At 41.2% G+C, this 125,313-nt stretch overlaps 2 protein-coding genes and 1 long non-coding RNA gene across 3 annotated transcripts; 1 reads left to right on the plus strand and 2 right to left on the minus strand.

The window, feature by feature from the left end:
- Positions 1-2,342: 2,342 nt before the first annotated feature.
- On the plus strand, positions 2,343-6,389 carry LOC139764459 (uncharacterized). The gene is made up of 3 exons (XR_011716378.1): positions 2,343-2,648; positions 3,973-4,109; positions 4,970-6,389. It is a non-coding gene; the product is annotated as an uncharacterized lncRNA (long non-coding RNA).
- Positions 6,390-29,178: 22,789 nt separating this feature from the next.
- On the minus strand, positions 29,179-97,124 carry LOC139764682 (HAUS augmin-like complex subunit 1). The gene is made up of 9 exons (XM_071691564.1): positions 96,960-97,124; positions 88,341-88,404; positions 69,289-69,463; positions 67,169-67,269; positions 63,286-63,360; positions 54,730-54,821; positions 54,264-54,387; positions 44,956-45,045; positions 29,179-29,407 (listed from the first exon to the last, which is right to left on the minus strand). Exons 2-9 carry the CDS (start codon positions 88,359-88,361, stop codon positions 29,276-29,278), a joined length of 810 nt encoding a protein of 269 aa, XP_071547665.1. The 5' UTR covers positions 88,362-88,404; positions 96,960-97,124; the 3' UTR covers positions 29,179-29,275.
- LOC139764683 (uncharacterized) lies at positions 93,164-106,805 on the minus strand. Its single transcript, XM_071691565.1, has 2 exons — positions 106,512-106,805; positions 93,164-94,730 (listed from the first exon to the last, which is right to left on the minus strand). Exon 2 carries the CDS (start codon positions 94,657-94,659, stop codon positions 94,024-94,026), a length of 636 nt encoding a protein of 211 aa, XP_071547666.1. The 5' UTR covers positions 94,660-94,730; positions 106,512-106,805; the 3' UTR covers positions 93,164-94,023.
- Positions 106,806-125,313: the final 18,508 nt, after the last annotated feature.

Genomic DNA, 125,313 nt, shown 5'->3' on the forward strand with positions numbered 1-125,313 from the left:
CGGTAATTATGATCTTTTGAAATCTTAACTTATCATTCAGCCTCCTTACCTCCTACCCTTGGTATAATGATCAGAAAGTCCTCCCGGAGGATCTTACGATAACCTGACCTTCATCCTGAAGAGGTCACGCCATTACCATCAAGGCTGTATGTGTACGTGTTCACAACAAATGGGTCAACAGACGGATATGATCAAGGCAATGTTACGCCCGGGGTGTCAACAACGAGGCGCGTCCCGCGCGCCGCACACACCGGGTGGTGGGGGACGCGCCCACCGCTCTGGAACTCACCCTCCATCAAGGCCACACTGACTGCTGACATACCAGCGTATACATACATATATATTTTTTCTTTCTTTCGTACTATTCGCCATTTCCCACGTCAGCGAGGTAGCGTTAAGAACAGAGGAATGGGCCTTTGAGGGAACATCCTCACCTGGCCCCCTTCTCTGTTCCTTCTTTTGGAAAATTGAAAAAAACGAGAGGGGAGGATTTCCAGCCACCCGCTCCCTCCCCTTTTAGTCGCCTTCTACGACACGCAGGGAATACGTGGGAAGTATTCTTTCTCCCCTATCCCCAGGGATATATATATATATATATATATATATATATATATATATATATATATATATATATATATATATATATATATATATATATATATATATTATCCCTGGGGATAGGGGAGAAAGAATACTTCCCACGTATTCCCTGCGTGTCGTAGAAGGCGACTAAAAGGGGAGGGAGCGGGGGGCTGGAAATCTTCCCCTCTCGTTTTTTTTTTTTTTAATTTTCCAAAACAAGGAACAGAGAAGGGGGCCAGGTGAGGATATTCCCTCCAAGGCCCAGTCCTCTGTTCTTAACGCTACCTCGCTAACGCGGGAAATGGCGAATAGTTTGAAAGAAAGAAAAGAATATATATATATATATATATATATATATATATATATATATATATATATATTTATTTATTTCCTTATTTATCTATTCATTATTTATTTTGCGTTGTCGCTGTCTCCCGCGTTAGCGAGGTAGCGCAAGGAAACAGACGAAAGAATGGCCAAACCCACCCACATACAAATGTACATACATACATGTCCACACACGCACATATACATACCTATACATCTCAATGTACACATATATATACACACACAGACATATACATATATACACATGTACATAATCATAGTCTGCCCTTATTCATTCTCGTCGACACCCCGCCACACATGAAATAACAACCCCCTCCCCCCGCATGTGCGCGAGGTAGCGCTAGGAAAAAAACAAAGGCCACATTCGTTCACAGTCTCTAGTTGTCATGTATAATGCTACCGAAACCACAGCTCCCTTTCCATACGTATTGGCCGTTTCCCGCGTTAGTAAGGTAGCGTTGAGAAAATAGGACTGAGCCTTGCAGGGAAAATCCTCACTTGGCCCCCTTCTCTGTTCCTTCAATTGGAAAGGTAAAAACGAGGGGCAAGGATTTCCAGCCCTTCTCCTTTTAGTCGCCCTCTACGACACACGGAATACGTGGGAGCAACATGGAAAAACGAAGGACGGATCCAAACAAATCAATCGTGTTAAGATAACATACATTATTGTATATGGTCCCTGTCATTCATGAACACTGAAAACATATTTGGTTCATATGTACGGCACTGAAGCTCTTCCTTACGTTATATTCAAATTGGGGGCAAAAAAGGTGTTCTCTGGCTCTCCCTAAAAAAAAAGAAAATACTTGAAGTACTGATTTTGCTATAATGCCAATTCATTAAGTAACTTTCTAGTAAAACATCAAAGATGAACAATCAATTCGTGATTGTACTTATCTTACTCCATGCGCGTTTGAACTGTGGTATGAATGCAAAGACAAAGACGTTGAAGGGCGAACTACAAAATAATTGCCAAATAGTTCCATAAACTATTTTCTCTATAAGTTCGACAAAGATAGTCCATGACAATACAGATAGTTCATGAGATCCATGAGAGTTTCCTAATGTCCGCGTTATCAGTGCCCAGATCTGGGGAATATCAGAGAGCATTATACCATACCTATGACAAAGCCCTGGACTACCCCCCTTACATGACGAGTCGACCCTGGAAAATGCACACTCCTCCAGGCCGCTTCTATTGCCTGTTTGACCGTAATCTTCTTCTGCTCCATCATCATCAATGACTCTCATTTGTTCCTTAAAGATGGATAAATTGATACGGAGGGACAGACATAAAAACCCAGCGAGTGACAGTGTATGTCTGATGGGGGGAAATTTTGACCCCACGGAGCGTGAAGCAAGGACGATCACGGCCGTTGCGTGTGATCCACCCTTCTAGTGTGCCGCGCAGGCGCACTGCACACTGACAGTCAGTCATCTCCCAACCCTTGTGTGTTCACTCACTACACTAATAACTCAAACCGTATCCTGTTAAAATCGACAATTTCCATACGTTGTGTAGTTCCAATGTTCTTGTTCTCGACTTCTTCGGCGTGACTATACACCAAGAATTGTTGTCCATGATGAACACTTGTACTTTCATCCAGTTGTACAAGATATATGAACATCAGTAGCGTCTACTGCACTGAACTGGGAACTACGTCTGAAAAATATTGAAAATGCTGTGGACTGCGGTTCTGTGGATGTTGCTAACACAGGTAAGGTTTTCGTGTTTTTAAAAAAAGGCTTTTGTGTTTTTAAATTGTACTGGTGTCGTTGAACAGTTCAATATATGTGCTCAAGTAATGAAAGGGATCTAAACATCTATCACCTTGTTTCCTACAAGGAAAATTCTAGTTTCAGTTGGCGTCAGGGGTACGAAATGCTTTGGGAAGCTGAAGAATATCAGGACAGGCAACTGGGTTGTTGTTTACAGCAAGGGAGGTCAGCGGACTGGGGGGTCTCCCTCAATCTTGTGAGTGGATCTTCATTTTCCAACAAACCGTTCAATTTGAGGTCAAGTTAGGTGCAAAAAAGACTCTTTGTATCAGGGAGATGACACACACAATAGAGGCAAGTGGAGAGAGATAACGTCTCTTGGGGAACTTAGCAACGGCATTTTTTTCCCTTTTCTCTTTCCTTTACCATAGATTGACCCGGAGGGATCTGACATCAACCATTTCCACCAGAAGGGAGGCGTTCCATCATCTCGTGGTTCTTCCCACAAGGAAAGCTGAGCATCCCAGACTTGGGTCTGGAGTTGCGTGAGAACAATACGTGATCGACCGTAAATTATTTCGTTCCTCTGAACCAGTTTTCCGAAACTCTTCAGTGCGTTCAGTTAACCTTTATGGCTTTGTCTGTCTCGCTCTGTGTGGACCATTATTCTGTCCTTCTGTGTCCTCTGTCGCCTAGTCCTCTCCTTCGGCGTTCATTCTGCAGGATGCTATGTTCTCTATATCCCATTTCTTGCATATACGATCGTTGAAGTGGTGCAAGTCTGGATGGAAGTGCGCCGACCGAGTGTCGGAATCAATAAAGCCTTTTTGGATTGTCATCCATAACTGGGGTTGTGGGGTACTTCCACAAGGGGGTGAATATATACAATCGTCTCCAGACTGAGTTATTCCAACTCGTCATGTGCCCTCTTAAGGCACTCCAGGTCCAGTGTTTTCTGTCTGGCTAATAAATCGAATTATTACTCCCGCACCATGGTGATAAGGGTTTTGGGATGCCCCACAATCATTAGCTTCTCTCTTCATTATGCCAGACCCATACCGTCGAGATTAAACCAGAATCCGTCACTACACTCTGAACAAGTCACAAAAAAATGGACAATATGTCCACGTCCGTGTCAGCCACAGACGCTCAAAATACCCTTTTTGTCCTAAAAGAAATGATCTAATCTACAATAGGAAACGTACTTTCCTCAATGAAAGAGATAGTACATTGTCTGAGCAGATAACTGTAATATACTTAGGGGAAATAAAGAGAACATGTACTTCACACTACTGTTTTGCCTCTTTCCTCTTCGGGCAACAGACGACTCCAGGAGTGTCAGGCGCGGCTCTGGGACTGCTGGACAGTGAGGGCGGTGGAGACAGCCTTATCCCACCTTACCTAGCCTCCAACTTGACAACCCTACACCACAATTACCTCTACCTCAGCCACTCGCACAGGTAAGATCTTATCTTCCCACATACCACTGAACATTACCAACTCATAGCACGGTATCGCCAAATGTGGCAACTGAAATGGATATGTATTTAAAGTTAAGTTTACCGTGTTTGTGATTATTCTGTATTGGAAATGAGACGTCTGAGGACAATATGTGGTGTGAGGTGGTTTGATGGAGTTAGTAATGAAAAGGTAAGAGAGATGTGTGGCAATAAAAAGAGTGTGGTTGGGAGAGCAGAAGGTATATTGATATGGTTTGGTCACATGGAGAGAATGAGTGAGGAAAGATTGACCAAGAAGATATATGTGTCAGAGGTGGAGGGAACGGGGAGAAGTGGGAGACCAAATTGGAGGTGGAAGGGGTCGACGTGCTATCAATGGATTGAAGTAGGGCATGTGAAGCGTCTGGGGTAAACCATGAAAAGTTCTGTGGGGCCTGGATGTGGAAAGGGAGATGTGGTTTCGGTGCATTATACATGACAGCTAGAGTCTGAGTGTGAACGAATGTGGCCTTTGTTGTATTTTCCTAGCGCTACCTCGCGCTCGTACGGGGGGGGGGGGGGGGGGTGCCATTTCATGTGTGGTGGGGTGGCGACGGGAATGGCTGAGGGCAGCAAGTATGAATATGTACATGTGTATATATGTATTTGTCTGTATATGTATTTATACAGTTTATGTATTTATGTACAGGTATGTATATGTGTGTGTGTGTGTGTGTGTGTGTGTGTGTGGGCGTGTATGTATATACGTGTATGTGGGCGGGTTGGGCCATTTTTTTATGTGTTTCCTTGCGGTACCCAAACCTAAATGTCTGTCCTTGTTTAACTTTTTAATTTCCTTCCCTTTCCTGCGCCTGACACAGGGGGGAGGAGGAGGAGGAGGAACCCGTTGGCCGGCCGTGGGGTGTGCGACCCGTGCTCCTGACGCGCCTTCTCCCACCACCAGACCCTCGCCCGCCACCCCGCGCCCACCCCTACGCCCTCCTCTACCTCCACTTTGTTCCCCTACGGCAGATCATCTAACAGAATTGTTGGTGTACATGACCACCGCAACGCTGCCCTGCAGACGACGCAGCTGTGGCGTGCAGGGGGCTCCCAACGTAACGCCCCAGCCACTGTGGACAATAAAAAAGGCCTCTCGGCGGACTTCAGAATGACGTAAATCCACCGACAACAACTGTAATTGCTCAGTCTTGTCCCTCATTATCTCAGTTCGCAGACCCTGACGACTGGTGGACCAGGATGACACGAAACCACTAGCTAGGCTACGTTCGCGGGTGCGCTAGATATGGCTGGATATGAATGTTTTGAAATTCACATGATAATAGTTTCCTCTTTTCATGAAACAAATCAAAGATAACATGTACAATATTTATACTTGCTCGCCTTCATCCATTCCCGACGCCACCCCGCCCCAGAGGAAACAGAACAAGTGCATGAAGGATAAAAAAGATAACATATGCATCCTCTTCTCTTCCCCAAGACACGATCGTCGCCCCCTGCGTCAGCAAGGTAGCACTAAGAAAAAAACTAACAAAGAAAGGCCATATCCGCTCAGACTCCATTCTCTCTTGTGGGTAATGCACCCGAAACCACAGCTTCCTAAACAGCCAGGCCCCAACGGCTTTTCCATGGTTCACCCTGGACGCTTCACAAGCCTTTGAGTCCACTGACACAATGTTCCAATACCCTCTATTCCGTTCCTGCCTTTCTTTCCTCGAACATATATCCTACCTCTCCTCTCTTCTCAAGTACATCCACGTTCAGACACCCTCTATCCGAGTCTTATTATACTTTGTCGCTGTCTCACGCATTAGCCCAACCTACCCACATACACTTGTATATACATAAACGTCCACACACGCACATATACATACCCATACATTGAAACGTATACATATATATACATACAAAGACATACACACATATACACATGTACATAATTCATACTTGCTGCCTTTATTCACTCCCGTCGCCATCCCGCCACACGTGAAATGACAACCCCCTCCACCCGCATGCGCACGAGGTAGCGCTAGGAAAGAACAAAGGCCACATTCGTTCACACTCAGTCTCTAGGTGTCATGTATAATGCACCGAAACCACAGCCTTTGCGGGAATATCCTCACCTGGCCCCCTTCTCTGTCCCTTCTTTTGAAAAATTAAAAAAAGAAGGGAGGGGAGGATTTCCAGCCATCCGCTCCCTCCCCTTTTAGTCGCCTTCTACGACACGCAGGGAATACGTGACAAGTATTCTTTCTCCCCTATTCCCAGGGATAATATATATATATATATATATATATATATATATATATATATATATATATATATATATATATATATTTTTTTTTTTTTTTTTCATACGATTCGCCATTTCCCAAGAAAGTGGCAGGACGTGAAGAAGGTGCAAGGGTTGAAAAAAGGAAAATGACAGTTGGCGTAAGCGGCTATCAGTGAACTTAATGTAGAATGTGAAGTTTTTTGAAGGAGGTTAACAATGTGCAAAAAACAGAATAAACAAACATCTTTGACGCAGGCAAGGGGAAATGGTGACCGGTAATAATGAACCAAGGAGGAGATGGATTAAGTATTTTGAAGGATTGATGAATGTTTTTGATGATAAGGTGATAGGGTGTTTAGGATGGGGCGATATGCAGTGAGAGAGTTAGGGAGAGTGGTTTGGTGAAGAGAGAAAAAGTGGTGAAAGCCTTACTAATATGAAATGTGGCAAACCAGCTGGAGTAAATGGTACTGCAGTTGAATTTATTCAAAAGGGAGTGATTAGTGAGAATTTTCATTGGATGTATGGATCAAGATGAGGTGCCTGAGGAATGGCAGAATGCATGAATAGTGTCACTGCAAGGGGGATAAATGTGAGTGTTCAAACTACAGGAGCCTTTAGAAAGGTCCTGGGTAACACTACAACTATTTCATACAAACTGGTCTCAAATTATATATATATATATATATATATATATATATATATTTTTTTTTTCTTTTCTTTCTTTTATACTTTGTCGCTGTCTCCCGCGTTTGCGAGGTAGCGCAAGGAAACAGACGAAAGAAATGGCCCAACCCCCCCCCCATACACATGTATATACATACGTCCACACACGCAAATATACATACCTACACAGCTTTCCATGGTTTACCCCAGACGCTTCACATGTCTTGATTCAATCCACTGACAGCACGTCAACCCCTGTATACCACATCGCTCCAATTCACTCTATTCCTTGCCCTCCTTTCACCCTCCTGCAAGTTCAGGCCCCGATCACACAAAATCTTTTTCACTCCATCTTTCCACCTCCAATTTGGTCTCCCTCTTCTCCTCGTTCCCTCCACCTCCGACACATATATCCTCTTGGTCAATCTTTCCTCACTCATTCTCTCCATGTGCCCAAACCATTTCAAAACACCCTCTTCTGCTCTCTCAACCACGCTCTTTTTATTTCCACACATCTCTCTTACCCTTACGTTACTTACTCGATCAAACCACCTCACACCACACATTGTCCTCAAACATCTCATTTCCAGCACATCCATCCTCCTGCGCACAACTCTATCCATAGCCCACGCCTCGCAACCATACAACATTGTTGGAACCACTATTCCTTCAAACATACCCATTTTTGCTTTCCGAGATAATGTTCTCGACTTCCACACATTTTTCAAGGCTCCCAAAATTTTCGCCCCCTCCCCCACCCTATGATCCACTTCCGCTTCTATGGTTCCATCCGCTGACAGATCCACTCCCAGATATCTAAAACACTTCACTTCCTCCAGTTTTTCTCCATTCAAACTCACCTCCCAATTGACTTGACCCTCAACCCTACTGTACCTAATAACCTTGCTCTTATTCACATTTACTCTTAACTTTCTTCTTCCACACACTTTACCAAACTCAGTCACCAGCTTCTGCAGTTTCTCACATGAATCAGCCACCAGCGCTGTATCATCAGCGAACAACAACTGACTCACTTCCCAAGCTCTCTCATCCCCAACAGACTTCATACTTGCCCCTCTTTCCAGGACTCTTGCATTTACCTCCCTAACAACCCCATCCATAAACAAATTAAACAACCATGGAGACATCACACACCCCTGCCGCAAACCTACATTCACTGAGAACCAATCACTTTCCTCTCTTCCTACACGTACACATGCCTTACATCCTCGATAAAAACTTTTCACTGCTTCTAACAACTTGCCTCCCACACCATATATTCTTAATACCTTCCACAGAGCATCTCTATCAACTCTATCATATGCCTTCTCCAGATCCATAAATGCTACATACAAATCCATTTGCTTTTCTAAGTATTTCTCACATACATTCTTCAAAGCAAACACCTGATCCACACATCCTCTACCACTTCTGAAACCGCACTGCTCTTCCCCAATCTGATGCTCTGTACATGCCTTCACCCTCTCAATCAATACCCTCCCATATAGTTTACCAGGAATACTCAACAAACTTATACCTCTGTAATTTGAGCACTCACTCTTATCCCCTTTGCCTTTGTACAATGGCACTATGCACGCATTCCGCCAATCCTCAGGCACCTCACCATGAGTCATACATACATTAAATAACCTTACCAACCAGTCAACAATACAGTCACCCCCTTTTTTAATAAATTCCACTGCAATACCATCCAAACCTGCTGCCTTGCCGGCTTTCATCTTCCGCAAAGCTTTTACTACCTCTTCTCTGTTTACCAAATCATTTTCCCTAACCCTCTCACTTTGCACACCACCTCGACCAAAACACCCTATATCTGCCACTCTGTCATCAGACACATTCAACAAACCTTCAAAATACTCATTCCATCTCCTTCTCACATCACCACTACTTGTTATCACCTCCCCATTTACGCCCTTCACTGAAGTTCCCATTTGCTCCCTTGTCTTACGCACCCTATTTACCTCCTTCCAGAACATCTTTTTATTCTCCCTAAAATTTACTGATAGTCTCTCACCCCAACTCTCATTTGCCCTTTTTTTCACCTCTTGCACCTTTCTCTTGACCTCCTGTCTCTTTCTTTTATACTTCTCCCACTCAATTGCATTTTTTCCCTGCAAAAATCGTCCAAATGCCTCTCTCTTCTCTTTCACTAATACTCTTACTTCTTCATCCCACCACTCACTACCCTTTCTAAACAGCCCACCTCCCACTCTTCTCATGCCACAAGCATCTTTTGCGCAATCCATCACTGATTCCCTAAATACATCCCATTCCTCCCCTACTCCCCTTACTTCCATTGTTCTCACCTTTTTCCATTCTGTACACAGTCTCTCCTGGTACTTCCCCACACAGGTCTCCTTCCCAAGCTCACTTACTCTCACCACCTTCTTCACCCCAACATTCACTCCTCTTTTCTGAAAACCCATACTAATCTTCACCTTAGCCTCCACAAGATAATGATCAGACATCCCTCCAGTTGCACCTCTCAGCACATTAACATCCAAAAGTCTCTCTTTCGCACGCCTGTCAATTAACACGTAATCCAATAACGCTCTCTGGCCATCTCTCCTGCTTACATAAGTATACTTATGTATATCTCGCTTTTTAAACCAGGTATTCCCAATCATCAGTCCTTTTTCAGCACATAAATCTACAAGCTCTTCACCATTTCCATTTACAACACTGAACACCCCATGCATACCAATTATTCCCTCAACTGCCACATTACTCACCTTTGCATTCAAATCACCCATCACTATAACCCGGTCTCGTTATATATATATATATATATATATATATATATATATATTAGAGAGAGAGAGAGAGAGAGAGAGAGAGAGAGAGAGAGAGAGAGAGAGAGAGAGAGAGAGAAGGGGGGGATGTATATGAGAAAGTGGCAAGACATCAAGAAGAAAGTTTGGTGAGTGTACCTGGTAAGTTGTATTAGAGACTGGAGACTGAAAGGAAGATGGGATGTATATAGCATCAGATTGGGGAGGAACACTGTGGTTTCAGAAGTGGTAGAGGATGTATGAATCAGGTGTATGCTTTAAAGAATATGAAAAGTACTCAGAGAAACAGATGGATTTAAATGTGCCATTCAAGGACCTGGAGAAAGCATATAATAGGGTTGATAGAGATGCCTTGAGGAAGGTCTTAGTAACGTATAGTGTGGGAGGAAAGCTGCTAGAAGCAGTGGAAAGTTTTAATCAAAACAGAGTGAATGGCTCCAAGAGAAGGTTGGGCTGCAGTAGGGGTGTGTAATATCACCATGGCTGTTTACTTTGCTTATTGTTGGGATGGTAAGGGAGTTAAATGTGAGTCTTCGAGAAGGGGAAAGTATGCTGTCCGTCAGGGATGAAAGGGCCTTGAAAGTGAGTTAGTTGTTGTTTGCTCATAATACAACACTGGTAGAGCATTTGAGTGAGAAAATCCAAAAATTGGTAAATGAGTTTGGTAGAGAGTGTGAAAGGAAGAGGTTAAGAGTAAATATGAATAAAAGTAAGGTTATTGGGTTCAGCAGGGTTGAGGGACAGGTCAGTTGGGCTGTGTTTGAGTGGAAAAAAAGTGGAGGAAAAGAATTTTCTCCAGTGTTTTAGATATCTAGGAGAGGAACTGACAGCAAACCGAACCATGGAAGCAGAAGTGACTTATAAAATGGGCGAGGGAGCAAAGGTTTTAGGAACACTGAAGAATGTGGGGTAAGAGAAATTGTTGTCTAGGAAGGCAAGTATAAATATGTTTGAAGGTATAGTATTCCCATCAATATAATATGGATGCATCATTTTTCTCTCCCCTATCCTCCATAAATACACTAGTTTATGATCTATTTAAAAAGCATATGTGTTTGTACTAATATCTACTGATGTTTTTGAAGCAGAGGGTAACTCTGATCTAAGTAAACAACTGTATTTATAAGGCATGAGTACAGAGAATGTTTAGCATGCAACAGTTTTATTCACCTTCACCCTCAAGTTCTTGAGTAGTGAGTATGGAATTGTTAGGGTTTGTTAGTAAATTTCGACTATCAATACACATCCGTCCATTGGCATCAGTACCTGTGCATTCCACATAAGGGATAGCAAGTTCTTCATTATGTATGTCAATTACCACAATAAATTCTGACACCCTTAATTATGTTGTTTATATATATATGCACCTGCTGAAGGTAATATATTGTGTTCTTGGATATAAAAATCCTTAAAACAAGACCAAATAAATGAATGATTGTTATATCTCCTTACATCCCTTCTTATCTCATTATGAAATGAGAAAATGTGTTATTCTGTTATCAGGAGTCCTTATGAACATTTTATTGGTTCTCAATAAATTCTTTGTATGCAAGAAATGACTACATATTTGTTCTGAATTCAAAATGTGATCAATAGTTAAATATGTTAAAAATAATGTAACCCAAAACAAATATTCCTATCATAAGTGTATTTATTTTGAAAGTGTCACTTCACCCAAAATGCCCAAAGTAAAGATAAGGCTTTCACTAAAACAATGATGGCAAAAACTCTTGAAATGAGATTTGGTGAAGACTCTGAACCTGAGCCCTATTTCTAAGTCAAAGATGGAGCTGTGGACACTAACCCCTTATTGATAAGGAAAGTGATCCTAGACAGTGATCATTCACCCAACTCCTTTAATATGTTCCTAGAGCCCTCATTCTACAAGGACAAATCAGAGGTTCAATTGTCTGCCTAAGATCAGCAAGCTGGTGGACATATCTTTATCCCTTTGAACAAAATGGTATGACCCTTAAGGACAACAATGCAACCCTTAAGGACAACAAAATAACTCTTGAGATCGATAGTGTGATATCTGGGTATGATGGCGAGGCTTCTGACTTCTCCCTTAAGGGTAGGATCAAAGCCCCTACTACCATACCAAAAGGTCGTACCGTTGTGCTCAAAGAGCCGGGGACGGTATAAAGGCTATCCACCAACACACAAAGGAACTTTCTCACCATGAATGGGGAAGGTAAGACTTTTCAAAAGAATTTCAAATTACAAAATCTATCATTCCATATAATTCGTGCTACCCTGAGATGAGGAAATATGACAATGTCAGTTTGCAAAACTGGAGCACCAAAAATGTAACAGAAATCATGATTAGAAATACAAACTGCCATTTTGAAAGACTGATGAGTTAGAGGCTCACACAGCAACTATCTGTGCAAAAAAAGTTTCACTTTGTCACACTGGTATGTTTCCCTACACCTTGGAACTACTATTCCTTCAAACCTAAAAATTTTTGCTCTGATAAAATTCTTTCCACACATTCTGCTTCACTCCCAGAACCTTTGCCCCTTCCCTCCTTTATGACTCCCTGGGCTAAGGAAGAAAGAATTCTACCTCTGTACAGTATCCTCTGCGTATCATAGAAGGTGACTAAACAGAGTGGGAGGAGGGGGCTGGAAACATCCCCATCATTTATTTCAATTTCTAAAAAAAGAGAGAACAGAAGGAGCCAGTCAGGGAGTGCTCATCTTCTTTGAAGGCTCAGGCTGGGATGACTGAATGTTAGTGGATGTAACCAAGATGAGAAGAAATGAGAGATAGGCACTGTAGTATGTTTAAGGAAAGAAAACTGGATGATCTGGCTCTGAGTGAAACAAAGCTCAAGGGTAAAGGAGAAGAATGGTTTAGAAATGTCTTGGGTATAACGTCAGGGGTGATGAGAGCACAGGAGCTAAGGAAGGAGTAGGTCTACTCCCAAAGCATGAGTTGTGAGTATGTCATAGAGTTTAAGGAAGTAAAATCTATATTGATCTGGATAAAACTGAAAGTGAATGGGAAGAGATCAGTGATTATTAGTGCTTATGCACCTGGCCCTGAGAAGAAAGATCATAAGAGGTAAGTGTTTTGGGAGCAGCTGAGTGAGTGTGTCAACAGCTGTGATATAAGAAACTGGGTATTAGTGTAGGGAGATCCAAATGCAAAGGTAAGTAATGTAAGTAAGAGACCGGGTATTAGTGAAAGGAGATTTAACTGCAATGGTAAGTAATTTGGCAGCTGAGGATGTAATTGAGGCACACAGGGTATTCAATAATATGAATGGAAATTTGGTGAACAGCTCATGAAGTTGTGCTGGAAAAGGACTAGTGATTAGGAATACCTGGTTTAAAAAGAGGGATATGTGAGCAGGAGAGATGGTCATCAGTGGATTACATATTAATTGATATGTGAGTAAAGGGGAGACTTTTGAATGTAAATGTGTAGAGAACAAATGCATGATAAGGGATGGTGGCCTGAAGGCACCATCCAAACCTCCTCACCAAGGACAACATATGCCTGAACAGATTACCATCATACTGAGACTCTATGGATGAGCATTAGTCACACTCATACATATCATGATGGTCAAAGGGGGTAAAATCTTGGTGGGTACATCATACTTAGGAAGTAGAATGGTCTTAAGAGGTAAAAATTTGGGTTTAAAAAGTGCCAAGCTTCTTTTAGGTCATGTCTGTCCCACTGGTAACCTCTATTCAAACACAGGTTTAAAGCAGTAGTTAGCATGAGACACATAATAACAAACAGATGGTGCAGATCTACAAGAAAGGCAAGAATGTAGTCATCATGATAGTAAAATCACTAATAAAAAGGAAGGAAAAGAGGACATGAGACAGGACAGAATTCTAAGGATCACAGCTGCTGATAGAAAAAGGAGAGGTTGATCCATTGTCAGACACAGTAAAGAGCTGCCCACAGAGAAACATAAATATGAGAAGGGAGTGAGAGTGGACAACCAAATATTGGGAGTTTGGACACAAGAATCCCATACCAAATTTATTGTAAACTTTTGAAGTGTCAAGGGCTATGCTGTAAGATTCTCTAATATTTCCTAAAGTGGATTACCAGAGTTTAGTACGAGAGAAGGGATACTGCCAGTAACTCTTACCTTGAGAATCCATACTGGCTTCCAGAAAGAAAACAACATGAATCAACATGCTATTCAGCTTTCATGACATACCCATATATCTTATCTTTGTGTTTCATGTCATGCTGGTACAAAATTATATATTGTGCACAGAATTTACTCAACTATAAGCCATACATTTTTTTCCTATTAAAAAATGCAAAATTGGGGTTGTAGCTTACAGTGGAGTACAGTGTCATGTAACTTCTTATAAGACAGGCCACTACCACCACCACCACCTCACATCGTCATCTCTACCACCACCACCAACTCACTACCTCCTCCAGTCCACCACTCACCACCACCATTACCATCTTGCTTTAGTCACCACCACCAAAACCATTACAAAATGGTCATATGAAAAATTGAGTTAGGGACTTGAGCATTTCATATTACAGAGATTTGCTTTAGAAGGAAGAACTGAAGACCAAAACACACACAGAAAGTTGCAGTATCCATAGTAAATCACCAACATACTCTCTGTAATATGATAATTAATGAAAACTTAGTAGAAGATGCAGTAATGTGGGCCTGATATGGATGTGATGGGGTCTGGGATGGAGTGAGGGGAAAGAGGCACTAAGGTGTTCAATGTCATCCAATGAATTACAGTATTTGATTCAGCAACCATTTCATTTGGGTGTAAATAAGTTTGTCTAGGTCTTTTGAAAAAGATAACCAGTTCTTGATCTGAGGCACATCATTTTCTCTATGTATAACAAGAAATTAAGATGTCAGGAAAGTCTCAGAGTAGTGGATGGAACAAGCCAAGAAATGAAACTGCATGCATGGAAGGCAAACCAGTTTTCTAAGCTGTATGACAGCAAAGTTCAAGAGAAAGGACCACACAAATGTAAAGATCCCACCCCATACTGCAAAAATGGGTGAAAATTGGCAACTTGCACAACAAAAAAATCACGAAAATAAAAAGATGAACAGAGACAAACTCCTTACCGAGGACAGATTGAGTAAATGTCTAATATCTATCAAAAGGATTGTTAAAAGACAATTCTTACTAACCTTAATACGAATGTAAAATTTTGAATAATAAACAACTAAACATCCATTGAAAATTAGTCCCCGAGTGTTTAAGCATTAAAACTGCTGGAAGAGGCAGTAGTATAAACAGCATCAATGAATATAACAACCACACAGGATTCTGGCAATATATTCATACATTACATAATTATTGTTAACAGATATCACAGTAATTAATGAAATAAAGTTAAAAATATCTAATGCAGCATATAGTATTCTATTCATACATTATTATTATTTCTTATTATTTTGCTTTGTCGCTGTCTCCCGCGTTTGCGAGGTAGCGCAAGGAAACAGACGAAAGAAATGGTCCAACCCACCCCCATACACAATGTATATACATACATGTCCACACACGCAAATATACACACCTATACATCCCAATGTGCACACATATATACACACACAGACACACATATATACCCATGCACACAATTCACACTGTCTGCCTTTATTCATTCCCATCGCCACCTCGCCACACATGGAATACCATCCCCCTCCCCCCTCATGTGTGCGAGGTAGCACTAGGAAAAGACAACAAAGGCCCCATTCGTTCACACCCAGTCTCCAGCTGTCACGCAATAATGCCCGAAACCACAGCTCCCTTTCCACATCCAGGCCCCACACAATTTTCCATGGCTTACCCCAGATGCTTCACATGCCCTGATTCAATCCGTTGACAGCACGTCAACCCCGGTATACCACATCGATCCAATTCACTCTATTCCTTGCCCTTCTTTCACCCTCCTGCATGTTCAGGCCCCGATCACACAAAATCTTTTTCACTCCATCTTTCCATCTCCAATTTGGTCTCCCACTTCTCCTCGTTTCCTCCACCTCCGACACATATATCCTCTTGGTCAATCTTTCCTCACTCATTCTCTCCATGTGCCCAAACCAATTCAAAACACCCTCTTCTGCTCTCTCAGCCACGCTCTTTTTATTTCCACACATCTCTCTTACCCTTACATTACTTACTCGATCAAACCACCTCACACCACACATTGTCCTCAAACATCTCATTTCCAGCACATCTACTCTCCTGCGCACAACTCTATCCATAGCCCACGCCTCGCAACCATATAACATTGTTGGAACCACTATTCCTTCAAACATACCCATTTTTGCTTTCCGAGATAATGCTCTCGACTTCCACACATTCTTCAAGGCTCCCAGGATTTTCACCCCCTCCCCCACCCTATGATTCACTTCCGCTTCCATGGTTCCATCCGCTGCCAGATCCACTCCCAGATATCTAAAACACTTTACTTCCTCCAGTTTTTCTCAATTCAAACTTACCTCCCAACTGACTTGACCCTCAACCCTACTGTACCTAATAACCTTGCTCTTATTCACATTTACTCTTAACTTTCTTCTTTCACACACTTCACCAAACTCAGTCACCAGCTTCTGCAGTTTCTCACATGAATCAGCCACCAGCGCTGTATCATCAGCGAACAACAACTGACTCACTTCCCAAGCTCTCTCATCCACAACAGACTTCATACTATTCATACATATTTTCTTTAAATGCTGTAAAATATGTTAGCAGAGACAACATATTCCCTGCATGTCATAGAAGGCGACTAAAGGGGAAGGGAGTGGGGGGCTGGAAATCCTCCCCTCCCATTTTTTTTCCAAAAGAAGGAACAGAGAAGGGGGCCAAGTGAGGATATTCCCCCTAAGGCTCAGTTCTCTGTTCTTAATGCTACCTCACTAAGCAGGAAATGTGAATATGTATGAAAAAAAATTACTGTACCTAAGATTCACCTCATGTTTTTGTTTGTTACATATCAACACCTGTCAACTACAGTTCTATTCTAACTATCTATATCTCTGATGCCTGTTCCCTCTGGGAACTCCCTCATGGGGTTGGTCACAACAAAAGAGTCTCCAGAGATAATGAACTTAATTGCTGCCACTTTGCCTTTAGTACCTCACCCTTAACAGGATACTGGCAAAGAAAAACTTATGTAGTGTTTCCAAAAGACTCCAAATAATTTTCCTGCCCGCCACTTCTACTTAATGTTCCGGCCTATGACTTCTACCTCATGCTGACCCCTATTGTTTTTTTGTTTTTTTATCAACTGAGAATTAAAAGAAATACAAAAACATGTCATTTTTGTTTGTGAGACTTTCTTCCATCAAAATACTCTTATATCACAATATTATTCACTATTCTACATAATACAAGGGGAGTGGGGGAGTGGGGGAGGAATGGGATGTATTTAGGGAATCAGTGATGGATTGCGCAAAAGATGCTTGTGGCATGAGAAGAGTGGGAGGTGGGTTGATTAGAAAGGGTAGTGATTGGTGGGATGAAGAAGTAAGAGTATTAGTGAAAGAGAAGAGAGAGGCATTTGGACGATTTTTGCAGGGAAAAAATGCAATTGAGTGGGAGATGTATAAAAGAAAGAGACAGGAGGTCAAGAGAAAGGTGCAAGAGGTGAAAAAAAGGGCAAATGAGAGTTGGGGTGAGAGAGTATCATTAAATTTTAGGGAGAATAAAAAGATGTTCTGGAAGGAGGTAAATAAAGTGCGTAAGACAAGGGAACAAATGGGAACTTCATTGTAGGGCGCAAATGGGGAGGTGATAACAAGTAGTGGTGATGTGAGAAGGAGATGGAGTAAGTATTTTGAAGGTTTGTTGAATGTGTTTGATGATAGAGTGGCAGATATAGGGTGTTTTGGTCGAGGTGGTGTGCAAAGTGAGAGGGTTAGGGAAAATGATTTGGTAAACAGAGAAGAGGTAGTGAAAGCTTTGCGGAAGATGAAAGCCGGCAAGGCAGCAGGTTTGGATGGTATTGCAGTGGAATTTATTAAAAAAGGGGGTGACTGTATTGTTGACTGGTTGGTAAGGTTATTTAATGTATGTATGACTCATGGTGAGGTGCCTGAGGATTGGCGGAATGCGTGCATAGTGCCATTGTACAAAGGCAAAGGGGATAAGAGTGAGTGCTCAAGTTACAGAGGTATAAGATGGTTGAGTATTCCTGGTAAATTATATGGGAGGGTATTGATTGAGAGGGTGAAGGCATGTACAGAGCATCATATTGGGGAAGAGCAGTGTGGTTTCAGAAGTGGTAGAGGATGTGTGGATCAGGTGTTTGCTTTGAAGAATGTATGTGAGAAATACTTAGAAAAGCAAATGGATTTGTATGTAGCATTTATGGATCTGGAGAAGGCATATGATAGAGTTGATAGAGATGCTCTGTGGAAGGTATTAAGAATATATGGTGTGGGAGGAAAGTTGTTAGAAGCAGTGAAAAGTTTTTATCGAGGATGTAAGGCATGTGTACATGTAGGAAGAGAGGAAAGTGATTGGTTCTCAGTGAATGTAGGTTTGCGGCAGGGGTGTGTGATGTCTCCATGGTTGTTTAATTTGTTTATGGATGGGGTTGTTAGGGAGGTAAATGCAAGAGTTTTGGAAAGAGGGGCAAGTATGAAGTCTGTTGGGGATGAGAGAGCTTGGGAAGTGAGTCAGTTGTTGTTCGCTGATGATACAGCACTGGTGGCTGATTCATGTGAGAAACTGCAGAAGCTGGTGACTGAGTTTGGTAAAGTGTGTGGAAGAAGAAAGTTAAGAGTAAATGTGAATAAGAGCAAGGTTATTAGGTACAGTAGGGTTGAGGATCAAGTCAATTGGGAGGTGAGTTTGAATGGAGAAAAACTGGAGGAAGTGAAGTGTTTTAGATATCTGGGAGTGGATCTGGCAGCGGATGGAACCATGGAAGCGGAAGTGGATCATAGGGTGGGGGAGGGGGCGAAAATTCTGGGGGCCTTGAAGAATGTGTGGAAGTCGAGAACATTATCTCGGAAAGCAAAAATGGGTATGTTTGAAGGAACAGTGGTTCCAACAATGTTGTATGGTTGCGAGGCGTGGGCTATGCATAGAGTTGTACGCAGGAGGATGGATGTGCTGGAAATGAGATGTTTGAGGACAATGTGTGGTGTGAGGTGGTTTGATCGAGTGAGTAACGTAAGGGTAAGAGAGATGTGTGGAAATAAAAAGAGCGTGGTTGAGAGAGCAGAAGAGGGTGTTTTGAAGTGGTTTGGGCACATGGAGAGGATGAGTGAGGAAAGGTTGACCAAGAGGATATATGTGTCGGTGGTGGAGGGAACAAGGAGAAGAGGGAGACCAAATTGGAGGTGGAAAGATGGAGTGAAAAAGATTTTGTGTGATCGGGGCCTGAACATGCAGGAGGGTGAAAGGAGGGCAAGGAATAGAGTGAATTGGAGCGATGTGGTATACCGGGGTTGACGTGCTGTCAGTGGATTGAATCAAGGCATGTGAAGCGTCTGGGGTAAGCCATGGAAAGCTGTGTAGGTATGTATATTTGCGTGTGTGGACCTATGTATATACATGTGTATGGGGGGGGTTGGGCCATTTCTTTCGTCTGTTTCCTTGCGCTACCTCGCAAACGCGGGAGACAGCGACAAAGTATAAAAAAAAAAAAAAAAAAAAAAATAATACAAGTTCAAAATAAGTTTTAGTGAAAAAACTAATTTCCAAAACAGTTTTAAAACAAACTATTTTTTCTTCAACAGAAATATTTTAAATATCAAACAAATTATTGGTTAAACACAGTCAACAGAATTTCTTCCAATGTCTAAACAGATGTGAGTTTTGAAAAATATATACTTCTATGTAACTTGCAAACTGCAATTTCGTGCAATCCATAATAAGCATCATTTCATCATTTCTGACCTCTAACACACTAACTGTTTTCTTCTTTTTATCTAGTTTTCTCTAGCATAACACTTGTATATAATCAATTTATGATGACTGTCTATATATTCATTCATTAATGCATTTCAGGGGCATATTCATTACCAAACTCAGTGCATTGCCTTTTTCTCGTAAAAACCCAAGGTGGCTGTGTAATATTTCATAGCCAATCACAGTTCTACATTCCTTGGGTAGATGAGACCTCCGTAAATCATGGTAATGAAAAGCAATGACAAAGAGCCTATGCAATTCAGGATACAACCTTTGTGGAATGATAGTTCTCTAATGCAGTAGACTCATGCAGAAAGAAGGGATTTTACGGGATATTATAAAAAGGCTGCACAAATAAGTATAAATGTGATGAGGAATACATGAAAGTGATGATAATTACATCATTTTCATTTATTTAATTACAAAAGTGATTTGGCAAGCAATTAACATACAACAATATAGAAAGTATTTTTATATTTATTTTATTATACTTTGTCGCTGTCTCCCGCGTTTGCGAGGTAGCGCAAGGAAACAGACGAAAGAAATGGCCCAACCCCCCCCATACACATGTATATACATACATCCACACACGCAAATATACATACCTACACAGCTTTCCATGGTTTACCCCAGACGCTTCACATGCCTTGATTCAATCCACTGACAGCACATCAACCCCGGTATACCACATCGCTCCAATTCACTCTATTCCTTGCCCTCCTTTCACCCTCCTGCATGTTCAGGCCCCGATCACACAAAATCTTTTTCACTCCATCTTTCCACCTCCAATTTGGTCTCCCTCTTCTCCTCGTTCCCTCCACCTCCGACACATATATCCTCTTGGTCAATCTTTCCTCACTCATTCTCTCCATGTGCCCAAACCACTTCAAAACACCCTCTTCTGCTCTCTCAACCACGCTCTTTTTATTTCCACACATCTCTCTTACCCTTACGTTACTCACTCGATCAAACCACCTCACACCACACATTGTCCTCAAACATCTCATTTCCAGCACATCCATCCTCCTGCGCACAACTCTATCCATAGCCCACGCCTCGCAACCATACAACATTGTTGGAACCACTATTCCTTCAAACATACCCATTTTTGCTTTCCGAGATAATGTTCTCGACTTCCACACATTCTTCAAGGCCCCCAGAATTTTCGCCCCCTCCCCCACCCTATGATCCACTTCCGCTTCCATGGTTCCATCCGCTGCCAGATCCACTCCCAGATATCTAAAACACTTCACTTCCTCCAGTTTTTCTCCATTCAAACTCACCTCCCAATTGACTGGACCCTCAACCCTACTGTACCTAATAACCTTGCTCTTATTCACATTTACTCTTAACTTTCTTCTTTCACACACTTCACCAAACTCAGTCACCAGCTTCTGCAGTTTCTCACCAGAATCGGCCACCAGCGCTGTATCATCAGCGAACAACAACTGACTCACTTCCCAAGCTCTCTCATCCACAACAGACTTCATACTATTCATACATATTTTCTTTAAATGCTGTAAAATATGTTAGCAGAGACAACATATTCCCTGCATGTCATAGAAGGCGACTAAAGGGGAAGGGAGTGGGGAGCTGGAAATCCTCCCCTCCCATTTTTTTTTCCAAAAGAAGGAACAGAGAAGGGGGCCAAGTGAGGATATTCCCCCTAAGGCTCAGTTCTCTGTTCTTAATGCTACCTCACTAAGCAGGAAATGTGAATATGTATGAAAAAAAATTACTGTACCTAAGATTCACCTCATGTTTTTGTTTGTTACATATCAACACCTGTCAACTACAGTTCTATTCTAACTATCTATATCTCTGATGCCTGTTCCCTCTGGGAACTCCCTCATGGGGTTGGTCACAACAAAAGAGTCTCCAGAGATAATGAACTTAATTGCTGCCACTTTGCCTTTAGTACCTCACCCTTAACAGGATACTGGCAAAGAAAAACTTGTGTAGTGTTTCCAAAAGACTCCAAATAATTTTCCTGCCCGCCACTTCTACTTAATGTTCCGGCCTATGACTTCTACCTCATGCTGACCCCTATTGTTTTTTTGTTTTTTTTATCAACTGAGAATTAAAAGAAATACAAAAACATGTCATTTTTGTTTGTGAGACTTTCTTCCATCAAAATACTCTTATATCACAATATTATTCACTATTCTACATAATACAAGGGGAGTGGGGGAGTGGGGGAGGAATGGGATGTATTTAGGGAATCAGTGATGGATTGCGCAAAAGATGCTTGTGGCATGAGAAGAGTGGGAGGTGGGTTGATTAGAAAGGGTAGTGAGTGGTGGGATGAAGAAGTAAGAGTATTAGTGAAAGAGAAGAGAGAGGCATTTGGACGATTTTTGCAGGGAAAAAATGCAATTGAGTGGGAGATGTATAAAAGAAAGAGACAGGAGGTCAAGAGAAAGGTGCAAGAGGTGAAAAAAAGGGCAAATGAGAGTTGGGGCGAGAGAGTATCATTAAATTTTAGGGAGAATAAAAAGATGTTCTGGAAGGAGGTAAATAAAGTGCGTAAGACAAGGGAGCAAATGGGAACTTCATTGAAGGGAGCAAATGGGGAGGTGATAACAAGTAGTGGTGATGTGAGAAGGAGATGGAGTAAGTATTTTGAAGGTTTGTTGAATGTGTTTGATGATAGAGTGGCAGATATAGGGTGTTTTGGTCGAGGTGGTGTGCAAAGTGAGAGGGTTAGGGAAAATGATTTGGTAAACAGAGAAGAGGTAGTGAAAGCTTTGCGGAAGATGAAAGCCGGCAAGGCAGCAGGTTTGGATGGTATTGCAGTGGAATTTATTAAAAAAGGGGGTGACTGTATTGTTGACTGGTTGGTAAGGTTATTTAATGTATGTATGACTCATGGTGAGGTGCCTGAGGATTGGCGGAATGCGTGCATAGTGCCATTGTACAAAGGCAAAGGGGATAAGAGTGAGTGCTCAAGTTACAGAGGTATAAGATGGTTGAGTATTCCTGGTAAATTATATGGGAGGGTATTGATTGAGAGGGTGAAGGCATGTACAGAGCATCAGATTGGGGAAGAGCAGTGTGGTTTCAGAAGTGGTAGAGGATGTGTGGATCAGGTGTTTGCTTTGAAGAATGTATGTGAGAAATACTTAGAAAAGCAAATGGATTTGTATGTAGCATTTATGGATCTGGAGAAGGCATATGATAGAGTTGATAGAGATGCTCTGTGGAAGGTATTAAGAATATATGGTGTGGGAGGAAAGTTGTTAGAAGCAGTGAAAAGTTTTTATCGAGGATGTAAGGCATGTGTACGTGTAGGAAGAGAGGAAAGTGATTGGTTCTCAGTGAATGTAGGTTTGCGGCAGGGGTGTGTGATGTCTCCATGGTTGTTTAATTTGTTTATGGATGGGGTTGTTAGGGAGGTAAATGCAAGAGTTTTGGAAAGAGGGGCAAGTATGAAGTCTGTTGGGGATGAGAGAGCTTGGGAAGTGAGTCAGTTGTTGTTCGCTGATGATACAGCGCTGGTGGCTGATTCATGTGAGAAACTGCAGAAGCTGGTGACTGAGTTTGGTAAAGTGTGTGGAAGAAGAAAGTTAAAAGTAAATGTGAATAAGAGCAAGGTTATTAGGTACAGTAGGGTTGAGGATCAAGTCAATTGGGAGGTGAGTTTGAATGGAGAAAAACTGGAGGAAGTGAAGTGTTTTAGATATCTGGGAGTGGATCTGGCAGCGGATGGAATCATGGAAGCGGAAGTGGATCATAGGGTGGGGGAGGGGGCGAAAATTCTGGGGGCCTTGAAGAATGTGTGGAAGTCGAGAACATTATCTCGGAAAGCAAAAATGGGTATGTTTGAAGGAATAGTGGTTCCAACAATGTTGTATGGTTGCGAGGCGTGGGCTATGGATAGAGTTGTGCGCAGGAGGATGGATGTGCTGGAAATGAGATGTTTGAGGACAATGTGTGGTGTGAGGTGGTTTGATCGAGTGAGTAACGTAAGGGTAAGAGAGATGTGTGGAAATAAAAAGAGCGTGGTTGAGAGAGCAGAAGAGGGTGTTTTGAAGTGGTTTGGGCACATGGAGAGGATGAGTGAGGAAAGATTGACCAAGAGGATATATGTGTCGGTGGTGGAGGGAACAAGGAGAAGAGGGAGACCAAATTGGAGGTGGAAAGATGGAGTGAAAAAGATTTTGTGTGATCGGGGCCTGAACATGCAGGAGGGTGAAAGGAGGGCAAGGAATAGAGTGAATTGGAGCGATGTGGTATACCGGGGTTGACGTGCTGTCAGTGGATTGAATCAAGGCATGTGAAGCGTCTGGGGTAAGCCATGGAAAGCTGTGTAGGTATGTATATTTGCGTGTGTGGACGTATGTATATACATGTGTATGGGTGGGGGGGGGGGGGGGGGTTGGGCCATTTCTTTCGTCTGTTTCCTTGCGCTACCTCGTAAACGCGGGAGACAGCGACAAAGTATTAAAAAAAAAAAAAAAAAAAACAATACAAGTTCAAAATAAGTTTTAGTGAAAAAACTAATTTCCAAAACAGTTTTAAAACAAACTATTTTTTCTTCAACAGAAATATTTTAAAAATCAAACAAATTATTGGTTAAACACAGTCAACAGAATTTCTTCCAATGTCTAAACAGATGTGAGTTTTGAAAAATATATACTTCTATGTAACTTGCAAACTGCAATTTCGTGCAATCCATAATAAGCATCATTTCATCATTTCTGACCTCTAACACACTAACTGTTTTCTTTTTATCTAGTTTTCTCTAGCATAACACTTGTATATAATCAATTTATGATGACTGTCTATATATTCATTCATTAATGTATTTCAGGGGCATATTCATTACCAAACTCAGTGCATTGCCTTTTTCTCGTAAAAACCCAAGGTGGCTGTGTAATATTTCATAGCCAATCACAGTTCTACATTCCTTGGGTAGATGAGACCTCCATAAATCATGGTAATGAAAAGCAATGACAAAGAGCCTATGCAATTCAGGATACAACCTTTGTGGAATGATAGTTCTCTAATGCAGTAGACTCATGCAGAAAGAAGGGATTTTACGGGATATTATAAAAAGGCTGCACAAATAAGTATAAATGTGATGAGCAATACATGAAAGTGATGATAATTACATCATTTTCATTTATTTAATTACAAAAGTGATTTGGCAAGCAATTAACATACAACAATATAGAAAGTATTTTTATATTTATTTTATTATACTTTGTCGCTGTCTCCCGCGTTTGCGAGGTAGCGCAAGGAAACAGACGAAAGAAATGGCCCAACCCCCCCATACACATGTATATACATACATCCACACACGCAAATATACATACCTACACAGCTTTCCATGGTTTACCCCAGACGCTTCACATGCCTTGATTCAATCCACTGACAGCACATCAACCCCGGTATACCACATCGCTCCAATTCACTCTATTCCTTGCCCTCCTTTCACCCTCCTGCATGTTCAGGCCCCGATCACACAAAATCTTTTTCACTCCATCTTTCCACCTCCAATTTGGTCTCCCTCTTCTCCTCGTTCCCTCCACCTCCGACACATATATCCTCTTGGTCAATCTTTCCTCACTCATTCTCTCCATGTGCCCAAACCACTTCAAAACACCCTCTTCTGCTCTCTCAACCACGCTCTTTTTATTTCCACACATCTCTCTTACCCTTACGTTACTCACTCAATCAAACCACCTCACACCACACATTGTCCTCAAACATCTCATTTCCAGCACATCCATCCTCCTGCGCACAACTCTATCCATAGCCCACGCCTCGCAACCATACAACATTGTTGGAACCACTATTCCTTCAAACATACCCATTTTTGCTTTCCGAGATAATGTTCTCGACTTCCACACATTCTTCAAGGCCCCCAGAATTTTCGCCCCCTCCCCCACCCTATGATCCACTTCCGCTTCCATGGTTCCATCCGCTGCCAGATCCACTCCCAGATATCTAAAACACTTCACTTCCTCCAGTTTTTCTCCATTCAAACTCACCTCCCAATTGACTTGACCCTCAACCCTACTGTACCTAATAACCTTGCTCTTATTCACATTTACTCTTAACTTTCTTCTTCCACACACTTTACCAAACTCAGTCACCAGCTTCTGCAGTTTCTCACATGAATCAGCTGATTCATGTGAGAAACTGATTCATGTGAATATAGAAAGTGTTTTATGCAATAACCATATGTCTGCAATCCCAGCTCTAAAAGAAGGGAATTGTGACACTCAGATCTGGGGATGTAGAGTTCACTTTCGAATGATTGGCCCTAAAATTTTGGGTTTAAAGTTCAGAGTTTAAAAGTTCACACTAGAGGGATTAAGTGCTACAGCTGATAAGTGCAATAGCAGTAGCATTTAAACTGAAAGACCCTATCAGTCACCATCATCATCAGTTTTTGAGAAAACAGTCTCAATAGAGGCACAAAACATCATCTACCCCTAACATTCACTCTGGAGTTACTTACCAAGAGAACTGTCAAACATAATGACAAAGTGAAAGGAGGCCTCAGTATGATTATACTACGAGTTGATATTGTCCCTTACCTGTTGCCAGAGTCCCACATTAGAAAAGTCAAGGAGACAAACCATCAGCTGGCAAGTGTTAGGATACTTTCCATGAATATCATTCTAGGGATAAGGAAATACTTAGCTAGAGGTTCACATCTGACACCAGGCCACAACTGGAATATGTTTGTCAAGTTTGATTTCATCAACTATAAGAAGCAAAAATAGCAAAAAGAGAAGGTCGAGATGGTACCAGAATCAACAGGTGACTTTTCTCTCATGATGTACCCTCTTGCAGGTGGAGTCTGGAAACATCTTTAGACGAAATTAAAACTGTAAAACATTAGCTTCTTCCTCATACTATTCACCATCTCCAGCGTTAGCGAAGAAGTGTTAAGAACAGAAGACTGAGCCTTTGAGGGAATATCCTCACTTGGTTCCCTCCTCTGTTCCTTCTTTTGGAAAACTAAAAACGAGAGGGGAGGATTTCCAGCCCCCCACTCCCTAAACACATTAGCTATCCCTGCTTAACTACAATGCAAAACTGTCAAGTTTTACCAAAGAAAGGATTGTCAACCGACAATATTGAATTAATGATAAAATTTTGTGAATAGAATATCGCGCCATAAGCAAGATTAATTCGTTAAGAATATAAGTGAATCAACTTGTGAACAATGGCTGTTCACATGTGAATTAATAATGACATGACTAAGAGTAAGGAAGCTTGGACCTTGATGTTTAACTCTGGAATATATTTCACTTCCAAGGCCAAGTCCTTAAAAATGTCATCTCGCTAAAAAATTAATTGTTCATATTACATTATTCATGAGTTTCTCTATGTGAAATGATATCAAAACTTCCATATCTGGCACTAAAATTAGTTGAAACCAATGTTTTGTGATGACAAATTACAGTTTTTAGAGCAAAATCATGCACAATACTTCCTTTTCTTTCATACATGTTTACCAGTTACTAGGTTAGTGAGGTAGCACCAGAAACATAAAAAGAAAGGCTTCATTTCCTTACATCCATTCCTATATGTGTCATGAACTGAAAACACAGCTTCCATATCCAGAACCAGGCCCTACAGACCTTATGCTACTTCATAAGCCCTGGTACGCTCTACTGACAGCATGTTGCCCTCAGTTTGCAAAATACTAGTATGCATTTATATATTCTGCAATAATCATACAACAACTGGCCCACTTAAATCTAATATGACAAAAATATTTCCAATATCAAAAGTCCTATAGGTCATAGGATGGGGTAAGGGAACAAAAGTTCTGGGAGTGCTGAGGAGTGTTTGGAAAGAAAGAACATTATCTGAGAGGGCAAAACTGGATATGTTTGAAGGAATAGTATTCCCAACAATAACACATGGATATGAGGCATGGGCTATAGATAAGGCTGTGCAAAGTATGGTGGATGTTAGAAATGAAAAGTTTGAGGACAATATGTGGTGTGAGTTGGTTTGAGGGAGTAGGTAATGAAAGGTTAGGTAGATGTGTGGTAATTAAAAGAGTGTGGTTGAGAGAACAGAAAAAGGTGTGCTGAAATAGTTTGGACATATAGAAAGAATGAGTAGAGAAAGGTTGAAAAGAAGATATATGTGTCAGAAATGGTCTCCCCACTCTCCTTGTTACCTCCACTTCTGACACACATATATGTCCAAACCATTTCAACACACCCTCTTCTAGTCTCTCAACCACACTCTTTTTATTACTACACACCTCTGTAACCCTCTCATCACTTACCTCACACCAGATATCATCCTCAAACATTTTATTTCCAACACATTCACCCTCCTCCACACAGCCTTATCTACAGCCAAAGCCTCACATCTAATCATATCCAATTTTTCTCTCCCACAACCTTCATCCTCTTCCCCACCCTATGACTCACTTCCGCTTCCATGGTTCCATTTGCTACCATGTACACTCCCAAATATCTAAAACACTTTTCTTCCTCCAATTTTTCACCATTTAAAATCACACCCTAAATATCCTGTATCTCAAACCTACTGAACCTAATAACATTGCTTTTATCCACATTAACTTTCAACTTTCTCCTTTCACATATTCTTCTAAACTCAGTCACCAACTTCTGCAGTTTCACACTCATATCTACCACCAGTGCTATATTATCAGTAAACAACAACTGACTCGCTTCCCAAGCCCTCTCATCTCCCACAGGGTGTACAGTCAACCCTCTCTCCAAGACTCATGCATTTACCTTCCTCATCATCCCATCCATAAAAAATTGAACAACCTTGGTGACATTACACATCACTGCCACACACCAACCTTCACTTTAAACCATTCATTCTCTTTTCTTCCTACTCATACACAAGCTTTACACTCTTGGTAAAAACTTCTCACTGCTTCTAGCAGCTTTCCTTTTCTTTCCTTTTCCTTTTCTTTGCCACCATGGAGAAAAGTGGACCACCATGTTCAATATTATTGGAAATTCATTTGACTGTAGTCACACAGGACACTGAAAGGTTAACTCAGTGTCAGACCTTAAAAAACTACAATCAACATACCACAAAACTCAACTTTGAAATAAGAACACTGATAAGAGCCAAACTAGGAACCGAAGATAACTGAATGGGTGAGCAACCGTCATTAAGGTGAACCATTCAGTTACTCAACAGTTATATCTGGGTTATCAACAGTGAATTTTCTCTAAGCACCTAGGTATCACTGAATTATCAAAAAGCCCACTGAGGTAGCATCTGTTCATAATGATTCTCAACTTCTTCCAGACTAGCTTCTCCCTGGATCAGAGGGGTTAGCCTGGTATCTTCATTTAGTTGTCATTTGCTATGTGCAAATTATACCTAAAATTCTACTCCACCTTATTTTGAAAAACTGATCAAATCCATATTCCTTAGGCTAAGAATTATAGTCAAAATACACAAGTGTATATAAATATATTTCAAAAATACTTGCAATGTGAACATCTGCAGAGCAAAGTTAAAAGAAGGAAATTATCTCTAAATTACACTGGTTTATTCATAAGCATTGGTAAAACTGTCCATTATGGCAGCTAACTCTTGACGTGCCTCCTGAACCTTGACCTCAGCAAGGGTAATGTCTGGAGGGAGAGTGTAGTTCTTCAGCTGAAGCTCCAAGTTTTTCATCTGAGATTAAAAAAAGGATAAAGAATGATGAAATACATAATATTACATATCTCGAAAAACTAAAAAAATTTAAAGGAAAGCAGGATAACAAAAGACTAAATACATGTATTGCAAATAATCTCCACAGAGCAAATATATTCATAAAAATTTTCATGAGATTGTGCCTTTTGTTGGTGACCTGCATGAGATACTATGTGTGCAAAACTCTGAAGCACAAGTCATTTTCAAAATGAGAGGGTCAGGTGGTAACAAATGTATGTATACATACCTTTTCTTTAATACTGTATCAGTTCACCTTTCCTATCTCAACAGGGTAGCAAAGAAATAGAGTACCGAGTTCACATGGAAAAATCCTCACTTGAATCCATCTGTTTCTAATCTCAGAGTGATATTATACAAGAGGATGATTTCCAGGACCCTGTCCTCACCAATCTCAGTCACCTCCTGTGACACACAAGATCCATGGGTAGTTTTCCTTCTCCTCCTATTCTCTAAGATTTACACATAAATATATGTAAACACATATATGCCAATCAGAAAAGATGTATCAAATTTACTGTTCAACCCTATGGGCCCCTTTTATGGAATTACTGCAGCTGCAAGGCTGCAGTACAATCAGCCGCATCGAAAGGATGGTCTCTTTCAGAGAAAAAACTTCCTTGACAAGAATATACTCCTCTTCATCCACCAACAATGATACAACTTAGCTGAAAGTGACTTTTCCATTGTGATGTAAACCCATGTACGCAAAGTCCAATAAAACACACACACACACACCTCAGTATATTTGCAGGTGATGCAAAAGACATGAGGGAAGCAAAAAGTGTTGAAAATTGAATCAGCTTACATTGGGACCATCTAAAAATAAAAACACTCTTAAGTAGGTCTGATATATGGTTGATGAAATTCAACCCAAGCAAATGTAAAGTAATAACATATGATGAAGTGAAAGAGGGCCTCAGTATCATCATCTAGCACGAAATAAGCTTCAGGATTCTGTGTGTGAAGAGAAGAGTAAGGGGTAACCTGATCACAACTTTTAAGTTTTTAAAACAGATCAGTGATCTGGACAATGAACAATTCTTCTAGAGATAAAGGGATAGGGCAACCAAAGGACATAGCATAAAATTCAGTATGAAACTTGTTTAAAAATGTTTAAAGAAGTACTTTTACAGTATAAGTGTAATGGATGATTGGAGCACAATGACTGGAAGCATGATTAAAGCATAAAACATAAATAAAATCAAGATTGTGTATGACAGAAGGTTCAAGAGATGGGGCCTCAAAAGTGTAAAACTCCCTTCCATACAGTACAAACAGGAAATTACACACACACACGCACCTGGTATATAGGTGTGTGTGTGTGTTCATCCATACACAGGAGTACAGAAATGATACATACATACAAAGTTAAGAAACAGGGCCACACAAGTGCTCAAGTGCTACACTCTCAACCCATAACACATACAATGCAACATACCTCCCAGGTCGTTGCCTGCCTACCAACTACTCTGAGCAAATGTAATATACTGAGGATCGGTCAAAGCAAAAGAAGGCTTCAATATGACTGCTATCTAGACGGAAATAAGCTTTAGGATTCAGTGTGCGATAAAGACTTTTGAGCTGACATCGTCCTTAACCTGTTGCCAGAGTCCCACATCAGGAGAATAGTTAAGGAGATAACCTGTCTGCTGGCATATATCAAAATAGCTTTCAAGTGTACAAATAAAGAAATACTTAGCAAGCTCTTCATAAACTACATAAGGCAAAAACTAAAATATGCTTCTCAAGTTTGGTCATCACATCTAAAGTAACACAAAGAGCTAACACAGAAGGTCAGAGGAGGGTAACAAGGATGATACAAGAATTAAGAAAGATGAGTTACAGGAATAGGCAAAAGGCTTTAAAGTTACCTATCTTAGAAACGAGAAGACTGTGGGGGTGAAGACAACACAACCTTGAGGTTTTTAATGAATCATTAGGCAGAGAGTAAACAGTTCTTCAACAGCCATAGGACACAACAAGATATTAAGCAAAAAATCTAAAAAAAAAAGAAAAAATAAAGCTTTTTTTATAGTATAAGAGTGGTGGGTGAATGAAATAAAATGACTCAGGAATAGTTAATGCAGACAGCACACACACACTTAAAAAGTTGTATGACAGCAAAGAATATTCAAGATATGGGACCTCATTTATATAGAACTTCTTCCTGCAAAGTACAATCAGTTTGTTACATATAAAACGTAAATGAGATCTAGGGGTTAAAGATTATGCGTACCTTGTTGCCAAAGCCTCATATCAGGTAAATTTTAAAAACTGCATTAAAGTATATGGATGAATTAATACATGGTGAGCTGTTCACAATATGTATTAGACCGAGACTTGATTATGTCTCTCAGTTCTGATCACCCAACTAAAAAAAAACAGACATCATTGAAAATGTCCTGAAAAAAGAAACCAGGATGGTATCATAATTATCCTCCTTAACATCCCATTACAGAGGTAACCCTCTAATCATCCCAGTAAGTTAACTTGTCCAACCTCCATATTCACATTTTTCATGTTTAAAAATCTATTTAACTTTACAATTTCAAAGATATTCATTCGGAAATAAAGAAATCACTTCATTACTACTTCTTATCCACTACTTTCACTGTAATAACATGTAGAGGTTTTGAAAGAGGATGATTAAGAAAGATGTAAACAAATACTGGTTTAGTGTAATGGCAGGGGATGAATGGAAATGGCCTAAGCATGGAGACTGTAAATGCCAGTAAATCACAAAGATTTAAAATCTTTTACGCACAGAGACTGTGAATGCCACAACTTGAAAGGATTTAAGAGTTTTCTTGATAAAACAGTACAAGCATGAGAGATGGGGAACCCATGAGTGCAAAGCTCTCCATGTTATGTGAAAAAAGTAATTACATACATACACACAAACACAAGATATAACATGAAAGTAAGCATGAAATTCAACTCAAGAATGATTTGAAGAAGTACTTTTATAGTTTAAAAGTGGTGGATGAATAAAATAAAATGACTAAAGATATGGTTAATGCAGACAGCACATAGAAGTTGTATGATAGTAGAGCATGCCCAAGAGATGAGGGCCCCATGACTGCAAAGCTCCCTTCCTGTGGTATTATAAAAAGGGCTTTCACACACACACACACACACACACACACACACACACACACACACAAACACTAAACTAAATGAACAAAAACAAAATTGCTTTAGGTGAGGAGGTTTAGGGAGTGCATAACCAAATGATAGAAGGCAGAATGATTAAAGTGCCAGAAAGGTCGGAAGAGGCTATTCCAAAAGGCACAGATAAAAGTGAAAAAGAGAAGATTCTCACAATATAGGGTACAGAAACTACCAAAAACAGAGGGCAGGGAAAGGAACACCAGTAAAGCAACTGATAACCTGATGAAGCATAAGGTGTTAGAAAAAAATATCCCAACCAAGTTGTCTGTCATTTTACTGGTTTTCTTATGTCAACCAGACCCAGCTATTTGAGAGATGACATCAATCTATCTATCTATCTATATCTCTGATGCCCATTCCCTTTGGGAACTCCCTCAGGGGATTGGTCATTGCAAAAAGAGTATCCACTGCTGGAAAAAAAACAGTATCTTCATAGTGAACTCAGCCCAGCCAGCACATCTTGAAAACTTGCTTGGGGACAAATTTTCTTGCTTCCAAACATGAATATGGGCCTTTTCTTCCTGAGAAAAGTTCTGGGACTTGGTGGAGGAAAAATTCCACCAGAAACAGAAAAAGCAAAAATACTGCTAAACTCGAGGACAGCAAGCAAAATTTGCATCCCTCCACTTTTAGTACCAAAGGGTAATGGAGTAAGCAGATCACATCATCTGACTGCTAAGAGTGTACCATCCTCCCAGACATACGACATCCCCACCATAAAGCAAGTACACAGAATTTGTACTTCAAACAAAACCTGACACATGAAAGCCTTATTTCAAACAGTAATTGTCAGATTTTTTTTTTAAATATTGTAAACAGCCCTTTTGAAACTTTTTCATAAGATTTGCATTTTTCCCTAATAAATTCTCAGTTTTCTGGAAATCTAAGTTTTTCAAAAGAATAATCTATTTGTCTGTCAAAGGATCTTTGAAACAACTTTAAATGTTATCTTCAAGTATAGTAATATAGAAAACTTCAAAACCAACATTTTCATGTCCTCAATAACTAAGTAGTCTTGATCACTATGTGACCATTTTTAACAAGTGGGGCATCATTTCTGATGTTTTCAATTTCTAAGTTACTAAACATGAAGATAAGGCCATCCATTACTGATGATGTATCAACCCTTCTGTATCTACTGTCCTCAGTGACCTACTGATACAGAAATTTTCCTATACAAGTTATAAGCATTGATAAATACATTAGTCCCTTGCCAACCACGGGAGTTATGTTTCTGGAAGACCCCATGGTAGGCAAAAGCCTTGTTGGCAAGGAACAAGGCCTACAGGAAATGGGGGTTATTGGGAGAGTTCCTTGAGAGACATAAGCCAGCTACACCAAACAAAGGCCTATCTCAAAACTCATTTGGTTATAAGATTCATCCAGCACTGATGGTCTGCCAGGCTGGGCTACAAGCAGCCCGTGGTCACATGACACTTGCCAAGTGTGAGGAAACATTTTGTTTGTGCCATGGAAGCTGTGGATACTCAAAGCTTGATACCTCGGATGACAGGACAGTCATCTCTCTAAACATGTACACTTAAAACTGTGGTAGGCATGGACCTCTGTAAATGATCATTTCCATGTATTTCCAAGTATTCCCAACCAATCTCTCTTACGCTAAAATCCTTTTTATCAGAACTTTCTCATCTTTGAGAAGGAAATGTCAGGCTACCTCCTTTTCATCCTAATTGTGCCTTCATTATTTCCATCATCAAACTGTTCTGTTTCATTAAAATTCTATGAAGGATTTTAACCTGCTGACTGCAGCAGCCACATATGTTATGTATTCCCCACTGCAGGGGTATCCTATTTTATGCACGCCATATGAAACATTTTTTCTAAAACGCATAATATATAAGGTAATGTGGTAGATCTGTACTCACCTGTGTGATGAAGGTCATTGATGAATATTTTGTCATGCAAGTCAATACTGTCGCATAGTTGATTCTACCAGCCATACAGTATGACAGTACTCCTCATTAAATGGCACAAAACATTTGCACCATTTTTACTATGCTAATGTAATAGTTTTCTTACACCCATTCATATATGCAATTTCTCTACACAAAAATGTTATTTCCCCTACAGCAAATGGTAGATGTTTTAGTATTTACCATAAGTGTACATTTTTTTTTTTTTTTTTTTTGCCGCTGTCTCCCTGCGTTTGCGAGGTAGCGCAAGGAAACAGACGAAAGAAATGGCCCAACCCACCCCCATACACACGTATATACATACGTCCACACACGCAAATACACATACCTACACATCTTTCCATGGTTTACCCTAGACGCTTCACATGCCTTGATTCAATCCACTGACAGCACGTCAACCCCGGTATACCACATCGCTCCAATTCACTCTATTCCTTGCCCTCCTTTCACCCTCCTGCATGTTCAGGCCCCGATCACACAAAATCTTTTTCACTCCATCTTTCCACCTCCAATTTGGTCTCCCTCTTCTCCTCGTTCCCTCCACCTCCGACACATATATTCTCTTGGTCAATCTTTCCTCACTCATTCTCTCCATGTGCCCGAACCATTTCAAAACACCCTCTTCTGCTCTCTCAACCACGCTCTTTTTATTTCCACACATCTCTCTTACCCTTACGTTACTTACTCGATCAAACCACCTCACACCACACATTGTCCTCAAACATCTCATTTCCAGCACATCTATCCTGCTGCACACAACTCTATCCATAGCCCACGCCTCGCAACCATACAACATTGTTGGAACCACTATTCCTTCAAACATTCCCATTTTTGCTTTCCGAGATAATGTTCTCGACTTCCACACATTCTTCAAGGCTCCCAGAATTTTCGCCCCCTCCCCCACCCTATGATCCACTTCCACTTCCATGGTTCCATCCGCTGCCAGATCCACTCCCAGATATCTAAAACACTTCACTTCCTCCAGTTTTTCTCCATTCAAACTCACCTCCCAATTGACTTGACCCTCAACCCTACTGTACCTAATAACCTTGCTCTTATTCACATTTACTCTTAACTTTCTTCTTTCACACACTTTACCAAACTCAGTCACCAGCTTCTGCAGCTTCTCACATGAATCAGCCACCAGCGCTGTATCATCAGCGAACAACAACTGACTCACTTCCCAAGCTCTCTCATCCCCAACAGACTTCATACTTGCCCCTCTTTCCAAAACTCTTGCATTCACCTCCCTAACCACCCCATCGATAAACAAATTAAACAACCATGGAGACATCACACACCCCTGCCGCAAACCTACATTCACTGAGAACCAATCACTTTCCTCTCTTCCTACACGTACACATGCCTTACATCCCGATAAAAACTTTTCACTGCTTCTAACAACTTGCCTCCCACACCATATATTCTTAATACCTTCCAAAGAGCATCTCTATCAACTCTATCATATGCCTTCTCCAGATCCATAAATGCTACATACAAATCCATTTGCTTCTCTAAGTATTTCTCACATACATTCTTTAAAGCAAACACCTGATCCACACATCCTCTACCACTTCTGAAACCACACTGCTCTTCCCCAATCTGATGCTCTGTACATGCCTTCACCCTCTCAATCAATACCCTCCCATATAATTTGCCAGGAATACTCAACAAACTTATACCTCTGTAATTTGAGCACTCACTCTTATCCCCTTTGCCTTTGTACAATGGCACTATGCATGCCTTCCGCCAATCCTCAGGCACCCCACCATGAGTCATTTTTTTTTTTTTTTTTTTTTTTTGTCGCTGTCTCCTGCGTTTGCGAGGTAGCGCAAGGAAACAGACGAAAGAAATGGCCCAACCCACCCCCATACACACGTATATACATACGTCCACACACGCAAATACACATACCTACACAGCTTTCCATGGTTTACCCCAGACGCTTCACATGCCTTGATTCAATCCACTGACAGCACGTCAACCCCGGTATACCACATCGCTCCAATTCACTCTATTCCTTGCCCTCCTTTCACCCTCCTGCATGTTCAGGCCCCGATCACACAAAATCTTTTTCACTCCATCTTTCCACCTCCAATTTGGTCTCCCTCTTCTCCTCGTTCCCTCCACCTCCGACACATATATTCTCTTGGTCAATCTTTCCTCACTCATTCGCTCCATGTGCCCGAACCATTTCAAAACACCCTCTTCTGCTCTCTCAACCACACTCTTTTTATTTCCACACATCTCTCTTACCCTTACGTTACTTACTCGATCAAACCACCTCACACCACACATTGTCCTCAAACATCTCATTTCCAGCACATCTATCCTCTTGCGCACAACTCTATCCATAGCCCACACCTTGCAACCATACAACATTGTTGGAACCACTATTCCTTCAAACATACCCATTTTTGCTTTCCGAGATAATGTTCTCGACTTGCACACATTCTTCAAGGCTCCCAGAATTTTCGCCCCCTCCCCCACCCTATGATCCACTTCCGCCTCCATGGTTCCATCCGCTGCCAGATCCACTCCCAGATATCTAAAACACTTCACTTCCTCCAGTTTTTCTCCATTCAAACTCACCTCCCAATTGACTTGACCCTCAACCCTACTGTACCTAATAACCTTGCTCTTATTCACATTTACTCTTAACTTTCTTCTTTCACACACTTTACCAAACTCAGTCACCAGCTTCTGCAGTTTCTCACATGAATCAGCCACCAGCGCTGTATCATCAGCGAACAACAACTGACTCACTTCCCAAGCTCTCTCATCCCCAACAGACTTCATACTTGCCCCTCTTTCCAAAACTCTTGCATTCACCTCCCTAACCACCCCATCCATAAACAAATTAAACAACCATGGAGACATCACACACCCCTGCTGCAAACCTACATTCACTGAGAACCAATCACTTTCCTCTCTTCCTACACGTACACATGCCTTACATCCTCGATAAAAACTTTTCACTGCTTCTAACAACTTGCCTCCCGCACCATATATTCTTAATACCTTCCACCATGAGTCATACATACATTAAATAACCTTACCAACCAGTCAACAATACAGTCACCCCCTTTTTTAATAGATTCCACTGCAATACCATCCAAACCTGCTGCCTTGCCGGCTTTCATCTTCCGCAAAGCTTTTACTACCTCTTCTCTGTTTACCAAATCATTTTCTCTAACCCTCGCACTTTGCACACCACCTCGACCAAAACACCCTATATCTGCCACTCTATCATCAAACACATTCAACAAACCTTCAAAATACTCACTCCATCTCCTTCTCACATCACCACTACTTGTTATCACCTCCCCATTTGCGCCCTTCACTGAAGTTCCCATTTGCTCCCTTGTCTTACGCACTTTATTTACCTCCTTCCAGAACATCTTTTTATTCTCCCTAAAATCTAATGATACTCTCTCACCCCAACTCTCATTTGCCCTTTTTTTCACCTCTTGCACCTTTCTCTTGACCTCCTGTCTCTTTCTTTTATACGTCTCCCACTCAATTGCATTTTTTCCCTGCAAAAATCGTCCAAATGCCTCTCTCTTCTCTTTCACTAATACCCTTACTTCTTCATCCCACCACTCACTACCCTTTCTAATCAACCCACCTCCCACTCTTCTCATGCCACAAGCATTTTTTGCACAATCCATCACTGATTCCCTAAATACATCCCATTCCTCCCCCACTCCCCTTACTTACTTCACCTTTTTCCATTCTGTACTCAGGTCTCTCCTGGTACTTCCTCACACAGGTCTCCTTCCCAAGCTCACTTACTCTCACCACCCTCTTCACTCCAACATTCACTCTTCTTTTCTGAAAACCCATACAAATCTTCACCTTTGCCTCCACAAGATAATGATCAGACATCCCTCCAGTTGCACCTCTCAGCACATTAACATCCAAAAGTCTCTCTCGCGCGCCTGTCAATTAACACGTAATCCAATAATGCTCTCTGGCCATCTCTCCTACTTACATAAGTATACTTATGTATATCTCGCTTTTTAAACCAGGTATTCCCAATCATCAGTCCTTTTTCAGCACATAAATCTACAAGCTCTTCACCATTTCCATTTACAACACTGAACACATATACTATCATATGTTATCATTTTCACAGACTAGAAGCTTTTCTATTTTCTATTTCCTTTGGTGTAGCGGTTAGCGTCCCTGACTGTGACGCATTCCCAGTCTGCCCAGGGCTGAGTGCAATGGTTTGAATCCTGGTTGTGGCAGTCAGTCCACAGTCAACCGAACTGTTCATCCACCCATACGTGTTGGTCGATAAAATGGGTACCTGGCTTAGGCTAGGGTATCCATATATACATATATATATTTTTTATTTTCAATTATTTATCATATTTAATTGCTGTTTCCTGCATCAGCGACGGAGAAAGAATACTTCCCACATATTCCCCACAAGTCAAAGAAGGCAATCAAATATGGCAGGAGTGGGGGGGGACCTCCCTATCTTGTCTTTTCAAATTCAAAAAGTGGAAAATTTTGAGCAATTGGTTCTAAACATACAAGAAGGTGAGAGGCATGCAAGGAATAGAGTGAATAGGAAGGATGTGGTATACCAGGGATGGGCCATTCTTTGTCTGTTTGCTGACACTATCTTGCTGATGTGGGAAATGGCAATTTTATAATAAATATAGAAGTGGTAGAGGATGTGTGGATCAGGTGTTTGCTTTGAAGAATGTATGTGAGAAATACTTAGAAAAGCAAATAGATTTGTATGTAGCATTTATGGATCTGGAGAAGGCATATGATAGAGTTGATAGAGATGCTCTGTGGAAGGTATTAAGAATATATGGTGTGGGAGGAAAGTTGTTAGAAGCAGTGAAAAGTTTTTATCGAGGATGTAAGGCATGTGTACGTGTAGGAAGAGAGGAAAGTGATTGGTTCTCAGTGAATGTAGGTTTGCAGCAGGGGTGTGTGATGTCTCCTTGGTTGTTTAATTTGTTTATGGATGGGGTTGTTAGGGAGGTAAATGCAAGAGTTTTGGAAAGAGGGGCAAGTATGAAGTCTGTTGGGGATGAGAGAGCTTGGGAAGTGAGTCAGTTGTTGTTCGCTGATGATACAGCGCTGGTGGCTGATTCATGTGAGAAACTGCAGAAGCTGGTGACTGAGTTTGGTAAAGTGTGTGGAAGAAGAAAGTTAAGAGTAAATGTGAATAAGAGCAAGGTTATTAGGTACAGTAGGGTTGAGGGTCAAGTCAATTGGGAGGTGAGTTTGAATGGAGAAAAACTGGAGGAAGTGAAGTGTTTTAGATATCTGGGAGTGGATCTGGCAGCGGATGGAACCATGGAAGCGGAAAGTGGATCATAGGGTGGGGGGAGGGGGCGAAAATTCTGGGGGCCTTGAAGAATGTGTGGAAGTCGAGAACATTATCTCGGAAAGCAAAAATGGGTATGTTTGAAGGAATAGAGGTTCCAACAATGTTGTATGGTTGCGAGGCGTGGGCTATGGATAGAGTTGTGCGCAGGAGGATGGATGTGCTGGAAATGAGATGTTTGAGGACAATGTGTGGTGTGAGGTGGTTTGATCGAGTGAGTAATGTAAGGGTAAGAGAGATGTGTGGAAATAAAAAGAGCGTGGTTGAGAGAGCAGAAGAGGGTGTTTTGAAGTGGTTTGGGCACATGGAGCGAATGAGTGAGGAAAGATTGACCAAGAGGATATATGTGTCGGAGGTGGAGGGAACGAGGAGAAGAGGGAGACCAAATTGGAGGTGGAAAGATGGAGTGAAAAAGATTTTGTGTGATCGGGGCCTGAACATGCAGGAGGGTGAAAGGAGGGCAAGGAATAGAGTGAATTGGAGCGATGTGGTATACCGGGGTTGACGTGCTGTCAGTGGATTGAATCAAGGCATGTGAAGCGTCTGGGGTAAACCATGGAAAGCTGTGTAGGTATGTATATTTGCGTGTGTGGACATAAGTATATACATGTGTATGGGGGGGGGTTGGGCCATTTCTTTTCGTCTGTTTCCTTGCGCTACCTCGCAAACGCGGGAGACAGCGACAAAGTATAATAAAAAAAATATAATATATTTTTTCATAAATATTCACCATTTCCCATGTTAGTGAGGTAGTGTTAAGAACAGAGGCCTGAGCCTTAGAGGGAATATCCTCACTTGGGCTCCTTCTTTGTTCCTTCTTTCAGAAAATTATATAGGGTTAATAGGATGGCCTTAATTAGGGCCTCAGCTGCCTGTGCCATCTCGACTTCCACACATTCTTCAACGCTCCCAGAACTTTTGCCCCCTCCCCCACCCTATGGTTCACTTCCACTTCCATGGTTCCACTCCCAGATATCTAAAACACTTCACTTCCTCCAGTTTTTCTCCATTCAAATTTACCTCCCAATTGACTTGACCCTCAACCCTACTGTACCTAATAACCTTGCTCTTATTCATATTCACTCTCAGCTTTCTTCTTTCACACACTTTACCAAACTCAGTCACCAGCTTCTGCAGTTTCTCACCTGAATCAGCCACCAGCGCTGTATCATCAGCGAGCAACAACTGACTCACTTCCCAAGCTCTCTCATCCACAACAGACTTCATACTTGCCCCTCTTTCCAGAACTCTTGCATTCACCTCCCTAAAAACCCCATCCATAAACAATTTAAACAGCATGGAAACATTACACACCCCTGCTGCAAACCTACATTCACTGAGAACCAATCACTTTCCTCTCTTCCTACACGTACACATGCCTTACATCCTCGATAAAAACTTTTCACTGCTTCTAACAACTTTCCTCCCACACCATATATTCTTAATACCTTCCACAGAGCATCTCTATCAACTCTATCATATGCCTTCTCCAGATCCATAAATGCTACATACGAATCCATTTGCTTTTCTAAGTATTTCTCACAAACGTTCTTCTGAGCAAACACCTGATCCACACATCCTCTACCACTTCTGAATCCACACTGCTCGTCCCCAATCTGATGCTCTGTGCATAATACACTCCCATTATAATTTACAAGGAATACTCAACAAACTTATACCTCAGTAATTTTAGCACTCACTTTTATCCCCTTTGCCTTTGTACAATAGCACTATGCAAGCATTCCGCCAATCCTGAGGCACCTCACCATGAGTCATACATACATCAAATAACCTTACCAACCAGTCAACAATACAGTCACCCCCTTTTTTAATAGATTCCACTGCAATACCATCCAAACCTTCTGCCTTGCCAGCTTTCATCTTCCGCAAAGCTTTTACTACCTCTTCTCCGTTTACCAAATCATTCTCCCTAACCCTCTCACTTTGCACACCGCCTCGATCAAAACACCCTATATCTGCCACTCTATCATCAAACACATTCAACAAACCTTCAAAATACTCACTCAATCTCCTTCTCACATCACCACTACTTGTTATCACCTCCCCATTAGCCCCCTTCACTGAAGTTCCCATTGATTCCCTTGTCTTACGCACTTTATTTACCTCCTTCCAAAACATCTTTTTATTCTCCCTAGAATTTAATGATACTCTCTCACCCCAACTCTCATTTGCCCTCTTTTTCACCCCTTACACCTTTCTCTTGACCTCCTGCCTCTTTCTTTTATTATTCCCCTGCAAAAATCGTCCAAATGCCTCTCTCTTCTCTTTCACTAACAATCTTACTTCATCTCACCACTCACTACCCTTCCTAATCTGCTCACCTCCCACGCTTCTCATGCCACAAGCATCTTTTGCGCAATCCATCACTGCTTCCCTAAATACATCCCATTCCTCCCCCACTCCCCTTATGTCCTTTGTTCTCACCTTTTTCCATTCTGTACTCAGTCTCTCCTGGTACTTCCTCACACAAGTCTCCTTCCCAAGCTCACTTACTCTCACCACTCTCATCACAGAGGCATATTACATTCAATGCACATGAAGTTTGTTTTCTGTACTCTTCTCTGCCCAAGAGTTCTGTTGACACAAACATGACTCCTGCATCAGGGATGCTTGGAAATGTTAGCTGTGTTTCCTTCACAAAATCATAGTAGCAATGTGTATCAGTTGCTGTTATGTCCACCACATCACTATTAAAATACTCGAAGAAACAGTTCGGCTCTTAAAATTCTTGATGACAGAACAACCACCCATTATACCTTGAGTAAAGCTGACAACATCTGTTCATACCCACAAGGCAGATGGCCAATGCAATGCAATACCTTCCCCTCTCATATATGGACCAGGATCATCTTTACCCTCACTACAGACAAAATCATTCTTTTCTTCCTTTCGCCTTCATTCTTCCACATCCTTGAGAAAAATGTATCCACTTGAATCACTATCACTCTCTTCTAAACTGTCCAAATCAAGCATATCTAACCAGTCCTTGAAATAATTTGAGTTTTCTTGTGCAGTATGCAGTACATCTTGGCACTGTCATGGTTACTGGTCACTCAAGTGGAAAAACATGGGCTGATGTATGGAAATACCCTCTGAGATGCCAGTTAGTGAATTCTGACTAATTTACAACTCTAGTCCCATGCAGACACTTTCTAAAAATGAGATCCCACACATGGAATACTTGCAGTCAACTCCCAAAGATCGAGCGTCTCATATGTGGGATATCAAAAGTCACTGGGTTTGTCATTCACTCTGTTATGCAAGTTCTATTTCACTGTTAACCCTTTGAGACCTAAGCTTGATCTAGATTTACATTCTCCCTCACCTCAATCTTTTTAAGGCAACTGACTGAGTAAATTGATTCAATATCATATCAAAAGACTTAAAATTTAGAAAGTGAAAAAACAACATCATTTGCAGCTGTCCATTTATCTAACTATATCTCTGTTGCCTGATCCCTTCAGGAACTCCATCACGGGGGTGGCCACAGCAAGAGGGTCTCCATGATGATGAACTTCAATATCACTTTCGAGCCTTTCATGCCTCACCCTTCACAGGCCACTGGTAAAGGGCAACTCTAGTGTTATGTTTTCAGAGGCTCCTATCTAATGTTCCTACCGACTACCACCTATGTCAAGCTTAAGTTCCAACCTATCATTTTTACCTTAAGCTCCTCTCCTCACCTAATGTTTTTACCTACTACTTCTACCTAATGTTGCTATCTAATGCTGAAGTTGAATATCCCCACCTACTACTTTTATCTGTTGTTCCCAATATTTTGCCAAAAGGCCACGGCTAGTGCACAATACTCGCCACAGGAAAAATCTAGAGTCACAAGGAATGCACTGTGTGAGTTAAATGCTGTCATGTGTTATGTGTGACAAGGAGAGATTGTATGTTTGTGGACAGAATGCCAGCAGTCCACACGTGGAAGAGGGAGAAAGAGAAAACAGCTACCTGGGACGGAGCAGTGCAACTTAACAACCAGTGAGGTGATGGCACACTACACAGCCATCACTGGCCATGCACCTGTAATCCCTTTAAGTTTTCTTAGTATGATTGTTTGTGAGCCTGGTTGTAAGGTTGCTTCTACCACTTAACTATCATCATGAGGCTCAAACAAAATATAGGTATCACATCATATTCCTTCATATCACTATTTTCAATCAAAACTGCATCTTATTTCTTCCCAAAGCATCAAAATTGCATCTTATTTCTTCCCAAGGCATCAAAATTGCATCTTATATCTTCCTAAGGCATCAAAATTGCATCTTATTTCTTCCCAAGGCATTAAAATTGCATCTTATTTCTTCCCAAATCTCCCTATGTTTATGCTTGTGGCTGCCAGATGTATGGGTATCACTCCAGTGGCAGCCACTTGTACATTCTAAAAAGAGTCCTTCCACCATCGTGTTTGCATGGTTAGTGACAGCAGTGAAATTTCTGAAGGTGAATTATTGCTACTGGGGACATACAGTACCTATGTATGGCTCATGGCTGCTCCAAGATATTTGAAATGGGCATCTCACTGGATATATGTTCTCATACAAGTGCAAGACTCTGGTCATAAGTACATCAGGCATGCGAGAAGCCTGATAATTTTCCCATCATATATTATTTATATGGACTATAGCACCAACATATTCTGACAAATTAGGATGTCTTTACTAAAACTGCTCATCCTGTTCCTGTCTCCACTTTCCTTCCTTGCTATAAAGTTGCCCTCATGTGGAATTTAACTGAATTTCATCTCTTGTAACATTCATCTGAACTCTGGCAATAAATAATATTTTTTCATGTTGGAGGCTCCAGTCATATGCAAAAGTCCACATCAAGGCTAGATGATTTTCCTAATTCGGAATCAAAAGTCCACCTTTTTACCATTTACCACTGTCAGTATTCACAACATTTGTGAGAGCATGCTTTGCTTGTCAGTATTCACATTTGTGAGAGCAGGCTTGTGTGTGTGTGTGCAACATATTGCTAGTTTAAAATTCAGTAAAGAGAAAAATCTTTTGACTTACCTGTTTTTCAAGTTCTTGAAGTTCTGACCATTGCTTTACAAGAGTGCCATGTTTTATATTCTCAGTCACCCCAACTTGACTCAGTTTTGCCTGTAGAAAGGAGACATATTGAAAAGAACTTTGTAACAAAAACAAATAATTGTGAAGGCATTATTCAATGCATTCATAAGTTAGCAATTTGCGAATGCTTAGCAAATCTACCTCTGGCTTACTGGGCACAAACCAGAAGAAAATAACGGCTTAATACATATCCCAATCTTCAATCATATTCTTCCATACTTTTTCCTGACTTTCATGTATCTAGATGTCTAAAAGAAAAAAAAAAAAAAGAAGAAGAAATTTGAAACAATCATTCTCCTTACATTATTCATGTACCTAAAATTCCATACAACCCATGCCTCGCAACCATATCACATTGTTGGAAACACTATTCCTTCAAACATACCCATTTTTGCTTTCCGAGATAATGTTCTCGACTTCCACACATTCTTCAAGGCTCCCAGAACTTTTGCCCCCTCCCCCACCCTATGATTCACTTCCGCTTCCATGGTTCCATCCGCTGCCAGATCCACTCCCAGATATCTAAAACACTTTACTTCCTCCAGTTTTTCTCCATTCAAACTTACCTCCCAATTGATTTGTCCCTCAACCCTACTGTACCTAATAACCTTGCTCTTATTCACATTTACTCTCAGCTTTCTTCTCTCACACACTTTACCAAACTCAGTCACCAGCTTCTGCAGCTTCTCACATGAATCAGCCACCAGTGCTGTATCATCAGCGAACAACAACTGACTCACTTCCCAAGCTCTCTTATTCACAACAGACTGCATACTTGCCCCTCTTTCCAAAACTCTTGCATTCACCTCCCTAACAACCCCATCCATAAACAAATTAAACAACCATGGAGACATCACACACCCCTGCCGCAAACCTACATTCACTGAGAACCAGTCACTTTCCTCTTTTCCTACACATACACATGCCTTACATCCTCGATATAAACTTTTCACTCCTTCTAACAACTTGCCTCCCACACCATATATTCTTAATACCTTCCACAGAGCATCTCTATCAACTCTATCATATGCCTTCTCAAGATCCATAAATGCTACATACAAATCTATTTGCTTTTCTAAGTATTTCTCACATACATTCTTCAAAGCAAACACCTGATCCACACAACCTCTACCACTTCTGAAACCACACTGCTCTTCCCCAATCTGATGCTCTGTACATGCCTTCACCCTCTCAATCAATACCCTCCCATATAATTTACCAGGAATACTCAACAAACTTATATCTCTGTAATTTGAGCACTCACTTTTATCCCCTTTGCCTTTGTACAATGGCACTATGCAAGCATTCTGCCAATCCTCAGGCACCTCACCATGAGTTATACATACATTAAATAACCTTACCAACCAGTCAACAATTCTTCTCTGTTTACCAAATCATTTTCCCTAACCTTCTCACTTTGCACACCACCACGACCAAAACACCCTATATCTGCCACTTTATCATCAAACACATTCAACAAACCTTCAAAATACTCACTCCATTTCCTTCTCACATCACCACTACTTGTTATCACCTCCCCATTAGCCCCCTTCACTGAAGTTCCCATTTGCTCCCGTCTTACACACTTTATTTACGTCCTTTAAAAACATATTTATATTCTCCCCAAATTTAATGATACTCTCTCACCCCAACTCTTATTTGCCCTCTTTTTCAACTCTTGCACCTTTCTCTTGACCTCCTGCCTCTTTCTTTTATACAACTCACACTCATTTGCACTTTTTCCCTGCAAAAATCGTCCAAATGCCTCTCTCTTCTCTTTCACTAATAATCTTACTTCTTCATCCCACCACTCACTACCTTTTCTAATCAACCCACCTCCCACGCTTCTCATGCCACAAGCATCTTTTGCGCAAGCCATCACTGCTTCCCTAAATACATCCCATTCCTCCCCCACCCCCCTTACCTCCTTTGTTCTCACCTTTTTCCATTCTGTATTCGGTCTCTCCAGGTACTTCCTCACACTTCTCCTTCCCAAGCTCACTTACTCTCACCACTCTCTTCACCCCAACATACTCTCTTCTTTTCTGAAAACCTTTACAAACCTTCACCTTCGCCTCAACAAGATAATGATCAGACATCCCTCCAGTTGCACCTCTCAGCACATTAACATCCAAAAGTCTCTCTTTTGCCCGCCTATCAATTAACATGTAATCTAATAACGCTCTGTGGCCATCTCTCCTACTTACATACGTATAATTATGTGTATCTCTCTTTTTAAACCAGGTATTCCCAATCACCAGTCCTTTTTCAGCATATAAATCTACAAGCTCTTCACCATTAACATCCAAAAGTCTCTCTTTTGCCCGCCTATCAATTAACATGTAATCTAATAACGCTCTGTGGCCATCTCTCCTACTTACATACGTATAATTATGTGTATCTCTCTTTTTAAACCAGGTATTCCCAATCACCAGTCCTTTTTCAGCATATAAATCTACAAGCTCTTCACCATTTCCATTTACAACACTGAACACCTCATGTACACCAATTATTCCCTCAACTTCCACGTTACTCACCTCTGCATTCAAATCACCCATCACTATAACCCAGTTTCACGCATCAAAACCACTAACACACTCACTCAGCTGCTCTCAAAACACTTGCCTCTCATGATCTTTCTTCTCATGCCCAGGTGCATATGCACCAATAATCACCCATCTCTCTCCATCCACTTTCAGTTTTACCCATATCAGTCTAGAGTTTACTTTCTTACACTCTATCACATACCCCCACAACTCCTGTTTCAGGAGTAGTGCTACTCCTTCCCTTGCTCTTGTCCTCTCATTAACCCCTGACTTTACTCCTAAGACATTCCCAAACACCTTTCCCTTTACCCTTGAGCTTCGTTTCACTCAAAGCCAAATCATCCAGGTTCCTTTCCTCAAACATACCACCTATCTCTCCTTTTTTCTCATCTTGTTTACATCCACACACATTTATACACCCCAATCTGAGTCTTCGAGGAGGATGAGCACTCCCTGCATGACTCCTTCTTCTGTTTCCCCTTTTAGAAAGTTAAAATACAAATACATATCTGTACATATTAATACTTGCTTGCCCTCATCCATTTCCAGCACCAAACCAATCCAAAGGAAACAGCATTGCAACACCCTGCATCACATCCGCTCTCACTCAGTCTCTAGCTGTCATATGTAATGCACTGACACCACAGCTCTCTATATACATCCAGGCCCTGCAGACCTTTCCATGGTTTACCCCAGATCGATTCAGTCCATTGACAGCATATCGACTCCAGTACGCCAAATCATTCCAATTCACTCTATTTCGTGCACGCCTTTCACCCTCCTGCATATTGAGGACCCAACTGCTCAAAATCTTTTTCACTCCATCCTTCCACCTTCAAGCTGGTCTCCCACTTCTCTGTTCCTTCCACTTCTGATACATATACCCTCTATGTCTACCTTTCCTCACTCATTCTCTCCATATGCCCAAACCATTTCAACAAACCCTCTTCTGCTCTCTCAACCACACTCTTTTTATTACCACGCATCTCTCTTACCCTTTCATTACTTAATCAAAACACCTCACACCACAAAGTGTCCTCAAATATCTCATTTCCAACACATTCACTCTCCTCCATACAACCCTATCTATAGCCCATGCCTCACAACCATATGATATTGCTGGAACTACTATTCCTTCAAACATATCCATTTTTGCTCGCCAAGATGATGTTTTCTCTTTCCACATACTCTTCATTGCCACCACAAACTTTGCTCCCTCACCCATCCTATGACTCACTTCTGTTTCCATGGTTCTATTTGCTGCGAAGTCCACTCCCAGAAATCTAAAACACTTCGCTTCCTCCAATCTTTCTCCATTCAAACTTACATCCTAACTAACTTGTCCTTCAATCCTGCTGAACCTAATAACCTTGTTCTTATTCACATCTACTCTCAACTTTCTCCTTTCACACACTCTTCCAAAGTCAGTCACCAACTTCTGCAGTTCCTCATTCAAATCTGCCGCCAGTGCTATATCAGTGGCAAACAACAACTGACTCACTTGCCAGGTCCTTTCATCCCAACAGATTGCATACTTGCCCCTCTCTCCAAAACTCTTGCATTTACTTTCCTAACCACCACATCCATAAACAAACAACCATGGGGACATCACGCACCCTCACTGCAGACCAACCTTCACTGGGAACCAATCATTCTCCTCCCTTCCTACTTGTACACATGCCTTACACCCTTGATAAAAACTTCTCTGCTTCTAGCAGCTTACCTCCCACACCATATAATATCAAGACCTTCCACAAAGCATCTCTATCAACCTTATTGTATGCCTTCTCCAGATCCATAAATGCCCATACAAATCCATCTGTTTTTCTAAGTATTTCTCACATACATTCTTCAAAATAAACTCCTGATCCACAAGTCCACTACCACTTCTGAAACCATACTGCTCCTCCCCAATCTGATGCTCTGTACATGTCTTCACCCTCTCTATCAATACCCTCCGTTAGAATTTTCCAGGTATACTCGACAAACTTATGCCTCTGTAGTTTTAACACTCAACTTTATGCCCTTTGCCTTTGTACAAAGGTACTATACATACATTCCACCAATCCTCAGGCACTTCACCATGGTCCATATAGACACACTGAGTATCCTTACCAACAAATCAACAATACAGTCACTCCCTTTCTTAATAAATTCCACTGCAATACCGTCCACTCCCACTGCCTTGCCAGATTTCATCCTAAGCTAGGCTTTCATAATCTTTTCTCTCTTCACCAAACCACTCTCCCTGACTCTCTCAATTCACACACTATCTCGACCAAAACACCCTACATCTGCCACTCTAACATCAAATACATTTCAACAATCCTTCAAAATACTAACTCGCCTCCTCACTCCATTACTACCTGTTATCACTTCACCCCGTCCCCTTCATCGATGTTCCCATATGGTCTCACATATGTTCGCATATCATTTACCTTCTTCCAAAACATCTTTTATTCCTCCTAAAGTTTAATGATGCTCTCTCACCCCAACTCTCATTTGTCCTCTTTTTCAACCCTTGCATCTTCCTCTTGACCTTCTGCCACTTTCTCTTATACATCTCCCAGTCATTTCCACTCCTTCCTTGTAAGTACCATCCAAATGCCTCTATTACCTCTTTCACGAACAACTTTATTTCTTCATCCAACCACGCACTACCCTTTCTAATCAGCCCAATTCCCATCTTTCTCATGCCACACACATCTCATGCACATGCAGTCACTGCTTCCCTAAATACATCCCATTCCTCACCCACTATACTCACTTCATTTACTCTCACCTTTTGCCATTCTACACTCAAACTTGCCCGGTATTTTTTTACACGTCTCCTTTTCAAGCTCACTTTCTCCCATAACTGTCTTCCCCTACATTCTCTCCTCTTTTTTGAAAACCTCAACAAATTTTCACCTTTGCCTCCACCAGATAGTGATCAGACATCCCACTAGATACCCCTCCCAGCACCTTAACATCCATAAGTTTCTCCTTTACAAACCTATCAATTAACATGTAATCTTATAATGACCTTTGGCCATCTCTCCTACTCACCTCCATATACTTGTGTATATCTCTCTTTCTAAACCAGGGATTCCATATCACTAGTCTTTTTCAACTAACAAATCCACAAGCTCTTCACCATTTCCATTCACAACAATGAATACCCCATGTGCACCAATTATACTCTCAACTGCCACGTTACTCACCTTTGCATTCAAATCACCCATCACTAATACCCGGTTTCCAACATCAAAACAGCTGAAACACGCACTCAGCTGCTCCCAAAACACTTGCCTATCATGAGCATTCTTCTCATGACAAGGTGCTTAAGCAGCATCTTTCACCATCCACTTTTAGTTTTACCGACATCACTCTATAACCACAGGCTTTACTCCTAAGACATTTCAAAACCATTCTCCCCCTTTACCCTTGGGATTCATTTCACTCTGAACCAAAATATCCCCTCTTTCCTCAAACATACCACCTATCTCTCCTCTCTTCTCATCTTGGTTACATCCACACACTTTCAGATACCCTGATCTGAACCTTCAGGGGGGGATGAGCACTCCCCACTTGATTCCTTATGTTTCCTTCTTTAGAAATTGAAATAAAAAATTTTACATTCACATATTATCATATTATCATGGTTTCAGAAGTGGTAGAGGATGTGTGGATCAGGTGTTTGCTTTGAAGAATGTATGTGAGAAATACTTAGAAAAGCAAATGGATTTGTATGTAGTATTTATGGATCTGGAGAAGGCATATGATAGAGTTGATAGAGATGCTCTGTGGAAGGTATTAAGAATATATGGTGTGGGAGGCAAGTTGTTAGAAGCAGTGAAAAGTTTTTATCGAGGATGTAAGGCATGTGTACGTGTAGGAAGAGAGGAAAGTGATTGGTTCTCAGTGAATGTAGGTTTGCGGCAGGGATGTGTGATGTCTCCATGGTTGTTTAATTTGTTTATGGATGGGGTTGTTAGGGAGGTGAATGCAAGAGTTTTGGAAAGAGGGGCAAGTATGAAGTCTGTTGGGGATGAGAGAGCTTGGGAAGTGAGTCAGTTGTTGTTCGCTGATGATACAGTGCTGGTGGCTGATTCATGTGAGAAACTGCAGAAGCTGGTGACTGAGTTTGGTAAAGTGTGTGAAAGAAGAAAGTTAAGAGTAAATGTGAATAAGAGCAAGGTTATTAGGTACAGTAGGGTTGAGGGTCAAGTCAATTGGGAGGTGAGTTTGAATGGAGAAAAACTGGAGGAAGTGAAGTGTTTTAGATATCTGGGAGTGGATCTGGCAGCGGATGGAAACATGGAAGCGGAAGTGGATCATAGGGTGGGGGAGGGGGCGAAAATTCTGGGAGCCTTGAAGAATGTGTGGAAGTCGAGAACATTATCTCGGAAAGCAAAAATGGGTATGTTTGAAGGAATAGTGGCTCCAACAATGTTGTATGGTTGCGAGGCGTGGACTATGGATAGAGTTGTGCGCAGGAGGATGGATGTGCTGGAAATGAGATGTTTGAGGACAATGTGTGGTGTGAGGTGGTTTGATCGAGTAAGTAACGTAAGGGTAAGAGAGATGTGTGGAAATAAAAAGAGCGTGGTTGAGAGAGCAGAAGAGGGTGTTTTGAAATGGTTTGGTCACATGGAGAGAATGAGTGAGGAAAGATTGACCAAGAGGATATATGTGTCAGAGGTGGAGGGAACGAGGAGAAGAGGGAGACCAAATTGGAGGTGGAAAGATGGAGTGAAAAAGATTTTGTGCGATCGGGGCCTGAACATGCAGGAGGGTGAAAGGAGGGCAAGGAATAGAGTGAATTGGAGCGATGTGGTATACCGGGGTTGACGTGCTGTCAGTGGATTGAATCAAGGCATGTGAAGCGTCTGGGGTAAACCATGGAAAGCTGTGTAGGTATGTATATTTGCGTGTGTGGATGTATGTATATACATGTGTATGGGGGTGGGTTGGGCCATTTCTTTCGTCTGTTTCCTTGCGCTACCTCGCAAACGCGGGAGACAGCGACAAAGCAAAAAAAAAACACTTAATTGTTTCCATTCACCTGTGCTTTCAGTGTAACTCACTGCAAAACTCAACTTCAGCTTTCCTACTACCATCCTCTACAATTTTCACTCCCCTATCATTCACCACAGAGATGACATCCCATCCTAATGCTGCTTGAAACCTCTGACAACTGGCTGTAAGTGCCTTCATTCTTCATTCTATCAAACTAATTAATAACTCCATTCCTATTCACATGGTGTGGATTAAATGTATACAGCCTCTTAGTTCAGTCACAAACCCATATTCAGTGCAATACAATAGAGAAGAATCTTTCATACTGATAAAAGTGCTTCCTACATGCTCACTTTGCACACTAAGATATTTCATCAACTGAGAAAATAAATCACTATATCGACATACAAATGACTTTATTACAAGCAATCACGTCACATACAAATGGCCTCATCACAGCCAATCACGTATCATTCCTCTGGGATCAGCCTAATCAATTCTCTCTCTGCACCCATCCATTTCTTCTAAGGTCTACTTCTTTCCCTTGTACCTTCAACTACACCAATACTCATAAATATTTCCATTAGGTACAGTAGGGTTGAGAGTCAAGTCAATTGGGAGGTAAGTTTGAATGGAGAAAAACTGGAGGAAGTAAAGTGTTGTAGATATCTGGGAGTGGATCTGGCAGTGGATGGTACCATGGAAGCGGAAGTGAATCATAGGTTGGGGAGGGGGAGAAAATCCTGGGAGCCTTGAAGAATGTGTGGAAGTCGAGAACATTAAAATGGCTATGTTTGAAGGAACAGTGGTTCCAACAATGTTGTATGGTTGCGAGGCGTGGGCTATGGATAGAGTTGTGCGCAGGAGGGTGGATGTGCTGGAAATGAGATGTTTGAGGACAATGTGTGGTGTGAGGTGGTTTGATCGAGTAAGTAATGTGAGGGTAAGAGAGATGTGTGGAAATAAAAAGAGTGTGGTTGAGAGAGCAGAAGAGGGTGTTTTGAAATGGTTTGGGCACACGGAGAGAATGAGTGAAGAAAGATTGACCAAGAGGATATATGTGTCGGAGGTGGAGGGAACGAGGAGAAGTGGGAGACCAAATTGGAGGTGGAAAGATGGAGTGAAAAAGATTTTGAGTGATCAGGGCCTGAACATGCAGGAGGGTGAAAGGTGGGCAAGGAATAGAGTGAATTGGATCGATGTGGTATACCGGGGTTGACGTGCTGTCAGTGGATTGAATCAGGGCATGTGAAGCGTCTGGGGTAAACCATGGAAAGTAGTGTGGGGCCTGGATGTGGAAAGGGAGCTGTGGTTTCGGGCATTATTGCATGACAGCTAGAGACTGAGTGTGAACAAATGGGGCCTTTGTTGTCTTTTCCTAGCACTACCTCGCACACATGAGGGGGGAGGGGGATGGTATTCCATGTGTGGCAAGGTGGCGATGGAAATGAATAAAGGCAGACAGTGGGAATTGTGTGCATGGGTATATATGTATGTGTCTGTGTGTGTATATATATGTGTAAATTGAGATGTATAGGTATGTATTTTTGCGTGTGTGGACATGTATGTATATACATGTGCATGGGGGTGGGTTGGGCCATTTCTTTTGTCTGTTTCCTTGCACTACCTCACAAACGTGGGAGACAGCGACAAAGTAAAATAAATAAATAAATATTTCCATTATGATACTCAGTACAGTACCTCATATTGGATGATGTCATTACTGTAATTCTTTTTCTTTTCTCTGATGAATTCCTCTTGCTTGATATCTCGAGCATATTCTTCCTGTTGCTGTGACCACGTTGCCTCTGCCTGCTGTAATATCCTGAAATATGAAATTTAGCTCTAATGTGGGATACCCAGGCTATATGATGGTGAACAATAAAACCTGGGTATTCACAATTGCAGAATCAACCCTGACCATATGTATCATCTGGAATCTATTTGATTTGGTCTAACACCTGCAACCACAATGTAACCCAAAGAGTAATAATGAGCTTTCTTTTTCTTTTTTAGCACATGACACAATGAGAATGTAAGAAAAACAAACAAAATTTCCAACTAAGGAATAAATTAAGGTCATTAAGTGACTTTGCTATTAACTATGATACTGGACAATGTATAAAAAGACATTCTTGGAGCAAAATGTATCAAAATCACTACAAACCCTCTAATTTCATCTAGCTTCCGAGACAGCTCCTTTCGCATCTCTAGCAGACGAAAAGTTCTCCCTCTCTCTTGTTCACGTTCATTCACCACCTAAAATCAGTAGAAATTATCAAATGAAAAGGAAAGTCAAAAGAAGAAATCATTAATGAAATCAAGCAATTAAGAGAGTCTCTAAAAGAAGCATTTCCAGTTAGGAGGCAGGGAAGTGTAAATAATAACATCAAAGACAGGATGATTTAATACAGTACCTGCAAAATGACAAAGTAAATCATGAAGTTCCACTGGGGTATCAAAGTGGTGAGTGAATCATCAAGAGAGGACATAAATGAAAATCAAAGGTAAGGTAGCATCAAAGCTGAGGTAGTACACAGGTGAAGACAGTGTCCTGAAGAAAAAATCTAGAGATACAAGACAATCATGATGCACAGAGATTTTTATATGAACCATCCTAGTCTACAGTGGCAGACAGGTTACCACACTCCATCTGCATGTGGTTATGCTGTCAGTGACAAGTCACCTTTGGTGAAGTTGCACAGCTGGAGTACAATCTCATCAATGAGCTTCTCACTCCAGTAGTCCATCCACTGCTAACTGCTTGTAGCACTGCCTTGAAGTGGCAAAAACCCTGGAAAAGGGGTCCTTGGGGCTATTTACACTAATGTCATGGTATTTCATGCAACAGGAATAAAGAAATAGTGCAAGTCTCAGATGTGGCAGACAGGTTACTGAACTCCATCTGCTTGTGGTTATGCTGTGAGTGACAAGTCACCTTTAGTGAGGTTCCATCATTGGAGCACCATTTCATTAATGAGTTTCTCACTTTGAAAGAGTCCACCTACTTCTTGTTAACTGCTTGTAACAGCCTTGAAGCTGCAAAAACCCCTGGAGAAGGGGTCCTTGGGGTTATATACACTAATGTCATCGTCTTTCATGCATAAGTAACTGAGAAATCGTGCAAGTCTCAGTTGTTCAAAGTTCAAGTCAAAGGTTTTCATCATAACTACAGAACTATGGACTGGAGGCCCATATTGATACACCAAATATTGTGCTTAAAGTCTCAATAAACTTTTAATCATCTAGACGGACTTTTCTTTGGAATCATCTTGAAATGCAGTGGGGTTAAGTTTAAGTAGGTGAGCTTACCAACCGAACATGGGATGTCCGTAATGGAATGAGGATTCTGAGTACTACATATCCAGAAAAAGAAAAAAAAATTGGTGGTACAGTTGGAGTTACCATGCATCACAATTACTTGTATCAACTTGGGTTCAATACATTAAATGCAAGAATTAATAATCACATATAGTCAGAAAAACATACGAAAAAATAATCCTTAGCAATCATATTCATTTCAAAACATTCATCACATATCAATAAAGGTTACAGTAAATTGCAATCATTTATATCATTTTTGTATATAATTCACTTTACAAGGTTCATACTAATATTCAATAAAATTATAATCAGCCTAATTCAAAAATTTTGCAAAAGTAGCATGAGGGGATCAAATTCTTACATAGAAACAAGGTACCACTTGCTGGCTTTCGTTTCAATACATTCAACATATGATCAATAAAACTGATCAACACAATGTATTTGTCATATATTCTATGTATGAAACTACTACCTAATGTTCCAGCCTACTACTTATACCAAATGCTCCAAACTAATGTTCGTAACTACTTATACCTAATGTTTCTACCTAATGCTTCTGTCTAATGTTCCTGCCTCCTACTTCTACCTATTGCTCCAAACATTTTGCCAAAAGGCAGAGCTAGCACACAGCACTCACCACAAGAAAATCTCAAGAAATGAAGAATGAGTTGTGAGTCAAGTGTTATGTGCGACAAAGAGAGATTGTATGTTTGAGAGCAGTCCATGTCTGGATGAAGGAGAGAGAAAAGATAACTACAAAGGTCAAAGGAATGCAACTCGACAACCACTGAAGCACTGGTTTACTATGCAGCAGTCACTAAAATTCCCAATACCCTGCCATGTCTGCCATTATCTGAATAATGATAAGTTATTTGAAGATCTACTTAAAAGAACTGTGATGAAAAATTGTATCAGTGCTGTACTATACCTTCAAACATACCCATACTGGCTCTACAAGATAAAGACCTCTCTTTCTGCACATTCATCAGTGCTCTCAGGATCTTTGCCTAATCCCCCACCCTAAGACTCACTTTTAGTTTTCTAAAAAACTGACCATATCATAAATTATGATTTCATTATTCATTTATCTTATTTTGTTTTGTCGCTGTCTCCCGCGTTAGCGAGGTAGCGCAAGGAAACAGACGAAAGAATGGCCCAACCCACCCACATACACATGTATATACATACACGTCCAAACACGCAAATATACATACCTATACATCTCAACGTATACATATATATACACACACAGACATATACATAATTCATTTTTTTTTTTTTTTTTTTTTTTTTTTTATACTTTGTCGCTGTCTCCCGCGTTCCAGATGAGTCTAAACTTGAAAGAGCACACTACTTTGTTAATGCTGTAACCAGCCTTCGAAGCCACATAAACACACGCACACCAAAAACTGGAAAGGGTTTCCATGGTTTATACACTCATCGCTCATGCTTTCATCTAATACTGAGAAACGTCAAGTCTCAGTTGTTCAAATTCAGTCAAATTTCTCATACTTCGCACCTATTGACCGGCTCATTTAGCCCAAATTCAATCAATAAACTTTTAATCATCTTTGACTCTCCTTTGGATCATCTTTGCTGGGGTTACCACGTTAAGAGTGACTTACCCTGGAACTATGGTCTCCCTATTGTCATGGATTCAAACCCTTAATAATCCAACTATTTGTGCTAACCCGTTGTTTATTTCCACACACATTTACTTATCACTTCGTTAATACTTAAATGCAAGACACTCACATATCCAAAAAACATATCCGAAAAAATAATTCCTAGCATCATCCTTCTCAAACATCATCCATACAAGGTTCGAAATTCAATCATTTTAATTTATTTCTTAATAATTCCCTATTGTTGCTTCAAATTCAATAAATTTCAATCCACCTATTTCAAAGTTTGCAAAATTTTGCCCCAGCCCACTAATAGAATACAAGGTTACCATTCTGCTTGCTGTTTCAATACATCAACATTGATCAATAAAACACTTCAACTGTATTTGTCCTATTTCATTATACAACTACTCCATCTATTCAGCCTCAACTTCATCTCAATGTCCAACTAATATTGTCTCTTAACTAATTTTACTTACCTTCTTCTTCTAATTTCCTGCCTCCTTCCACTTCTGCAAATTTTGTCCAAAAGCCGCCAGCCACGACACTCACTACAAAAAACTCAGAATCGAAGCTTGTGATCAAGTTATTGCACAAAGAGATTGTATTGTTTGAAAGCTTGCATTCTCCTGAAACCACAATGAAAAGAAACAACAAATCAAAGGATGAACTCACAACCACTGAGCACTGTTACTATCAGAGACCAAAATTCCTCCCTGCCTGACTGCCATATCTGATATGATAATCTTTGAATTATTAAAATAACTTGATGAAAAATTGTATCAGTGCCTGTACCAAACCTTCAAATTCCTTACTGCTCTCAACAGAGACTCTCTTCTCAACTTCATAAGTGCTCTCCAGATCTATAATCTACCATACCAATCCATGCTTTTCTAATATTTCTCCATTTTCTAAACAAACTGATCCATCACTATTCCTCTATCCACTTATACTATTGTTTGTCCGTCTCCACGATTGCTGTACTAGCGCAGACATCACGCAAAGAACCCACCCACACATTACCATGGATACATACACTCAACACCAAATACTACTATACCTATGACATCACACGTATCCATTATCTTAAACACAGCATATACATAATGCAAGCTCCTATATTTCCATTACCACCCCGAGTCAACAACATTAAAAACATAGTCTACCTTTATTTATACCCATTACCACCCCGCCACAAATTAAATAACAACCCCCTCCCCCCCCATGTGTGCGAGGTAGTGCTAGGAAAAGACAACAAAGGCCACATTCATTCAAACTCAGTCTCTAGCTGTCATGTATAATGCACCAAAACCGCAGCTCCCTTTCCACATCCAGGCCCCACAGAACTTTCCATGGTTTACCCCAGACGCTTCACACGCCCTGATTCAATCCATTGACAGCACGTCGACCCCGGTATACCACATCGTTCCAATTCACTCTATTCCTTGCATGCCTTTCACCCTCCTGCATGATCAGGCCCCGATCACTCAAAATCTTTTTCACTTCATCTTTCCACTTCCACTATCCCTGGGGATAGGGGTGAAAGAATACTTCCCACGTATTCCTCGCGTGTCGTAGAAAGCAACTAGAGGGGACGGGAGCGGGGGGCCAGAAATCCTCCCCTCCTTGTATTAACTTTCTAAAATGGGAAACAGAAGGAGTCACGCGGGGAGTGCTCATCCTCCTCGAAGGCTCAGAGTGGGGTGCCTAAATGTGTGTGGATGCAACCAAGATGTGAAAAAAGGAGAGATAGGTAGTATGTTTGAGGAAAGGAACCTGGATGTTTTGGCTCTGAGTGAAACAAAGCTCAAGGGTAAAGGGGAAGAGTAGTTTGGGAATGTCTGGGGAGTAAAGTCAGGGGTCAGTGAGAGGACAAGAGCAAGGGAAGGAGTAGCAATACTCCTGAAACAGGAGTTGTGGGAGTATGTGATAGAGTGTAAGAAAGTAAATTCTCGATTAATATGGGTAAAACTGAAAGTTGATGGAGAGAGGTGGGTGATTATTGGTGCATATGCACCTGGGCATGAGAAGAAAGATCAAGAGAGGCAAGTGTTTTAGGAGCAGCTGAATGAGTGTATTAGTGGTTTTGATGCACGAGACCGGGTCATAGTGATGGGTGATTTGAATGCAAAGGTGAGTAATGTGGCAGTTGAGGGAATAATTGGTATACATGGGGTGTTCAGTGTTGTAAATGGAAATGGTGAAGAGCTTGTAGATTTATGTGCTGAAAAAGGACTGATGATTGGGAATACCTGGTTTAAAAAGCGAGATATACATAAGTATACTTATGTAAGTAGGAGAGATGGCCAGAGAGCGTTATTGGATTACGTGTTAATTGACAGGCGTGCGAAAGAGAGACTTTTGGATGTTAATGTGCTGAGAGGTGCAACTAGAGGGATGTCTGATCATTATCTTGTGGAGGCTAAGGTGAAGATTTGTATGGGTTTTCAGAAAAGAAGAGTGAATGTTGGGGTGAAGAGGGTGGTGAGAGTAAGTGAGCTTGAGAAAGAGACCTGTGTGAGGAAGTACCAGGAGAGACTGAGTACAGAATGGAAAAAGGTGAGAACAATGGAAGTAAGGGGAGTGGGGGAGGAATGGGATGTATTTAGGGAATCAGTGATGGATTGCGCAAAAGATGCTTGTGGCATGAGAAGAGTGGGAGGTGGGTTGATTAGAAAGGGTAGTGAGTGGTGGGATGAAGAAGTAAGAGTATTAGTGAAAGAGAAGAGAGAGGCATTTGGACGATTTTTGCAGGGAAAAAATGCAATTGAGTGGGAGATGTATAAAAGAAAGAGACAGGAGGTCAAGAGAAAGGTGCAAGAGGTGAAAAAAAGGGCAAATGAGAGTTGGGGCGAGAGAGTATCATTAAATTTTAGGGAGAATAAAAAGATATTCTGGAAGGAGGTAAATAAAGTGCGTAAGACAAGGGAGCAAATGGGAACTTCAGTGAAGGGCGCAAATGGGGAGGTGAAAACAAGTAGTGGTGATGTGAGAAGGAGATGGAGTGAGTATTTTGAAGGTTTGTTGAATGTGTTTGATGATAGAGTGGCAGATATAGGGTGTTTTGGTCGAGGTGGTGTGCAAAGTGAGAGGGTTAGGGAAAATGATTTGGTAAACAGAGAAGATGTAGTGAAAGCTTTGCGGAAGATGAAAGCCGGCAAGGCAGCAGGTTTGGATGGTATTGCATTGGAATTTATTAAAAAAGGGGGTGACTGTATTGTTGACTGGTTGGTAAGGTTATTTAATGTATGTATGACTCATGGTGAAGTGCCTGAGGATTGGCGGAATGCGTGCATAGTGCCATTGTACAAAGGCAAAGGGGATAAGAGTGAGTGCTCAAATTACAGAGGTATAAGTTTGTTGAGTATTCCTGGTAAATTATATGGGAGGGTATTGATTGAGAGGGTGAAGGCATGTACAGAGCATCAGATTGGGGAAGAGCAGTGTGGTTTCAGAGGTGGTAGAGGATGTGTGGATCAGGTGTTTGCTTTGAAGAATGTATGTGAGAAATACTTAGAAAAGCAAATGGATTTGTATGTAGCATTTATGGATCTGGAGAAGGCATATGATAGAGTTGATAGAGATGCTCTGTGGAAGGTATTAAGAATATATGGTGTGGGAGGAAAGTTGTTAGAAGCAGTGAAAAGTTTTTATCGAGGATGTAAGGCATGTGTACGTGTAGGAAGAGAGGAAAGTGATTGGTTCTCAGTGAATGTAGGTTTGCGGCAGGGGTGTGTGATGTCTCCATGGTTGTTTAATTTGTTTATGGATGGGGTTGTTAGGGAGGTAAATGCAAGAGTTTTGGAAAGAGGGGCAAGTATGAAGTCTGTTGGGGATGAGAGAGCCTGGGAAGTGAGTCAGTTGTTGTTTGCTGATGATACAGCGCTGGTGGCTGATTCATGTGAGAAACTGCAGAAGCTGGTGACTGAGTTTGGAAAAGTGTGTGGAAGAAGAAAGTTAAGAGTAAATGTGAATAAGAGCAAGGTTATTAGGTACAGTAGGGTTGAGGGTCAAGTCAATTGGGAGGTGAGTTTGAATGGAGAAAAACTGGAGGAAGTGAAGTGTTTTAGATATCTGGGAGTGGATCTGGCAGCGGATGGAACCATGGAAGCGGAAGTGGATCATAGGGTGGGGGAGGGGGCGAAAATCCTGGGGGCCTTGAAGAATGTGTGCAAGTCGAGAACATTATCTCGGAAAGCAAAAATGGGTATGTTTGAAGGAATAGTGGTTCCAACAATGTTGTATGGTTGCGAGGCGTGGGCTATGGATAGAGTTGTGCGCAGGAGGATGGATGTGCTGGAAATGAGATGTTTGAGGACAATGTGTGGTGTGAGGTGGTTTGATCGAGTGAGTAACGTAAGGGTAAGAGAGATGTGTGGTAATAAAAAGAGCGTGGTTGAGAGAGCAGAAGAGGGTGTTTTGAAGTGGTTTGGGCACATGGAGAGGATGAGTGAGGAGAGATTGACCAAGAAGATATATGTGTCGGAGGTGGAGGGAACAAGGAGAAGAGGGAGACCAAATTGGAGGTGGAAGGATGGAGTGAAAAGGATTTTGTGTGATCGGGGCCTGAACATGCAGGAGGGTGAAAGGAGGGCAAGGAATAGAGTGAATTGGAGCGATGTGGTATACCGGGGTTGACGTGCTGTCAGTGGATTGAATCGGGGCATGTGAAGCGTCTGGGGTAAACCATGGAAAGCTGTGTAGGTATGTATATTTGCGTGTGTGGACGTATGTATATACATGTGTATGGGGGGGGGGTTGGGCCATTTCTTTCGTCTGTTTCCTTGCGCTACCTCACAAACGCGAGAGACAGCGACAAAGTATAATAAAAAAAAAAAAAAATACTTTCCACTTCCAATTCAGTCTCCCACTTCTCCTCGTTCCCTCCACCTCTGATATATATATCCTTTTGGTCAATCTTTCCTCACTCATTCTCACCATGAGACAAACCATTTCAAAACACCCTCTTCTGCTTTCTCAACCACACTCTTTTTATTACCACACATCTCTTACCCTATTATTACTTACTCGATCAAACCACCTCACACCCCATATTGTCCTTAAACATCTCATTTCCAGCATATCCACCCTCCTCCACACAACTCTATATATAGCCCATGACTCGCAACCATATAACATTGTTGGAACCACTATTCCTTCAAACATACCCATTTTTGCTTTTCAAGATTATGTTCTCGACTTCCACATATTCTTCAACGCTCCCAGATGGAAAAGCCAATGTGGCAACATTACACCTTGACAGTGCAGGATTCTGGAGGAAAGTGAGCTTTCTATGGTTGAGAACATGTGAGGTCAATGTAATCCTTGTGCTGGTCTCTCACTGGCAAGGGGTAAGCCCAGATTGAGTCAGTGTACAGTATATGGTTGAAACAATAGCAATGGGAGGGAAAAGTTAGTGTTCCCCATCAGAGAATACTAAAGTTTAAAGGTTCATAACCCTGATATTCCTAGAAAGAATATCTTATGCTCATGAAACATTCCGCAGAGGATAGCAAAAATATTCTGAAATGTTGGTTTACAACCTATTCATTATATTCGTTAAAATATATCAATAAAAAAAAATCCTTTTGGTATAATGAAAATAACTATATCTCATCACTTAAGCATAAATAACCAGATGTAATGTGCCTAACACAATATCCCTAAGACTTTGGATCAAATATAACTGGAAAGATAAACCATAGAACAAAAATCAAATTTCTAGAGTTATAGTTCCAAAAATCCACCCAACAAAAATAAAATATAACGGTTACCTGCATGTGGTCCATCTCCAACTGGTTCATGGCCAAGATGATGTTGGTACTAGTGGGGATCTGAACATCAAGAACCTGGAAAATAATGCTACATTTTAAACACTTTAATATAAATCTAGAACATTTTGGTATAGGTTTTGAACAATAAAAACCCATTTCTGTATCACAGGAAAAACCTTTGAGCATCTGACTAAGCAACTGCTTGGTGGAGTTTAAAAACCATTGTTTTACCCCCAAAAATAGGTGTAACCAAGAGGATTCCCCAATTCAGCTACCATAAAACATATGAGGCTGGCAGAAGCTCATTCACAGGAGCTTAACAACCACATGGCAACTTCCATATGAGGTCACGGTGTGGAGGTGATGTGGCACTGAGCAACCACTCACTCACATTCATTCACTCCCTCACCATCTTATCCATAAACAAATTAAACAACCATGGTAACATCCCACACCCTTGCTAGAGGCCTACTTTCACCAGGCACCACTCACTGTCCTCTACCCTACCCGTACACATGCATTACACTCCCGGTAAAAATGTCTCATTAATGCATTGGAGTTATCCTCTGCCAGTGACCTCTCAAGGGTAAGGTACCCAGGCTAAGGAGTGGCACTAGAGGATATCAGTCATGCCAAGCAGTAAAAGATATGAGTGACTGAAGGTGATGGTGCTGAATGTACATGGGATGACAGGTGAGAGTAAAAGGAGGGAGACTGTGGAGAAGTTTAAAAGTTGATAGTTTGGATGTGCTAGGGATTGGGGAAACCCTTATCCTTGGACAGGATGTGTGGAGTGAAAATGAAAATGATGAATGCAAGTCATGGGAAGGTGTGGAAGAAGGAGTGGTATGGAAAGGAATGAGTGAAACTTATCAGGGAAGAGGGAAAGAAGGACGTCCAATTCTACAATTAGCAAGAGTGTGGGTGGGTGTTACAGAGCATGGATGGAATGGATCAGGAATAGTGTGGGTGAAAGGAAAGATTGGAACTGTGAAGCATGCATGGATATGTGTATATATACGAAATTAAGAAGACTGTACAAGAATGGCTGACATGAAGCGTTTCTGGATTTATGGAGTAAATGTGGAGTGCCTGGAGTGAATGATAATTGAAGTTATCTTGTGGATATTTGTGTTGATCGGGGTATACGCCTTACAAAAACCTTTTTTCAGCAGAGGATGATCCACAGATATACATGGATGAGGAATGATGTAAGACAAGAGCAAAAGGCTTTGATTGATTTGACAGAGAACGAAAGATTGAAAAAGGCCATGCTAAATGCTAGAGTTGGAGGGGATTCTTTGGACACTGACCATTTTACCTCCCCATACATTTTCAAAAGTGTGGTTGAGAGAGCAGAAGAGGGTGTTGAAATGGTTTGGACAAATGGAGAGAATGAGTAAGGAAAGACTGACAAAGAGGATATATGTGTCAGAGCAGACCAAACTGGAGGTGGGAGGATGGACTGAAAAAAATTTTGAGCGATCAGGGTCAACGTGCTGTCAATGGACTGAACCAGGGCATGTGAAACATTTGGAGTAAACCATGGATAGGTCTGTGAGGTCTGGATGTGGATAAGGAGCTGTGGTTTTAGTGCATTATACATGACACCTAGAGACTGAGTGTGAACAAATGTGGTCTTTATTGTCTGTTTTCCTGGCATTACCTTGCTGAAGGGGGGGTGGCGATGCTGTTACCTGAGGGGCAGGGTAGCAACAGGAATGGATGAAGTGAAGCAAGTATGAATATGTACATGTGTACACATGTAAATGCCTATGTGTATGTGTGTATGTGTGTATGTATATGTGTATATATATGGGTGTTTATGTACATATATATATATATGATTTGGTAAATGATTTGGTAAACAGAGAAGAGGTAGTAAAAGCTTTGTGGAAGATGAAAGCCGGCAAGGCAGCAGGTTTGGATGGTATTGCAGTGGAATTTATTAAAAAAGGGGGTTACTGTATTGTTGACTGGTTGGTAAGGTTATTTAATGTATGTATCACTCATGGTGAGGTGCCTGAGGACTGGCAGAATGCTTGCATAGTGCCATTGTACAAAGGCAAAGGGGACAAAGGTGAGTGCACAAATTACAGAGGTATAAGTTTGTTGAGTATTCCTTGGAAATTATATGGGAGGGTATTGATTGAGAGGGATAAAGGCATGTACAGAGCATCAGATTGGGGAAGAGCAGTGTGGTTTCAGAAGTGGTAAATGATGTGTGGATCAGGTGTTTGCTTTGAAGAATGTATGTGAGAAATACTTAGAAAAGCAAATGGATTTGTATGTAGCATTTATGGATCTGGAGAAGACATATGACAGAGTTGATAGAGATGCTCTGTGGAAGGTATTAAGAATATATGGTGTGGGAGGCAAGTTGTTAGAGGCAGTGAAAAGTTTTTATTGAGGATGTAAGGCATGTGTACGTGTAGGAAGAGAGGAGTGATTGGTTCTCAGTGAATTTACGTATGCGGCAAGGGTGTGTGATGCTTCCATGGTTGTTTAATTTGTATATGGATGGGGTTGTTAGGGAGGTGAATGCAACAGTTTTGGAAAGAGGGGCAAGTATGCAGTCTGATGTGGATGAGAGAGCTTGGGAAGTGAGTCAGTTGTTGCTCGCTGATGATACAGAGCTGGTGGCTGATTCGGGTGAGAAACTGCAGAAGCTGGTGACAGTTTGGTAAAGTGTGTGAAAGATGAAAGATGAGAGTAAATGTGAATAAGAGCAAGGTTATTAGGTACAGTAGGGTTGAGGGACAAGTCGATTGGGAGGTACGTTTGAATGGAGAAAAACTGGAGGAAGTGAAGTGTTTTAGATATCTGGGAGTGGATTTGGCAGCAGATGGAACCATGGAAGTGGAAGTGAATCATAGGGTGGGGGAGGGGGCGAGAGTTCTGGGAGCGTTGAAGAATGTGTGGAAGTCGAGAACATTATCTCGAAAGCAAAAATGGGTATGTTTGAAGGAAAAGTAGTTCCAACAATGTTATATGGCTGCAAGGCGTGGGCTATAGATAGAGTTGTGCGGAGGAGGGTGGATGTGCTGGAAATGTGATGTTTGAGGACAATATGTGGTGTAAGGTGGTTTGATCGAGTAAGTAATAATAGGGTAAGAGAGATGTGTGGTAATAAAAAGAGTGTGGTTGAGAGAGCAGAAGAGGGTGTTTTGAAATGGTTTGGTCACATGGAGAGAATGAGTGAGGAAAGATTGACCAAGAGGATATATGTGTCAGTGGTGGAGGGAACAAGGAGAAGTGGGAGACCAAATTGGAGGTGGAAAGATGGAGTGAAAAAGATTTTGAGTGATCGAGGCCTGAACATGCAGGAGGGTGAAAGGCGTGCAAGGAATAGAGTGAATTGGAACGATGTGGTATACCGGTGTCAACAAGCTGTCAATGGATTGAACGAGGGCGTGTGAAGCATCTGGGGTAAACCATGGAAAGTTCTGTGGGGCCTGGATGTGGAAAGGGAGCTGTGGTTTCGGTGCATTATTACATGACAGCTAAAGACTGAGTGTGAACGAATGTGGCCTTTGTTGTCTTTTCCTAGCGCTACCTCGCACATATGAGGGGGGAGGGGGTTGTTATTTCATGTGTGGTGGGGTGGCGATGGGAATGAGTAAAGGCAGACAGTATGAATCACGTACACGTGTATATATGTATATGTCTGTGTGTGTATATATATGTATACGTTGAGATGTATAAGTATGTATATTTGCGTGTGTGGACGTGTCTGTATATACATGTGTATGTGGGTGGGTTGGGCCATTCTTTCGTCTGTTTCCTTGCGCTAACTCGCTAACGCGGGAGACAGCAAAGCAAAATAAATAAATATAAAATAAATAAATAATAAATATATACATGGAAAAAGTTAACTGCTCACCTGTGCAGTGCTAGCCAGAGCCATGAGTCCTTTCTGGCTTTCCTGGGACAAGATACTAGTCTTGATTTTCACAGGTTCCAACCATTTACCCAACTGCCTTCCTGTAAAAAATGGCAATGTCAAATCAATAATTTTTTGATTGAAAAAACACTGTTTATAGAAACTCCTCTTCAAGGGTTCAGTCTCTGACCATCTTCATGTTTAATATCAGAGATCATATAGCACATCTTGCATTTCTCAATGAATTCTATACATCTATCTAATTACCCTCTGCTTAAAAAGCAAGAAGTTCAATAAAAGGCTGAAAAAAAGAGGTTGGAAATAAGATAGAAATGAAATGAGAAAGAGCTAGGCATATAAGATGTGAAATAAAAACAGCAATCCTTTTAACATTATAAGACTCCAGTGTGAAAAAGAAGAAAGAAACTGAGCAATCAGTAAGAGAAAAAAAGCAATAAGAAGGCACTTCTCTTCTCTGACAATCCCAATCATTTATCTCTCTCAGTGCTCCGTATACATAATTAACAAAAAAAGAAGACATTACATATCCCTATCTCCTTTCCATGACTATCTCAAAGCTCTTACTCAACCTACTATCCACTTATACATTCATCCTTTTGACCAAAACACTTCAAGATACTTCTCTCAACCCACTCAGTAATTTTCACTCAGCCAACCATTCATATTCACAAAACCTTTACTAATTTTTGTCTAATGATTCTGCTGCATCCAACAACTTTCCTCCTACACCACAAATTTTTAGTGCTTTCAACAATATATTTCAGCCCCATTTAACATACACTTTTTCCAAGTCTAAAAATGCTATTCATATTCTTATTTTTGCTACATACTTTTCTGCTGCCATCTTCAGAGAATGTCTGATCTAAAGGTTCTCTACCTTAAATGGTATTCACTCACTCCACAATTCTATCATCATCTTTACCATCTCACTAATGATTCTCTCGAATATCTTCCCAGGTATGCACAGCTGGCTATATAGTTTTTAAACTCATCCTTAATATCCTTTTCCCTGTACAAAGGCACTGTCACTGTTCCTGTCCAGGCATCTGGCACCCTCCCATCTATCCATGAACACAAACATATCTTATGCATGTATTTTGTCATCAAAAAACTTTACTCTTTTAACCATCAGTTATAATTCCATGTATTTTAAGGTCTTTTTCTATTTTCAACCATTCATATTGGTTCTAATACCTCAGAATCAATTTACCATTTTCCCTAGCCATCCGATTCACCTCCTAGACATGTGAATATATGAGTTTCCCAACATCATTAACAAAGGAAATTCTTTAAGCCATCCTCTACTTTTGCTAGCAGTTTACTCTCATTTCTTATATTTTCCCACTCTTCACTATCATTGCTTAAGAATTTAATGTTCTATAATACATTAAATTGGCGTCATTGAATTCCATCTGCACGAGTGAAAAGAATCTGTGAGGAGGTTGCATCATCTTCAATGCATGAAATGGAGTACTATCTGTTCAAGGAACTTCTCACTCCAAAAGAATCCATCACTTCCCTGTTAAACATACTGGTGCAGCTTGAAGCAATAGAAACCCCATAATAAGGGTCCTGGAGTGAATCAATTAAACTAATTAATACAATGAATTCCGTATGCAAATTTCTTCCTAAAATTTATCCTACCTACTTCTTTAATTTCATTTTCACACTCTTCCCTTCCTCTAAGCAGGGATAAAAAGCCAGCATTTATCAGTCCTCTAGGATTCAGCCCTTATTTCAAGCTTCAATATATGTCGTACGTATATAATGACAGCTCAAAAAGGCTTTCATCACCTCTCAAGTTTCTTTGCCCACTCTTGAAGCCTTATCATCTCAATATCAATGCCTCTCTCACTCATACACCAATTACTTTTCTTCTTAATATCACTGCCTTACCTCATTCCTCAAACCTCTTCAAAGGCAAATTTTTTCTAATCTAATATCACCTTACAGTGACATCACTACATTACTATTATCCCTGCTATCCAAATACACAATAAAGTATTCCTTTAAAATATCTAAGAACCTAACAATTTTGACCTTTTCCTTTTCATTTAATATTCCCATTTCATCTGAAACAAACTGGCTTTTGAAAATACCTTCACCACTATATTCTGCAGCTTTCTTCGCATAATCCTCAGCAAGAACTTTGGCATTCCCCTCTGAGCATTTACTTGCAGTCATAAGCTGATGAAGTATCCCAATGCTGCGCTCAGTCTTTTCATATGGTGGAATTTGCTCCTCTCCATACACTTCCTGGAGCCACTGTAGTACCTGAGAAGATCCAATGCAAAATAATATTACTGATTTTGTGTATACAGTACCTGGTATGGCATATGAGAGAGTGGTGGCATGAATAGAGTAACAGACTAGGAGAGGATGTGAGGACCAGGTTTATGCTTTGAAAAATTTGAGAGAATTACTTGGAGAAATACTAGGATTTGTTTTTTTTTTTTTTTTCTTTGTCGCTGTCTCCCGCGTTTGCGAGGTAGCGCAAGGAAACAGACGAAAGAAATGGCCCAACCCACCCCCACACACATGTATATACATACGTCCACACACGCAAAATATACATACCTACACAGCTTTCCATGGTTTACCCCAGACGCTTCACATGCCCCGATTCAATCCACTGACAGCACGTCAACCCCGGTATACCACATCGCTCCAATTCACTCTATTCCTTGCCCGCCTTTCACCCTCCTGCATGTTCAGGCCCCGATCGCACAAAATCTTTTTCACTCCATCTTTCCACCTCCAATTTGGTCTCCCTCTTCTCCTCGTTCCCTCCACCTCCGACACATATATCCTCTTGGTCAATCTTTCCTCACTCATTCTCTCCATGTGCCCAAACCATTTCAAAACACTCTCTTCTGCTCTCTCAACCATGCTCTTTTTATTTCCACACATCTCTCTTACCCTTACGTTACTTACTCGATCAAACCACCTCACACCACACATTGTCCTCAAACATCTCATTTCCAGCACATACATTCTCCTGCGCACAACTCTATCCATAGTCCACGCCTCGCAACCATACAACATTGTTGGAACCACTATTCCTTCAAACATACCCATTTTTGCTTTCCGAGATAATGTTCTCGACTTCCACACATTCTTCAAGGCTCCCAGAATTTTCGCCCCCTCCCCCACCCTATGATCCACCTCTGCATCCATGATTCCATCCGCTGCCAGATCCACTCCCAGATATCTAAAACACTTCACTTCCTCCAGTTTTTCTCCATTCAAACTCACCTCCCAATTGACTTGACCCTCAACCCTACTGTACCTAATAACCTTGCTCTTATTCACATTTACTCTTAACTTTCTTCTTTCACACACTTTACCAAACTCAGTCACCAGCTTCTGCAGTTTCTCACATGAATCAGCCACCAGCGCTGTATCATCAGCGAACAACAACTGACTCACTTCCCAAGCTCTCTCATCCCCAACAGACTTCATACTTGCCCCTCTTTCCAAAACTCTTGCATTCACCTCCCTAACAACCCCATCCATAAACAAATTAAACAACCATGGAGACATCACACACCCCTGCCGCAAACCTACATTCACTGAGAACCAATCACTTTCCTCTCTTCCTACACGTACACATGCCTTACATCCTCGATAAAAACTTTTCACTGCTTCTAACAACTTGCCTCCCACACCATATATTCTTAATACCTTCCACAGAGCATCTCTATCAACTCTATCATATGCCTTCTCCAGATCCATAAATGCTACATACAAATCCATTTGCTTTTCTAAGTATTTCTCACATACATTCTTCAAAGCAAACACCTGATCCACACATCCTCTACCACTTCTGAAACCACACTGCTCTTCCCCAATCTGATGCTCTGTACATGCCTTCACCCTCTCAATCAACACCCTCCCATATAATTTACCCATATAATTTAGGATTTGTATATGGCATTTATGAACCTGGAGAAAGCATATGATAGGGATTACTTATGAATGACCTTATATATTAATGGTGTGGGAGGGAAGATAGCAGATGCAGTGAGAAGTCTTAAATGGGACAGTACGAGTAGCAGGGGAGAAGGGGGAAATGTTCAAAATGGCAGGTCTACATAAAGGGCATGTAATGCTGTCTTGGCTATTTAGTTTGTTAATGAATGGGGTGGCAAGGAAAGTGAATGTATAGGTCTTGGACAGCAAGGTGGATCTACAGGATGCTATGGGTGGGGAGACCTGGGAGGTGTATCAGTTTCTATATGCAGAGGACATGGCTCTGTGGTAGGCCTTACAAAGAAACCCCAGAAACTGGTGTTCAAGTTTACTAGTGTCTGAAAGGAGAAAGTGAGGTAATGGGGTGTTGCAGAGGGTGAGTGGAGAGTTTGGATGCACTAATGTGAATGTGAAGCTGGAGAAAGTAGAGTGCTTTAGCTACCTGGAAGTGGACAAAGCAGAGGATGGAACTACAGGGGATGAAGCAAGTCACAGAATGGGAGATGGGGCAAAGGTTATGGATGTACTGAGGAGAAAATGGAAGGAGAGGTTACAGTCTGTTAGGGCAGAAATGGTAATATCTGAAGGTATAGTAGTCCTAACAGCATTGTATGTCTATGAGCCTTGGATCTTGAATGCCAAAGGATAGGATAGGGTGGAGGTGTTGGAAATGAAATGGCTGAGGACCATATGTGGTATGAGGAGAGTTGATCATGTGAGGAATGACAATGTAGGAGTAAGGTTTGGTGGTTAGCAAAGTCTGATTGATACAGATGACTAGAGTGTGCTGAAATGGCTTGAACATATGAAGAGGGTGAATGAAGAGAGACTGACAAAGAGAATCTACATGGTACAAGTGCAGGAAGTAAGAGGATTTGGAAGACCTAAAAGAAGATGGAAGGATGGAGTGAATGTGGCTTTAAGGAGCCAAGGTTTAAGCAATTTGGAGGATGAGAAGCGTACATCTGATAAGAGTGATCTGGAGCCCTGTGGTAAATTAGGGATAGTGTGTGGCAAATGGGATGAACCAGGGAATATAAGGACAGTCAAGGGAATCCATGGAAATGGTCTGTGGGGCTTGGATATGTATGGTGGGCTCAGGCTTTGGTGCATTAAATATGACTGCTAAAGCATATGTGGCAGCCAACAGCAAGGGAGGTATATTACCAGTACTACCCACCTGGGTATCAGGAGGGTTAGTGACACCGTTGTGAGCCAGCACCTCAGTGGTTGTCAAACTACACTCCACTGACCCAGATAGCCGTTTTTTTTCTTTCTGTTTCATCCACACGTGAACTACTAGCATTCTGTCAACAAACATACAATCTCTCTTCTGTTTCATCCACACGTGAACTACTAGCATTCTGTCAACAAACATACAATCTCTCTTCTCATATATAACACTTGACAACACTTAAGGTTCACAGCTCATTTCTTTTCACTAGATTTTCCTGCAAAGAGCACTGTGCATTCACCCTGCCTTTAGCAAAACGTTAGGAGTAATAGATAGTAGTTTTACACAGAAACATTTAAGCAAGAGCATTAAGTAGTAACATTAGGTAGAATTAGTTGGTAGATACATTAGGTTCGAGTTGGGAATGGGCATTAAAAATATAGACAGATGGATAAAGAGCGAATGTGAACAAGTGAAGCCACTAATTCATTTGTTCCTGACACTACCTTGCTTAAGTGTGAATTCACACCTAACTGCCCTTCTCACCTGAGTGTGGACGTGTTGAACAACCAAACAATGGCCTCACCTGCACACATTCTTCTTCTGTTTCTCTCCCTCCTGTATTCTTCCACCCTAATTGCCCATGTCATAGGGGGTCTTCCTCTCACACAAACCCCTTTAACAGTACTATCATACACTCTGCTTGTAAACTCCCACTCTTGCATTCTTTCCACATGCCTAAACCACCTCAAAGTATTATATTTCACCCATTCTACCAACCTACAATTCATTCCTCTTCCATTCTTTACCATATCACATATCTCATACACACCTTCATTTCTTTCTTCATTCCATCTAGTCACACCACATACTCTTCTCAAACAGCTCATTTCCACAGCCTGGATTCTTGACTTCTGTGCCTCATTTAATGTCCATGTTTTGGCTGCATAGGTCAGGGTTGGGAGGACTAAGCTGTTCCTTAATAATCTCTTCGCTTCCATACTTACTCCTCTACCCCTCATTATTCTATTAATGGACCCAGTGACTCTTCTACCTTGCACTGCTCTCTCCCTTATCTCTCCTTCCATGTCACCACACTTACCCAAGACAGCTACCACTTCTTTAAGTCTTTTCCCCCTATTTCCACAGCACAATTAACTATAATTTCTCCTTTCACTCTATATGGCTTTACAAAACCTGTACTTTCACTCTGTTTCTTTTCAAACACTATTACTTTACTTTTACTTCCATTTACCTTCAATCTCCTCCACATACACACATCATAAAACACACTTACAACCTTCTGCAACAGAAGGGAAACAGAAGAAGGAGTCACGCAAGGAGTGCTCATCCTCCTCGAAGGCTCAGATTGAGGTGTCTAAATGTGTGGGGATGTAACCAAGATGAGAAAAAAGGAGAGATAGGTAGTATGTTTGAGGAAAGGAACCTGGATGTTTTGGCTCTGAGTGAAACGAAGCTAAAGGGTAAAGGGGAAGAGTGGTTTGGGAATGTTTTGGGAGTAAAGTCTGGGGTTAGTGAGAGGACAAGAGCAAGGGAAGGAGTAGCACTACTCCTGAAACAGGAGTTGTGGGAGTATGTGATAGAGTGTAAGAAAGTAAATTCTAGATTGACATGGGTAAAGCTGAAAGTTGATGGAGAGAGATGGGTGATTATTGGTGCATATGCACCTAGGCATGAGAAGAAAGATCATGAGAGGCAAGTGTTTTGGGAGCAGCTGAATGAGTGTGTTAGTGGTTTTGATGCACAAGACCAGGTTATAGTGATGGGTGATTTGAATGCAAAGGTGAGTAATGTGGCAGTTGAGGGAATAATTGGTATACATGGAGTGTTCAGTGTTGTAAATGGAAATGGTGAAGAGCTTGTAGATTTATGTGCTGAAAAAGGACTGGTGATTGGGAATACCTGGTTTAAAAAGAGAGATATACATAAGTATACATATGTAAGTAGCAGAGATGGCCAGAGAGCATTATTGGATTACGTGTTAATTGAGAGACGCACGAAAGAGAGACTTTTGGATGTTAATGTGCTGAGAGGTGCAACTGGAGGGATGTCTGATCATTATCTTGTGGAGGCGAAGGTGAAGATTTGTGGGGGTTTTCAGAAAAGAAGAGAGAATGTTGGGGTGAAGAGAGTGGTTAGAGTAAGTGAGCTTGGGAAGGAGACTTGTGTGAGGAAGTACCAGGAGAGACTGAGTACAGAATGGAAAAAGGTGAGAACAACGGAGGTAAGGGGAATGGGGGAGGAATGAGATGTATTTAGGGAAGCAGTGATGGCTTGCGCAAAAGATGCTTGTGGCATGAGAAGCGTGGGAGGTGGGTTGATAAGAAAAGATAGTGAGTGGTGGAATGAAGAAGTAAGAATATTAGTGAAAGAGAAGAGAGAGGCATTTGGACGATTTTTGCAAGGAAATAATGCAAATGAGTGGGAGAGGTATAAAAGAAAGAGGCAGGAGGTCAAGAGAAAGGTGCAAGAGGTGAAAAAGAGGGCAAATGAGAGTTGGGGTGAGAGAGTATCATTAAATTTCAGGGAGAATAAAAAGATGTTTTGGAAGGAGGTAAATAAAGTGCGTAAGACAAGGGAGCAAATAGGAACTTCAGTGAAGGGGGCTAATCGGGAGGTGATAACAAGTAGTGGTGATGTGAGAAAGAGATGGAGTGAGTATTTTGAAGGTTTGTTGAATGTGTTTGATGATAGAGTGGCAGATATAGGGTGTTTTGGTCGAGGTGGTGTGCAAAGTGAGAGGGTTAGGGAAAATGATTTGGTAAATAGAGAAGAGGTAGTAAAAGCTTTGCGGAAGATGAAAGCCGGCAAAGCAGCAGGTTTGGATAGTATTGCAGTGGAATTTATTAAAAAAGGGGGTGACTGTATTGTTGACTAGTTGGTAAGGTTATTTAATGTATGTATGATTCATGGTGAGGTGCCTGAGGATTGGCGGAATGCTTGCATAGTGCCACTGTACAAAGGCAAAGGGGATAAGAGTGAGTGCTCAAATTACAGAGGTATAAGTTTGTTGAGTATTCCTGGTAAATTATATGGGAGGGTATTGATTGAGAGGGTGAAGGCGTGTACAGAGCATTAGATTGGGGAAGAGCAGTGTGGTTTCAGAAGTGGTGGAGGATGTGTGGATCAGATGTTTGCTTTGAAGAATGTATGCGAGAAATACTTAGAAAAGCAAATGGATTTGTATGTAGCATTTATGGATCTGGAGAAGGCATATGATAGAGTTGATAGAGATGCTCTGTGGAAGGTTTTAAGAATATATGGGGTGGGAGGCAAGTTGTTAGAAGCAGTGAAAAGTTTTTATCGAGCATGTAAGGCATGTGTACGTGTAGGAAGAGAGGAAAGTGATTGGTTCTCAGTGAATGTAGGTTTACAGCAGGGGTGTGTGATGTCTCCATGGTTGTTTAATTTGTTTATGGATGGGGTTGTTAGGGAGGTGAATGCAAGAGTTTTGGAAAGAGGGGCAAGTATGCATTCTGTTGTGAATGAGAGAGCTTGGGAAGTGAGTCAGTTGTTGTTCGCTGATGATACAGCACTGGTGGCTGATTCATGTAAGAAACTGCAGAAGCTGGTGACTGAGTTTGGTAAAGTGTGTGAAAGAAGAAAGTTAAGAGTAAATTTCAATAAGAGCAAGGTTATTAGGTACAGTAGGGTTGAGGGACAAGTCAATTGGGAGGTAAGTTTGAATGGAGAAAAACTGGAGGAAGTAAAGTGTTTTAGATATCTGGGAGTGGATCTGGCAGCGGATGGAACCATGGAAGCGGAAGTGAAGCACAGGGTGGGGGAGGGGGCAAAAATTCTGGGAGCCTTGAAGAATGTGTGGAAGTCGAGAACATTATCTCGGAAAGCAAAAATGGGTATGTTTGAATGAATAGTGGTTCCAACAATGTTGTATGGTTGCGAGGCGTGGGCTACGGATAGAGTTGTCCGCAGGAGGGTGGATGTGCTGGAAATGAGATGTTTGAGGACAATATGTGGTGTGAGGTGGTTTGATCGAGTAAGTAATGTAAGGGTGAGAGAGATGTGTGGAAATAAAAAGAGTGTGGTTGAGAGAGCAGAAGAGGGTGTTTTGAAATGGTTTGGTCACATGGAGAGAATGAGTGGGGAAAGATTGACAAAGAGGATATATGTGTCGGAGGTGGAGGGAACGAGGAGAGGTGGGAGACCAAATTGGAGGTGGAAAGATGGAGTGAAAAAGATTTTGAGTGATCGGGGACTGAACATGCAGGAGGGTGAAAGGCGTGCAAGGAATAGAGTGAATTGGAATGATGTGGTATACCGGGGTCGACGTGCTGTCAATGGATTGAACCAGGGCATGTGAAGCGTCTGGGGTAAACCATGGAAAGTGTGTGGGGCCTGGATGTGGAAAGGGAGCTGTGGTTTCGGTGCATTATTACATGACAGCTAGAGACTGAGTGTGAACGAATGGGGCCTTTGGTGTCTCTCCTAGCGCTACCTCGCACACATGAGGGGGGAGGGGGTTGTTATTCCATGTGTGGCGAGGTGGCGATGGGAACAAATAAAGGCAGACAGTATGAATTATGTACATGTGTATATATGTATATGTCTGTGTGTGTATATATATGTGTACATTGAGATGTATAGGTATGTATATTTGCGCGTGTGGACGTGTATGTATATACATGTGTATGTGGGCGGGTTGGGCCATTCTATCGTCTGTTTCCTTGCGCTACCTCGCTAACGCGGGAGACAGCGACAAAGCAAAATTAAAAATATAAAAATATATTTTTTTTCTTTTTTTTTTTTGCTTTGTCGCTGTCTCCCGCGTTTGCGAGGTAGCACAAGGAAACAGACGAAAGAAATGGCCCAACCCACCCCCATACACATGTATATACATATGTCCACACACGCAAATATACATACCTACACAGCTTTTCATGATTTACCCCAGACGCTTCACATGCCCTGATTCAATCCACTGACAGCACGTCAACTCCAGTATACCACATCGATCCAATTCACTCTATTCCTTGCCCTCCTTTCACCCTCCTGCATGTTCAGGCCCCGATCACACAAAATCTTTTTCACTCCATCTTTCCACCTCCAATTTGGTCTCCTACTTCTCCTCGTTCCCTCCACCTCCGACACATATATCCTCTTGGTCAATCTTTCCTCACTCATTCTCTCCATGTGCCCAAACCATTTCAAAACACCCTATTCTGCTTTCTCAACCACACTCTTTTTACTTCCACACATCTCTCTTACCCTTACGTTACTTACTCGATCAAACCACCTCACACCACACATTGTCCTCAAACATCTCATTTCCAGCACATCCATCCTCCTGCACACAACTCTATCCATAGCCAACGCCTCGTAACCATACAACATTGTTGGAACCACTATTCCTTCAAACATACCCATTTTTGCTTTCCGAGATAATGTTCTCGACTTCCACACATTCTTCAAGGCTCCCAGGATTTTCGCCCCCTCCCCCACCCTATGATCCACTTCCGCTTCCATGGTTCCATCCGCTGCCAGATCCACTCCCAGATATCTAAGACACTTTACTTCCTCCAGTTTTTCTCAATTCAAACTCACCTCCCAATTGACTTGACCCTCAACCCTACTGTACCTAATAACCTTGCTCTTATTCACATTCACTCTTAACTTTCTTCTTTCACACACTTTACCAAACTCAGTCACCAGCTTCTGCAGTTTCTCACATGAATCAGCCACCAGTGCTGTATCATCAGCGAACAACAACTGACTCACTTCCCAAGCTCTCTCATCCACAACAGACTTCATACTTGCCCCTCTTTCCAAAACTCATGCATTCACCTCCCTAACAACCCCATCCATAAACAAATTAAACAACCATGGAGACATCACACACCCCTGCCGCAAACCTACATTCACTGAGAACCGATCAGTTTCCTCTCTTCCTACACGTACACATGCCTTACATGCTCGATAAAAACTTTTCACTGCTTCTAACAATTTGCCTCCCACACCATATATTCTTAATACCTTCCACAGAGCATCTCTATCAACTCTAGCATATTCCTTCTCCAGATCCATAAATGCTACATACAAATCCATTTGCTTTCCTAAGTATTTCTCACATACATTCTTCAAAGCAAACACCTGATCCACACATCCTCTACCACTTCTGAAACCACACTGCTCTTCCCCAATCTGATGCTCTGTACATGCCCTCACCCTCTCAATCAATACCCTCCCATATAATTTACCAGGAATACTCAACAAACTTATACCTCTGAAATTTGAGCACTCACTCTTATCCCCTTTGCCTTTGTACAATGGCACTATGCACACATTCCGCCAATCCTCAGGCACCTCACCATGAGTCATACATACATTAAATAACCTTACCAACCAGTCAATAATACAGTCACCCCCTTTTTTAATAAATTCCACTACAATACCATCCAAACCTGCTGCCTTGCCGGCTTTCATCTTTCGCAAAGCTTTTACTACCTCTTCTCTGTTTACCAAATCATTTTCCCTAACCCTCTCACTTTGCACACCACCTCGACCAAAACACCCTATATCTGCCACTCTATCATCAAACACATTCAACAAACCTTCAAAATACTCACTCCATCTCTTTCTCACATCACCACTACTTGTTATCACCTCCCCATTTGCACCCTTCACTGAAGTTCCCATTTGCTCCCTTGTCTTACGCACTTTATTTACCTCCTTCCAGAACATCTTTTTATTCTCCCTAAAATTTAATGATACTCTCTCACCCCAACTCTCATTTGCCCTCTTTTTCACCTCTTGCACCTTTCTCGTGACCTCCTGTCTCTTTCTTTTATACATCTCCCTGGATGTTTTGGCTCTGAGTGAAACGAAGCTCAAGGGTAAGGGGGAAGAGTGGTTTGGGAATGTCTTGCGAGTAAAGTCAGGGGTTAGTGAGAGGACAAGAGCAAGGGAAGGAGTAGCAGTACTCCTGAAACAGGAGTTGTGGGAGTATGTGATAGAATGTAAGAAAGTAAATTCTCGATTAATATGGGTAAAACTGAAAGTTGATGGAGAGAGATGGGTGATTATTGGTGCATATGCACCTGGGCATGAGAAGAAAGATCATGAGAGGCAAGTGTTTTGGGAGCAGCTGAATGAGTGTGTTAGTGGTTTTGATGCACGAGACCGGGTTATAGTGATGGGTGATTTGAATGCAAAGGTGAGTAATGTGGCAGTTGAGGGAATAATTGGCATACATGGGGTGTTCAGTGTTGTAAATGGAAATGGTGAAGAGCTTGTAAATTTATGTGCTGAAAAAGGACTGGTGATTGGGAATACCTGGTTTAAAAAGCGAGATATACATAAGTATACGTATGTAAGTAGGAGAGATGGCCAGAGAGCGTTATTGGATTACGTGTTAATTTACAGGCGCGCAAAAGAGACTTTTGGATGTTAATGTGCTGAGAGGTGCAACTGGAGGGATGTCTGATCATTATCTTGTGGAGGCTAAGGTGAAGATTTGTATGGGTTTTCAGAAAAGAGTGAATGTTGGGGTGAAGAGGGTGGTGAGAGTAAGTGAGCTTGGGAAGGAGACTTGTGTGAGGAAGTACCAGGAGAGACTGAGTACAGAATGGAAAAAGGTGAGAACAATGGAAGTAAGGGAAGTGGGGGAGGAATGGGATGTATTTAGGGAATCAGTGATGGATTGCACAAAAGATGCTTGTGGCATGAGAAGAGTGGGAGGTGGGTTGATTAGAAAGGGTAATGAGTGGTGGGATGAAGAAGTAAGATTATTAGTGAAAGAGAAGAGAGAGGCATTTGGACGATTTTTGCAGGGAAAAAATGAAATTGATAAAAATATATATATATATTTTTCTTTCTTTTAAACTATTTGCCATTTCCCGTGTTAGCGAGGTAGCGTTAAGAACAGAGGACTGGGCCTTTTTTGGAATATCCTCACCTGGCCCCCTCTGTTCCTTCTTTTGGAAAATTAAAAAAAAAAAAATGAGAGGGGAGGATTTCCAGCCCCCTGCTCCCTCCCCTTTTAGTCGCCTTCTACGACACGCAGGGAATACGTGGGACGTATTCTTAATCCCCTATCCCCAGGGATAATATATATATATATATATATATATATATATATATATATATATATATATATATATATATATATACATATCATAAATTCATGATAAGTGGATGGTAAGTTTGAATGGAGAAAAACTGGAGGAGGTGAAGTGTTTTAGATATCTGGGAGTGGATTTGGCAACAGGTGAAACCATGGAAGCAGAAGTGAATCATAGGGTGGGGGAGGGGGCGAAAGTTCTGGGAGCGTTGAAAAATGTGTGGAAGTCGAGAACATTATCTTGGAAAGCAAAAATGGGTACATTTGAAGGAATAGTGGTGCCAGCAATGTTATATGGTTGCGAGGCGTGGGCTATAGATAGAGTTGTGCGGAGGAGGGTGGATGTGCTGGAAATGAGATGTTTAAGGACAATATGTGGTGTGAGGTGATTTGATCAAGTAAGTAATGAAAGAGTAAGAAAAATGTGTGGTAATAAAAAGAGTGTAGTTGAGAAAGCAGAAGAGGGTGTTTTGAAATGGTTTGGTCAAATGGAGAGAATGAAAGAGGAAAGATTGACCAAGAGGATATATGTGTCAGAGGTGGAGGGAACGAGAAGTAGGAGACCAAATTGGAGGTGGAAAGACGGAGTGAAAATGATTTTGAGTGAACGGGGCCTGAACATGCAGGAGGGTGAAAGGTGTGCAAGGAATAGAGTGAATTGGAACGATGTGGTATAATGGGGTCGACATGCTGTCAACGGGTTGAACCAGGGCATGTGAAGCATCTGGGGTAAACCATTGAAAGTTTTGTGGAGCCTGGATGTGGAAAGGGAGCTGTGGTTTCGGTGCATTATACATGACAGCTAGAGACTGAGTGTGAACGAATGTGGCCTTTGCTGTCTTTTCCTAGCGCTACCTCGTGCACATGCAGGGGGAGGGGGTTGTTATTTCATGTGCAGGGTGGCAACGGGAATGAATAAGGGCAGACAGTATGAATTATGTACATGTGTATATATGTATATGTCTGTGTGTGTATATATATGTATATGTTGAGATGTATAGGTATGTATATGTGTGTGTTTGTGGACGTGTATGTATATACATGTGTATGTGGGTGGGTTGGGCCATTCTTTCATCTGTTTCCTTGCGCTACCTCGCTAACGCGGGAGACAGGACAAAGAAAATAAAATATATATAATATATTTTTTTTTTTATTTCTTTGTCAGTCTCCCACATTTGCGGTAGCGCAAGGAAACAGACAAAGAAAGGCCCAACCCACCCACATACACATGTATATACATATGTCCACACACGCAAATATACATACCTACACAGCTTTTCATGATTTACCCCAGACACTTCACATGCCCTGATTCAATCCACTGACAGCACGTCAACCCCAGTATACCACATCGATCCAATTCACTATTCCTTGCCCTCCTTTCACCCTCCTGCATGTTCAGGCCCCGATCACACAAAATCTTTTTCACTCCATCTTTCCACCTCCAATTTGGTCTCCTACTTCTCCTCGTTCCCTCCACCTCCGACACATATATCCTCTTGGTCAATCTTTCCTCACTCATTCTCTCCATGTGCCCAAACCATTTCAAAACACCCTATTCTGCTTTCTCAACCACACTCTTTTTACTTCCACACATCTCTCTTACCCTTACGTTACTTACTCGATCAAACCACCTCACACCACACATTGTCCTCAAACATCTCATTTCCAGCACATCCATCCTCCTGCACACAACTCTATCCATAGCCAACGCCTCGTAACCATACAACATTGTTGGAACCACTATTCCTTCAAACATACCCATTTTTGCTTTCCGAGATAATGTTCTCGACTTCCACACATTCTTCAAGGCTCCCAGGATTTTCGCCCCCTCCCCCACCCTATGATCCACTTCCGCTTCCATGGTTCCATCCGCTGCCAGATCCACTCCCAGATATCTAAGACACTTTACTTCCTCCAGTTTTTCTCAATTCAAACTCACCTCCCAATTGACTTGACCCTCAACCCTACTGTACCTAATAACCTTGCTCTTATTCACATTCACTCTTAACTTTCTTCTTTCACACACTTTACCAAACTCAGTCACCAGCTTCTGCAGTTTCTCACATGAATCAGCCACCAGTGCTGTATCATCAGCGAACAACAACTGACTCACTTCCCAAGCTCTCTCATCCACAACAGACTTCATACTTGCCCCTCTTTCCAAAACTCATGCATTCACCTCCCTAACAACCCCATCCATAAACAAATTAAACAACCATGGAGACATCACACACCCCTGCCGCAAACCTACATTCACTGAGAACCGAATCAGTTTCCTCTCTTCCTACACGTACACATGCCTTACATGCTCGATAAAAACTTTTCACTGCTTCTAACAATTTGCCTCCCACACCATATATTCTTAATACCTTCCACAGAGCATCTCTATCAACTCTATCATATGCCTTCTCCAGATCCATAAATGCTACATACAAATCCATTTGCTTTCCTAAGTATTTCTCACATACATTCTTCAAAGCAAACACCTGATCCACACATCCTCTACCACTTCTGAAACCACACTGCTCTTCCCCAATCTGATGCTCTGTACATGCCCTCACCCTCTCAATCAATACCCTCCCATATAATTTACCAGGAATACTCAACAAACTTATACCTCTGAAATTTGAGCACTCACTCTTATCCCCTTTGCCTTTGTACAATGGCACTATGCACACATTCCGCCAATCCTCAGGCACCTCACCATGAGTCATACATACATTAAATAACCTTACCAACCAGTCAATAATACAGTCACCCCCTTTTTTAATAAATTCCACTGCAATACCATCCAAACCTGCTGCCTTGCCGGCTTTCATCTTTCGCAAAGCTTTTACTACCTCTTCTCTGTTTACCAAATCATTTTCCCTAACCCTCTCACTTTGCACACCACCTCGACCAAAACACCCTATATCTGCCACTCTATCATCAAACACATTCAACAAACCTTCAAAATACTCACTCCATCTCTTTCTCACATCACCACTACTTGTTATCACCTCCCCATTTGCACCCTTCACTGAAGTTCCCATTTGCTCCCTTGTCTTACGCACTTTATTTACCTCCTTCCAGAACATCTTTTTATTCTCCCTAAAATTTAATGATACTCTCTCACCCCAACTCTCATTTGCCCTCTTTTTCACCTCTTGCACCTTTCTCGTGACCTCCTGTCTCTTTCTTTTATACATCTCCCTGGATGTTTTGGCTCTGAGTGAAACGAAGCTCAAGGGTAAAGGGGAAGAGTGGTTTGGGAATGTCTTGGGAGTAAAGTCAGGGGTTAGTGAGAGGACAAGAGCAAGGGAAGGAGTAGCAGTACTCCTGAAACAGGAGTTGTGGGAGTATGTGATAGAATGTAAGAAAGTAAATTCTCGATTAATATGGGTAAAACTGAAAGTTGATGGAGAGAGATGGGTGATTATTGGTGCATATGCACCTGGGCATGAGAAGAAAGATCATGAGAGGCAAGTGTTTTGGGAGCAGCTGAATGAGTGTGTTAGTGGTTTTGATGCACGAGACCGGGTTATAGTGATGGGTGATTTGAATGCAAAGGTGAGTAATGTGGCAGTTGAGGGAATAATTGGCATACATGGGGTGTTCAGTGTTGTAAATGGAAATGGTGAAGAGCTTGTAAATTTATGTGCTGAAAAAGGACTGGTGATTGGGAATACCTGGTTTAAAAAGCGAGATATACATAAGTATACGTATGTAAGTAGGAGAGATGGCCAGAGAGCGTTATTGGATTACGTGTTAATTTACAGGCGCGCAAAAGAGAGACTTTTGGATGTTAATGTGCTGAGAGGTGCAACTGGAGGGATGTCTGATCATCATCTTGTGGAGGCTAAGGTGAAGATTTGTATGGGTTTTCAGAAAAGAGTGAATGTTGGGGTGAAGAGGGTGGTGAGAGTAAGTGAGCTTGGGAAGGAGACTTGTGTGAGGAAGTACCAGGAGAGACTGAGTACAGAATGGAAAAAGGTGAGAACAATGGAAGTAAGGGAGTGGGGGAGGAATGGGATGTATTTAGGGACTCAGTGATGGATTGCACAAAAGATGCTTGTGGCATGAGAAGAGTGGGAGGTGGGTTGATTAGAAAGGGTAATGAGTGGTGGGATGAAGAAGTAAGATTATTAGTGAAAGAGAAGAGAGAGGCATTTGGACGATTTTTGCAGGGAAAAAATGAAATTGATAAAAATATATATATATATTTTTCTTTCTTTTAAACTATTTGCCATTTCCTGCGTTAGCGAAGTAGCGTTAAGAACAGAGGACTGGGCCTTTTTTGGAATATCCTCACCTGGCCCCCTCTGTTCCTTCTTTTGGAAAAAAAAAAAAAAAAAAAAAAAATGAGAGGGGAGGATTTCCAGCCCCCTGCTCCCTCCCCTTTTAGTCGCCTTCTACGACACGCAGGGAATACGTGGGACGTATTCTTAATCCCCTATCCCCAGGGATAAAATATATATATATATATATATATATATATATATATATATATATATATATATATATATATATATACATATCATAAATTCATGATAATTGGATGGTAAGTTTGAATGGAGAAAAACTGGAGGAGGTGAAGTGTTTTAGATATCTGGGAGTGGATTTGGCAACAGGTGAAACCATGGAAGCAGAAGTGAATCATAGGGTGGGGGAGGGGGCGAAAGTTCTGGGAGCGTTGAAAAATGTGTGGAAGTCGAGAACGTTATCTTGGAAAGCAAAATGGGTACATTTGAAGGAATAGTGGTGCCAGCAATGTTATATGGTTGCGAGGCGTGGGCTATAGATAGAGTTGTGCGGAGGAGGGTGGATGTGCTGGAAATGAGATGTTTAAGGACAATATGTGGTGTGAGGTGATTTGATCAAGTAAGTAATGAAAGAGTAAGAAAAATGTGTGGTAATAAAAAGAGTGTAGTTGAGAGAGCAGAAGAGGGTGTTTTGAAATGGTTTGGTCAAATGGAGAGAATGAAAGAGGAAAGATTGACCAAGAGGATATATGTGTCAGAGGTGGAGGGAACGAGAAGTAGGAGACCAAATTGGAGGTGGAAAGACGGAGTGAAAATGATTTTGAGTGATCGGGGCCTGAACATGCAGGAGGGTGAAAGGTGTGCAAGGAATAGAGTGAATTGGAACGATGTGGTATAATGGGGTCGACATGCTGTCAACGGGTTGAACCAGGGCATGTGAAGCATCTGGGGTAAACCATTGAAAGTTTTGTGGAGCCTGGATGTGGAAAGGGAGCTGTGGTTTCGGTGCATTATACATGACAGCTAGAGACTGAGTGTGAACGAATGTGGCCTTTGCTGTCTTTTCCTAGCGCTACCTCGTGCACATGCAGGGGGAGGGGGTTGTTATTGCATGTGCAGGGTGGCAACGGGAATGAATAAGGGCAGACAGTATGAATTATGTACATGTGTATATATGTATATGTCTGTGTGTGTGTGTATATATATGTATATGTTGAGATGTATAGGTATGTATATGTGTGTGTTTGTGGACGTGTATGTATATACATGTGTATGTGGGTGGGTTGGGCCATTCTTTCATCTGTTTCCTTGCGCTACCTCGCTAACGCGGGAGACAGTGACAAAGTATAATAAATATATATAATTTATAATTTATTTATTATACTTTGTCAGTCTCCCACATTAGTGCGGTAGCGCAAGGAAACAGACAAAAGAAAGGCCCAACCCACCCACATACACATCCACACACGCACATATACGTACGTATACATTTCAACGTATACATATATATACATACACAGACATATACATACATACACATGTACATAATTCATACTTGCTGCCTTTATTCATTCCTGTCAGCAACCTGCCACACATGAAATGACACCCCCCTCCCCCTGCATGTGCGCGAGGTAGAGCTAGGAAAAGACAACAAAGGCCACAATCGTTCACACTCAGTCTCTAGCTATCATGGATAATGCACTGAAACCACAGCTCCCTTTCCACATCCAAGCCCAACAAAACTTTCCATGGTTTACCCCAGATGCTTCACATGCCCTGGTTCAATCCATTGACAGCAAGTCAACCCCTGTGCTACCTCGCTGATGCAGGAAACATCAGTTAGGTATAATGAATGAATGATATATCAAAAAGCCACAGTGACACCATACAGCCTTGCCTCACACCTACATGTATCCTGGAACTTTTGCTCAGCTCTCTATCGGCTCTTATACATCCATTTATTCTTCTATAGAAGGCTTTTACACCATCCAACAGTTGTCCCCCTATACTATATATCCTTAACACATCCCACAAAGCATTCCACTCGACTTAGTCATGTGCTTTCTCGAGATCCATAAAAGCTGCATACAACTTCTTACCTTTTACTAAATTATTTTTCACGGTTATCTTTACTACAAAAATCTGATCCACACATACCCTACTTTTCCTAAGACCCCCGGTATACTTAAGAGACTTATTCCCCTAAAATTGCTACATACATCCTAAGCACGTTTTCTTTTGAATAAGGGAACAATAATATCTTTCACCAAATCCTCAGCCACAACCTTGTGTTTCCATGCTAAATTACATATAAGATGCATCCACTTTATTGCACTTTTTCCTCCATACTTCAGAATTTCAACCACATTACCATCCACTCCAGGTGCCTTTACTACCTTCAGCCTCATTACTGCCCTTCTTACCTACCTCTTTGCTGTTGGCCCTTACACTTCTTGTATCCTCTTCCTACCCTCCTCCATACCCATGCATGTAACGAATGCTCTCTACCTTTCTCCCACATTCATCAGTTCTTAAAATTATTCTTTCTATCCTTCTTTCACTTCCTCCTTTTGATTCAGCATTTCCCCTTCCTTACTTCTCATCAAAATTTCCACTCTTAAATCAACTCTTTCCTTTTTTACCTCCTTCCAGTATAGTTTCTTACCCAAAACTTTTCAATGAACTTTCTTCTAAAATCTTCATCTACTCTTTCTTTTCTTTCCTCTAACAGCTTCTTAACATTCTGCATACATATTTTGTATTCTTCCCTCCTCCTTTGCTAAACTTCCACTGATTCATTCTTAATAAGCAATCTACCACATGCCTTCTTCTCTTCCACAGCATTTCTGATCTGTTCTGTCCACCATGCATTGCCCAATTTATTCCTGTATCTCACTATCCAACTACTGATTCTACAGCCTTTACTGGTATTCAACATTTCAAACACAGCATTCACACATGACTTAATTCCTACATTCACTGCACTTCCATCTAAGCTTTCAGTTACTTTCCTTTCACACTCCTCCCTGAATTTTTTAATTCAGCTTCTCGCTTGCCAACACTTTTACCTCTCCATTCTTCCTTACACCATATCTCCACTTCTCCCTGATCTTCATCTCCTCAAGAACCGCGAAATGGTCAGAGTCTCCGAAGAATCCTCTCATGACTCTAGCAACCAGCACAGCCTCTTTCAATCTTTCATCCACTGCCACATAGTCAATCAAAGCCATTTGCTGTTCTCTTCCATCATTCCTTATCTATATGTATATGTGAGGATCATCTTGCACTTAAAAAAGGTGTTTTCAAAGAATAAACTCCCTTCAGTGCAGATATCCACGAGATAGCTTCCATTCTCATTTACTAGAGACGCTCCCCATTTATTAACGATCTCACCAATTCCATCACATCCCAATTTCACATTCATATCACCCAATAAGATCACGTTTTTCTCATTCTCAAAACTGTTTATAGTCATTTAAATTTCTCCAGGAAAATCTTACTTCATCCTTACCTCATAGTCTACATATTCACATGTGAACAGCATCTGTAGAAGACTTGTACATGTTGGTTTGGCTATAACACAAGAAATGTATGTAACTACCACTTGTATAACTGTTATAAAGTTCAACATATCCCTGGAGCAAGATAAATAATATTACTTACTTCCCGGTGTTTGATGTCCATGTCTGACTGATGTCCTTTTCACAACTACTCAAGCTTACCTTGCCTGAAATTTAAAATAACTTATATCAATGATTACACACTGCGAAGCACTTCTTTTACACTGGCATCTATAATTCATATGAAGAAAATTAAAGACATAGAGGTTTTGCAAATGTGAAACCTTTTCTCTCCCAGGTGGTGTTCAATGAGAATGAGATACATTACCCAAGAATATATGGAACAGGATTTTCTAACCCTCAGTATTACTGGTGAGGAAGTGCTAGACTTCACTCACACTTTGGTAACTATTTATCTATGATTTTGAGGGCATACTCTCTTTGGAGCCACCATTAGCCAATTAGCAACCAACAATGCACTAGCATCATTAACCTATGAGTATGCCATCAAAATCACAATTATGTGGTTACCAAAGGTGAATGAAGGGTAAGACTTCCTCACCAGAAGTACTAAGGGTTAGAAGATTCTACCCTTAATATCCTAAAGAAATATACCTGTTCACTGAACACTGCCTTGGGGAAATGGTTTCTTTATCTTTAACATTCTTTGTGTAAATTTTTCAAATGAATCAGAGCAGTCTTATATGAAGCAATACTGTCATCACAAAGCTTATTCTTGTTGTGCCAAAAGATCTAAACATACAATTTCTCTAACAAGTAAGACATCAGATTTCTAAGGAAGACTAAAAGGTTTTCCAGACTGATAGACACTATCTCTGAGTAGAAGGGTGAATATTATGAAAAAGATCATGTCATGCATTCTCCAAACCTATAACTGAAGAAGTGCATGAAATTTCAGCTTTTACGGCAACTAGGTGCAACTAGGCAACTAGCTAGTATGTGCTCCCTGATCTATGATGGTTCAACTTCAGATTTCTCGATAATACGATGGTGTGACAGCAATGTGCATTCAGGAGAAATCATTCTTCGAATCTGAATTTTGATCTTTTCTTGGGCTAGCAATATGCGGTAGGACACTCTCGTGATGCTGTGCAGCGGCAGTAGGCTGCAGCTCCAAGTCAGCCATGCAATCACGAGTGTTAACAACCATTACTCTACAGTGTACTGTATTGCTAGAATTTTTTGGATTATGTGTTTTGTGTTTTTGCATCCCATCATGTTTAAAAAATGCCCATCTGTGTCTCCTGCCTCTAATGAGAAGAGGAAGGCAAATACTCTTCAGATGAAATTAAAGATAACTGCCCAGCATGAAGGCAGCAAGCCAGAAATGGCCATTTCACAAGACAGGACTTTCACAATCGATGATCTTGACCATTTTAAAGGATACAAAGCAAATCGGTGTGCAGTGAAATCTTCAGCATGATAAATCCACTGTCATCACAAAGAAAAGAGCTGGGCCGATTGATGATATGGAAAAAAAATTTTGTCACGCGGATGGAAGACCAAATACAAAAGCACATACCGCTTTGGCTACTGATGATCCAGGCTAAAGCAATTAGTATTTTCAATACCCTAAAACAGTGTGCTGATGATCCTATGTATATGCAAATGTTTACGGAGTCATGAGTGGTTCCAACGCTTCAAAAGGTGTCATAATTTTCATTATGTAAAGGTCAGTGGTGAGGAACCAAGAGCCGATACTGAAGGTGCCGAAGCTTTTAAGTAAGAGTTTACATGATATATGTGGATGAGAAATGTAAGTGTTCTGGAAAGTTTTAAGATAGGCTAGACTAAGCTATGATGCTTGGTAAGTTAGATGTAGAGTATTAAATGTATTTTCAACTTTGAGAGTATTTTCAACTTATGAAAGGTTCATTGAAACGTGACCCCCCATCATAACCTGGAAACACCAGTAAACTCATGTTTTATGCTTTTCAGCAGCATGGGTTTATTTCTCATACTTTCCTAGCTTTGTGGGTGCCTGGAAAATGGCATACAGCTGTTAGTGCTAATAATGTGGGCAAGCATTAAAAAAAGCAAGTTTGGATGAGAAAAATCTGGTTCTAAGACATGATGAGGCTATTCACCTACCATATTTTCAGCAGCATGGTGGGTTTATTTCATATTTCTGACTACATTCTGCATACAAGAGATCCAGTGTCTAGAAAATGGCATGTAGGTGTTAGTGCTTGCAATATATGCAAGCATTTAAGGAAAAGCACAAGTTTGGACATGAAATTGCAGGTTATATAAGATATATAGACTGTGGTTAATATGCATCAATGTCTCCTTTTCTCTAAGCCATACAGCATAGTGTTGAGCTAACTGGCACCTCAGGCCATCCTTTTCTCTAAGCCATATAGCATAGTGTTGAGCTAACTGGCACCTCAGGCCACCAGTTTTGAGTTTTCTCCTTTTGGCTGTGTCTACTGAGATATGGTGGACTTATTTTGCCTAATTTTGTGTGTGCTAAACACCCATAATGTCTGAAAAAAGGCTTGCAAGTAATAGTAATGGTAATGTGACCAAGCACTTACAGAAGAGCATCAATTTGGATGTATATAATGCAGTTGATAAAGCACACTGAGGCAGGTGATTGTCAGATCAATATATAGTTTGGCTACATTTACGATCAGAATCCTGAGAAATAAAGGAAAGATCAAGGCCTCTATGCATTCTACCTCTTCATTAGTTTCCACAAAGATAGCTTGTTCATAGGGAGGTCTCATGGAAAATATGGGGAGGCTGGATGGCTAGGCGGAAGGAGGACATGACACAGTGACACATGCCCCTAAACCAATTGGTCATCATGGGGAATGCGAGGAACATTTTTACCCACCTTCAGGAAGATGAGGGTTAATGGTAAATGTTAGAGACCTTCAAGGAAAGCACAAGGATTGATAATTCAATACTGAAGTAACTTTAAAAGCCTACTTATCTCAGATGAGGCAGAGAACATCAACAAGCAAGCAGCCCAAGGCTCTAATCAACCATAGAAATCAACCCCACTCCCCCAGCTTGTCTTTAGAGCTGATGAGACAAGCCTGTTCTGAAAGCAAATGCCATCATGCATATTCATTTCCCAAAGTAAGAAGCATGTGCCAGGGCTTAAGGAGATCAAGGATCATCTTACACTCTTGTCGTGAGGTAATGCTATGGAGGATAAGCCTTAGTCTTAACCATAAATACCCACTACCTTTACAATGAAAAAGATCCAGATCCAGTAAAGACCCACTTCAACATGCTCAGCACCCAATTTTATGTGACAGGGCTAGATCCTCCCATCCAAACCACTCAACAACCAACCAAAAACCCGAAGGTAGAAATAAAAAGCTTATCCCTGCATCACCTTTCACTAACCTCTACTCATAGATCTCCTTAACGCTAACAAATATAATGACGACAAAATATATACACACTGAAATCACCTGAAAAGCACAAACGCTCTGGACATCATCCATATCTTCAAAACTAAGAACACCATTTCAACATGTCCTAAAATCCTTCATGCCCATGATGCAACTATCATAAAGAGGACACCAAGCACTTGCTATTCAAGTCCCCTGCACTCTCTACACAAACACACACTCAAAATCATGACACTTTAGGACCTGTGGCCTTAAACTGTGAATGTGGCCAGCTTCCTGAGTGATGCAGATGCCCAAAAAGGATAGAAAGAACTCCAGGGGTAGAAAGTAAGAAAATGCACACACACATACACAGTATATCTCACTATTAGCACTTAATCTTGCCCCCTTGAAAGCTTTCAGCCTGTTAGCGAGAAACATTGTTTCTGCCATTTTCCTCCATCTTGGAAAACTCCATCTTCCCAAAGTCTATTCCCGAACAAACTAACTCTACCACTCCACAGAATCTCATTATCAGTATCATTATAAAACACCAAGGACCCCTTCTCGAGGGGTTCCTACAGCTCTAAGGGTGCGCTAAACTCAGAAGCAAGGAAGGGATAGACTCCTTTGGAGTGAACTCTTCAACAACTATAAAGAACTAATAGTCAAGTTTGCATACTTTTGTTTAGTAAAATCCGTGCCAGACTTCATTTATGAAGGTGTTGCTAATAAGATGTTCCATAAGTTTCTTTATCTCTTTCAAACATTCTTATCACATGCAATGTTAGTCTGACTGGTTTTCATTGTCTTTGGCATTAACTTGGCTCCCCTCTTTGTGTACTGGGGATATATATGCCACTTTCTGTATATCTGCAAAGATGGGTTGGTCTATACTTCCTACAACTCAACATCACGAAAGGTTTCGCTATTGCCACCCTTGTCTTTTTAAAAATATAGCTGTAATACTATTAGCTTCTGGCACAGGCATTTTTAAAAAATCATTTGGAGCAATTTTCTTAAGGGCACATCTACACTGATTTTACACAGTTTGTTGCCTATAACTCTGTGCAAAATCGATAAGTAGTATACTTTACTGTATGCATTATGTACAGAAGCTTTTAGTTTTTAACTACATTGAACATAAGATGAGCACAGCACACTAACGTCCTCCTATCTTGAAATATCATCAAGATCTTCCTTAATCTTTCAAGCGACGTACTGTCTCACCTTGTTTGATTAGTATAAGCCAAATTTTTAGGGTGTCATTTTCATAAATGTCAACTACTTTAAGAGACACTCTTTCATAATTTGTTCTTTGCTGAATTTCCCTTGTCTGTACTCATGTCACTCGCTGATATCTTACCGGAAGGTGCAAAAGGATAAGTGAAGGTTCTTTAGCACGCAGTGTACACCCCCCTTTACACTGCCCCTATGTGGAACAAAGCCTCAAAGCTGTAGGAGACCTGTAAAAACAGTCTTGGGGTTACATGACTAACTGTAGATGCTGACATCACTCAGGTACAAATAAATAACCATGGGAATGGTGAAACAACAATAGAGCTCAAACAGGCAGAAGCCACAATTTATTAGCCATAGCTCAATAGCAGCAGTCACGACACATAAAAAATCTAGAAGGAGAACAATGGGAGAAATGTCAGTTACTTAATATTCTAGTATACAAAAACAATTTTTCTTTACCTAACTCAGAGCAGAGATAACCTCACAGTGACTTTTCAAATTTTCTTAAGAGTGCAATCATCCATTGTGCACAATGATATATCTGCACGAAATGACCAGTGTATGTAAGAAATAAACAAAAGTGCAGAATTCATTCAGAAGAGATGTGTAAATTGACATTACTGTGAAACACAATGACACATATGTTTTATTTACTCTAAAGCATTTATATAACATCAGTCTTTTAACTTCACACTTTTAGATAGAACAAAAACATAACAGTGACCATGTACAATACTGAGCTTCTCTTGGACATAAAACAACATTTCTCCTTCGTAACAATCATTAGTAATCAGTCCTACATTTACTTCAGGACTGCTTCTTACACAAAACATAAGTAATCAATGCTTACTACTTTCACCTTTGAAGCATGAAATGTAAGTCAATGTGGCCTACTTTTGGTGACAAGAAGGGCTCATCAATATGCATTTGCACATTAAATAGTGGCAGAGAAATGAACTCGGACATAAAACTTAACCAAGACATGGGCATGTGCACACAAATGCCAAGGATGGTGAAAAAAATTTTCCTCTACTTTGCATAGGCAAAAGAAAAAATGCTTCCTCTTATACTGTGACAAATTACATATATCATTACATCAAATAATGAATTTGTCTGAACAGTCAACTGATTTCAACAACCATTGAAAAGAATATAGTTTACCCTTTGAGATGGAACCTAATTTTCTAGACGTATACTATCGACCCCACCAAATAAATCTGCATCTACAGAAGCAGTGATAGTTAGTTCTGGCTCTTTTGCCAGCTGTTGCAAAAGATATTCTAAAGGCTCTTTCAAGCAGATCCTGTCCTTGACACTTGTTTCAAAAAAGCCCATTCTGTGTTTAGAGGGGTATAAGATATTTTTACTCTTTACTTTTCTTTCTTTGACATCAATTTTATTGGCACACAAGACAATGGGGATATCTGGCTGCACCCTATGAATATCTTTATGCCAATTGGGTACATTTTTATAGGTTACTCTAGATGTAACATCAAAGAATATAATTCCAGCATCAGCACCAGAGTAGTATCCATCTCTTAGAGGCCCTAACTTTTCTTGACCTGCAGTGTCCCAAAAAACCACTGTGCTTGCACCATGAGATGTACTAACAGCAATTTCATGCTTCTCAACTCCCAAAGTAGCAATGTACTCCTGTCGAAAAACTTCACTTTGTAGTCTGGCAACATAGGTGGACTTTCCAGTACCACCATCACCAACCAACACAATTTTGTACTTTCCAGGCTTAGTACAGCTAGTAGAATCAGGGTGAGCTTGTCCATCAGCGGATGACTGACACTCATCTTCCATCATGGTTAAAACAGAGGATGAAATGCTTAAGTATTGCTGGACTTCACAACTCTAGGTATCTGATGCCTTTACATCTGGAAGAAAGAAGAGGGAGAGTTGGGTTATCAAGGTCACCACCATAACTAAGGCTTCATGATTATGATAATGTTGGCGTATTGTACCATCGATAGTACTCGCTCATTGCACAATCTTTTACTATTTAAGATAAACAATATCAGAAAATTTGCAAAAAATCAAAAGATGAAGTTAAAAGATGCTGCCTTAGTTTGATCTGACCAATCAATGTAGGTCCTCAACTCTCCCTCTCTTGTGTATCACATATAATGGCACTACACTATATCCATCAACATCAGTGTCTTGGCACTGATCTGTGACCATATACAGTAGCTGTAGCCCCAAATCAATATATGAGCATTCAAAAACATTATGCTAAAAGTCAGATGACTCAAGACTTGCCTACTAATGAAACTTTTGTTACCTCTCATTGTGTTCTATACCCAATTTCTGATGAAACTAATGTGATGAGTATCTGATCTGCAAACAATTATGTAGTCGATAAACTACAAGCATCAACACTATTTCAGAAAAAAATTTCACATAGCAGTACAATATATCTCAAAACACATCATGCCCATGAAGCAACTACTACAAAGAAGGCACCAAGCATTTACTACACGATCGCCCTACACTCTCTGCACATGACACAATCACATTTTATGACCTGTGGTTCCAACTGTGGATGTTTCCAGCTTCCTGAGTGTCACAGAAACCTCATAAGGATCAGTTAGTAGGTATGGTAAGTAAGTAAGTATACCACAATTTCAAAGTTACAAAAAAAATGAATAACAACTTTCATCACCATTGCACTGCCCTGCATAGGAATTTTAACCATAGTAAGTAGGTTAAGAAGCATCAAGATCCCAATTGAGAGGGGTTTAGAAAAAAGCTAAGGGCTACAAAACTCCATGATCCCTAAATACGAACACCACAGAAGAGCACGAAATACCAACAAAATGAAAAAAGATATTGAATCCATGAAATACACCTGTGACACTGTAAAACACTGTCAACTAATGAAAAATATGGTTATATAAAGTCTATTGCTTTTCTGTATTATACTGTTGAATTAGTTTCTTGATCTTCATCTTTATGATGCAATGCAACATTTTCAAATCTCTGGAAAACAGGATTTCTTCACGTAAAATAAAAAAGACTTTTGGAGTGTAAGAACATAATATGGGAAAAATAAACCAACAAGACACAAGCAATATGGTTATCAACCTACACAAGAAGAAATAAAAAAACCTCTAGAAAAAGCAGCACTTGGTTCATTTTACAGTACCACAAAGCTACTTGCTTCTCATGCCTCATATAGAAATACCCTTGTATCATATATAAACACACTTGGTCCCATAACTTCATTGCTTGTTTTGATGAGAAAAAAGTTTCTTAATATTGACCATGTGGTTTTCCATGGTATTCTATGTTCAGGGAGACCCCAGCCAAAAGCGACCAGGGAGGAGGAGGTATCAAAAATATTCCGCTGATGAACGCTTAATAAAACATCCTCTCTAAACAAATCAGCCCATTTCATTTAGACTCACCATGCTTTCGTCTGGGTGAGCAAACTATAATTTGAATAATTCACTGAACTCCCTATAAAACTCTTCACCACGGAGGAAAAGAAGGAGACTGACGAGCCTTCAAGTTTCTAAATCATCTAAACGATGATGACACGACAAATGTTTGCCATGAGAAACAATCCTAATTAACCAATAGTCATGACAAGAAGCTGGACCAGTAAGTCATGAATAACCTATAAAGAGATACTATGGGCGTGCAAGGGATACTCAGTGGGATAAAATGTTCGAGGATTGGGGCCCCAAGAGAGAACTCCCTTCTATTGTGCATATATATATATATATATATATATATATATATATATATATATATATATATATACAAACTAATAAAGTACATAAAATGTAACTGCAGACAAAATGAACTATAATCCATAGGTATTAAAATGGCTGATCTAACGAGACGTATCATCCTTCATTATCAACACAATACATATATAAAATAAAAGGTTCCCCAAATATGCTCCGGGTCTCTGTTCTCCACCCCACCACCACCACCTCCAAGCATCACAACTCATAAACATTCCCTAAGGCATTACACTACATCTTTTAACTAAATCAAGGAACTGTTCAATTCACACAAATTGTGACTTACACACACATACATATACAACATACAACCATCAATACGATACATATGAAAGATATATATGAACTAGTAACCTCAACCATCACTAGGGCTCGAAGTTGTTATGGAGACAATGTTTACAGTCAACACTCGCGCGTTTTCCTACAGTTACTTTCACAGTCGTCCATCACAACATTATGATATTAATTAAATATTTGAGAGATTTATCCATTAATATAAAGCCATTTATAAGTATCCAAAGTGTCCACGTAAAGCGAGGGACGTCCTAGGTGGCGTTATGATAATTCTAGCCAAAGGAAAGAGGGTTAATATGACCTGTTCTTTCTAGGTGCTGGACAAATTCTTTTCATGAGTCGCAAATCTAAATATTTCTCTTCATAAAATTCCCAACAGGTCTATAAAGAACTTACTAAAATGATCACAATAACTTGGATAATGTGGAGTTTAAAGGCCCTACAGAATTAACCTTAAGGAAGGAGGAGAAATGGCATATTGCTCTTCACATATTACGATATTATTACTAATCCTATAGTTGGAAGGGCTATGAAGATCAAGGAAAATAGATCAAGCGCCATTATAAACCAACTGAACTGAGAACCTCACCTAACCTCCCTTTATCAACCGAAATTTTTTTTTCATACAATTCGCCATTTCACGCGTAAGCAAGGTAGCGCCAAGAACAGAGGACTGAGCCTGTGTGTGAAAAATACTTAGAAAAATAGATGGATTTGTATGTAGCATTTATGGATCTGGAGAAGGCATAAGATAAAGTTGATAGAGATGCTCTGTGGAACGTATTAAGAATATATGGTGTGGGAGGTAAGTTGTTAGAAGCAGTGAAAAGTTTTTATCGAGGGTGTAAGGCATGTGTGTGAGTAGGAAGAGAGGAGGTGATTAGCTCCCGGTGAATGTCGGTTTGCGGCAGGGGTGTGTGATGTCTCCATGGTTGTTTTTGTGTATGGTTGGGGTTGTTAGGGAGGTAAATGAAATAGGTTTGGAAAAAGGGGCAAGTATGCAGTCTGCTGGGATGTGAGGGCCTGGGAAGTGAGTCAGCTGCTGTTCACTGATGATACAGCACTGGTGGCTGATTCAGGTGAGAAACTGCAGAGGTTGGTGACTGAGTTTGGAAAAATGTGTGAAAGAAGCAAGTTGAGGGTAAATGTGAATAAGAGCAAGGTTATTAGGGTTGAGGAACACGTTAACTGGGATGTAAGTTTGAATTGAGATAAACCGGGGGAAGTGAAGTGTTTCAGATATCTGGGAGTGGATTTGACAGCGGATGGAACCATGGAAACGGAAGTGAGTCACAGGGTGGGGGAAGGGGCAAAGGTTCTGGGAGTGTTGAAAAATGTGTGGAAGGTGATAGCATTATCTCGGAAAGCAAAAATGGGTATGTTTGACGGAATAGAGGTTCCAACAATGTTATATGGTTACGAGGCATGGGCTCTAGATAAAGTTGTGCGGAGGAGGTGGATGTGTTGGAAATAATGTTTGAGGGCAATATGTGGTGTGAGGTGGTTTAATCGAGTAGGTCATAAAAGAGTAAAAGAAATGTGTGGTAATAAAAAGCGTGTAGTTGAGAGAGCAGAAGAGGATGTGTTGAAATGGTTTGGACACAAAGAAAGTATGAGTGAGAAAAGATTGACCAAGAGGATATATGTGTCAGAGGTGGAGGGAGCAAGGAGAAGTGGGAGACCAAATTGGAGGTGGATGGATGGAGTGAAAAAGATTTTGAGCGATCGGGGCCTGAACATACAGGAGGGTGAAAGGTGCGCAAGGAACAGAGAGAACTGGAACGATGTGGTATACCGGGGTCGACGTGCTGTTAATGGATTGAATCAGGGCATGTGAAGCGTCTGGGGTAAACCACGGAAAGTTTTGTGGGGCCTGGATGTGGAAAGGGAGCTGTGGTTTCGGTGTATTATTATATGACAGCTAGAGACTGAATGTGAACGAAAGTGGCTTTCTTTTCTGTTCCTGGCGTTGCCTCGCTGAAGGGGTGGAGGGATGCTATTTCGTTTGTGGCGGGGTGGCGACAGAAATGAATGAAGGCAGAATGTGTGGATATGTACATGTGTATGTATGCTTATGTCTGTATATGTATATGTATGTATACGTTGAAATGTATATGTATGTAGATGTGCGTGTGTATGGACGTGTATGTCGCCGGAGACGGCGTTTAAGTATGATGAATATATATATATATATATATATATATATATATATATATATATATATATATATATATATATATATATTGGCTTTGTCGCTGTCTCCCGCGTTTGCGAGGTAGCGCAAGGAAACAGACGAAAGAAATGGCCCAACCCACCCCCATACACATGTATATACATACGTCCACACACGCAAATATACATACCTACACAGCTTTCCATGGTTTACCCCAGACGCTTCACATGCCCTGATTCAATCCACTGACAGCACGTCAACCCCGGTATACCACATCGATCCAATTCACTCTATTCCTTGCCCGCCTTTCACCCTCCTGCATGTTCAGGCCCCGATCACACAAAATCTTTTTCACTCCATCTTTCCACCTCCAATTTGGCCTCCCACTTCTCCTCGTTCCCTCCACCTCCGACACATATATCCTCTTGGTCAATCTTTCCTCACTCATTCTCTCCATGTGCCCAAACCATTTCAAAACACCCTCTTCTGCTCTCTCAACAACGCTCTTATTATTTCCACACATCTCTCTTACCCTTACGTTACTTACTCGATCAAACCACCTCACACCACACATTGTCCTCAAACATCTCATTTCCAGCACATCCACCCTCCTGCGCACAACTCTATCCATAGCCAATGCCTCGCAACCATACAACATTGTTGGAACCACTATTCCTTCAAACATACCCATTTTTGCTTTCCAAGATAATGTTCTCGACTTGCACACATTCTTCAAGGCTCCCAGAATTTTCGCCCCCTCCCCCACCCTATGATCCACTTCCACTTCCATGGTTCCATCCGCTGCCAGATCCACTCCCAGATATCTAAAACACTTTACTTCCTCCAGTTTTTCCCCATTCAAACTTACCTCCCAATTGACTTGACCCTCAACCCTACTGTACCTAATAACCTTGCTCTTATTCACATTTACTCTTAACCTTCTTCTTTCACACACTTTACCAAACTCAGTCACCAGCTTCTGCAGTTTCTCACATGAATCAGCCACCAGCGCTGTATCATCAGCGAACAACAACTGACTCTCTTCCCAAGCACTCTCATCCACAACAGACTTCATACTTGCCCCTCTTTCTAAAACTCTTGCATTCACCTCCCTAACAACCCCATCCACAAACAAATTAAACAACCATGGAGACATCACACACCCCTGCCGCAAACCTACATTCACTGAGAACCAATCACTTTCCTCTCTTCCTACACGTACACATGCCTTACATCCTCGATAAAACTTTTCACTGCTTCTAACAACTTGCCTCCCACACCATATATTCTTAATACCTTCCACAGAGCATCTCTATCAACTCTATCATATGCCTTCTCCAGATCTATAAATGCTACATACAAATACATTTGCTTTTCTAAGTATTTCTCACATACATTCTTCAAAGCAAACACCTGATCCACACATCCTCTACCACTTCTGAAACCACACTGCTCTTCCCCAATCTGATGCACTGTACATGCCTTCACCCTCTCAATCAATACCCTCCCATATAATTTACCAGGAATACTCAACAGACTTATACCTCTGTAATTTGAGCACTCACTCTTATCCCCTTTGCCTTTGTACAATGGCACTATGCACGCATTCTGCCAATCCTCAGGCACCTCACCATGAGTCATACATACATTAAATAACCTTACCAACCAGTCAATAATACAGTCACCCCCTTTTTTAATAAATTCCACTGCAATACCATCCATATATATATATATATATATATATATATATATATATATATATATATATATATATATATATATATATGGAGATGTATAAAAGAAAGAGACAGGAGGTCAAGAGAAAGGTGCAAGAGGTGAAAAAGAGGGCAAATGAGAGTTGGGGTGACAGAGTATCATTAAATTTTAGGGAGAATAAAAAGATGTTCTGGAAGGAGGTAAATAAAGTGCGTAAGACAAGGGAGCAAATGGGAACTTCAGTTAAGGGCGCTAATGGGGAGGTGATAACAAGTAGTGGTGATGTGAGAAGGAGATGGAGTGAGTATTTTGAAGGTTTGTTGAATGTGTTTGATGATAGAGTGGCAGATATAGGGTGTCTTGGTCGAGGTGGTGTGCAAAGTGAGAGGGTTGGGGAAAATGATTTGGTAAACAGAGAAGAGGTAGTAAAAGCTTTGCGGAAGATGAAAGCCGGCAAGGCAGAAGGTTTGGATGGTATTGCAGTGAAATTTATTAAAAAAGGTGGTGACTGTATTGTTGACTGGTTGGAAAGGTTATTTAATGTATGTATGACTCATGGTGAGGTGCCTGAGGATTGACGGAATGAGTGCATAGTGCCATTGTATAAAGGCAAAGGGGATAATAGTGAGTGCTCATATTACAGAGGTACAAGTTTGTTGAGTATTCCTGGTAAATTATATGGGAGGGTATTGATTGAGAGGGTGAAGGCATGTACAGAGCATCAGATTGGGGAAGAGCAGTGTGGTTTCAGAAGTGGTAGAGGATGTGTGGATCAGGTGTTTGCTTTGAAGAATGTATGTGAGAAATACTTAGAAAAGCAAATGGATTTGTATGTAGCATTTATGGATCTGGAGAAGGCATATGATAGAGTTGATAGAGATGCTCTGTGGAAGGTATTAAGAATATATGGTGTGGGTGGCAAGTTGTTAGAAGCAGTGAAAAGTTTTTATCGAGGATGTAAGGCATGTGTACGTGTAGGAAGAGAGGAAAGTGATTGGTTCTCAGTGAATGTAGGTTTGCGGCAGGGGTGTGTGATGTCTCCATGGTTGTTTAATTTGTTTATGGATGGGGTTGTTAGGGAGGTGAATGCAAGAGTTTTGGAAAGAGGGGCAAGAATGAAGTCTGTTGTGGATGAGAGAGCTTGGGAAGAGAGTCAGTTGTTGTTCGCTGATGATACAGCACTGGTGGCTGATTCATGTGAGAAACTGCAGAAGATGGTGACTGAGTTTGGTAAAGTGAGTGAAAGAAGAAAGTTAAGAGTAAATGTGAATAAGAGCAAGGTTATTTGGTACAGTAGGGTTGAGGGTCAAGTCAATTGGGAGGTAAGTTTGAATGGAGAAAAACTGGAGGAAGTAAAGTGTTTTAGATATCTGGGAGTGGATCTGGCAGCGGATGGAATCATGGATGCGGAGGTGGGATCATAGGGTGGGGGAGGGGGCGAAAATTCTGGGAGCCTTGAAGAATGTGTGGAAGTCGAGAACATTATCTCGGAAAGCAAAAATGGGTATGTTTGAAGGAATAGTGGTTCCAACAATGTTGTATGGTTGCGAGGCGTGGGCTATGGATAGAGTTGTGCGCAGGAGGGTGGATGTGCTGGAAATGAGATGTTTGAGGACAATGTGTGGCGTGAGGCGGTTTGATCGAGTAAGTAATGTAAGGGTAAGAGAGATGTGTGGAAATAAAAAGAGCGTGGTTGAGAGAGCAGAAGAGGGTGTTTTGAAATGGTTTGGGCACATGGAGAGAATGAGTGAAGTAAGATTGACCAAGAGGATATATGTGTCGGAGGTGGAGGGAACGAGGAGAAGTGGGAGACCAAATTGGAGGTGGAAAGATGGAGTGAAAAAGATTTTGAGTGATCGGGGCCTGAACATGCAGGAGGGTGGAAGGCGGGCAAGGAATAGAGTGAATTGGATCGATGTGGTATACCGGGGTTGACGTGCTGTCAGTGGATTGAATCAGGGCATGTGAAGCGTCTGGGGTAAACCATGGAAAGCTGTGTGGGGCCTGGATGTGGAAAGGGAGCTGTGGTTTCGGGCATTACTACATGACAGCTAGAGAATGAGTGTGAACGAATGAGGCCTTTGATGTCTTTTCCTAGCGCTACCCCGCACACATGAGGGGGGAGGGGGATGGTATTCCATGTGTGGCGAGGTGGCGATGGGAATGAATAAAAGCAGACAGTATGAATTGTGTGCATGGGTATATATGTATGTGTCTGTGTGTGTATATATATGTGTACATTGAGATGTATAGGTATGTATATTTGCGTGTGTGGACGTGTGTGTATATACATGTGTATGGGGGTGGGTTGGGCCATTTCTTTCGTCTGTTTCCTTGCACTACTTCGCAAACGCGGGAGACAGCGACAAAGCAAAATAAATAAAATAATAATATATATATATATATATATATATATATATATAACCTTCATTTATTCATCGTCTCTGTATCACTTAAGAAGGCGACTAAAGGGGTCGGGAGAGGGAGGGAGCTGGAAATCCTCCCCTTCTTGTATTTCAGTTTCTAAATTAGGAAACAGAAACATTATGTAACCAAGATAAGAAAAGAGGAGAGGGAGGTAGTATGAAAGGAACCTGGATGTTCTGGCTCTGAGTGAAACGAAGCTCAAGGGTAAAGGGGAAGAGTGGTTTGGGAATGTCTTGGGAGTAAAGTCAGGGGTTGGTGAGAGGACAAAAGCTAAGGAAGGAGTAGCACTACTCCTGAGGCGGGAGTTGTGGGAGTGTGTGGTTAAGTGTAAGGAAGTAAATTCTAGATTGATGTGGGTAAACCGTAAAGTGGACGGAGAGAGAGAAGGGTGAATTATTGGTGCCTATACACCTGGGCATGAGAGGAAAGATCAAGAGAGGCAAGTGTTTCGGGAGCAGCTGAGTGAGTGTGTCAGCAGCTTTGATGCATGACACCAAACATCAGTGATGGGTGATTTGCCTTCGGAGGTGAATAATGTAGGCGTTGAGGGTATAATTGGTGCGCATGGAGTGTTCAGTGTTGTGAATAGAAATGGTGAAGAGCTTGTGGAGTTATGTGCTGAAAAAACACTGGTGATTGAGAATACTTGACTTAAAAAGAGATATACACATGTATACGTATGTGACTAAGAGAGATCATCAAAGGAGGTTATTAGATTATGTATCAATTAATAGGTGTGTAAAAGAGAGACCTTTGGATATAAATGTACTGATAGGGGCAGCTGGTGGGATGTCTGATCACTATGTTGTGGAGGCAAAGGTGAAGATTTGTGGAGGTTTTCTAAAGAGAGGAGACAATGTCGGGAAGAAGCGAGTGGTGAAAGTAAGCGAGCTTGGAAAGGAGACTTGTGTGAAGAAATACCGAGAGAGACTGAGCGCAGAATGGAAAAATGATGAGAACAAATGAAATGAGGGGAGTGGATGAGGAACGGGACGTGTTTAGGGAAGCAGTGATGGCTTGTACAAGAGATGCAAGTGGCATGAGAAAGGTTGGAGGTGAAAGGATTAGAAAGGGTAGTGAATGTAAGCATGAAGAACTAAAGTTGTTAGCGAAAGGAAAAAAAAAAGAAGGTGCTTGGGCAGTACTTACAGGTAAGGAGTGCAAATGACTGGGAGATGTATAATAGGCGACGGGAGATCATGATGAAGGGACAGGGGTAAAACAAGAAAGAGGGGGCAAGTGAGAGCTGGAGTGATAGAGTATCATTAGAAGTTAGGGAGACTACGATGTTTTGGAAGGAGGTAAATACTGTGCGAAAGACAGGAGAACAAATGAGAACATCGGTGAACGGGCAAGGAAGGGGGGGGGGGGGGGGAGGATAACAGGTAGCCATGAAGTTAGAAGATGGTGTGAGTATTATGAAGGATCGTTGAGTGTGTTTGATAACAGAGTGGCAGATGCAGGGTGTTTTGGTCGGGATGGTGTGTGAAGTGAGAGAGTCAAGAAGAGTGGTTTGGTGACGAAAGAAGAGGTAATAAAAGCCTTGCGGAAGATGGAATCCGGGTTGGGGGCGGGAATGGATGGTATTGGTGTTGAATTTATTAAGAAAGGGGGGTGACTTTTGTTGTTAATGGGCTGTTCAGGATATTCAATGTATGTACGGATCATGGTGAAATGCCTGAGGATTGGCGGAACGCATGTATAGTACATCTATATAAAGGCAAATGGGATAAAAGTGAATGTTCAAACTACAGAGGCATGAGTTTGTTGAGTATACCTGGACTATTGTATAGGAGGGTAACAACTGAGAGGGTTGCGATGAACCTCACACTGTTAGTTGAGCTGCTTCAGGAGGTGCAGGCGGCTCCTGCTTTTCAAGTGCCTATGCTCAAGCTCCCAGAGGAAGCGAGCAAGAAAATTGTGATACTACTGGCATTCATTTCGCAGAATCATGTGAACTGTTCGATACATTATGACAGCTGGCTCTAAGTGTAGCCGACCTGGAAGCTGTGTTCACAAGGGAACTTACTGTGTTCACCAAGAAGCCTATATTGTTTTCCAGGAAGCCTACTGTGTTCACCAGGAAGCTTATATTGTTTTCCAGGAAGCCTATATTGTTTTCCAGGAAGCCTACTGTATTCACCAGGAAGTCTACTGTATTCACCAGGAAGCCTACTGTATTCACCAGGAAGCATATGCTGTTTTCCAGGAAGCCTATATTGTTTTCCAAGAAGCCTACTGTATTCACCAGGAAGCCTATGCTGTTTTCCAGGAAGCCTACTGTATTCCAAGAAGCCTACTGTGTTCCCAGGAAGCCTACTGTTGTTCTCCAGGAAGCCTATATTGTTTTCCAGGAAGCCTACTGTATTCACCAGGAAGCCTACTGTGTTCTTGAGAAGAAACATCAGCTAGCAGGGAAGTAGATTAATCTATTGAAACTAAACAACCATGAGAAGGTGAGCAAGTGCATCATCCTACAGGTGTTGTGGGGAAGTGGAGAACTGTGGGTAGAGGCAACACTGCGAGCAACGAGATGATCCATCTCTGGCCGGGTCAGGCAGGGGCCAGAGACAAGTTAGTAAGACAGGACACTGTGAGGACACTGTGGGTATTTCAAACATCGAGTGTGAGGTACTGAAGTGGTGAAGTTTTACAGAGGTTGGGGGATTTGGGAGAGCCATACGAACACCCGAGGAGAGGTCCGGGGGGTTTGTTCGAAGCAACACCCGGCGGGGTGGGAAAGGCGATCCATAGAGAGGTGGTGCTGGCTGTTACGTCCAAAACCGCTCTGGTCAACATTATGCTGGCGACTGAACCGAGGCCACGGACGAAGCTTGAGAGAGAGAGAGAGAGAGAGAGAGAGAGAGAGAGAGAGAGAGAGAGAGAGAGAGAGAGAGAGAGAGACAGCTCATTCCGACACAATACGCTTCGAACCTCGACCACGGTCGACCATCTCCTGCAGCAGCTATATGCGAACCCTCGAAATACTCTAGGGTTCCGGAAACCGACAAGTGAAATGGGAGTCGAAAACTCCTAGAAACATTCTCCCAGAGAATGGAAGCGAATGTACAGCCTGATCCAAACTGATATCACACACCACGAGAGAATTCACGTAATGGTCTTCAGAGGTTGGCCGTCAATATAGGTGGAGCGAGAAATCTATTTTGTAAAAGCAAATACATTTTGTTTGACACTGTTCCCAAAATCAGATTCAGCAATACTGTCTCCTCTTAAACATTGTAAATCATCACAATAAGTAATGGTTAATAGATTTTACCGTACTATACAGAACTTACCAGCTTTCGCAGTAGGCTGCTCAGCCCAGAGTAGGTGTGTGAAACGGCCTTGGCCTCTGTCAACATCAAGCGACATCCACCAACTGAAATATCTTCTTAACTCCTTCTTCAGATGGTTAGCACAAGTCTGTGACCTGCCACACTCTCACTATACATGTCCTATGCCTTCCACCAGAGACTGGAGGTTGGTAATCAGTTACCACGAGGCGGGCGAAGCAGGAAAAACACCGAGGCACTGTGTGGTGCTGTGGCAGACGACGCCTCCAGCCCGACTGCAACCTTAAGCCTCATTTGGTTCAATCTCGCTTGGGTTCGTTCTTCGACCGTCTGGTAAAGTTTTCCTTTCTTGGCTTTGGTATAAGCAACCTCATTCCCTTAAATGCCTATATGGTTAAGAAATCACTAAGCGATAACGCATTTACCCTGTATATATGTATATTACGGCATGGTTATCGTTATAAACATAACACTTTTCGTAAAAGTGATGTGCTTCGAAGCTTCTCGAGCAGCTTTCGAATCAGTGTGTATCACAGCACTATAATTATGATCTACATAATGAGACATCTTCATGACAATCAACTCCGTCAGTAACATGGAAACATTTTCAGTTTACAAACTTTGGAACCAAGAAGTTTGATGGAACATACAGGGACTGTCGGTACTGTGAACCATCAGTATGATAAGCCACATAGTTTGGAGCTGTCACTGTGAACAACACTTAAAAAGGTAGATGAATCTAACCTGAAATAAAGTGGCTTTTATTTATGTGCTTTTGAAATCTTTTCTCATTCCAGACTCATAGATAGTTGTGGTATAACACACAAACTACACGCGAATGTTCATTGCTGGATCCCAACTACCATCAAATTGTTTTGCTCTAAGGTCAAATCAGACCCTTTTCAATGTTCAGATCAATATGTGTAATGACCAGAACAAGAACGGTACAGCTGACAAACACAGTCGTCTCCTTAAAGTAGTTCAGACATCAGTATAGTTCAACAATGTCAAACTTTAAGCTTCATAAGTTCCATTACCTGATTATCCTGTACTGAAACATATTCAGATCCTAGCCCTAACTTCCTATCAGATAATCAAAGATCCAAGCAAGTTTCCTTTTATCGATTTCACTCATGAAAGAGTTAAGAAATGCGTATGGAGTCACTATTTTCGAATGCTATTCAAGACAAAAGACAAAATTGTAAGCATAAAATGCTCCAAATACGATAGCAATTCTGTTAACTGTACAATCTGAAGATGTTTTGATGAAACGGGCCAATTTCTCGCTGTAGTCGGGCAAGTAACATTGCGTAGAGTGCTATCTTAGCTGTACAGGACAGTAGTAACATGGGTCTACGATAGTCGTCATGACGTAGTAGTAACATGGGTCTACGATAGACATCATGACGTAGTAGTAACATGGGTCTACGATAGACATCATGAAGTAGTAGTACCATGGGTCTACGATAGTCATCATCACGTAGTAACATGGGTCTACGATAGACATCATGACGTAGTAGTAACATGGGTCTACGATAGTCGTCATGACGTAGTAGTAACATGGGTTTACGATAGACATCATGACGTAGTAGTACCATGGGTCTACGATAGTCATCATCACGTAGTAACATGGGTCTACGATAGACATCATGACGTAGTAGTACCATGGGTCTACGATAGACATCATCACGTAGTAGTAACATGGGTCTACGACTGACCTCACAGCTGTAGGCTCAGCCGAAGTGAAGGGATGTCGTCTGGATCACCACCTGTAGCCTAACATCCATACCTCTTGTTTGTACGACTACAGTGCCCTCTGACGGCTTACAGTGGATACAGAAAAGTCTGTCACCAGCACCTCTGGATGGAACTCCCTCCACAGAAGGTGCTACGTCGCCTCCCGGATCCTTGTTATTTGGAGTGGCTTATTCTACCTGAAGCAGTTCTCAAACTATTATCTAAAGATCAGACGGAGTGAATTACTTAAGTTTCACACCCTCTTAAGCCACTTCTGACCTTTAACTTCCCCCCCCCCCTTTTTTTTTTCTTTGAACCAAGGTTTATAAAAGTCTCCAAGTCAAATACACAATATTTCGTCTAAACGGAACCCAATTCGCCATTTTTTGCGTTTATATCATGGACTGGATAAGGTTGGAGCAATGGGGGGAGTGAGGGCGGAGGATCAGCACTATGTTGGTCCTGGAAGGGAGGAACTATGTCATGCCAGACATCAAGAAAAATCGAGTGACACTCCCTGCACAAAGAGGTTCTGAGAACCGTTAGGGACTAACTGGGTCCAAGGAGTGGAGTGTCAGGGGTTTGATACGGGACGACCTTACCCCGGAAGCTATACTATGCAATGAGGGAGAAAAGGCTTTATGCAAGACATAAGTCCAAGGCTCACTCCCGGTGCAGTGGACTTTCTGAAGGGACCAGAACGGGCAATTCAGACAAGGTGGTGTACAGTGTGGGACACTTTACACGTCATTCGTTTCTTATGAAAAATATATGAAAATGAATCAGAATAAGAGGTAGATTAAGTTCCTTGTATTCAAAGGCTTTGGAACAGGACTGATATTGTCCGGTGTTCGGAGCCCCGTCATGAGTCGCCCTTTGATAAGAACGTTCCTGAAGGAGAGCGAGGGCGACAAATGCGTCATCTAACGTTAGCCCAACCTGGCGTCCACCTCCTTCACCCGTGCTTACAAACTGCCTTTACCATAGCAGTCAGCGACTTTTTTGAGCCCATTTCATGCCTGCGCAGACAGCAGCTGCATAACCTGCGCAGCAAACACGGGTCAGCAAGGGTCAAGGGTAGTAGTAAACTGGTCCTCCGGTGAGAATGTGGCTGAACATCCTAGAGCCCATCACCGTTCGTCCACGGGTTCAACCTCCCGACGAAGTCCTGTTGGTCGAAGACTACCCGACTTTGGAAAATGGAGTCTAGTGCGTCCCTATGCAGAATGAGGAGTAAGAAGCCCAGGGAGCCGCCATGAAATGCGGGATCCACTGGGGAACGTCCCACGGGACTCCAGGAAGGCTGGCCTGGCGACACTTAGCGTCTCCCCTCGACTTGCAAGTGGAACGGATGTATGGGAGCCGCCATACCACCCCTGCAAACCCTAAAGTGCCGCAAGAACCTCTCAAGTATGCTTTATAGCCATATTACCTAAACTAAGGTCGAGATGGAATTGTCCAAGCGGTCAGACTGAAACAATTGTACGGCAACCCGAAGCACAGCTACATATTTGTTGTTGCGTGCCAAAGAGGAGCAAAATATTAGCTGTAAACATTGTCTCTATAGTTGAACATATGTTTGACTTACCACAGGGGAACAAAGTAAGCACAGGGACAACCAGGCACGCAAAACACTGACGAATCAGCCAAAACTAAACCAATGCTGGGCTGTAGGACGTTTATAGTTGTGCGCCGGCCATCCACTTTCGGCTGCGGGGTTACTCATAGAAAACGTATCTAGAAGAACGGAGTCCGAATAGGTTAACCTAGTCTAGAGTAAAACTCTTATGACAAGCGTCGCAGTGAAATTCCGAGGGTTTCGTTGGGTACCGCAAATCGTTTGTACAGAACCAAAGCGCAGGCCGTTATTATTCTTTACTTTTCATTGGGGAGGGGGTTCAAATGACTAGATCTTGTTCGTATAAGTAAGGCGAGTACGTTCGGCTGATCTCTCTCGAAATCGGGTGTTCAAGGCCATTCATCATCAATTTTATCTAGAGCCTGGAATGGAGTTTTAAGGGTAGATACTTTTTCCTCCCCTTATAATTACCCAGATCATATGCTACTTTGGGTGAGCAGAGACCAAAACGGATTAAAACTTCAAACTATAATGATTAAAAACTGGCGTTATAAGTTCTTCTGTTTCCTTTACCAATGCTCTGATGATACAGTGCCGGCCAGGGATATTCCGTGCACTTCCAACATTATACTATTCTTCAGTTTGACTCAGTAGTTCAAATAAATCTAAAATTACCTGACAATGGTTATAAATGCCGTGTATAAATATATAACTTTCCAAATGCAATTCAACATTAACAACATTTTCACCAGTGTATTGGATCATGCATTTGTAAGTAGATGGTAGACTTTAAACTCATACACTGACCTTGCCTTGTAGTGTAAGTGAAAAGTTTGGTACTTTAGTTGGCGAATCTAACACGTAACTTGCATTTTGTCTTTAATGAATACTTCATGACAAATTATATCTTTTTTTTTCAGTCCCTGCACCTTCCAGGGTATTGCAGTGGAATTTATTAAAAAAAAAAGGGGGGGGGTGACTGTGTTATTGACTGGTTGGTAAGTATATTTAATGTATGTATGACTAATGATGAGGTGCCGGAGGACTGGCGGAATGCTTGCATAGTGCCACTGTACAAAGGTAAAGGGGAAAAGAGTGAGTGCTCAAATTACAGAGGTATAAGTTTGTTGAGTATTCCTGAGAAATTATATGGGAAGGTATTGATTGAGAGGGTGAAGGCATGTACAGAGCATCAGATTGGGGAAGAGCAGTGTGGTTTCAGAAGTGGTAGAGGATGTGTGGATCAGGTGTTTGCTTTGAAAAATGTATGTGAGAAATACTTAGAAAAGCAAATGGATTTGTATGTAGCATTTATGGATCTTGAGAAGGCATATGATAGAGTTGATAGAGATGCTCTGCGGAAGGTATTAAGAATATATGGTGTGGGAGGCAAGTTGTTAGAAGCAGTGAAAAGTTTTTATCGAGGATGTAAGGCATGTGTACGTGTAGGAAGAGAGGAAAGTGATTGGTTCTTGGTGAATGTTGGTTTGCGGCAGGGGTGTGTGATGTCTCCATGGTTGTTTAATTTGTTTATGGATGAGGTTGTTAGGGAGGTGAATGCAAGAGTTTTGGAAAGAGAGGCAAGTATGCAGTCTGTTGTGGATGAGAGAGCTTGGAAAGTGAGTCAGTTGTTGTTCGCTGATGATACAGCGCTGGTGGCTGATTCAGGTGCGAAACTGCTGAAGCTGGTGACTGAGTTTGGTAAAGTGTGTGAAAGAAGAAAGTTAAGAGTAAATGTTAATAAGAGCAAGGTTATTAGGTATAGTAGGGTTGAGGGACAAGTCAATTGGGAGGCAAGTTTGAATGGAGAAAAACTGGAGGAAGTGAAGTGTTTTAGATATCTGGGAGAGGATTTTGCAGCAGATGGAACCATGGAAGCGGAAGTGAATCATAGGGTGGGGGAGGGGGCGAAAGTTCTGGGAGTGTTGAAAAATGTGTGGAAGTCGAGAACATTATCTCGGAAAGCAAAAATGGGTATGTTTGAAGTAATAGTGGTTCCAACAATGTTATATGGTTGCAAGGCGTGGGCTATAGAGTTGTGCGGAAGTGTGGATGTGCTGGAAATGAGATGTTTGAGGACAATATGTGGTGTGAGGTGGTTTGATCGAGTAAGTAATGAAAGGGTAAGAGAGATGTGTGGTGATAAAAAGAGTGTGGTTGAGAGAGCAGAAGAGGGTGTTTTGAAATGGTTTGGTCACATGGAGAGAATGAGTGAGGAAAGATTGACTAAGAGGATATGTGTCAGAGGTGGAGGGAACGAGAAGAAGTGGGAGACCAAATTGGAGGTGGAAAGATGGAGTGAAAAAGATTTTGAGTGATCGGGGCCTGAACATGCAGGAGGGTGAAAGGCGTGCAAGGAATAGAGTGAATTGGAACGACGTGGTATATTGGGGTCGATGTGCTGTGAATGGATTGAACCAGGGCATGTGAAACGTCTGGGGTAAACCATGGAAAGTTGTGTGGGGCCTGGATGTGGAAAGGGAGCTGTGGTTTCGGTGCATTATACTTGACAGCTAGAGAACGAGTGTGAACGAATGTGGCCTTTGTTGTCTTTCCTAGCGCTACCTCACGCACATTGAGGGGGGAGAGGTTTTCATTTCATGTGTGGCGAGGTGGCGACGGGAATGAACAAGGGCAGACAATATGAATTATGTACATGTGTACATGTCTGTGTGAGTATATATATGTATACATTGAGATTTATAGGTATGTATATGTGCCTGTGTGGACATGTATGTATATACATGTATATGTGGGTGGGTTGGGCCATTCTTTCGTCTGTTTCCTTGCGCTACCTGTTACCCCTCATAGAAAGTTAAAATACAAGGAGGGGAGGATTTCCAGCCCCCAGCTCCCGTCCCCTTTAGTTGCCATCTACGACACGTGAGGAATGCGTGGGAAGTATTCTTTCTCCCCTTTATATATATATATATATATATATATATATATATATATATATATATATATATATATATATATATATATATATTATATATATATATATATATATATATATATATTACATCCTCGATAAAAACTTTTAACTGCTTCTAACAACTTGCCTCCCACACCATATATTCTTAATACCTTCCACAGAGCATCTCTATCAACTCTATCATATGCCTTCTCCAGATCCATAAATGCTACATACAAATCCATTTGCTTTTCTAAGTATTTCTCACATACATTCTTCAAAGCAAACACCTGATCCACACATCCTCTACCACTTCTGAAACCACACTGTCTTTTCCTAGTGCTACCTCGCACACATAAGGGGGATGGTATTCCTTGTGTGGCGAGGTGGCGATGGGAATGAATAAAGGCAGACTGTGACTTGTGTGCATGGGTATATATGTATGTGTCTGTTTGTGTATATATATATGTGTACACTGAGAAGTATAGGTATGTATATTTGCGTGTGTGGACGTGTATGTATATACATTGTGCATGGGGGTGGGTTGGGCCATTTCTTTCGTCTATTTCCTTGCGCTACCTCGCAAATGCGGGAGACAGCGACAAAGCAAAATGAATAAAATAAAATAAATATATATATATAGTCATAGAGCATCTTGATGTGAATGGAAGCGTTCTTTAAATTTCTTTTTTCACACTGAATTAGCTCTGATTTCCAAAAAGCTCATAAGGACATGTAGACGAGTTAGGAATTTAGTTTTTTGATTCCTAAACGATACTATTTTTTTGTCATATTTTCACCATGTTCTTTTATTAGTAGGTCGAGGATTTACTCCCATTCTTTGCCAGCATTAACATATTTATGAACACTTTGTGGTACTGGCATTTTGTGTCATGCTTCCCACATTTCAAGATTACAGTTACAAATAATTCTTTGTATGACGTAACATCTCATTGGCTATTGTTACTGATTGCCCTTTTCTCAATAGTTTTTGCTATTTCTTACTACTTTCAGACAAGCATGAAGAATCGCAATTCTTAGCATAATCTAAACAAATTTTTTGCACTAAAAATGTGCAAATTCCCTGTTTGCATTTATTAAGGGCAGGTAACAGGATGTGATGGTCCCTGACAAAGTTATGTGAAAAAAAATTAAATATAGCCAAAGAAACAGTAGACTATGTTCCAACCTCTCTCTCCCAATATAACTCCATGTACTATGGTGGCAAAATACTACCAAGCAAATTTTGTAGGAAAATGTAAGCTATTAGTAGTTTCCCATTAGTGTGACGTCCTTACAGATAAGGGACGTCAATGAAGTACTTATTGGCCACAATTCAAAAGTACTTAGGAGCTAGCGTATTCCAATGCTCCACCACTCAAAATGTGAATCAAACTTACCTATATTGCCATTACAACTATTTCATCTTCAGGTCACTATTTCTGGTCAATTAAGTTTCTGCGTAAAGTGAGAAAAAATTTCAGATGCTATCAAATTTAGTATTTTGAACCCGAGATTTTGTTTTTGTCTTTCAGTCTTTCCCTATAAGGTTTGTTAGCAAGTGGAATAAACACTGCGAACAAGAAATATTTGGAGATAAGGAACATGATGACCATGTATTAAGAATGGAGCAAACATTGCACAGCTGTGAAGCACAGATGTGTGGGCTTAAAGCAGCAATGAAAGACTGTGGAGAGTTCTCTAAACACACTTGCCATTTCAGCTGGCACAGTAGGACTCTTTATCTGTACAGTAGCAAGTAGGTAATTATGTATCATCTGTAACACTCCCTCTGCCACCACGTCCATGCCCACCTGTACAGCCGTGCCACCACTACTTCCATTGGTTCTGCCTCCTCTTTTTCCACAGTTACTGCTATCAACCTTGCCCTTGTAGTCACCTCCAGTGATACTGCTACTACCTTCACCACCCCTTTTACACAGCCACCCCTATCACCACATCTGTAACACCTGTGCCACTATCTCTGCCGGGACCACTAACACCGACTCTTTAAGCATTCTGGCCATCTCTTTCACGAACACAACCACCATCCCTGCCACCCAACTTTTGCACTAACACCTGTCATCCCCTCTTCCAGTACCTTTTGCACTGTCTATCCCAACCTCTTTGTCACTGCCCTTACTTCCACATTATCTGCCCCTTTGCAGCCATTTCTATGCCATAGTTTCTACCCTCCCCTCTGAATACTCTTTGTCACCAATAGTAGCACCATCTCTCAACATACTTATCTTTGCCACTGTCTGTCCCATCCCCTTTGCCACCAGCTCTACAACCACATATATCACCATCTCTACCATCACTCTTCCACTGTTTCTGCCAATCCTTCAACCACCCCTTTTGCCACTGTTAACGTCTTTGCCAACACCAGTGCCACCCCACTGGAGCCACTGCTACCACCATCTCTGCAACAACCTCTACCATCATTTGTCACCACCTCTATCCACCACTATGGCCACTACACCTACCACCTTCTTTGACACTACTACTTCTACAATTACTTTTGTCACCATTTCTGTCTTCCTCTTAGATACTACCTCCTAAATCATATCTTCCACCACTTTTGTCACTACAAGTATCATAACCTCTGCTCCCCTCTCTACAACCACTCCTGCCATCCCCTGTACCATCATCTCTGCCATTATCACGGCATGATACTACCACCTCTGCCACTAGCCACCAACTATACTTCCATCCCTGCTTACCCTCCCTCATGTTCCTCTAGTTAATTTCTCAGTCACTCTCTGATCCATTCATGTAAACTGACCAGCTTATGCATGTCAAAGACCATTATGGCATCCAACCAGACATGGGTCAACCCGTCCAACATTATCCATTTATTGCATGTTGTCTGCATCTGGATTCTTGATTCTCATTCAGCTTCTAAACACTTTTGATATTTCTCTCCTATGCTTTTAAGCATAGCTCCTAATAATGTTCTAGTTTTCTTCGTTACTGATCTCTTTTCTGATTACTTAATTGAGACAAGCAAATTACTACCTTAAGGAGTTTGATGAGGTCTGTACAAGACATTCATTGTTACCTTGTGCAGCTGAAGAAATGCAGAGTGGATAACCACGGTTACCCTGTAGGCCAGCAAAACAGGGCATGAAGAGCCATGGTTGCTCTGCAGTGCTGAGGAACTTTTCATGGAGGGTTATTACATTCATGTGACTGGGAAAAAGCCTGCAGACTCAAGGTCACCCTCTCGGACTAGGAAAATACTTAGAAAATCTATCATATTGTATGGTAAAGGAACCGTGCATCTCATGATGGGTCTGTAACTATAAAAACAAAAATTCTCCATCCCACTTGAAGGGGTAGTCTTACAGACAGTGCTATAGGTTTCAATACTTGCTGCAGCAGTGAAAGCATGAAATACATAAGGATAATAAGGATACTAGACACTTTTGTAAGTGTGTATTTGTTCTTGTTATGATGCAGGTGTCTCTGGCTTGACACCTCATGTATCCAACCTTAATATTAAATATGTGCTATGCAGTTATGAATGACTATATATATATATATATATATATATATATATATATATATATATATATATATATATATATATATATATATATATATATGTGTAATAATAAAATAAAGATTATGTTGGATTATGCTCAGCACTTCATTTTGTGTAAATCATGTGATGCCACGTATGTGCCGTATAATGGCCCACTTACGTCACATGTTGATTCAAATGAAGAGCCTCTTACATATCAAGTGATGTTCAACGTTCACTATGCAAATGACCCATGTTCATTATACAATGGCCTAAATAATTCTGTAACACTCATACCATAGGCCATCATGCAATGGCCCTTGTACTTGTGATACTTCCTGTACATCATATGATATGGTTCATGTACATCATGAGATGCTGCATGTATATTATGGGATGTTTCCTGTACAGTATGAGATGATCAATGTAAATAATATAATGCTTCATGTATAGCATGCAAATGTATGGATGATTTATCACAATTCTATATCATGTCTGTACAAGTATTGTGCATTTATGCACATAACTGTATATATATATATATATATATATATATATATATATATATATATATATATATATATATATATATATATATAAATGGGTTTCTGGACTCTACCTGTATGTGGTTGCACCATGAGTACAAAATCACCTATGATAAACCATTATTACTGGGAATAAAGTCTTGTCACTCATAAAGAGTCCACATTTCCTTGCTACTGGAAGAAGTGTAGCCTTGAATTGCAGGAGCCTCTGGAAAGAAGTACCATGTAGTACCAGGGCTCTTTCTTAGAAAGAGCTTTAGGGGTAATTATAAAAAATTGCTGGAAATGAACATGTACAAAAGAAATGAAGAAAAAATATTTATATTATATATATATATATATATATATATATATATATATATATATATATATATATATATATATATATATATATTTCTTTCGTCTGTTTCCTTGCGCTACCTCGCAAATGCGGGAGACAGCGACAAAGTAAAAAAAAAAAAAAAAAAAAAAAAAAAAAAAAAAAAAAAAACTTTCCATGGCCCACCCCAGACGCTTCACATGCCTTGATTCAATCCACTGACAGTACGTCAACCCCGGTATACCACATCGCTCCAATTCACTCTATTCCTTGCCTTCCTTTCACCCTCCTGCATGTTCAGGCCCCGATCACACAAAATCTTTTTCACTCCATCTTTCCACCTCCAATTTGGTCTCCCTCTTCTCCTCGTTCCCTCCACCTCCGACACATATATCCTCTTGGTCAATCTTTCCTCACTCATTCTCTCCATGTGCCCAAACCACTTCAAAACACCCTCTTCTGCTCTCTCAACCACACTCTTTTTATTTCCACACATCTCTCTTAGCCTTACGTTACTCACTCGATCAAACCACCTCACACCACACATTGTCCTCAAACATCTCATTTCCAGCACATCCATCCTCCTGCGCACAACTCTATCCATAGCCCACACCTCGCAACCATACAACATTGTTGGAACCACTATTCCTTCAAACATACCCATATATATATATATATATATATATATATATATATATATATATATATATATATATTATCCCTGGGGATAGGGGAGAAAGAATACTTCCCACGTATTCCCTGCGTGTTGTAGAAGGCGACTAAAAGGGGAGGGAGCAGGGGGCTGGAAATCCTCCCCTCTCGTTTTTTTTTTAATTTTCCAAAAGAAGGAACAGAGAATTGGGCCAGGTGAGGGTATTCCCTCAAAGGCCCAGTCCTCTGTTCTTAACGCTACCTCGCTAATGCGGGAAATTGCGAATAGTTTGAAAGAAAAAGAAAAAAAGAATATATATATATATATATATATATATATATATATATATATATATATATATATATTTCTTTTCTTTCGTACAAATCGCCATTTCCCGCATTAGCGAGGTAGCGTTATCAACAGAGGACTGGGCCTTTTTGGAGTATCCTCACCTGGCCCCCTTCTCTGTTCCTTCTTTTGGAAAATTAAAAAAAAAAAACGAGAGGGGAGGATTTCCAGCCACCTGCTCCCTCCCCTTTTAGTCGCCTTCTACGACACGCAGGGAATACGTGGGAAGTATTCTTTCTCCCCTATCCCCAGGGATATATATATATATATATATATATATATATATATATATATATATATATATATATGGGAGCTGGGGGCTGGAAATCCTGCCCTCTCGTTTTTAGTTTTCCAAAAGGAACAGAGGAGAAGGCCAAGTGAGGATATTCCCTCAAAGGCTCGGTCCTCTGTTCTTATCACTACCTCGCTAATGCAGGAAATTGGAATAATATAAAAAAAAAAATATATATATATATATATATATATATATATATATATATATATATATATATATATATCATGTTTCATGAAAGCTAGCAAGGCAGCGGGTTTGGGTGGTATTGCAGTGAAATTTATTAAAAAAGGGGGTGACTATGTTGTTGACTGGTTCATAAGGTGAGGTGCCTGAGGATCGGCGGAATGCTTGCATAGTGCCACTGTACAAAGGCAAAGGGGATAAAAGTGAGTGCTCATATTACGAGGTATAAGTTTGAGTATAAGTTTGTTGAGTATTCATGGGAAATTATATGGGAAGGTATTGATTGAGAGGGTGAAGGCATGTACAGAGCATCAGATTGGGGAAGAGCAGTGTGGTTTCAGAAGTGGTAGAGGATGTGTGGATTTGGTGTTTGCTTTGAAGAATGTATGTGAGAAATACTTAGAAAAGCAAATGGATTTGTATGTAGCATTTATGGATCTGGAGAAGGCATATGACAGAGTTGATAGAGATGCTATGTGGAAGGTATTAAGAATATATGGTGTGGGAGGCAAGTTGCTAGAAGCAGTGAAAAGTTTTTATTGATGATGTAAGGCATGTGTACGTGTAGGAAGAGAGGAAAGTGATTGGTTCTCAGTGAATGTTGGTTTGTGGCAGGGGTGTGTGATGTCTCCATGGTTGATTAATTTGCTTATGGATGGGGTTGTTAGAGAGGTGCATGCAAGAGTTTTGGAAAGAGGGGCAAGTATGCAGTCTGTTGTGGATGAGAGAGCTTGGGAAGTGAGTCAGTTGTTGTTAGCTGATGATACAGAATTGGTGGCTGATTCGTGTGAGAAACTACAGAAGCTGGTGACTGAGTAGGAAGAGAGGAAAGTGATTGGTTCTCAGTGAATGTTGGTTTGCGGCAGGGGTGTGTGATGTCTCCATGTGTCTAATTTGCTTATGGATGGGGTTGTTAGGGAGGTGAATGCAAGACTTTTGGAAAAAGTGGCAAGTATGCAGTCTGTTGTCGATGACAGAGCTTGGGAAGTGAGTCAGTTGTTGTTCGCTGATGATACAGCACTGGTGGCTGATTCGTGTGAGAAACTGCTGAAGCTGGTGACTGAGTTTGGTAAAGTGTGAGAAAGAAGAAAGCTGAGAGTAAATGTGAATAAGAAGGTTATCAGGTACAGTAGGGTTGTGGGAGGTAATTGGGAGGTAAGTTTGAATGGAGAAAAACTGGAGGAAGTGAAGTGTTTTAGATATCTGGGAGTGGATTTGGCAGCAGATGGAACCATGGAAGCGGAAGTGAATCATAGGGTTGGGGAGGGGGCGAAAGATTTGGGAGTGTTGAAGAATGTGTGGAAGTTGAGAACATTATCTCAGAAAGCAAAAATGGGTATGTTTGAAGTAACAGTGGTTCCAACAATGTTATATGGTTGCGAGGCGTGGGCTATAGATAGAGTTGTGTGGAGGAGGGTGGATGTGCTGGAAATGAGATGTTTGAGGACAATATGTGGTGTGAGGTGGTTTGTTTGAGTAAGTAATAATAGGATAAGAGAGATGTGTGGAAATAAAAAGAGCGTGGTTGAGAGAGCAGAAGAGGGTGTTTTGAAATGGTTTGGGCACATGGAGAGAATGAGTGAGGAAAGATTGACCAAGAGGATATATGTGTCGGAGGTGGAGGGAACGAGGAGAAGTGGGAGACCAAATTGGAGGTGGAAAGATGGAGTGAAAAAGATTTTGTGTGATCGGGGCCTGAACATGCAGGAGGGTGAAAGGAGGGCAAGGAATAGAGTGGATTGGATCGATGTGGTATACCTGGGTTGACGTGCTGTCAGTGGATTGAATCAGGGCATGTGAAGCGTCTGGGGTAAACCACGGAAAGCTGTGTAGGTATGTATATTTGCGTGTGTGGACGTATGTATATACATGTGTATGGGGGTGGGTTGGGCCATTTCTTTCGTCTGTTTCCTTGCACTACCTCGCAAACGCGGGAGACAGAAAAAAAAAAAAAAAAAAAATATATATATATATATATATATATATATACATATATTTTTTATCATATTTAATTGCCACCTCCCCCGTTAGCAAGGTAGCATAAGGAAAAAGACGAAATAATGGCCAAAACCCACCCAAATACACATGTATACACATAAACACCCATACATGCACATATACATACCGATACATTTCAACATACACATATACATACACAGACATATACACACACGTACATATTCATACTTGCTGCCTTCATCCATTCCCATTGCCACCCCACCACATATGAAATAGTACCCCTTTCATGAGGTAGCGCTAGAAAAAAACAAAAAAGGCCACTTTCATTCACACTCAGTCTCTAGCTGTCATGTGTTATGCACCGAAACCAAAGCTTCCATTCTACATCCAAGCCCCGCAAAACTTTCCATAGTTTACCCCAGACACTTCACATGCCCTGGTTCAATCCACTGACAGCAGGAGACAGAGACTAAGTATAATAAATAAATGAATATAAAGTATGTATGAACATACAAACCTCCAACAGCCAGGATCAAACCTGGAATCCCTGCATGGCAGGCAGGAGTGCTACAGCTAAGTTATGATCATAACCTAGCGGTACCACTCCCGCCTGCCTAGCAAGGGTTCCAGGTTCGATCCTGGTTGTTGGAGGTTTGTATGTTACATACAAATGCGTGTTCATGTGCTCCATCCCCTTTCAGTTGCCTTCTACGACACGCAAGGAATACATGGGAAGCATTTTTTCTCCCCTATACATATATATATATATATACTATTAAGTACCTAAGGATTCCTTTCTATGAAAGAATCTTAATGATACTCAGGACCTCTTTCCAGAGGCTCCTGCAGCCCAAGATTGCACTTTCTCAAGTAACAAGGAAACATGGACTCCTTTGCTTGAGGGTTCATTTGGGAAGACTGTACTCCCAGTGATAAAACCTCAATTACAGTAAGCTTTCAATTGCAGTGTAAACTCATGCTGGCAGATTTCAGTGATCTCTCTCTCTCTCTCTCTCTCTCTCTCTCTCTCTCTCTCTCTCTCTCTCTCTCTCTCTCTCTCTCTCTCTCTCTCTCTCTCTCTCTCTCTCTCTCTCTCTCTCTCTCTCTCTCTCTCTCTCTCTACCTTTGTGGAAGGTCTTAAGAATATAGAGAATATAGGGAATATATACAAGCAGTGAAAAGTTTTTACCAAGGATGTAAGGCATGTGTATGAGTAGTATGAGAGGAGAGTGACTTAATTCTGGTGAAGGTCAGTCTGTTGTATGTATGCCTTATGTCACCATGGTTGTTTTATTTGTTTATGTATAGGGTACTTAGGGAGGTAAATGCAAGAGTTTTGAAGAATGGGCAAGTATGCAGTCTGCTGGGGATGAAAGAGAAGAGAGTCGGTGAAGAGAGTCGGTTGTTGTTCGCCATTAATACAGTGCTGGTAGCTGATTTGAATGAAAAACTGCAGAAGTTGGTGACTGACTTTTGAAGAGTGTGAAAGGAGAAAATGGAGAGTAAATGTAAGTAAAAATAAGGTTATTCGGTCCTGCAGGGTTGAGGAACAAGTTAGTTGGGATGTAAGTTTGAAGAGAAAAAGTGGAGGAAGTGAAGCGTTTTAGATACCTTGGAGTTGACTCGGCAGAGAGTGGAACCTTGCAAGTGGAAGCAAGGCATAGGGTGGGGGAAGAGGAAAAGGTTCTGGAGGCAATGAAGAATGTGTGGGAAGAATGCTATCTCAGAGAAAGAGTGGTTATATTTGAAGGAACAGTAGTTCCAACAATATCATAAGGTTGCAAGGTATGGGCTATAGACAGGGTTGTGCAAAGGAAGGTGAATGTGTTGGAAATGAAATGTTTGAAGACAATGCGTTATGTGAGGTGGTTTGATTAAGAAATGAAAGGGTAAGAGAGACTTGTGGTAATGAAAAGTGTGTGGTTGAGAGAGCAGAAGAGGTTCTGTTGAAATGGTTTGTACATAGGGATAGAATGAGTGAGGAAAGGTTGACAAAGAGGATATATGTGTCAGAGGTGGAGGGAACAAGAAGCAGGAGACCAAATTGCGAGTGGAAGGATGGAGTGAAAAAGATTTTGAGCCATCAAGGCCTGACCATGCAGTTAGGTGAAAGGCGTACATGGAATAGAACGATATGGTATACTAGAGTCGATGTGTTGTCAACAGACTGAACCAGGGCATGTGAAACATCTGGCTTAAACCATGGAAAGGTCTGATGGGTAGGGAGCTGTGGTTTCAGTACATTAGATATGACAGCTAGAGAAAAAGTGCAAGTGAACGTGGCCTTTCTTCGTCTGTTTCCTTGCACTATCTCGCTGACACGGGGTGTCGATGCTATTTCCTGTGGGGTGGGGTGGTGTCAGAAATGAATGAAGGCAAGCAAGTATGAATATGTATGCGTACATCATACATATCCATAATCAGGCCTCACAGACCTTCCCATGGTTTACCTCAGTCACTTCACATGCCCTGGCTCCGTCCAATGATGGGACTTCAACCATTTAATACCATATTGTTCCATTCCACTCTATCCCATGCATGTCTTTCACCCTCCTGCATGTTCAGGCCCTGATCATTCAAAATAATTTTCACTCCGTCCTTCTATCCTCAGTTTGGTTTACCCCTTCTCCTGGTTCCCTCCACTTCTGGCACATATATCCTCTTAGTTAACCTCTCCTCACTAGCTCTCTCAGTATGGTAAAACCACATCAGCACATCTTCTTCAGCTCTCTCAACCTCATTCTTTTGATTACACAACTCTCTCATATCCTTTTATTACTTACTCAACCAAACCACATCACACCACATAGTTATTACATATTTCATTACTCACATCCACTCTCTAGTTATCATGTGTAATGCACTGAAACCACTGCTCCCTAACCTCAATATCTTAAGGGGGTTGGAGTGGATAGTATTGCTGTTGAGTTATTAAGAAGGAGGGGGTGACTGCATTCTTGATTGCTTAGTTAGGATTTACAGTGTATGTATAGATCATGGTGAGCTGCCTGAGGATTGGCAGAATGCATGTATAATGCCACTGTATAAAGGCAAGGAGGACAATGATGATTGTTCAAACTACAGAGGTATGGGTTTGTTGAGTGTAACTGTTAAGTTGTATGCATAGGTAGTGATTAAGAGGGTGAGGGGATGTACAGAGCATCAGACTGGGGAGGAACAGTGAGGTTTTGGAAATGGTAAAGGATGGGTAGATCAGGTGTTTGCTTTGAATAGTGTATGTGACTAATACTTAGAGAAATGTATGGATTTGTGTGTTTTATATTTATGCATCTGGGAAAAGCATAAGTAAGATAGAGATGTGTTTGCTTTGAAGAGTGTATGTGACTACTTCTTAGAGAAATATATGGATTTATATGTGGCTTCATGGATCTGGAGAAAGCTTATGATAGGTTTGATAGAGATGCCTTGTGGAAGGTCTTAAGAATATACAGTGCGGGAAGAAAACTGCTAGAAGCAGGACGAGGTTTTTATCAAGGGTGAAAGGCATGTCTACAAGTAGGAAGAGAGGAGAATGAATGGTTCTAAGTGGAGGTTAGTCTGTGGCAGAGGCATGTGAATTTACCATTGTTGTTAAATTGGCACATGGATGGGATGGTGAGGTAGGTATATGTAGGTCTTGGAGAGAAGGGTGACTATGCAGTCTGTAGGGTATGAGTGGGCCTGGAAAGTGAGACATTTGTTGTTTCCTGATGATAAACCATCGGAGGAAGATAAGAGTATAAAACTGCAGATATTGGTAACTGAGTTCAGAAGGGTCTGTGAAAGAAGAAAGTTAAAAGTAAATGTGAATAAGGTAATGTTATTAGGTTTAGCAGGGTTAAGGGACAGGTTAGTTGGGGTGTGTCTGAATGGAGAAAAAATTGGAGGAAATGAAGTATCTTAGATACCTGAGAGTGGACACAGCAGCAAACTGAACCATGGACCATGGAAGCTGAAGCAATTCATAAGGTGGGTGAGTTCTGGGAGTACTGGAGAATGTGTGGAAAGATAGATCGTTACCTGGGAGGGCAAAAATAGGTATGTTTGAAGGTATAGTAATCCTAACATTATCATATGGATGCGAGGTATAAGTTACAGATAAGATTGTGCAGAGAAGTGTGGGTGTGTTGAAAATGAAATGTTTGAGGACAATATTTGGTGTGAGATGGTTTAGTAATAAATGAAAGTGTAAGCAAGAGGTGTGGTAGTAAACAGAGTGTGGGTGAGAGAGAGCTGAAGAGGGTGTGCTGAAATGGTATGGACATATGGATAAGATGAGTGCGGAAAGATTGACTAAGAGGATACATGTGTCGGAGGTGGAGGGAACGAGGAGAAGAGGGAGACCAAATTGGAGGTGGAAAGATGGAGTGAAAAAGATTTTGTGTGATCGGGGCCTGAACATGCAGGAGGGTGAAAGGAGGGCAAAGAATAGAGTGAATTGGAGCGATGTGGTATACCGGGGTTGACGTGCTGTCAGTGGATTGAATCAAGGCATGTGTATGGGGGTGGTTGGGCCATTTCTTTCGTCTGTTTCCTTGCGCTACCTCGCAAACGCGGGAGACAGCGACAAAGCAAAAAAAAAAAAAAATATATATATATATATATATATAATATATATATATATATATATATATATATTTATATATATATATATATATATATATATATATTTATATATATATGTTTTAGATATCTGGGAGTGGATCTGGCAGCGGATGGAACCATGGAAGCGGAAGTGGATCATAGGG

Source organism: Panulirus ornatus, chromosome 50, assembly GCF_036320965.1.
Source record: "Panulirus ornatus isolate Po-2019 chromosome 50, ASM3632096v1, whole genome shotgun sequence".
Classification (NCBI taxonomy): Eukaryota; Metazoa; Arthropoda; class Malacostraca; order Decapoda; family Palinuridae; genus Panulirus; species Panulirus ornatus.

Bases quoted from the DNA above. Each gene is read 5' to 3' on its own strand.
- LOC139764682 (XM_071691564.1), bottom strand. From the start codon at position 88,361: ATGGACATCAAACACCGGGAA. The intron at 69,464-88,340 runs GTAAGTAATATT...GGATCTTCTCAG, and splicing joins TGGACATCAAACACCGGGAA to GTACTACAGTGGCTCCAGGA. The intron at 54,822-63,285 runs GTAACCGTTATA...TACTGATTTTAG, and splicing joins TGGAGATGGACCACATGCAG to GTGGTGAATGAACGTGAACA.
- LOC139764683 (XM_071691565.1), bottom strand. From the start codon at position 94,659: ATGATGGAAGATGAGTGTCAGTCATCCGCTGATGGACAAGCTCACCCT.